Source organism: Malus domestica, chromosome 17 (genome assembly GCF_042453785.1).
Source record: "Malus domestica chromosome 17, GDT2T_hap1".
Lineage (NCBI taxonomy): Eukaryota > Viridiplantae > Streptophyta > Magnoliopsida > Rosales > Rosaceae > Malus > Malus domestica.
Window position 1 is genome coordinate 10,329,709 of NC_091677.1, and position 127,274 is coordinate 10,456,982.

Consider the following 127,274-nt stretch of genomic DNA (forward strand, 5'->3'; position numbering starts at 1 on the left):
GAGCAGCCTCGCAACATGTGCTACTTCTAGTTTAGCATCATTTCACATTGAGCACCGCCTCATATCGAGTATTCAGTTCGAGACGACATCTAGTTACTTCGGCCCACACATGGACTGAATTTCAAGTCTCTAGCCAAAAGACTCTCTTAACTGAAAAAAACTTAGGGGACTATTGTTTGTACCATACTTAAGGCCTCCGTATTTAGACCTCGTATAAATACTTGAGGGACTCAAATGTAATTATGTAATAAATAAAGGGGCAAATATGTAATAAGTGAGGAGCCCTTATTCTATAAAAGGACTCCTCACTCTCCTCATTAAAGGAGGCAAAGTTTTAGGCCATGGAAAGAGAGCACACATAAAATAGGCTATAGAGCACACTGCCTCTAGCCTTCTTGTATATTCACCATTCAGAGTGAAACAATATCAACATCAATGTGGACGTAGCCCAAACATTGGGGTAAACCACGATACATCTTGTGTTCTTTACTTTCTTGCAGATTCACCGTCGGATTTACGTTGTTCCAAGACCCCTCCGGTTTTGTGCATCAACAAAGATAATTCAAAGGTGACAAAAAGATAAGAGCTGTTAAACTTTAAGTTATAAGGGCTGAGTTTGAATACTTGAGAATGTCTGATAATGAAACTTTAGATGACTACTTGGCTAGGTTTTTTGAAATAGTGAATAACCTAAAATCTCTAGGTGAAGATGTGCCAAAACAAAGGGTTGTACAAAAACTATTGATGAGCCTAAGTAGAATATACAAATCTATAGTATCCATCATAGAGGAAACTAGAGATCTAAACAGCATTAGAGTTGAAGAAATGCTAGCTTCTGTCAAAATGTATGATAAAATAGAATACTTACATGATGAAAGGGAGAAACTCAATGGCACTGAGGGCTTTCAGTAGTTTCAAAGTTGGCAGCACTAGCAACACTGCAGGGACATACAAAGGGTCTCAAAACAAACAAAACAACAAATGGGGATAGTACAAGAAATGGAAAAACTTGTCTCAAAACTCAAGCTGGAATAATCAAGGAAATAGGAACTGGAACAACAAATTCTCTACACAAAACAGGCAATCTGGTAACAGTCAAAATGGAGTGAAACCTCAATGTCAAGTGTGAGAAATATCATTTTGGTGTGTGCAGATACAAAGGAAAACCTAGGTGTACTAAGTACAACAGATTTGGGCATTTAGCTAAAAACTGTGATTGCGGCAAGTAAGTGGCAAACTATGCCATGGAAGAAGAAGTTGTCACATGAACAATGTTCTATGCATGCCATTTGGCCTCAATAGCACAAAATCCCTCTATGTGGTTTGTTGACTGTTCATGCAGCAACCATATGACCTTTCAAGAGTCACTACTTATCAACCTTAACAGAACTATGACAAGTAAAGTTAAAATGGGGACTGGAGACTTGGTGCAATCTACTGGAAAAAGAACTCTGGTTGTTGACACAAAGCATGGAAGGAGATACATTAATGAAGTACTATTGGTTCCTGGTTTAGATGAGAACTTGTTGAGTGTAGAGCAAATGATAGAGCATAGATACTATGGTCTATTTGGAGGTAATATGGTTGTGACTTTTGATGATAGCAACCTTAAAAATGTTGTGCCAAGAGTAGTGATGACTAGGAACAAGTGATTTCCTCCAGCTTTGGAATCCATAAACTATGTGGCTAGAAAAGCTACAATTGAAGAAGATTCATGGAAGTGGCATAAAAGGCTAGGACACCTGAATTTTAATAGTATGAAAATGATGCAGAGGCTAGGACACCTGAATTTGTAGTATGAAAATGATGCAAAAAAAGGGTTTGGTACTTGGCTTACCTGAATTTCAAGACAAGAAAGGAGTATGTAAGAGCTGCATCTCAGGGAAGCAACATAGAGAGTCTTTTGGCAAAGAAGTAGCATAGAAAGCAAACCAGCCACTGGAACTGGTGTACATAGGTGTGTGTGGACCAATGAAGAATTAATTTGTGGGAGGAAACATATACTTTATCACATTCATTGATGATTTCTCTAGAATCTGTTGGGTGTATTTCCTCATTAACAAGTCTGATGCCTTCAATGTATTCAAGAAGTTCAAAGCTTTTGTGGAATTATAAAGTGGTTTCAAGTTAAAGAAGCTTAGAAGTGACAGAGGGGGGTGAATATACCTCACTTGAGTTTCAAGATTTCTGCACAGACATGGGAATGGAAAGACAACTGACTATTGCTCAGCAAAATGGAATTGCTGAGAGGAGAAATATAACTATATGTGAAATGGGAAGATCCATGATGCTAGACAAGAAGATCCCAATCAAGTTTTGGGCAGAAACAATGAGCACTGCAATGTATATTTAGAACAGGTGTCACACAACTACCTTGATAGAAAAAACACCTTTTGAAACTTTCACAGGAAGAAAACCTGGTATAAAACACTTAAGAGTGTTTGGATGCATATACTCTACCTTCATTCCATCTCAGTTGAGATAAAAAATTGATGAGAATGCCAGGAATAGAGTCTTTATGGGTTATGACAGCTGTGAAAAAGGCTATTAAGTCTATGATCTGCTGTTTAACAAGATTGTTCTATCTAGGAGTGTTGTATCCAGTGAAGATCAAACATGGAATTGAGAGAGCAAGAAAATTGTGACAATCTCAATACCTCTCAGTATTGAAACTGAAATTGCAAAATGTGAAACTCAAGTTGGATCACAAGAAGAATCTCATTTTGATGTTGCTCAAAACACTCAAGCAAACTCAAGTCATTCTAGTACATCAATGAGTGATCTAGAATCAATAAGTCAAAACTCAACCCCAAGCTCAATTCATGTGAAGTTAAAAAGTATGGAAGATATATATGCAAGGTGTCTCATGTGTATAATTAAACCTGAGAACTATCATGAAGCTGCACAAGATAAAGTATGGCAAGATGTAATGAGTGATGAAATTGAATTGATTAAGAAGAATGCTACATGGGAACTAGTTAAGAAACCTGCAAACAAGCCAGTTATTGGAGTTGAATGGGTGTTCAAAACCAAACTAAACTTGGATCTAACTATTCAAAAGCACAAAGCTAGGCTTGTGGCAAAGGGGTATGAACAGAAACATGGCATTGACTATAATGAAACCTTTGCCCCAGTGGCAAGGTTGGATACAATCAGGTCCCTCATTACACTTGCAACACAAAAGGGTTGGAATTTGTTGTAGTTTGATGTGAAATTAGCCTTCTTATGGAGTGCTTGAGAATGAGGTCTACACTGAACAACCTGAAGGTTTTGAAGTAAGGAGTGCAAGACACAAAATCTATAAGTTAAAAAGGCTCTACATGGTCTAAAGCAACCTCCTAGAACCTGGTACAGTAAATTTGACAACTATCTTAGTAGCTGCAACTTCAAGAGAAGTGCCAGTGAAACCACTTTATACACTAGAACTGATGAAAAAGGGAAAATGATCATAGTTTCAATATATGTTGATGATATCGTGTACACTGGCAACAGTGATGTACTAATCAGTGAGTTCAAGAAAGAAATGATGCAAAGATATGAGATGTCAAACTTAAGACTCCTTCACCATTTCTTGGAAATAGGATTACTACAGTCTGAAAAATGAGTGTTTATTCATCAAAGCAAGTATGCAAAGTCTCTACTTTTCAAGTTTGGACTTAAAGATTGCAAGCTTGTGTTAATCCCCTTGCCCATCGAAGAAAAACTTAAAAAGGTTGATGGAAGTGAGCTAGCTAATGAAGCTTTATACAAAATCATAGTTGGCAGCCTGCTATACTAATAACAACAAGGCCATATATATGTTTGTTGCAAGTTTGTTATCAACGTTCATGAATGGTCCTACAAAGAAACACATGGGAGTAGCCAAAAGAGTTTTAAGATACATTTAAGGACACTCAGCTATGGCATTAAATTTGCAAGAAACAAAGATGCAATTCTAATTGGATTCTGTAACTCAGATTGGGCAAGAATTGAAGATGACAGCATGAGTACTTCAAGGTATGCATTTAGTTTTGAGAGTGGACTGCTTTTATGGGCCTTTGTGAAACAAGACGTTATTGCATTATCAACTGCTGAAATTGAGTATGTCTCATCAGCAGAAGCCACATCTCAAACTATTTGGCTAAGATTTGTTCTTGATGATTTTGGTGAGATATAACCTGATGCAACTCCATTATTCTATGATAATATGCCTGCAATACCTATGGGAAGAATCCTATGTTCCATCAAAGAACAAGACACATCAACAGGAAATACCATTTCATATGGGAAACATTATAGGAAGGTGAAATTGATGTGAAGTATTGCAGAAGTGAAGAGCAGCTTGCAAACATGTTTACAAAAGCCTTGCCAAAAGAAAGATTTAATTATCTGAGATTAAAGCTTGGAGTGAAGCTAGTAAGCAGCTTAGGAGAGGCTGTTAACAGTTAAGCTGCATACTAACTTAGAATCAGCATTGCAGATGATTATCCTGCAAATCCAATTGGAGAGAATGATGAAATCGAAGAACTTTGAAGAACTTACTAATTACAGTAACAACGCTTAGAGTTTAAGTTTGTAATGGCTAGTTTTTCTTTCCTGTTTTAGAAACTTGCACAACTGTTACTCTTATCTATTAGAGTTGTACTGTGACCTTCGATCTCTCCCGAGTGGAAGGATCATAGCCTCTGATGGCTTGAATGGTTGGAGATGTGTCCTTACTCCCTGAAATGTAGGATCTGAGCAATAGACCAAGTTAGGGTTATAACTTTGTATTTCCCTTTCTTCGATTTCACTACAAAAAAATATATACAACTTCTCTCTCTTTGTGTTTATCTCTCACCATTGTTATATGTCATAAAGCTTTGTTTTTTATCTGTCAACTACATGTCTGATACCATTTCAACAAGGTTGTGGTTCATGTTTTGATCTTGTTTCATGATTTAACTCTTACAGTCTGGCCTTGTTGCAAATGTTTAATCTCACAGAATCCACTCGCAGGTTATGCAATGCCTCATAGATCTTGGAGCACTTCAGCCTACCGGAGTTTTGTCATCTATATGCACCATCCCCGTACTCATTGTACATTTTAAAGGGAAAAGTCACTTGATAGAGTGATTTCTAGAAACATTTAGTGCTCTCTTTCTCACTCTTTCTACCCCCATTCTCTTGGTACAGAGGTCCGTTCAATACTTTTTGAACAATTTGTTAAGCCAAACACCAGATCAGTCAGAGTCTTTATCTGCAATTGGAGAGGTATGCATATACTGTTTTGTACAGTTCTTGTTAACTTGTCTTATTTGTGTACACTATTACGTGCTATTAAAGAAGATGCTCGGTAGCACCACGGGTAACCAATCTACTAGTTTTAGCTCTTAGAAAAAGGGCTAGAAAAAGGGTAAAATAGTAGAAACAGGTTCTGCGAGACAATGAAATTGACTGCAATTCCGTTACAGAATGATGTCCTGGTTACTAGTGCCACTGCGCTGATGAAGATGTCAAGTCATTTTATCTTTTCATTCTAAATATTCTCTTTTTAATGTAAGTTATTGGCAGGGATTTTCTTAATCACAGGATTTATTTGCAATAACACAAGATCAACCCTTCTGATTTCCATCCACATTTACTTTTGTCCTAATGGCATTCTCAATCCTGAAAGATACAACATTAAAACTTTAAAATCTTGATTCTATGTTTTCCCAAGTTAAAATGAATTTTGTTTTTCATCCAACGACATTATCTAATGAGCATAAGTTAATATGTGTTTTAGGTATAGGCTATATTCTTGATAAATACTTTTCGTTTGTGAAGATTGATGCACCTTATGCTTAGGTTCACAACTATAAATTACTATTTTGTGCGTAACGAATTTCGTGTTTTCCTTAGCAATGGTTTAGAAGTACATCGCTTGATATTATACGCCATATGCATGAGCTTTTAGATTTAAGACAGAAGGAGCGTACGGGGAGACAACTTGTGAATGAAATAAGGAAACAAACTAATGATGTACAACCTAACTCTCTTTCCTTGCTTTCGTTCCTTGTTCTAGTTTCTGTTGTGCTAGGATAGCACCAAACCAATTGGAACCAACTCAAGCTAACCCACATGAAATATATCAAATAAAATGCAACAAAAAAAATAGAAAAAGACACCAAGATTTTAACGAGGTTCCTCAACAGTCAATGTAACTGGAGTACGTCATTGGAGCAATAGGAGCTCACCCAATAATCCACTATTAACCAAATGGGTGTGTTTACAAAGTGTTTAACAATCTCACAACCTAAAATCCCAATACACCTAATAGCTCTCCTTCACCAAAGAAACAAATAGAGAAGAAAATAAAGTGAAATTTTTTTTCTCTATACAAAGCTTAATGCTAATACAACAACTACAACTTTGATGGAGTGATTGCTAACAAATGAGAACAACGACTCTTCCTCCTTCTCACATATGGGGCTGCGATACCCTTTTTCTTTTTCTTTTTTCTGTTGCTCTACATTAAACAAAGGCAGCAGCTGCAGCCTTAAAAAGAACCCTAGCCACCTCATGGCTTTTCAAATGGGCCAAATAAAAAAACCCCTTATATGGGCAGTTGGGCCTACAAACAAAGGCCCACAATAATTTGGCCATAATTCAACAATCTTCACCTTGGCCAAATTCCCAAAAGCACAATGACGAGCCAAACCAACATAACCAACAATCAACACAAAACCACTCCCGAAAGTAGTAAGAGAATAACTCATGCCGAGCCAAAATGCTCAAAAACTCCTACTGCTTAACACCTTCTTCAGATAGGCAAAATGTAAGCCAAGTTCAAGTAATGAACAAACTTGGCTACACCAACAACCTTCGTCAACATATCAGCGGGGTTGCCTTTAGTTGGAATTTTCTGGAGAATAATCTCTCTTTCACCAACAACTTCACGAACAAAGTGATAAAGCACAACTATGTGCTTGGTTCTCGCATGATAAACTTGATACTTAGCCAAATAAATGGCACTCTGACTATCACAATGCACCTCCACCTGCTTCTAATCAACCCCCAAATCTCTAATAAATCCATATATCCAGATGGCCTCCTTTATAGCTTCAGTAACTGCCATATATTCAACCTCTATAGTAAACAAGGCAACATATGACTGCAAAATTGACCTCTAACAAACTGGCCCTTTAGCCATAGTAAATACATAGTTTGTAGTAGACTTCCTTCTATCCAAGTCACCTGCATAATCGGAATCAACATAACCAACTGCAAAGTTGCCAATACCAGAGTCATCGCCCTCGAAGCATAAACCAACATCTCGATGACCACATAGATACCTCAATATCCACATAGCTGCATGTCAATGCTCTTTACCAGGATTATGCATATATCGATTCACCATACCAACTGCATAAGCAATATCCTGTCTAGAGCATACTATTGCATACATCAAACTACCAACCAAATTTGCATATGGTATATTTTTCATTTGCAGCTTCTCTTTATCAGTTTTAGGACATTGTAGATAACTCAATTTAAAATGAGGAGCCAAATGGATACTAATCAGTTTGGTTGAATCATGAACTCCAAATTTCCGAATCAACTTCTCAAGTTATTGTCTTTGATTCAAGCACACATCTCTATTGATCTTTATTCCAATGATCTTCTTCGCTTCACCTAGATACTTCATCTCGAACTCATTCTTCATTTGCTTCTTCAATCTCTCAATCTCTTCGACATTCTTTGAGGCAATCAACATCTCATCAACATATATCAACAAATAAACGAAAAACTCGTCTTGCAACTTCTTCAAGTACACACAATGATTATATTGACTTCTAGAATAATTTTGGCCTCTCATAAATCTATCAAACCTCAAATACCATTGTCTTGGAGATTGCTTCAAGCCACAAAGTGATTTCTTCAACTTGCAAAACAAATTCTCCTTCATTTTCACTTTGTACCCATCCGGTTGACACATATAGGTCTCTTCATTCAAATCACCATGTAGAAAAATCGTATTCACATCAAGTTGCATAAGCTCAAGATCATATTGTGCAACAAGAGCTAACATAATGCGAATTGATGAATGATTCACAACCGAAGAAAAGATTTCATTGTAGTCAATGCCCTTCCTTTGTGCATACCCTTTAGCAACTAATCTTGCTTTAAATCTCACATTTATTTTCTCATCAACGTATTCCTTCTTGGCATACACCCATTTGCAACCAATAGTTTTCTTACCCTTAGGAAATTTAGCTAACTTCTAAGTCTTGTTCTTCAAGAGAGAATTCATCTCGTCATCCATGACATTGCACCACTTCTCCTTTTCTTCATTCTCAATGGCTTCCTTAAAATTAGATGGAATCTCATCAGTGATAATAGGAAGAGCAAAAGCAACATAATCACTATACCGAGCTGGCTTGGTAATATGTCTCTTTCCTTTGTTCTTGGCAATAGACTCTTGAGGTGAAACTTGTTCTTCATCTTGAAAAGAGTCTTCAACTTTAACTTCTTCAACATCTTCATGGTCTCCCACTTATTCACTTGTAGTGGCTTTAACATCAGCGGAAATCGGATTTGAAGTACTAAAGGGAACTTTCTCAGGCTCTACCTGTTGAACATCTTTCACATTCTTCTCATAGTCTTTGAACATACTTTCTTCATCAAATGTCATATCTCTACTGATCACAAGTTTCTTGATCTTTGGGCACCACAACCTATAACTTTTGACACCACTACTAAAACCAAGAAAGATAGCATTTTTGGCTCTAGGATCAAGTTTATTTTCAGTTACATGAAAATAAGCAAGTGAATCAAAAATATGAATATAGTCATAATCAGAAGAAGGTTTTCTAGTCTATACCTCAATTGGTGTCTTACCTTGAATAACAACTAAGGGTAATCAGTTGATGATGTGACATGTATAAGTAACTGCCTCTGCCCAAAATGATTTGCTCAAGCCCAACTGAGATAACATATATCCAACCTTCTTAAGCAAGGTTCAATTCAATCTTTCTGCAACTCCATTTTGTTGTGGAGTTCCCCTGACACTGAAATGCCTCACAATCCATTCCTCTTTGTAAACTTTAAGGAAAGGGTCCAATGTGTATTCTCCACCATTATCCGATCTCAAAATTTTAATATTTTAATTTTCCTCCCAGTCTAGTTCTCAACCATTTTCTTCTAACCGAAAAAAATGCTCAATACCTCACTCTTATGCTTCATAGTATAGACCCATGACCTTCTAGAATAATCATCAACAAAGGTCACGAACCAATGTCTACCACTCAAAGAGGGAGTCTTTATAGGACCCCAAACATCCGAATACATATGTTGATGCACAAAATCGAAGGTCTTGGAACAACGTAAATCCAACCATGAATCTGCATGAAATGTAAATAACACAAGATATATCGTGGTTCAACCCAAGGTTTGGGCTACGTCCACACTGATTATTGTATTTATCTATGAGCTGAGGGATAGAATGTGAGAGCCTATGTAATGAGAGTGAAGCTCTGAAAAGGGGTGAGAGGGCCTAGGGATTGGCCTTCCTCAATTGTGAGGGTGAGGAATCCTTTTATAGATTAATGGCTCTTCACTTATTACATATTTGCCCTTTCCTTTATTACATAATTACATTTAAGTCCCCCGAGTATTTGTACGAGATCTAAATACGAAGGCCCTAAATATGTTATAAATAGTAGTCCTCCAAGTCTTCAGTCAAGAGAGTCTTTTGGCTGGAGACTTGAAATTCAGTCCATGTGTGGGCCGAAGTAACTAGATATTGTCTTAAACTGATGTTCGATATGAGGCAGTGATCAATCTGAAATGATGCTCAACTAGAAGTAGCACATGCTGCGAGGCTGGTCGGCTCATGGCTTATGTTGCCTTAGTTGGCTCGGCTTGTGGCGTTTGAAGGTGAGGGAGTCCCTTTTATAGAATAAGGGCTCGCTCTTCAATACATGAATGATGGGCTAAAGTTGATGCTCTCTAATGATGGTAAGGGAGTCCCTTTTATAAAATAAGGGCTCGCTCCTCAATACATAAGTGATGGGCTAAGTCCCCCAAGTATTTTGTATTTTTCATGAGGCCTAGTTGAGGCCCAATATATGGTACATAATGTAGTCCCCCAATTCTTCGATCAATAGAGTCTGTTGACTGGAGACTTCAAATTGAATCCATGTATGGGCCGAAGTGGCGATTGTTCGGAGGTGGTATTTGTATACCCTGCACTGAAGCTTTGTAGGTGAAGCTTTGCAATTGAAGTTTTGAAGCTAGAGCTCTGTAAATGAAGCTTTTGAAGCTAGAGCTTTTTGTAAATGAAGCTTTTGAAGCTAGAGCTCTGTAAATGAAGCTTTTGAAGCTAGAGCTTTTATAAGTAAAGCTTTTGAAGCTGGAACTTTGTAAATGAAGCTTTTGAAGCTAGAGCTTTTGTAAAAATGCTTTTGAAGCTAGAGCTCTATAAATGAAGCTTTCAAAGCTAGAGCTTTTGTAAATAAAGCTTTTGAAGCTGTAGCTCTGTAAATGAAGCTTTTGAAGCTAGAGCTTTTGTAAATGAAGCTTTTAAAGCTGTAACTCTGTAAATGAAGCTTTTGACGCTAGAGCTTTTGTAAATGAAGCTTTTGAAGCTAGAGCTTTGTAGATGAAGCTTTTGAAGCTAGAGCTTTGTAAATGAAGCTTTCGAAGCTAGAGCTTTTGTAAATGAAGCTTTTGAAGCTGTAGCTCTGTAAATGAAGCCTTCGAAGCTAAAGCTTTTATAAATGAAGTTTTTGAAGCTGTAGCTCTGTAAATGAAGTTTTTGACGCTAAAGCTTTTGTAAATGAAGCTTTTGAAGCTAGAGCTCTGTAAATGAAGCTTTTGAAGCTATAGCTTTTGTAAATGAAGCTTTTAAAGCTAATTGTCATGAGTGATGCTCATGAATGTTGACATGAGTGATGCTCATGAATGTTGACATGAATGATGCTCATGAATGTTTATGTATGATTGATATGAGTGATGCTCATGAATGTTTATGTATGATTGACATGAATAGTGCTCATGTATGTTTATGTATGATTAACATGACTAGTGCTCATGTATAATTTTGAAGTACTGGACGTACTTTTGATCACCTGGTTGGTGGTAATAGCGGCAGGTTGCCGAATAATTTTGGAATACTGGGCGTACTTTTGATCACCTGGTTGGTGGTAATAACGACAAGTTGCCAAATAATTGTGGAGTACTGGGCGTACTTTTGATCACCTGGTTGGTGGTAATAGCGGCAGGTTGTCAAATAATTGTGGAGTACTGGGTGTACTTTTGATCGCCTGGTTGGAGCTATTTTGGGGTTATGGGCCTTCGCCCTCTACACAACATTCCAGCCCATTTATTTTAGGCTTTGCCCTTTTTTAATTATTATTATTATTATTACCCTCTGATGGGGTTTATACAGATGCCTCCGAAAGATAAGAAAAATAAATTACATCATACAAAAACCAGAAAAATAAATTACATCATTCTGGTGGGGTGTTTATTCCTTGCTTTTGCTTTCTATTTTGCTTTCTGCTTTTGCTTTTCTTTTGTTTTTTTTTTCAGAAAAGAGGAACATGCATGATTCAGAAGTTGGTGGTCGACAGTTGGTTTTCAGAAAATGGGCAGGTTTATGATGAAGAATCTTATCTTGTCTCTTTGCCCATGTTGTCCATGACCCAATCACCTTTGCCCATGTTGTCCATGAACCAATCACTGCTGGCCTTGACCCTAGCCCTGGTCGACTCAGAGAGCATCCATTGCACTTGCAGATAGAGGGAACCTTGTGCTTGGAGAGCAAATTGTACTCAAGCAAGATCTTCTAAGGTTGAGGGTTCTTTCTCTTTAGTTGTTCTCTGTGCTCCACCAGGTCCATCTTCACTCTCTTTATTCTTATAATCATTAGGTCGCAGTTCAGGACCAACATCCCGCACCCAGCTGGCGGCATAAAGCATAGAAGCCTCATGTAACTTCGGAATGTACCTCGCTCAAACTCAATAGGGTTTTCACACCTGAAATTTTGAAAAAATATGGGTGTCCAGAGAAAACCAAAGTAAGAACGAAGCAGACGAGGCTGGTGATGGGTGCCATAAGTAAATTTGATTAACTTGTTGGTAACTTTTGTAGTTGAAGTTTGAAGAAATGGCGGTGGGCGCGCCGTCACTGCTGAGAAGATCGCAGCCTTGGTGAAATCTGTTAATGTGTTGGTGGAGTCATACTGGCCGGGCCTCTTTGCCAAGCTTGTGACGGAGCGTGATCTTCGTTGTCTCCAATACAGAACCCGCGGTCTCCAACTCAAAACCTTGAATGGAATCAACTAAATAAAGCTGTCTCCGGTGTCGCCCTGCATCATTGGATCGTGATCTTCGTTGTCTTCGGATTCCAAGTCGACTGAGTCGTGAACTCGGTCGTGGTTAGGTGGACTGAGTCGGGATTCCAGGTGGACTGGGTCGGGATTCCAGGTGGACTGGGTCGGGATTCCAGGTGGACTGAGCCGGTGGAAGATGGCGGGAAAGGTCGACCGGAAGCAGAGAGTTGGAAGAGAGCACAGGAGGAAGAAAACAGTGGATGGAGTCAAACGAGTTAACTCCCAAGATAGTAGAAGAGGCTACGACAACCACGTGATGGTTGTAGGCGTCAACGAGATGGGGTTGACCATTAGTTGATGATGGTTCAATTTCGATGGGCAGCGGTGGTGCCATTACAGCTTACAAGGCTAATTAGAAAAGGAGTTGAATAACAGTAGCAGTACTGATGGAATAATGGAGCTAGCTAGGGTTGGATTTTTAGATCTGGGTCCTTATCTCCCCTAAATATTCGGGTCCTCCTCTGCCATTCTGTAGGTGTTTGATTTCTTGGATTTTGCAGATACACGGCGGAGGTAAAAAATTAAAGAGAACCGACATAGTTTTTTGTGTTGATTCCCACAGACGGCGCCAAATGTTTATGCACAAAACCGGAGGTCTTGGAACAACGTAAATCCGACCGTGAATCTGCATGAAATGTAAATAACACAAGATGTATCGTGGTTCGCCCCAAGGTTTAGGCTACGTCCACACTGATTATTGTATTTATCTGAGAGATGAGGGAGAGAATGTGAGAGCCTCTGTAATGAGAATGAGGCTCTGAGAGAGGGCGAGAGGGCCTAGGGATTGGCCTCCCTCAATTGTGAGGGTGAGGAGTCCTTTTATAGACTAATGGCTCCTCACTTATTACATATTTGCCCCTTCCTTTATTACATAATTACATTTAAGTCCCCCGAGTATTTGTACGAGATCTAAATACGGATGCCCTAAATATGGTATAAACAACATATAATCAAGAATGCCCTTCATCTGATATACTGCAATACCAAACTACACTTTAGTTTGCTTCTCCAAGACATAATGTTCGTAGAAATTAAGCTTACAAGTCGTGACACTTTTTAGAAGACTTTGTTTCACAAGCCCTTGTAAAGCTCTCTCTCTGGCATGGCCTAATCTCATATGCACATTCTAGTAGTATCTGAATAAGATGTGCCTATATTTTTTGAGACTACAGACGCTTCACCTATCACAGTGCTTCCTTGCAATAAATACAAATGACCACATCGAGGAGCTTTCATCACAACAAATGCACCATAAGTAACTCTCAATGCCTGCCAATCTGAATGAAACTTGAAGCCCTTGGATTCTAAAGTGCCGAAATAAATAAGATTTTTCTTCAAATTCGGTACATACCGAACACCTGTCAACTCTTTAATCATATCATCATGCAACTTCAAATGAACTGTACCAATCCCTTTTATTGTAGAAGAATTGTCATCTCCCATGAAAAAAGACACCACCATCAAACTCTTTCAAGCTTGAAAACCAATCCTTGTGAGGAGTCATATGATGAGTACAACCTATATCCAACACCTACTTAGTAGCACAATCAAATTATGATGAAGCGGTTAAAGCAAAATCAAAAAAATCAGTTTCAAGCTCAGCACCATTAGCTTCAGAACTCACTTTGCCTTTGGTCTTCAACCTAGGACAATCTTTCTGCCAATAGCCCTTATTATGACAAAAAGCACATTCATCCATTTCCAAGCTTTTTCTACCTTTAGAATTTCCTCTAGGTCGAGACTGTGATTTTTTCTTACTAAAGAAAAATCACTTCTCTGATGATCTACCTCTAACAAATAAAGCTTCGAAGGTACTATCATGATTCTTATCTCTATGCCTCATTTCATAATTCATCAAGGCATTTGATACATCTTCAAATTCACAGTTTCTTTACCATGCATAATAGTGATAACAAAATGCTCATAAGAAGGAATTCAACAATATTAAAGCCTTATTTTCATCCTTAATATCCTCATCCAAATTCATCAAATCGACAATTAACTTATTAAAAGCATCAAGGTGTCTAATCATTTTTGTACCTTTTTTATATTGGAAGCGGTAAAGCTTTTTCTTCAAGTGTAGCTGATTCTTTGCACTCTTCGTCAAGTACTTGTCTTCTAATTTTTGCCACAACACATTTGCTAATGTCTCCTGCATCACAAAATACTTCTGAGTTTTTGCAAGACACAACCAAATTGTGAAGCAAGCACATAAATTTAATTTCTCCCATTCCAACTCTGACATAGCTTCCGGCTTATCTCCCAAAGCGGCAAGTAGATCTTGTTGAGCCAACACATCCTTGATCTTACATTGCCACATCCCAAAGTTGTTTGTGCCATCGAATTTTTCCACTTCAAACTTTGCATTTTGCATCGTAGTTCTCGCAAACCCTGAGTTGCTTCCAAAAGGATTTTCATTTTGCCCGTCTAATATCTTTAGCTACTAGATGGTACCCAACAGCAACCAATGCTCTGATACCAATTGTTGTGATAGGATAGCACCAAACCATTTCGAATCAACTCAAGCTAACCCACAAGAAATATATCAAATGAAATGCAAAAACAAAAATAGAAAAAGACACCAAGATTTTAACGAAGTTCCTCAACAGTCAGTGTAACTGTTGTACGTCCTCGGAGCAATAGGAATTCACCTAATGATCCACTATCAACCAAATGGGAGTGTTTACAAAGTGTTTGGCAATTTCACAACCCAAAATCCCAATACCACTCAATAGCTCTCCTTCACCAAAGAAACAAATAGAGAAGAAAATAAAGTAAATAATTTCCACTTTATACAAAGCTCAAAAAAAGATATTATCACTTTGTACAGTCACCAATTGTACACGACATAACACGTCACCAATTGCTTTTGTTCTCTTTGTAAAGTTTGTGGTGTATTAATACTACAACTACCTTCAACAACAAAGGTTTGGTAGCATCCCATCGTATTTTTATGGTTTAGATTAACACGACATAACACGTCACGACTTTCTAATCGATTTTTTATTATGATAGTACAACATGTTAGATTATTTGGATGGTATATTCAAATAATATTCTAACTAGTAAGTGGTCTACATCAATAGTTTGACAATATAATGTATTGACTATATGCTAAACACCATTATGATAATGCAACATGTTAGATTAATAGTATGAGCGGAAAGAAGATTTTTTTTTTTTTAAAGAATTGTTATTAATTGTTACACATCATATGTATCGGCTATATATTAATCTACTTATTTTCTATTGGTGACACATCATATAGTTTGCAAGTCTCGTCTAAAAAATTTGTCTACTTAACATTAGTCGCTTGTAAAACAACAAGAGAAAAAATAGACATAAAAAAATATATGATGACAATTTTGAAATGTCAATATCAGCTTTGATTACGATAATTTTCAGGACATAAATGTGAAAATTAAAAAAATGGTAAATTACATTTTATCACCTCAGGTTTGGGGTCTATTACAACCACATACAACATCTTCAAAACATTTCACTTTCATACCTCACCTACTATTTTATTTCAATATAGTACCTCGTTACATTTTTCATTCATTGATCCGTTAAGAGCTAACATGGTTGCCGAATTTGTGCCCCGTGGCAAAAAAAATTATTCATTTAAAATATTATAATAATTTACCTTATTTATTATTATTATTATAAAATAAAATAAAATAAACCCCAACCCAGAACCTATCTTCCCCCGACCCACCTCCTTCTTCTCCACCATCTTCACCTCCCTTGTAAAGAAATATGGACCGCTGAGGTTTTGAAGTGTTACGGCAAGAAAGGTTCTATGCTGGAATTCTTGATTGTTCTATCAGTCATGGTATTCATTTATATATATAGTTACAAGCGTGGACCACACAGTCCCATTTACAGAAAGTATATAAATACAATCAAACTAATTGAGTGATTACATGGAAAGTAAATCAGCAATTACAAGGGAAGGAAATCAGCTAGATTCTTGTGAGGGTGGACTTTCTTGTGTTTGCCTAATTTCAGGAGATGACTGAGATAATGGCTTCGTCAGAGGCATATGTTTCTCATCACCCCCCCCCCCAAGCGAGACAAAACATAGTGGAGTTTGAGCTTGGGAACTAAAGAATGAAAGCGTTCACGAGTGAGTCCCTTAGTAAAGATATCGGCAAGCTGATGGGCAGATGGGACGTAGCGAGTGCGGAGGACACCAAAGTTGAGCAGCTCCCTAACAAAGTGATAGTCAATTTCGATGTGTCTAGTCCTTGCATGAAAGATAGGGTTCGCAGCAATATGAAGAGCAGACATGTTGTCAACAAAAATGCAAGGAGGTACACGCAAGGCGATGCCAATTTCACGAAATAAGTAGCAGAACCAACGAATTTCAGCTGCCGTAGTAGCAAGGGCACGATATTCAGCCTCCGTGCTAGATCTTGAGACAGTAGATTGCTTTTTGGCAGTCCATGTAAGAAGATTAGGTCCAAGAAAGATACACGCACCAGTGGTAGAGCGACGATCATCAACACTCCCAGCCCAATCGGAGTCCAAGAAACCATAAAGGTTGAAATGAGGTGCCTTGTGAAAAAGAAGACCATGAGAAAGAGTACCTTTAACATAACGGAGAATACGTTTTGCACTTTGTAGATGTGTCGTTCGTGGAGCATGCATAAATTGACACACTTGGTTGACTGCATAAGCTATGTCAGGTCGAGAAAGTGTAAGATATTGCAAGCCACCAACAATGCTCCGATAAGTAGACGGATCAATTAAAGGGTCACCATCTAAGGAAGATAGTCGCGTAGAGGAACTCAAGGGTGTGGGACTCGGTTTGCATGACTCCATATGGAACTTCTTGAGAAGATCAAGTGCATATCGCGTTTGACAAAGAGAAATCGTAGTAGAGGTACGATTAATCTCTAGTCCAAGGAAGAAACTAAGATCACCCATCCGGCGACTATCGAACTTGGAGCACAACACATCAATAAAGGAAGAGATTTCCGTGGCATTATAGCCTGTGATAATGATATCGTCGACATAAATAAGCACAAAAATAGAGGATTGGGAACCATGACGAATAAATAATGAGGCATCAGAGTGACTATGGAAAAATCCCTGGGTGAGTAAAAATGAAGTGAGTCGCTGAAACCAAGCACGAGGGGCTTGTTTAAGGCCATAAAGAGCTTTATGGAGTTTGCACACATATTTGGGACAACTAGGATCAACAAACCTGGGTGGTTGCTTCATATAGACTTCCTCATGTAGTATGCCATTGAGAAAAGCATTATGAACATCCAACTGTTGGAGTGTCCAACTAAATGAGACGGCTAAAGAGAGTATTGTGCGAATAGTTGCAGGTTTGACAACGGGACTAAACGTTTCGTCGTAGTCCAAACCTTCTTGTTGATTAAACCCCTTGGCAACTAACCGTGCTTTATGCCTTTCGATAGAACCATCCGCTTTCCTTTTCACTTTGAAGACCCACTTACACCCAATGACATTCATAGATGGTGAATAGGGCACGAGGGACCAAGTATGATTGTGCATAAGAGCGTCATATTCAACTTGCATAGCATGTTGCCAATGTGTGTGCTTGGCAGCCTGAGAATAACTTGAAGGTTCATGAGAAAGTGGATCATTCAAAATGGCAGCTAAGGCATGAGGCAATGGATGTGGAGAAGTGCTATAAATAAGTGAATTAATGCTGCAAAATTTGTTATGACCCGGAGAGTGATCAGGAGAAGCTGGTGGTGTTGTTGATGTTGCTAAAATATGCGATGATGGTGGTGAAATGGCTGCTATAACATGGGAAGTTGCTGCCATATTGGGAGTTGTTGCCGTGTCAAGAGAAGTTACCATTTGAGGAGATGTTGCCGTAGTTGGAGGTGCTGCCATATTAGGAGTTGTTGGCATATTAGGTTCTGCCATATGAGGAGTGTGCACCAGACTTGAAAGAGGAGCAATTGGCTCAATGAGGACTGGGGCTGGTGTCGGCAAGGAGAATGGAGCATCTTCCTTGTTCCTGGATGTAAGCTCAGAAAAAGGGAATGTGAGTTCATCAAAGGTTACATTTCATGAAATATAAACACGACCTGTGATGGGATCTAAACATCGATAACCCTTGTAATGTAAATCATAACCAATGAACACACATTTTACTGACTTAGGCATAAGTTTGTGCTTGTTATATGGCACCAAGTGTGGGAAACATGCACAACCAAATGCTTTGAGCATCTTATAATCAGGAGGACGCTGAAAAAGTTTCTCATATGGAGATATGTTGTCAAGATTCACGGTTGGCAGCCGATTAATAAGATAGACGGAAGTAGAAAACGCTTCAGCCCAATAACTTGATGGAAGTCGAGATTGAGTCAATAAACACAACCCTTTTTCAACTATGTGGCGATGTTTTCTTTCGACAACGCCATTTTGTTGAGGCGTATAAGGACAAGAGATTTGATGCCCGATCCCATTATCACGAAGAAATTGCATGAATAACCGACTTGTGAATTCACCACCACCATCCATTTGCACCATTTTGATATTTAAATTGAGTCGATTTTCAATTATCTTTTTAAACCCAATAAACGTGGCAAGCACATCGGATTTTTTGAGTAATGGATACAGCCATACGTAACGGGTGTGATCATCCACAATGGAGAGATAAAATCTATATCCAAAGTTTGACAAAACAGGTGCCGGTCCCCAAAGATCCAAGTGCAATAATTCTAAAGGTTTTTGTGTACGAGAAGTGCGATTAAAGAAAGGTAATCTGCAAGATTTTGCCATGGGACAAACATGGCAAATTTTATTAGAATCAATCTCACCACTGATAGGTAAATGGTGTTTATTCAAAATCATCCGAAATACATGATAAGACGGGTGTCCAAGGCGAGTATGCCAAACATCCTGAGTCGTTTTTTCTCCATAGAAAACGATTTTCTCTGTCACTTTTGGGGCTGCATGGATATGATAGAGACCATTGAAGCTACTACCAACTAGAAGAACCTTCCCCGTCTTGTTGTCCTTGACACAAAAACCATAAGCATTCATGATGAAATAACAATCATTATCATGACAAAATCTTCGAATAGATAATAGATTTTTCTGAATGGCTGGAACACATAAGACCTCTTTAAGATGCAATGAACTCAATGGTGTGCATAGCTTTCCATCCCCAATATACATAATAGAAAGGTGAGACCCGTTACCAACAATGATAGAATCAGTACCTGTATAAGGTTGCACGTTGGTGAGTGCACGAGGATCAGAAACCATGTGATGGGTTGCTCCAGAGTCAAAACACCAATCAATTGGGTCTGAGATAGCACCAGAGTGATCAGCCGTGTAGGCATAGTTGCCTCGTTGAGGGCAAACACGAGAATTATGACCATCATTTCCACATTGTTGGCAAGGGACATCAAACTGAAATGCAGAGGGATTTGACGGTGTCGGGAGCAGCTGTGGACGATTATCCGGTGGAATTGGATTATGACGTGGGTTTCCATAATACAAGGTGCCATTTGCATTATTATTTTGCGCCCATTTATTGCCACCATTACGGTTGTTCCGCCAACCACCATCACGATCATGATTAAAGTTTCTTCCATGTTCACAGTGGTCAAAGCTGTCACGCCCATTGTTCCAGTTACGACCACGACCACGTCCGCGTCCGCGTCCGTGTCCCTTGGAGTTGTTGGTTTGAGGCCTGTTGTGTGGATGATTTTGGGCTACCCGATCTGTGGCAAGTGCAACTCCGTTTGATAATGAAAGTGCTTCCATTCTTTTCTGGAGTTGTTCCTCTTGAAGGAGTAGATCAAAAAATTCATCAAAACTGAGAGTTTGACGAAGATGAAGGGAAGTGGTGAACTCTTTATACTCATGACCCAGACCATCTAATATATATTCAATTAGTTCGCTATCTGTCATCGGTGTTCCAGCGGCGGCAAAAGAGTCAAAAAGTGACCGGGCATGTATAAGATAATCAGACATTTGTTGATCCAGAATCCTTTTGAGGGTACGAATTTGGTCCCTGAGAGTTCTTACATGAGTCTTAGAGAGAGGAGAGAGCCTCTTTTAGAGAAGAATCCAGGCTTCGAAGGCAGTCGAACATGGAATGAGAAGAGTCTTTATTGAGGGAGATGTTGTGGCCTTGATCCAACTGAGCACTAGCTTGTCCTTAGCGTAGAGAGGATTGAGTGAGCCATCAGATAAGTTCTTGGCAGGTTTATCTTCAAGTTTAACAATAATACCAAGATCATGAAGTTCGAGAACATCCTCGAATTGTGACTTCCAACTAAGGAAATTTGTGCGATCCATTGATGTGTTGAAGAGATTAGATATATTGAAGGAGGTAGGAAGAGCAGAAGTGAAGCCCGCCATGGTAGATTGAGTCAGACTATCAGAGGTTCGAGATGCACCAGATGCAGCAGAGGAGAGAGCCGAGTTATCAGGGTTTGCCATTGATAGTTAGCGGAAGAAAAGAATAGGATCGACTGTTTGGGTGTTAGCCCTTTTAGGGCTCTGGTACCATAAAGAAATATGGACCACTGAGGTTTTGGAGTGTTACGGCAAGAAAGGTTCTATGCTGGAATTCTTGACTGTTCTATCAGTCATGGTATTCATTTATATATATAGTTACAAGCGTGGACCACACAGTCCCATTTACAGAAAGTATATAAATATAATCAAACTAATTGAGTGATTACATGGAAAGTAAATCAGCAATTACAAGGGAAGGAAATAAGCCAGATTCTTGTGAGGGTGGACTTTCTTGTGTTTGCCTAATTTCAGGAGATGACTGAGATAATGGCTTCGTCAGAGGCATATGTTTCTCACCCCTCACCCCACCCCCACCTCCCCCGCAACCCCCCACCTTCTCCATTTCCTCCCTCTTCACCTCCATAACCTTCGTCCCCCTCCCTTTACCACCAAAACCTCAACTTCTCCCTCTCCGTCACTTTCCCCGACCGCAAGCCCCTCCTCGAAGTAAAACCAAAGACGCATGACGAAGATCGAGAACTCAATTCAAAATCGTGTGAGGCATGTGCTTTGATCTGTCATCGAGTTGTAGGAAGGCGATGGTTGTCGTGGTGGCGGGTCAGTTAAAGAGTGAGATAGAGAAATGGGTTGTGGTAGGGTCAGGTCAAGAAGGAGACCAAAGGTTTGGAAGAGCTGGTGGCAAAAGGTGGTAGGGTCACCAAAAAGATCTCATCTTCCAATTGAGATGCCAGTGGATGTCGGAGTGGATGGACGAGGGGGTTTTCACTCGTGGCACTGGGCTAGGGGGTTGGCAGAGTGGATGTCGGCGATGCAAAATGCGGCGGTGTCTGCCTTGTAGGTGATAACGGCAGGGGCCTAGTCACAGACCTTGTACATCCAGATGCGCTCATGGATCATGGTGTCGCAGGGCAGGAAAAGAATGAATCGGGAGGGGGAGATCTTGCAGGAGTCGCAGAGCTTGGAGGGAGGAGAGGGAGGGGATGAAGGTCAGGGAAGATAGGTTGCCGACGAGTTCGCGATGGTGTGGGTAGTTGCGAGGGCGTTGGCCGTGGAGACAGAAGGGAGGGAGGGTTTTTGGCAACCACTTCAGCACAAATGTGGTAGCCACATCAGCTCTTAACGGATCAATGGATGGAAAATGTAATGAATGTATTATATTAAAATAAAATAGTAAGTGAGGTATGAAAATGAAATGTTCTGAAGATGTTGTATAAGATTGTAATAAATCTCAAACCTGATATGGTAAAGTGTAATTTACCCTTTAAAAAATTAAAGGGCAACGCATCTTTTTTTTTTGTTTTGGTCAATGAAAGGCAGCACATGAGTAGTGGCTGAAGTTGCAAAAAGGGGACATACGCATTTGAATTGTTGGAGTCAACAAAGGCTTGCATAAACTGTCATACAATTTGGTGGTTGGTAAACTTTGACGCCAACTCTCATTATCCACGAAATTTGGTAACATTTCGAAAATAATCCCAAGAAGTTATAGCATTCATATTAAATAGCACCAAATTGATGAACTATTAGCTACCTAAATTTCATTCATTTTGTCGTAAATATGTCCAAACTATTATTTTTTTCATTATGAAACTTATAAAACCATAAAATATACTAAATTATAGCAATTGGCTCATATATACACAGGTCGGATCTTTGGCATTATTTTTTTTGTACAACTTTTGACACACATTTTGTGGAACTCACTTCGTAATGTATTTTAACGATTCAAATTGTTTGTCTTTTAAAACATCATTTATAGATCATCTTTGCAAAAATTAGACAAATCTAAAATTATTAAAACATTCATTTATAGTGAAGAAAATGAACGAATACTATTCTACAAAGAAATCCTAAAATCTTAATCCAACGGCAATATGGTTTCAGATTGGATGACTTTTGCAGACATGATCTTTGAGGGAAAACGTAAAAAATAAACAATTTAATCATTGAAATGCATTATGACATACGCCCTGCAAAAAATGTATCAAAAGTTGTGTAAGAAAACTAGTGTCATGGATCCGCCTTTATGAGCGCTCAAGTATATAAATATATGCAAGTAGTGAATTCTTTTAGTTCATTCTTTTTAAATTCATTGCGTATTGAGTCTTTTTTTTTTTTTTTTTACTTTAGTGTAGTGTAGAGAAAAAATATCGTCTGTAATATACATGCAAAGAGGAACCTAGTGAGATTCGTACTCATTTGGTCATTGGTGGTTGACTTCACCGTCCAAATTCTGAACTGTTTCTGAATGGTCGTCATGTTCATAATAACTCATTTCACAAACGGAACTAAAATTCAATATTGTGTCTTTAGTTATAGAACTTGCAGTCTTTTTTGTTCATTCATGAATCATAGTTCAAATTCAAACACTGATTTTGGGCTGGACATCGTTGAACACTTGAACTCATCCCTACCAATATCAACTTCAACTTGATAATACTATTATTTCTGATCTAGTCCAGCTGAGTTGACAATGATTGCCACCAACTTAACTTATTAAATGATTACTACTTCAACAGACTCAAGTTGGTAAAAGTTTAGCAGCTATATACATAATAAATATAGTGATTAGGTGTCATAGCCTCGCTTTCTTTCGACAACAACGAGGTTAGGACGGCTACGCTGTGGCATGATATTGAAATGAGTAACTGGGATTTCATCACATACCCCAAATTAATCAATGCTCTTTTTTTTTTAATGTTGATCACGTACACATACTATTTTGTTTGACTTAGAATAGAAATATATTATTTTTAGAAAATGATTTTTTTTTTCAAAGGCTAAATTTATTATAATCGAATAGAAAGATTAATATCTTGCGCCAAGATATTAAATAAAAACTCCGGACCAATACAATCCCATAAAAATGTCTTTTTCTCCTGAAACACAAACTTAGCCACCAAATGAGCAGCACCATTACCCTTTCTAGGCACAATAGCAAAAGTGACAGACCTCATACGTTGCACCAGACTCTCGATGTCACCAAGAATGCATTCTAAACTAAAATCAGGTTGCATCTCCTTCCTTAACATTTGGATAATGACCCGTGCATCAGATTCTACCACCAGTTGATCAAACCCCTGCATATAGCAAAACTCCAAAGCATCCCGAACAGCAACAGCTTCTGCTGCAGCAGCAAAGTGACAAAACAGCTCACCCGAGCCACCCGCAGCCTGCAGCAGCCGCACAAAATCATAAACAACCAAGCCCACACCTGCCCGCAACAAATCCTTGCACCATGCAGCATCAAAATTGACCCTTAAAGTCCCAAACAGCGGTGGCTTCCACTGCACCCTTCTCGGCACAGACTCTATTGCCACATTCCCCATCCGTGGACTCCTCTCCACACCTTCATGTGCTCTGGTACCCCTAAATTGCACAATATTATGCTTCCATACCTTAACCACCTCCAAAGGCTAACGAGAAACACCATTAAACGCAACCTCATTCCAATTTGTCCACAATCGCCATAACCCAAAGATAAACTCCTGCATGATCTCCACTTCATTTGCCATACCTCAAACCCGATTACAGAAATTCTCCCAACTTCCAAGAAAGTGAAGACCTTCCAAATGAAAGGAATTGAGTTGGAAAGGATAGGAGAACCAAAACATGTGACTAAGCTCGCACCAAAAGAATAAATGGTTCTCCGTCTCATCAATCGTACCATACACCCCGCAAACATTATCCACCCTCATATGTCGTCTTTGCAAATTAGGACGAACTGCCAAAGCACTATTACAACACCGCCATACAAAATATTTCATTTTATTAGGAACCTCCAAATTCCAAATCCTATTCCACACCCGAGTACGTTTGGACACTCCACTTGTTGCACCCCGCCCCTTCCTTCCTAGGCCTCCATTCTCCAAAAGACTCCAAGCCACCCCATAACCATATCTCACCGTATATACCCCATTAGTCGTGTGGTGCCACACCATCCTATCATAACACCTCATTCTACTTATCAGTATGCTAAGAATAGGCACCACATCATCACAATTAAACCCAGCGATGATCAAGTCCTTGTTCCAAGCCTTTAAATCCTTGTCAATAAGTTCATTCACCATTGTTGCCTATAAACCCTCTCGTGGCCGAACCCTGAACATAGAAGGCTTGGGAAACCAAGGATCAGCTCTAATATTAATACTCACCCCATCGCCTACATGCCAACGTAAACCGTTTTCTAGCACTTTACGTGCTTCAAAGATTCCTTTCCAGCCCCAAGACGTTCTTCTCCCACCACTGGCCTCCCTGAAGGTCCTACCTGAAAAATACTTCTCCCTCAAAACACACCCTAAAAGAGACTCCGGATTGTGAAATAAATGCCACCCAATGTTTGCCAAAAAAGCAAGATTGAAACATGTAAATCTCTAAAACCCAACCCCCTCCATTCTTTTTTTTGCTTAGTTAACTAATCACAAGCAACCCAATGGGCCCCTTTCCGCTGATCATTCCCCTCCACCAATAGTTCCTAATGGCCTTTTCTATGTCACGACATACACTAATAGGGAGCTTAAAACAACTCATGGCATGGTTTGGCATCGCCATGGCCACAACCTTAATAAGAATTTCCTTCCCTACAGGCGAAAGAAACTGCTCAGCCTATCCCACCATACGAGATTCAATTTTCTCCTTAACCTCCTCAAAAACAGCTTTCTTTGAATGCCCGAAGTCCTCTTGTAGCCCTGAATACCTCCCAAAGTCGTCATTACTCTAAATATTCAGAATTCTCTCAATCTTCTTCATAGTTTTTGAGCCAAAAAGATCGAACTCTTACTCATATTGACTTCCTGCCCGGACCCAACCCTATAAGTCTTCAACACCTCCACTACACCTTTCGATTCCTCCACCGATGCATTACAGAACACTATCGAATCATCCGCAAAAAAAAGATGTGATATTGGTACACCATTAGGTGTCACTTTAAACCCATGCAAAGCGCCTCTATCCATCCCATTCCGAATTAAAGTAGAAAACCCTTCAGTGCATATAAGGAACAAATATGGGAAAATTGGATCCCCCTGCCGCAACCCCCTCTGCGAACGGATGTATCCCTGAGGAGTCCCATTCACCATAACACTGAAAGAAGCCGATGAAATACATTCCTTAATCCACCTACAAAACTATGGCGCAAACCCCAATTTAGCCATCATAGCAACCAAAAATTCCCATTCTTTTGCCATATCCAGTTTTATAACCATACCTGCCATAACCTCCTTCGTTTGATGCGTTAAGGAATATAAACATAAATGTCCAAAGGAAGAAAAAAGTATGTGGGACATTCAATATAGATTTTTAACGAGCAATAAAAGTCACCATGTATTAAATACAGACTATTAATGACTTATAAAAAGTCTATGAAAACTTTGTGATATTCAGTTATAATTTTTCATAAGTCCACAAAAATTTATGTGAATTGAAATTCAATGATTTTGAAGGGTTTTAAAAAGTCATAGATTTTGATGGATTTTGAGTGCTTTTGTAGGAAGTTTTTTGTCATTGCAAATTCAACCTCTCCTTCTAAGATTTTGCAAGATTCCATTTTTTTTTAATTTCTAATGCTATATTCCACCACTCACCAAAATGCAACGTGTCACAACCCATCCCGAAATATTATATTTTTAGGTGTTAAATATCAAATATGCCCTTGGGCGTTTGTGGTGTTGTGTGGTTTAAATTTTGGATTTGGACCAATTCGTTAAGTCCCTAATATTTTGGGACCAATTAGAACAAAAAGACTTAAGGTTTTGTGCTGGTTTGTGACCAACTAGGACCACACACAAACACCCATACCCTATCTCTCTCTCCTTCCTCTCGGGTTTCCTTCCATTTTCCGTACAACTTACGGACCAATTTCATAACCCCTTGATCACTCATAGATCGAGGTTAAATTTAGTGTCTTTGAGTTCCTAGCAAGCTAAGGATCACAACCATACCTTTCTTTAGACGCGAAACCCTCGTTTTCCCGAGATCCTAAATTCGAGGTACTGTTCATGCGTGCATAAATGTGAAGGTTTCAGAAGATTGTAAGCCTCTAGGAAGCTTTAGAACGTCTTCACGAAGCTTGGAGAAGAAAAACGAGGTGTTTTGGACATCGGGAAGTCGAGTTTGGCGAGTTTGAAATTTGGCCGGCATTATCGTGCCTTCTCCTGCGAGATCCTGTGATTTTGGAGAAATTGGTAAGATTATATCCTTCTAGTTACAAGCTTCATTTTGGGAAAAAATTGAGGTAATTCGGTTAAGAAATGACTGAAATATCAAGGTTTTTCAAATTTCCAGTTTTTCGACAACGGCAACGGTCAACCTTGACGGAATATTCTAACGGCGTCAGGTTAGTTTTAACGGTATATGCTATTATTTAACGGAATATTCCCTAATGCCGTTAGGGTTACCATCAGTGTGCCTGGCATGTGCCCGCGCATGGGCGGCGCGTCTGGCCGTGCCTTGGCCGACACGTGATGGTGCGTGGGACATCAGAAAATTTTTCTAAAAATATAGGGATGTTCGTGAGGTTGTGTAGTTCACGTTAGTATATTCAAACATCACATTTGAGCATTGTATGAGAAGTTATTAGTCAGTATTGGTTATTGGTTATGTGCTTTAAATTAACGCTTTTATAGTTGTTTCGCATATAGGGGAGACTTATCCAGAAGACGAGCGCAGTCAAAGGCGACTCGGGGGCTACGACCGTTCGACATACCAGTGAGTGGGCTTTTGGTTTTAAATATATATGTATATGCTTGGTATCTTTTCCAGAAAATGCATTTAAACGAGTTATGACTTAAATTGCCATGCCAAATGTTTTACATTTAGAATATGCATATGATGTTTGCATATATATATATATAATTGTGGTGATGTGGACACTCAGGTAAGTCCCTCGTGAGTTTATGAATTGTGAATGTGAATATCAGTTGTGATTAATTGAGGATCATTGAGCTCATAAACATGCACCCCGGTGTTAGTGAGTTAGCTAGAAATATGGCACAGGCCTGTATATAATGTCACCTCCCGCACCACATGCTCACATTGGATCCAATTTAGGTGCACAGTCTTGTCGTACAGACCATTATATGTGGTTCCGACTCATAGGTGACTAGCGATTTATCGCACAATTATAATGAGAATGTAGTAAAGAGCATAGTTATATTACACCCAGTCCTGTCGTACAGACCATTACAGTGGTTTCGACTCATGTGCAGTGTAGTTCCGTATAGGTCACCTGCAGTGACTCCGGCTAGATTGACTAATGAGCTATGAATTCAACCGTATAAACCTCTGCAGGGGTTCCGGCTAATATGTTATTTTCCATGAATTTATTATCACCTGAGTTACTTATTCTGTTTTATATTTTGGCATGACATACTTATGAAAATGGATATGTGAAGCATGAATTGAAATATATGTATATATATGCTTATATATTTATATTCCTTTTCAGGGGAAAATTATACATGTTTTACGGCGAGGGGTTAGAGCATTTGATAATGAAATGGTTTTGAAAAGCTTTATTTTTGCCCACTCACACTTTCTGTTTTGCGCCCCTCCAGGTTTTAGATAAGCTTGTTCGTTGGTGGCTCATGAGGATTGACTGGAAGTTCTGACAGACTATCACAAATGTAGGGCATCTTTGGGTGTCGTTTAATTAGTGCTTGTTTTCTGGACTGAAGTTAGGTTACTTATGCTCTGATTGTGTATTCACACATTTTCTAGCATTTTCCTTAGCTAGTACTCTTATGAATTGGTTTTTAATTATTTGTATTCTCTATTATCATTATTGCTTCCGCACTGTGCATATGGCTACGTCACCTTCACGTGACGGCCAGCATGCCCTGATTCGGGTCGGGGTGTGTTACAACGACTATCAATACCACTACTTTCACCACAATGCCACCACCACCACCACCTTACATGACCACCAACTATACCACCATCATCACCACTACCCCACCCCTACTCCTCCACCACCCAAGCTCCATGCCGCCACCATAATCACTACTACTATTACCACCACCACCAATGACACCACCATCACTACTATCATCTTGCCAGCAATCACCATGTGGCACTTCCACTACTATCGTTGCTGCCACCACCTCATATAGTCACACTACCATGGTCATAGTTATCATTTCAAATAATAAAAATTTAAAAATAGCAATTCCTATTAATAAATTGGTTATGAAAAAGTTGATGACAATTCACAAATTTCTATTTAAATACGTGATAAAAGTTTCACAGACTTTATTAAAATCCATGTACATTTATTCAAAACCACAAGAATTCTATGGAAGTGGGCCCCATTTCGGAGGGGCCGCCAATTTCTATTTTATTATATGTATATATTAATATTACAAATTTGTATCTAAAGTAAGAAGTTTACAAGTTTTGAGTCTTTGCTTAAAGAAATTTGTTAACCATACTAATTACAGTTGTCTTTGCAAAAAGTAATTTTCAAAATTAAAAGTTCAAATCTTATCTTTAATTAACTATGTCACAAGAAAGATTGACTGAGTTAGTTATTTTGTCAATTGAAAAAGAATTAGTTGAAAAATTAGATTATGTAAACTTGATTAGTACATTTGCGTTTAAAAACATGAGACGTGTAATATGTAGGGACGGCAACAGTTTAGTTTGGAGACGGAAATGTTATATCCATTCTCATAACCACAAAAATTAACCATATCTATAACTGCAAATTAACCATCAGGTACCCATCGGATAACGGATTCCCCATCGATTAACCGTTATATCCATCTTTGTCAATACAAAAATATATTCGTTCAATTAACGCATAATAATTTAATAAATATTAATTTCGTCATTAAATATTTGATGTATAAAATGATTCAATGAATAGACCTTGTCGAACATAAATATTAAAGTTAAACATTGATAATGTCGACTGATCTTTGATATATCCCATAAGTACCATTGAATTCTCATATATTTTGATTTATATCAAAACTTATGAACATTCCCACAAAATGCAACTCACATAATGTAATTTTTGTATTTACACTCAAAGTAAGGGATTTGGAGAATAATGAATATACATATGTGTGTGTATGTATATATTTTAATACTTTACTATTATGAATAATTATATTATATATTATTCGATTCGGGAGACAGATACGGATTGAGGACCCCTATAACCATATCCAAAACCATAACCGAATAATATTCACAGTTTTTCCCCATACCCAAAATATACCCGAATTTTCACATCCAAATCCAATACATTCGGGTCGTTATCCACGGTTATCGGATTTAATGATTAGAATTGTCATCCTTAGTAAAGGGCCACTTGTAGGGATAGCAACGGTTCGGTTTGAGGACGGAAATAATATATCCATCCCCATAACTAGGAAAATTAACCATATACATAACCACAAATTAACTATCGAGTATTATCCATAACCATATCCACCGTTTAACGGATTTCTCATCGGTTAATGGGTATATACATCTTCGTCAATACAAAAAATATATTCGTTCAATTGAGACATTATAAGTTAGTGGATATTAATTTCGTCATTAAACATTTTATGTATAAAATGATCCAATTAATGGATCTTGTTGAGTATAAAAATTAAAACACTAATGATGTTGGCTTGTCTTTGATATCTCCCATAAGCACTATTGACTTTGCATTGATTTTGATTCAAAACTTTACTTTCCTACAAAATGCAACTTTTGTATTCTCAAGGTAATGGTGAATAATGGATATACAAATACATATATACATACATACATAAATACATACATACATACATACATACATATATATATATTATACTATTATATTATATATAAATTATATTATTTACTAATCAGATCGAATTCGGTTATGGATACGATTTGGGAACCTCCAAAACCATAACCGAATAATATAAACGGTTTTTCCCATATCCATAATATACTCAAATTTCCATATCCAAATCCGTTTCATTCGGCCGGTTATCCATGGTTATCAAGTTTAATGGTTAGAATTGTCATACCTAGTAATATGTAAGTAATATTTGTATATCTTTTTTCTTTTGATATTAATTTTAAATGATATTGATGTAGAAGTAAACCTTTTCATGTATTTAGCAAATCAGTTATCCCCTTCTGAGGTCCTCATTTTGAGAACCCATAAGGACCAAATGCATATTAGTCATAAAATTGTATTAGTTTAGATCTAAAAGCATAAAATATTTGACAATTTCATAAAGAAAAACTAACTTAATATCTATGAACCATTACAAAACTCATTTTGTTGTTTTTCTTTATTAAGTTGTTAAATATTTTAAGCCTTTAGATGTAACCTAATATAATCTTGTGTCTAATATGCATTTGGTCCTCACATATCGTCAAAATAAGAATCTTAGGAAAGCAAGACTCTTTAACGAATTCTGTTTTATACATATCAATGTACAAAAAGTCGTGAATTATAGAACTTTAAAGCTCCACTTCAAAACCTCGCGCAGCCGCTCTCTGGAAATGATGCTGAGTTTTGAACCCATTACAAAAAATAATATTCTGTTTTGCAATTATTAAAAGTTTAATCCATCTGCATCGATTTTACCATCTAGTCTGCAACTAAAACCAACCAAAGGAATATATTCCAAGCCATCACGAAAACCATAATATTAATTAAAAATTAAAACCATCTGAATTAGAGGTAGTTAGCCGTTTGCCGCTGCAAAATTTAGATCAGCTCTCCTTAGTTGACCAATTTGTATTTCCCACCACCAACAACAAACAAATAACAACGTCAAACTTGGCACCTCAACCACACACACAGAGTGACACATGTAACATGGACCAAATCCCCATTTAATTGTCACAATTTTGGTTGGTGCCCCCAAATCCAGCTCTACAATTATTATTCAATACTACCACTTTTCGGTGTAAGATTTTCTCCCTTTTAAATTCTCCTCTCTTTTGATTTCCTTATTTGAACGATTATGATTAAACTACATTAACATCTGATGTTGACTTCTTCATAGATAGAAAAAAAAAAGTGAGAGGAGGAGATTGAAAGGAGATGATTTGAAGGAAAGAGAATCTTACTCCCCACCAAAGTATAATCTACGTGAGAATCTAACTAAACAAACTTTTTGTTATGCATTTTTCCCCAAAGAAAATACTTAAAAAAAAGTTTTGAACCTAGAAAATATTGGGTATCAAAATATCAATGTGCTCTTATTCGACTGTTTACTAACAATACGATTTTGTTACCATATTGAGTTTTATGCTGAATGTGTGATTAAGATTTATTTTTTAACAATTCATAAGAAACACTACTTGTTAAGCACCTTTTTTTTTTATATACAAGCAATATTGAGAAAAATGAGAATAAAACTTAGGATCTTGAATGCAAATGTAAATGCTGTTAATCACTGAAACTACAAATTATTTGCATTAAGTACACTCCCTTAATTATATAACCAATGAACAATCAGTCGTGTTAGTTTTTTGTTTTACTGAACATGTTGTCAAGATTTACCATCTAATAATATTAGCATCTGTCTACAAGATAACACTACTAATTTTATTTTATTTTATTTTTTAGAAACAAATATAACATTAGCAGTTGAGTAGCTACCCCTAATTATATAGCATATTCATGTCACTCACCCAACTCACTAACCAGGGAAACAAGAAGGAAACTAGGGAAGAGGATCATGGATCCATTTTGTGGGGATCATAGGATCTCTACATCTTAATCGTTTATCGTACAGCTAGTTTTCGTCAAGTACTATTTACGTTTAATTGTAAATAAAAAAATCAAATAATTTGTAACCACATAATACACAATGAATGATTAAGATGTGGGTGATTGTAAATAAAAAAATCAAATAATTTGCAACCACATAATACATAATGAATGATTAAGATGTGAGAATAGAATCCCTGCAATTTAGATCCAGATGAGATCTAAATCCGGAAAGTAGTACATAATACACATCAAATCAAAAAGACGAAAATAAAAAAGAAAGAAAAAAATTATTAAAGCGGATCTTCATTGTTCAGGGGCATTTTGATAATTTCATTTTATAACCATTCGTGCTCGCGAGCGCTCTCCCCCGCTATTTAATAACAGGCGAGCCGTGCTTTTGCATTTGCAGCTGACCAACTCCAATCCAGAGAGACTTGCCAGTCAGTTGTCTTCTTCCTCCCACCAACACCCCTAACCCAAAAGGTAACAATTCTCTCTCTCTTTCTCGTTCTCGATTTTTCTCTCTCACTCAGCTCACCACTCACTCGATTCATCCATCCGATGGATAGAGTGCGATCGTTCTTTACACTGTTTGTTTTTCTTAGCATTTGCATCGTTCGATTGATTAGGATCTGTGATTTAGTCGAGAATTTCGATAATTTTGTAGAATTATAGTGATTTTTTGCATGCTTTGTTTGTTTGCTTATGATAGATCTAGCTCTGATCGAAAAACAACTCACTTTCTGTTTGTTTCCTGAGAAAAAAATTGAACTTGGCATTGATTATGGGAAAATGGAAAGTGCGTTCTCTTCTAGTTTTGTGTGAAATGGAATTGGATAACTTTTTTTCTACGATTTTCCAGAATGTTTAATCTATATATCGTTAAAATGGCCGAAATTTGCTGGATATATCGGAATTTTGAGCCCTCGACATGGAAAAGGTGTGTGTGTGTGTGTGTGTGAAGCTTATTTTTTTCACCCCATATCTCCGAATTCAGCGATTATCGCTAGAAATATCGGAAATATCGGCTGAATCGGCGATGTTATAGACGAAAATGAGTTACCGAAAATTTTACCTCGACAACGACGACGTTTCTGTTTGGTTCTGGTCCAGGCTTCGCGAAGAAGAAGCCACGCAATTTTTTTCTTATTTTTATTGGAACTTTAAACGAAAGCTTTCGGTACTGTTTATTTTAACGAAAAATCATATTTTTACTCTAAAAAGTCAATCTAGTATTATTCAATTTACCCTTTATTTTGTCATTATCGTTAAAATTCAAAGTTTTCAAACATTTTTCATTAGTTTTCTTATTTTTATAGCCTAAACGTGCGTTTTGATTAGTTGGATAAAAAGAAAATAAAAGGCAAAGCCGTTTGTTTCTTTTTTAAATGAAGCTTTAAAAAGTCCACCAACAGAATTTAATTGGGGTAAAACGAAAATAAAAGGCACAGCAGTTTGTTTCTTTTCAATTTTCCCTCTAAATTTTGAACATTTGATGGTTTATTTTGAGCCTTCGCTTTGTTCTACTTGTAATTCAACATAGTACTCTGTCACGTATTCAGTTTCGTTCCTCTGTTTGATTCACTAACCAAGTACCGTGTAATTATTGCAGATTTCCATTTGCTTGTATCAATGGCTCCAGTTGCAGCAGAAGCATGTTCTGATTCAATCAAGCCGAGAGGTATTTATTTCCCCTGCTTTGTTGTTGTTGTTGTTGTTGTTGTTGGTTATGTGGTGAAGGCGCTGCAGTAGAATATCTAAGTTTCAAATTTTTTTTCTATGGTTAATATTATTGATATAATATTAACCATAGAAAAGGCTTTGTTGATTCCCCACTTAGTGGGAAAAGGCTTTGTTGTTGTTGTTGTTGTTGGTTAATATTATTGATTCAAATGCAGATGTTTACATTGTTGGTGTTGCAAGAACACCAATGGGTGGTTTTCTGGGTGCACTTTCATCTGTACCTGCCACCAAGCTTGGGTCTATAGCTATTGGGGGTGAGCACAATATCTCCTACTTACTTAAGCGGACATTATTTCACGGTTTTTAGTTTTTTAAGTTTTAGTAGGTAGCATTGACTGATTTTACATATTGTTTTATGTCAACCTGCAGCTGCTCTCAAGAGGGCAAATGTTGATCCAGCACTTGTAGAAGAAGTTTTCTTCGGCAATGTTCTCAGTGCAAACTTGGGGCAGGCCCCTGCTAGACAAGCTGCACTAGGTGCAGGACTCCCTAATTCAGTGATCTGTACCACTGTTAACAAAGTCTGCGCATCAGGGTTGAAAGGTGCAACACCCATTTTTTAGAATCTGTTTTTGTTTTTAGGCGACGAAATTTGTTTTTCCGCAGGAAAAAAGATGACATTAGAATAACACAAATTTAATTTCGATGATTGCAGCTACTATGCTCGCAGCACAGAGCATTCAGTTGGGTATCAATGACGTTGTTGTGGCTGGTGGCATGGAAAGCATGTCTAATGTGCCCAAGTATTTTGCCGAAGCAAGGTTAATACTTCTTCTGATTCACGACTCTTTTAAACTTTAAATGAAACTTTGACAGGCACTGATTTGATACAAAAAAAATGCAGGAAGGGTTCTCGACTTGGACATGATTCTCTTGTTGATGGAATGCTGAAGGACGGTTTGTGGGATGTCTACAATGATTATGGCATGGGAGTGTGCGCTGAATTATGTGCTGAGCAGCATTCAGTGACAAGGGAGGAGCAGGTAATATATAAGCCCTTTTGTGCATTTTAAATACTGTAGCGCATACCATTATACAAGGTTATTCATATATTTGTTTATGACCACTGCAGGATAACTTTGCTGTTCAGAGCTTCGAGCGTGGTATTGCTGCCCAAGGCTGTGATGCCTTTTCATGGGAAATTGTTCCGGTTGAAGTTTCTGGAGGAAGGGGAAGGCCATCAACAATTGTTGATAAGGATGAAGGTCTAGGCAAGGTAATAATTAATCATGTTTGTATCAGTCAGACACGTAGGCATATCTATGTTTTTCTTGCACAATATAAAATGTCCATCAGGTGTCCCCTGCTAACTGGAATGCAGTTTCTAGAGTAGATAGTTTTGATGCTTCACAGTCGAGATATCTCATTTTTATCATTTGCAGTTTGTTTAGCCAGCGTTTTTATTTGCATAGAGAGGAAGACGGGGTGGGGAAGTGCATTCTACAAACTATTTTTGAGTTCCAGTCTATTATCTAATGTTGCCAAGTGATTGTAATAAATATACCATATACTCAGAGTCTAGGATGTATCTGAATCACATTACGTGAGTTTACCCATCTCAGACGTCCTTATTGTTTGCTTTGCTATCATGTCAGTTTGACGCTGCCAAATTGCGGAAGCTCCGACCAAGTTTTAAGGAGAGTGGAGGTTCTGTTACTGCCGGAAATGCTTCTAGTATCAGGTTATTAGTTTGTATATGTTTCTGTTAAATGATTGATATTTAATCACCTTCATCTAATTATTTAATGTTAATATTCGTTTACTTGAATTAGCACAAAAGTCACTTCTTAACTTGTAATTGGTTTGATTTTAAATTGATGGAACCACCTTCATTTTTGTTTTCATAAGTCTTTACAATGCTAGTTTTTCTGAAATTTGAAACTCCTTTCATCAACAGTGATGGTGCTGCAGCATTAGTTTTAGCAAGTGGAGAAAAGGTATTAAAGCTTGGGCTACAAGTGATTGCAAAGATCAGTGGATTCGCCGATGCTGCTCAGGTACTGTAGAAGTTTTTATATATCTGAACAAGATTGTAGAGCTTTAAAGTGCATTTTTGTTTTCATATCATTCATACCACTACGCTTACATGAGATTGACTGCACAGGCACCAGAACTATTTACAACAGCTCCGGCTCTTGCGATTCCAAAAGCTATTTCAAATGCTGGGTTGGAAGCTTCTCAAATTGACTTCTATGAAATTAATGAAGCGTTTGCTGTAAGCTATCATAATTTGTGGCAATCTTTAAAATAGGGTAAAGCATCCCAAGGCTGCGAATATTAATTGGACCGATTTTCTGTGTACAGGTTGTGGCTCTTGCAAATCAGAAACTTCTTGGACTTAACCCAGTGAGTTCTCTCTCTCTCTCTCTCTCTCTCTCCCCGACCGAATGCTTAGAATGAATCAAATTTAATTTTTGTTTAATGAAGCAGTCTCAACTCCTTCTGTCGGGCTTTTACCAGCATAGGAATCCGCATTTGTTCCTTAACTCATTTTCTGTTCTGATTTCAGGAAAAAGTTAATGTGCATGGTGGAGCTGTAGCATTGGGACATCCTCTTGGTTGCAGTGGAGCTCGTATCTTGGTCACCCTTTTAGGGGTACATTTCGCTTCCTATTCTATTAAACTAAAAGAGAATATGTTAAACTTTAAGAATGAATAGGCTCTGATTTACTTTTTTGCTGCTACTCTCCCGCACCTCTCCTTTCCGTTGTAGCTTACCTGGAATTATTTACCATCGAACGATATCTTTTTCTTTCAAACCCCTTATTCAGAGTGCAATCCTATTGTAGGTACTGAAGCAGAAGAACGGGAAATACGGTGCTGCTGGTATTTGCAACGGTGGAGGAGGTGCATCTGCCCTTGTTTTGGAGCTTTTGTAAGCCACTTTCAAGTCGATAACTGGTAAGTGTCGCATGTTCCATGTAATTTTAGCTTGGTGGTCTTGCTCTTGTGCGAAACAAGAGTTTTTCATATACTTGATTTGTATCCTCTGAATGTCGATGTCAGTTCGCTTATCAGTATACATGACTTGTGTTTCAGGTCAGAATGGCCGAGGTCGGACCTTGTTGGTGTGAGAGATGAAACTGCCACTAGCAAAGTTCCCTGTTGTGCATTTTTTCTTCCCCTTCGTTGTATTTGATTTGCTTCCCCAATAAATTACAGAAGGTGTTTAGATTGTAGAAGTATATTCCCAATACAGTTCAGTTTCACCATTCCTCTCTCTCTCTCTCTCTCTCTCTCTCTCTCTCTCTCTCTCTCTCTCTCTCAATTGCTTAAATGTTGTATTGGGTTGGATACTTGGATGCGTGGTACTGAGCAATAATGTGGAGCTAATGGCCTGTACGAACAAAATTGAAAGGGAAAGTCGAAATACGGACATGCGGTATACGTAAATTATTTTTTTTCTTTTATGATATGAGAGGACGATGAGTTTATATTTTGTCAATAATTGCATGGATAGTTGCGTCTATTTTGTTGGAATAATTCTTCAAGTTTAACTCACATAAATATGAGAATAATACATATTTGTGATGAATTTGATTTTTAATTGTAATTTGTGGCTGACTATTGCTGTAATGTAGTTGATGAATTATCAAATTATGAAAATGGTCCCGCAAATATCCAAATGCGACTTCAATGTAATATGTGTTTTAGCCATTCGATTTGTCTATTATTTTATATGAAAATCAATAAATGCAATGAACATTCACACCACTTTTGTTTTTCAATTTTTAACTTTTTTTTCTTTTCAAAACAATATATTATTTTTACACTAAGAGGATAGGGAGTTTAGCTAAGCCACACAATGAAGAGCCTAATTTGATATTAAATTCGTCATCTACGAGATTCAAATTTAAGACCTCTCACTTCAAAGTGAAGAGGAATACCATCAGATCGTAGTACTGAATGGTTTCAAAACAACATTTTTATTAGTATATTCTTGAGGGAGAGGGTAATATAGTCAATACAGTCGTGGGGTGCAGACAAAAGCTGTATGGGATGCATAGCCGGAAGCACCACACACCGTCTAATTGGTTCTTCAAATGGTGGGCCCCCATTAACCACATCCATCCAATGGCCCACTTCACACTCAATCCCACGGCCTCCTCTCTCTTCCCCCACCCCTCCCCCCTCCCCCCTCCCCCCTCCCCCCTCCCTCTCTCTCTCTCTCTCTCTCTCTCTCTCTCTCCCTGTCTCCCAACCATAGTCTGAAATATCGATAATATCGACGAAATATCGAGGATATTTCGGTTTTTTCGAATTATAGATATTTCGGTTTTTTCGAATTATAGATATTTCGGAACATATCCATGTACATATCGTACAAATATCGATAATATTGGAAAATATCGGTGTAATGTCGCTAAAATATCGAAAATATCGATGTAAAGGAAGCCAAAAAAAAAGGAAAAAAAAGAAAAAAAAGGGCCTCTCTCTTCCCCCCCCCCACCCTCCCCCCCCCTCTCTCTCTCTCTCTCTTCCCACCATAGTCTGAAATATCGATAATACCGACGAAATATCGAGGATATTTCGGTTTTTTCGAATTACGGATATTTCGGAACATATCCATGTAAAGGAAGGAAAAAAAAGGAAAATTATCGTCGATATTGTCGCTAAAATATCGAAAATATCGATGTAAAGGAAGGAAAAAAAAAAGGAAAAAGAAGAAAAAAAGGGCCTCTCTCTTCCCCCCACCCCTCCCCCCCTCCCTCCCCCCTCTCTCTAAAGAAGAAAAAAAGGGAGGAAAAAAAAACACAAAGGGGATGATTTGAACCCCTCCCATTTTACTCCTTCAACACCTTAACCACAATATATCACTTATGTTTTTGTGATAATATGTTAAAATATTTATATTTATATGAGTGGCATGTTAACAATTACATGCAAAACTATTTTATAGATTTATCATTTGATTAATACTATTCACAATAAACTTACTCTATACATAGAGATGATGAAGATAATGAAAATTTTGAACCTCATAGGAACTTTATGTGGTACTAAATCACTCATGTATCTTACTATACAATGTATAAAGTGTAAAATATTGTAGTAAATCATTATATATAAATAATTATGATGTGTTTAATCTTTTTTTCATTAATTACTACATATTTTCTACACCCACAATGTTTGTCAGCTCGCTGTATAATCAACTTAAATCAGTTAAATCCATCATGTAATGCTTTTCCTTCTATTTTTTTTATAAACTAATAGATAATTGACTAAATAACATTCTCCAAAGTTTCAATAAAAATTTCCAAGTTTTTCTTACAATTTTCATGATTTTTATCAATATCAATAATATCCCAATATTTTCATCAAAATTTCCATATTTTTGAATCCAAAATATTTTCGATATCATCTATTCCAACCCCACCAGAAAAAATCAAGACTCATCAATCCATCATTATCTCATTCCTCACCACCTTTATTATTCAGACCCCACCACCTCAAATCCCTACAACCAGAGCAAATCACTCGCCGTTTTTCGTCGCTACTCTCAGAAATCTCGAAGCAGAAGTCATGGGGGTATGCAAGCTAGTCTCTCCTTTTTGCCTTTTAATTTAGTTATTGAATTTGTATCGGTGTATGTATGCGTGTGGTTCTGTGTTTGATCTGAGACTCTGAGTTTTGTTTGTGGAGCGATTCGATTCGTTTCCAGCTCCAGCTTGGTGGTGGACTTGAAATTACTGTATTGTCCTTCGTCCGATGCTTTCTGCTGTCATTTCATCCTTCTGGTTTCTAATTTTTCAGCAGAAGCTTGTTCTGTATGAATATCATGTATCTAGCTGGTGTTTGCTATCTGGGGTCACTTTTGCTTTCTGGATTTTTATATTTTTTAGATAAAGTTTGTATTTTTAGCTTCTTGTTTGGTTTATACCAACCAGACTTTTGAGTATTTGGGAATCAAATTGGACGTTGTATGTCAGTAGATTCGGCTTCGACCGATAAGCAACTTATCTGATTGCTAACTTGTGTGCAAAACTTTCTGTGTCTGTTGTGTTGAATGGTCAAGTGTAGTTTAGTGGGTTGATGGGATTCAAACAGCTGACCCTACTTAGTGAGATAAGGCTTTGTTGTTGTTGTTGTAGATGTTAAAAACTTACAATGGGTTCTTACCTGAAGGTGAGCCTAGCTCAATGGGTAAGGTTTGTTCTGTTGCTTAGTTGCAGGTCAATACTCAGAATGGTCGAATGGTTCAATGGTCGGAGTTTGGTGCACTTGACTGTCCTTACAATGGACTATTACGTAGTGTCCTGTGTAGTAGTTATAGTGTCACCCAATCTGACTTTACAAAAAGAAGATTTCTTTCTGTTCATTTTAGGCATGTATCGAGTTGATAGTAGATCTCTTACAAGCTTGTCGAATTTCAAACCTCTTCTTCTTTTCGGAATACCTTCATATTGAAGAATAATTACAGGCATCGGTGTTTGTAAACCAATTCATGAATACATATTACTTTATATATCTTGGTGTTGTATTCTTATGCAGTAGGATTGAGGATACGGTAGGATTCATAAGTTGTTTTTCTGCTGATGCGTGGGAGACAGCCTTCACCTTAATCTTAATCATCTTCGTTACTAAGATTTTGTTTGCCTAAATAATTTCATGCAAGAACATATGAATCATTGAACTTTGTACACAATTGTGTTATTTATACATCTCAATTTGGTATGCATTGACTATAGATGATTGATTCCCTTAATCAAAATTATGTAAATCCACAGGAAAAGGGTGTACCGTTGCCAAAATTTGGTGAATGGGATGTCAATGATCCAGCATCAGCTGAGGGATTCACTGTAATCTTCAACAAGGCTAGGACTGAGAAGAAGACAGGTGGCAGACCTGACTCACCATCAAAGGAGGATCGCACGTACAAGCATGAAGCAGTTCTCGGAAAGCCTCCATCTGTAAGTTGGATTCGCTGACCTTATAGTTCTCCGCACTTTGGAACGCCTTTATCTCTTTTATACTTGACGCTGTCTGTATTACATAGTCATATCTTTCCCTAAAGCCTAAAGGGTGGTTTAGGTTGAGAACATAGAAGAATTACTTGGACCATTATGAGCTTTGGATGCACAGTACATTGGAATCTTTACATCTTTTGCATCACATTTTGCATGTGACTAAGTTTGCATTTAATACTTTAATTTCAAAATTAGATTGCTCAAACTCAAAATATGATTAACTACCCTTTTTTTTCCTCCCAGGAAATTGCATTTTTATCACTTCCAACTTCATATTTGGATTTCTCTGAATTCTTCTCAACATGCTTTGTTTCCCTCTTAAAATTTGGATTTTTTGGGTGCTGAGTAGTTCTTATTTTCCCAACCAATCTATGTGCAACTGGGAAATTATCCCTTTGTGGTTTCACAATATACACAATATTCTTCATTCATAGTAGTGAACTGCAAGTGACCTCAATACGACTTGACAATTTCCTAATCCAAGCTTAGGGCTAGTTATAAATCTTTGTTATACATGCCCGTGGATAATGCATAATACTTCTCTATCAGATCGCCAAATCGCCTTAGCACTTACTCTTTTCCTGTCTAATTAGTTTTTGTTACGTGCAACTTTTATTCTCTCAACTTTGAAAATGTCTGCATTCACCCTCACTGAACCATCTTAAACAAATTTCTCTTTTGCTGTCCTCACTCTGGTGGCACCCGTTGATTTTATAAACCTGTCTGTTTCATATTTTTATCTTTTCGCTCGCAAAAATTTAACATCCTGATTTTGGTAAAGCACGAATCTTGCTTTGTTGAATGATGTCCAACTAAGCTGGCACCAAAAAAGAAAAAGAAAGAGGGAAAAGGAAAAGAATGCTGCCAGTTGAACTTAAGCCACCCTAACCCTAATGTGATGAAGAAAAAGATGATAGCTTCGAAAATATAATGGTTGGATTTTTTATGCTTTTCGTGCTTTGATGTGTAGAAAAAATGGTTTTGCTGCTTGCGTGCGGAGTCATGAGGAGGCACGTACCATGTCATAAATTTTACAGAAGATATTACTACGTATCTATGCCCCCCATGACGATATATATTCCAGAAGACTGGAGCTGTGTTCATGTGTTCAGAAGCCATGATTGGTCCCGCTGGAATCTGTTTGCTGTCCTTCTGAACATTGGTAGAAATTCTGGGCTCGTTTTGGGAGATGAATGGTTGAAAAATGCTACTGTTTTATGTTTATGTAAACTGGTGAACTGTATTTGCAGCTTCCTCTTCTTGAATCAATGCTTGATACTGAGATAATCGTGACTGTTTGTTTCCTGTTATCGATTCAATTTGAGTTTCGTTCGTGTTTAACTGCATTTTTGTGCACTGTGAAACTTTGGATTTTCTTTTACGAAACCGTCTTTCCCCTGGAAATCTCTCTGAGTTGGGAAGTTCCAAGCTTTTACGATTCAGTGATCCGTTTTTCGGTCTGAGATGAACTCAAGATCTACAGAATTTTCAATGGATGCACCACAAAACTGAATTGCGTGGTATCGTTTCAATCAACACCTATTTTCAAGGCCAAAGCTATCAACCACTCGGGCATCTCCCCGAAAGAGAAATTTCTATTTCATCACTAGTGCTCATAGCAAACGTGCTTATAAGAAGTACTTCCTACACAAGCAATCCCGGAAGGCCCCCAAATAAGCATCCAAAAAATCTGATAGTACTAACAGCAAAGTGTCTTGGGTCTTGCTATCTCCAGTTAAACATGTAAGCTACCATTAAAACTCAAGGCAATAAGCAAAACTACCATCTTCAAAGTATTAAAACTCAAGCCAATGGTTTCAGTATATAAACATTCTTTCCATTTTCTAATAGTACAACCAGTAAATACCCGAAGGCAAGTAGACAACCGACTAATCTAAACTCTAGAGGATCCAAGCTTGCGTTCAAACAAACGTTTCAAAAGAAAAACCTGGAGGCAGCTAGCTCCAATAAGTGCTGCTGATTCTATCAATGCCTTGTGCGTTGCTCTACGGCTCATTCCTTCATTCACTGCATGAAAATCCAAGATCAAAAGACTTTCGCTTTGTGTGCGAGTGCAAAATCATGTACTTCTTGAAGTACTACAGTTGAAGTCGTATTCATAACTTTTAAATATCGTTTATGACTTGACCTTAGCTTTGTGTGCCCGTGTGTGACACAGTGACATGCAGATGCAAGTGCAAAATGATGTACTCCTTGAATTACTATAGTTGAAATCATACTCAAATCTTTTTAAAATCGTTTATGCAACCCAACTATGCATGAGACTCCAACTTCTGTTAAAAGGTCGTACCCAGTGCACAAGGCTCCCGCTTTACGCAGGGTCTGGGAGAGGTGAATGTCGGCTAGCCTTACCCCCATTTATGGAGAGGCTGCTCCCAAGTCTCGAACCCGAGACCTACCGCTCATGGGCGAAGGCACTTGCCATCGCACCAAGTGCAAGACTCCAACTTCTGTTAACGAAAATAAATTAAAATTTGACAGAGAAAAGACGGTTCCTCAGATTAATACCTATTGCCTGGCGGTCAGTCTCAGCTTCCAACCAATGTTGTTCGAATTGGATGTTGTAGAGGGCTTCCTCCAACTTTTGTATCTGATCCAGCAAGGGTGTGAAATGCTCTGCATAAATTCAAATAACATTCAATGATCATTATTCAGCTATAAAAAAGATTCCTCCAGAACGGAAATGGAATAACAAGTAATGGCCTCTCACCGTCTTTAGCATGCTGGTCATAGTATGTAAAGTGAGCAGCATGTACATCAAAGTCAATAGTTTCGTGGTAAGGAGACTTGTTAGTGAAGCAGAACTGGTGAACACCTTGCTTCTCAACCACAAAGTCATACTTCACGCTTGTCTTGTCGCGTATGTCATGAATTTGTTCACCACCAGGTCCCTTTATCTGATATTGGCAACATAGTTCACAAGTATAAGAAAGATTTCAGAAACAGGAACCACTACCATCATCATTGAACCAAAAAGCAATGTCCTAACCGAAAAACCAATTGGGACGGTCTTATAAACCAACAATAACGACATTCTATTCAATCTACCATTTTATTTATTTCTTTTTCTGATACAATCGATATTGGGCAAACACAGGACCTCATGTACAGGATATATCATGAATGATCTTAACGGGTAGAGCTACATGCGCCGTTCTTTCTCCCTGTTTTCGAAGGAAAAATATTATTTACCCTCTTATAACCAACGAATCATAAATGAAAACCCGCAAGCTTAATCTTGCATCAAAATTCAACTTGCCAACAACAACAAGCCTTATCCCACTAAGTGAGGTCCCCTATATGAATCCTAAATCCCCACAGCGCTCGGTTTTGTGCCAAGGCAGAAAAAGTAATACAAATCAGCAACAACCATTAAATCTTCTCCACAACAAGATCAAACAGACAAAATTCTGAAACATCAAACAATTGGGAAAAATAAACACATATGAAACATCATAGTATTCACTCATACCACGAGATCAACGCCGTCGTCAGTGTAATGCCAGGTCGACTCGACTTTGATTACCACGAAAGAGACGTGAATCGTGTCTCCCATGTACTTTGCATCATGAGAAAAGCACTCTTCCCTGTCTATCACGAACCTCAACCCTAACGACCCTTCGAACCGGCACAGAACCAGAAAACCCACCAGCACCAAACTCAGGGACACGTATCCTCCGCCCCAGAACTCCATCTTCTTCCCTGCAAATCCGTCAAATTTCCAGCACACAAAGTCAACAATCAGGGGGTTTTTAGTCACAAATAATCGTTACCCAGATTGGTACTCCGAGATGTAAATACACAGATCGAGAAGAAGGTGAAAAATTACCTCGGAAATAGGTTCTAGTTTTGTATTTGGCGGAGGTTTGAAGTTTTTGGGATTTTAGGATGAACTGGGATTTAGGAAGTGCCGAACTCGAACTCAAACTCGAACTCGAACTCGGCTGTCGGACCAGGCACGTCTTGTTGAACCAGACCAGAATAAAAGCACTAAGGACGATGTCGTTTCGTTTTCATTTATGAGCTTAAGCCAGCGAGGCGGGGTGTGATTCAATAGCTTGACCCATTGGCCAATGGGAACGCTCCACATAGGATGATGTTTTGCCAGGTGTAAAAAAGCACGAATTTCACTTGAGTGGGCTGCGATATCAAATACCGCCATTCTTTTAGAATATTTTTTTGGAAAATTAATGAAAATTGTTTGAAAATTTTGTGTTTTAACGATAAGGATAAAATAATTGGTAAAGTAAATAGTACCATGATTGACTTTTTAGTGTAAAAATATGATTTTTCGTAAAAATGAACAGTAATAAAAGCTTTTTATTAAAGTTTCCTATTTTATTTCTATTTATTTTGGTAAGTCAAGTGATTTGATAATATTTTCCCAAAAAAAAGGAGCGATTTGGTTCTAATTTGGGGTCAAGCTACAATGCTACGTGAGATTCGGCTACAAAACTATGTCCCACAATGCAGTACGGATTTATGCAAAAGCTAAGAGCAACTCCACTGTGGGTTGCTGCTCGGGGGACAGTGGACCCAACAGGGCATGATAGCCTGGCTGAAGCCTTCCAGCGTGGGGAGCCCGAGCAACAGGCCCATGAGGAATCGCCAACCTGCGAGCCCGAGGTGGACCTGACGTAGGGTGATGTCAGCCTAGCGCTAGTCCCATTTTTTAATTTTTTTCTGTCAGGCGCGTGCGCCTCACCTGCGCGTCAGCCAACAAATTTCAGACCCCAGGGGACCGCGATGCAGTCTGTCTCAGTTACCGTTGGGAAGCCACGTGGCTTCCCACGGTCCGTTCGATCTCAACGGCTCTTTAAAATGAGCCGTCCAATTTGCAACGGTAATAAAAATAAAAATAAACTTATTTAATATCAACTGTTGAATCTGAGATCGACGGTTGATATTATTCTGCTTTATAAATAAATAAATAAAAGAAAAAATAGTTTTAAATTTTAAAAAAGTTACCGTTGTGATACGTGGCACAATTTAGAGTGTTGGAATTCAATTTTTTTTAAATCCAACGGCAGAGATTAATTAGTTCAATAAAAAAAATTAAAAATTGTAAAAAATCCGAAAAAAAATCTGAAAAATTTTTAAAAAAAATTGTTTTTACTTTTCTATAAATAGCTTCTCATTATCATCTACCTTACACCATAATTTCATATTTTCTCAACTACTTTCAATCAAATTCCTATCTTTCTCTCAAAGTTTCAATCCAAATTTTTTCAACAAAATGACTACTGATGCAGGTACGAATTTGTCGCTTCTTGAAGATGTTGGGTTGTGTACTAGCTGGGTTGAAGTTACTCATAGTTCGCTTACGGGTAATGAGATGCAGTTGCAAGAAATGTGGAGTCTTATTCATACCAATTATCTTGAGAAAATGAGTGGGAAAAGAACCAAAGAATCAATGTCCAGTCGTTGGAAATTACTTAGCCAATCGTTTAGTACGTGGAGAGACACCTTGGCACAAGCTAGTGCTAATCTTCGAAGTGGGGAAAATTACACGGATCAGGTAACAATATATTATTTATTTGTTTGTACTATGCCCAAATTTACATTATAATTATTTGTTTGTATTATTTATTTGTTACCTACTTTCATTATAATTATTTATTTATTTGTTACCTATTTATTTGTAGCAACTTCAAGCACAAGCTTGGTATGGTGCCAAAAGCAAAAGCAAAAATAAATCATTCAGCTGGTGGGAATGTTGGAATATTGTTAAAGATTGTCCTAAATTCAGAGTTGTGCTTGTCGATCCAGAAGTTTTCATAAACAGCACCGCTCTACACTCTACACCCGATCATGGCTCACATGTTCATGAAGATGATGCAGAAGAAGTGCCTAAAACGCCCCTCCCTGAACAAGCGTCGGATTCGACCCGTTATCCAATTAGGCATGAAGGTAAGAAGGCTTCAAAGAGAAAAGGGAGTGCTTTCAAGAATGATTATGCAAAATACATTGAAGAACTTGCTCACCAAGGTGAATTGACTTTGGCGCGAGAAATGGCGAAATTTGAGGCTGATAAGGCTAAAGATAAGGCAAAAGCTGCAGCTATGAAGAGAGAATTTCAAGATAATCAAAGAGAAAGAGAGTTACTTAAGCAAGAAAGGGAACAAGTTAGAAAAGAAAGGGAACATTTTCTTTTAAATCCCCTGGTCTGCAGATGCTCCATATGCAAGCATCCAGAAGGCAATAATAATTTTTTGCTTAGGTAGGAGACCCATAGCACCAAAAGCATCCGACTTTTGCACAAAGTAAGAATCATGGTTGCAAACAGCGCCCATGATTTTGTTAAACAAATGACGTTCCATTCTAAAACGACGTCTAAAGTACAAATCAGGGAATACACTGTTACGGACAAAATAATCGTCCAAGAGATACTGACCTCATTGTTGCATGTCTCTATCAATGTTTACAGCACGGCTGGGCCTGCAGATTTGAGCCACAGCTTGGATGACTCGACGGGAATGTGAGGCTCTTGCCATTCTTGATTTGTCGTCTCTCCATCTACGCTCCGCATCTTCTTCCCTCTCATTTTGGGCCGCCTGGCGTTTGAACATTCCTTTTGATTGGTTAAACAAGTCTTCCTCTTGCTGATCGATTTCCCACATCATCCTTGAGGAAGAAGAAGACATTGTAAGAATGAAGCAAAAACTATGAATAATGATAGAGATTTAGGTGAATAAGGAAGCAGAAACTATGAATAATGATAGAGATCTTGAGAAAATTGGTGTGAGATTTGTGAGAATGGATGGTGGATTATATGGAGGATTCAGAAACGATTAGGTTGTAGATAATGCCACGTGGCATGCTGTCATTTTTTAAAAATATGATGGAAATCTATCCTCAAAGATTGTAAACAGATTATGACACGTGGCACGACGTGATTGGTTAATAATCTTATCAGAAATCCATCACCAATAATTGTCTTTTTCGGATTATGACACGTGGCGCAACGAGAACGATTAAAAATCTTATCCGAAATTACAAATAAAATTATTTTGTATTATTTTATAACTTTTTCGGATTATGACACGTGACACAACGAGAACGATTAAAAATCTTATCCGAAATTACAAATAAAATTATTTTGTATTATTTTATAAATAAAAAAAATACTAATATTTTATTGCCTATTGCGGGGGAAGGGCTCCCACACTGAAGATGCATAAGGTAGTTACTGTTCATTAATGGCAGTTACTGTTCACTGGGTGGATTGAATAGTGAATTGCCTGGGGGGAAGGCTCCCACGCTGGAAATGCTCTAAGCGTTACCATTTTTATTAGAATCCGATAATCGTCGGATCCTCTTTATCAGGATTTCAGAAATTTGTGAATTGTATCCGTTTATCGTATATCGTACTATCATAAATTATTTTAAATATTTTTATTTAAAATTAAATACAAACAGTACCTGACAAAAACTGACTGAATAATTCAACCGAATAAGGTAAAGAAGAATCAAACGAAACAAACAAAAAAAAAAAGTGCGTAGGAGAAAAAAGTCAAAGACCACACATAGTGATCCTCAAATCAAATGCACCTATACCAGATTTTACAGGAGAAGCATCACACTGAAAATTCACAATTTAACCGAATTCCCAAATGCACCAACTGATATACCAGATTTTACAGGAGAAGCATCACACTGAAAATGCACAATTTAACCGAATTCCGAAAAACCTTTTGTTCAGCCCAGATTTTACAAACCAAAATTTTAGGTATATCCACGTACCTTTGATTCAACCCAGATATCCATATAGCAGGTGGTCAGAGGTGCCTCATTTGCTCGTCACATTTACATTTTTGTGCAGTCACAGTGCGTCGCCTTCGTTGCAGATACCACATAACTGCAACGTAACAAAAAGTATTCACAAGGATTTAAGCTTTAAACGTTCGTCATCTCTACACCGGATCAGACAGCTGCAAGATCCTTCCCTCTTCAATAACTAATCTCTGCTGAAGCATGCATTGATGCTTGGCAAATTGCTTAAACAAATCACGTAGCTGCTTAGCCTGCTCATACTCTTTAGTACCAGAAACAACCACCTTCAAGTCATTGCAAGTTCCGGTTCTGCTCTGTAAGACTTTCTGCAAAATCAATAACGGTAATTTTAGAGGAAACCCGGTGCTTTTATACTAGTTATTTCATGTTCTATCAGGTTTTGGTGTATACAGTTGTTGATTCCAATCAATGATTAGCCAACAAAACACTCTGGCTACTAGAATGACGTTTCACCGTTATAATCATTAGCCACAACCACATGAAGAATTATAGGAAACTGACCTGAGATGCAAGAGCAAATGTTTCAGTCACTGCCTTTAGCGAGCCATGTAACGGTAATTTTTCAGTCACGAACCAAGGTCTGCGGAGAAATACAAAATGATGAAATTTTTTTAACAATCAATGAACAAATCAAAGGTTCAGAATGCCAAAAATTACATGTAGGTTCCAGCTGGCTGTTTAAGTTACATAAAGGCCGCGTAAATTCTTTTGCTTAGATATCTAATTACTAAATTTTAACAAACACCAATTTAAGAAAAAATTGCGTGATTTATAATTACTGAAAAGAGACTTTTACACTGTATACCTTCCTCCCGAGGAAATAATGATGTGATCTGGATTCTCCAAAAAGACCAATAACTTGTCAAAGTTCGCTTTGCTGTGCAACAGAATGCCTCCTCGTGCATATATCTCTAACAACTTACTTGGCGAAACAAATGCTTGACATGAGATTGAAAGTTGTTGATGAATAAACTCCATAATTGTTGATGGCGATAACCCCTTCTCAAGATTGTCTATAATGATCATATGCGGCACCCCTCCGATATCTACGTCATGTCCTGTTCATTCAGATACCATACACAAGATAAAGTAACCGATAGGTTTGAATTGTTTAAATATAGTCCACTAAAATGTGGAGAATATTCACAGTGATTTAAAGAGTAGTTAAAGATTAAGAAAAGAACTTAAGCAAATCAGTACAAAGTACAAACCTTTGACATGACCTGAGGACAACCTAGAAGGCCTTGTTTCCTGCAAATGGACGGACGAGCACATGGAAAAAAAAACACATGAATCATCTAAACAATATACCACAAGTATCCAGAGCACATGAACAAGAGGAGCCATACAAAGTTACTGTCAGGTACAAAAGTATCCAGCATAGAGCCATACAAAGTTACTATCAGGTACCAAAAGCGTAAGATTTTTGACAAACTTGTCACCCATGGACAGGGGATCGAAAATCCCACTACAAACCATAGAATTCAAGAATTTCCCGAACTCTCAACCTCCCAAATCAGCTCTATTTCACTCGCTCCTGTTCCGCTTACAATCCTACGATTTTGCACACTATCGGAAACTCTCCCAGGCAAATTCTCGTTTCCTCTTACATTAATCTTGCACACTATTAAATGCAACCTCACAGTCTGTATATTAATATCATTTGGGGAAAAATAGGAAAAAAAATCCTTCAAAAATTAGAAAAAAATCAAGAACCATAACCCCATCCAATGAAGGAAAGCAAACTCAAATCGAAATGAATCCAGACTAATTCTAACAAAGATCAAATGCAGCAGCCAGCAGCACAATTCCAATTCAAAAGCTAAACATCTTCATACACGAGTAATCAGAAACTTGCCTGATTTCGGCGTTGAGGAAAGCCGGGGGGGCCATTTCGGCCATTGCTGGCAGCAGCAGCTTCAGCAGAACTCACATTCGAATCCGAAAAGCCAGTTGCTTCAATTCTCTTCCTTGCCAAGTTCAGAAAAGAGATGAGCAGTGGATTCAGTTCGTCATCAGCAACCGGAGGCTGGACTCTGCAAATGTGCTCGAGAGCTTCGGCGGTCAGCGTCCTGGCGAACGGACCGTGCTGCCATGAGAGGATGAAGGTGCATGTGCATTGTTCTTCTCCGTTTACAAACACATGCTTACTATGCACAACCTAATCATCATTACTCACCGATTAATCACCTAATTAAGCCGTGATTAAGCAGAAATTAAGATTACAGAAAGAAGGAGGGAAAATTGGGGAAAATGTGACTGACGTCATCCACGACGGCGTCGTAGAAGCGGCGATCGTCGGGGAGAGCGGAGTGAGCGGCGCAGACGATCATCCCCCTGTTCACCTGAGAGCACTCCGAGTCCTGAAGCTGAGCCGACATGGACCTGAACCGAGACCTCAACTCGGCCACGTCACTCACCGACCTGAAGTTGTTGGCGTCGGCGAACTCGTCCTGGTCGTCGTGGAACCCGAGGAACTTGATTCTCAGTCTCAGGCGGCCGCCACCGCAGCCATTGCCGCCCTCCGTCTCGATACGCACGTCGTACCACGCGTCGTCCTTGTAGGACCTGAACTCCATCGCCATCCGCGCGTCGCTGTTCCGCCACCACCTTTCTCTTGAAAAATCGACTTGCCTGCTGCTTTTGCCTTTGTTGGTGGCGTTTCGCTTCTTTTGGTTACGGCTCGCTGGCAAGCGTGAAGCTCATGCTCTGCTGTGTCAGCAGAGCGACCGCAATTTTGCCTCGAGTAATGCTATTAATACTACCATGTTTTTATTACACATCTCTAGTATTTAAAATGGACAACCATATCATTTGAAAAATCTGTAAAATTTAAGAAAATGAAACAAAAAGACTCTTCGTATATTCAGTGGCGGATCCAGGATTTTAAACTCGGGGGTCCTAATAATAAAGGTCAAAAAATTTATAGACAAAAATAACATTGAAAAGTTAAATATAATACATTTCATTCAAAAATCACGTGCAAAACAACATTACAAGCTATAAAATCCTAATTCAAGCGTTCACGACGAGGTTTCATAGTCTGAAAATGTTCCATGATAGCTTCATTACCAATACATGAAAAAACATCTTTCTCAATGTAAACAACTAAGCTGTCACTCAACCATTGATCTCCCATTTTGTTGCGAAGTGGACCCTTAATGATATTCATAGCGGAAAATGCCCTCTCCACTGAAGCGGTTGCAACCAGTAAAACCAAAGCCAACTGAACTAGCAAATATACATATGCAAACGTTCGATGCAACCCTTTCTCCACCATTTTCTTAGCAAGCTCATTAATCCCCCGCAATTGAGAAAAATCATTATCAGAACGCACAAAATGAATGTAAATATCAAGTTAATCTTGAAGTGCCAATCTATCTCGATCCATGAAATCTTTATGATACATCTGAGCAAGGCGAACAAGCTTCTCTTTATCAAAAGCTACAAATGAATCATTCGGACTCAAACATGCCAAGCAAATAAGCAATTCGGTATTACCTTCAGTGAAGCGATCATCTAATTCTGTAAGTTGGAAATCAATGACCTCAAAATAGAGCTCCACTTTGTAATGATGACGATTGGTCTTTCTTGGAGCCTTACGCAATGACTTCCCTTGAATGACATATAAATCATCCATATTAGGCACCTCAATTTCATGTTCAACACAAAAAGATGATACTTTATCAACCAAAAGATCAAAATTTTCATCATTCCTCATGCAACGTAGTTGTTCTTTACATGTCTTGACTAAAGCCATTGCATTCACAATCTCTTGATCTTTTTTTTATAATGCTTGTGACAAATCATTTGTAACTCCTAATATGGATTTCATCAAAAAGAGGAGGAACACAAACTCAAAAGATTGTAAATCTTTTAATAACCTTTTTGCTTCACCAGCACTATCATTGTAGCAATCTTCAACAATCATGTCAAGCACATCCACCACAGATGAGAACATTGTAATCAAACTAATCAAAGCACCATAATGTGAATTCCACCGTGTATCCCCAGCACGTTTGAGACTAGTTTCTTGATTTAACCCTTGCCCCATTTCAAGACAATCATTTTCAATAGCTTTCATGAGATTTTCTTGTTGTTTCTCTCTAAGTGCATCACGACGCTTACATGAGCATCCAACAACATTCACCAAACTATTAGTCAATGTGAAAAAAACGCCAACATCGGAGTTTTTCTTTGCTACGGCAACAAGAGCTAATTGTAGTTGATGAGCAAAACAATGAACATAGAATGCACAACTCTCTTCATCCAAATTTTTTTTTTTAAGGCCATTGAACTCACCTCTCATATTACTCGCTCCATCATAACCTTGACCTCGTAGGTTGAAGTAGCTCAAATCATGTAGTTTCAAGAACTCATCAATGGACTCCTTTAGTTTACTTGAAGTAGTTTCAGTAACATGTTGGACTCCTACGAACCTTTCAATTACTTGACCTTTGTTGTCCACATAACGCAAAATCACCGCCATTTGCTCCTTTGTTGAAATATCACGTGATTCATCTACCATTATAGAAAAGAATTTACTTTCTTTCACTTCTGTCATAATAGCCTTAATAGTTTTGAAGGCACATGAATTGACAATATCTTTTTGAATTGAATGAGCTATTAGCTTGAGATTTCCCGGAGCATTTTCCAACACAACTTCCTTTATTTTCTCATCATGATCCGCAAGGAATTGCAAGAGTTCTAAATAATTCCCCCTATTATTCGAAGTGTCACTTTCATCGTGGCCACGAAAAGGAAGGCCTTGTCGCAACAAGAACTTAGTGCAATCTATTGATGCATTCAAGCAAAGACGATATTTCATACACTCTTCTTCTGACTGTTTGATCACAACTGCTTCAATATGTGTCTTTTGGTTCATTAAATAACTAGCCGCTTCTCTAGCTTTATTGTGGAAACTACCAATAGGACCAACATGCTTGTCAAAACATTCTCTTGCATTCTTCCATTTCTTAAAGCCTACCCCAGTGAAGGCATCGCTTCCTAATTGTGAAAAATTGATTTTAAAGAGATAGCAATGAAGACAAAATGCCGCATCTTTAGATATACTATACTCCAACCAATCATATTCTTCAAACCACGAAACAACAAATCGTCGCTTTTTCTTTGCATGCAAAGTGTATGGGAACTCATACTTTGTAGGCCTACAAGGTCCCATTTGCAAATATGCTCCTCGGACCTCATCTTGAATATTAGAAGGATAGTCCTTCATTCGAATTCTTTTTCCCGGGTCTCTCTCAAGATTATTAAAATCAATGTCACGCTCATTTTGTCTTGAGCTCGAACTACCCGAACAAGTAGATGGTGCTATTGGCTTTGACTTGAAAAATCTTTCCATATTTCTTATTTCTAAACTACACATTTAACCAAAAACACAAAACATTTACCAATCAACCAATAAACAAAAATTCCATCTAAATTTCAATGATAAAATGAGTATAAACATAAAACATATCAACAATTATATTAATAATAGACTAAAAATCTTCATCAATATCTAATATAATTTAATTGAGATTAGATTAGAATACCAAAAAACTTACTTGAATTGTGAACCAAATAGTGATGGCCTAGAGATATGGGGAGGTATGATATTAGGGTAATAAAATTATAATATGGGATTGGGTGTGGGATTTAGAATTTTAGGGTTTTGAAATCTGAGGAGTTAGGGATTGAAAATTGGATGAATATGTTAAAGTTGGGCATTGGGGGAAGTAGAAGAGAAATTTGGGTGAATATGTTATTACATTGGGCATTGGGGGAAGCAGAAGAGCAGGAAACGGGGGAAGGGTGGGACAGTGGGGAATGATGTGGGTTGGGGATGGGATTTAAAATAATGGACAAAAAGTTTGGGTGGGATATAAAAAACAATTTAAAACAATTGGCCAAAAGCCAATTATTTTCTTTCTTCTCCGGTCATCTTCTACGACGAGAAGATTTTGTACCTGCAACCGACACTGCACGAGGGGTCCCCGGAAAATTTCTAGCAGCAATTTAGGGTCGTTGAAGGGTCCTGTGACCTCCCAGGTCCCTCTGTGGATCCGCCACTGCGTATATCACAATCATCATTTAATTAACTAGTTTTTCTTAATTATTAGTTTATTAAATAATGAACTAAATTTAAAAATATGATTAATTCAAATGATGTGGTTGTGCACATCAAATGCCATCTAAAATAGTATGAAAACGTAGTACAAAAATATGGTACGAATAATATTACTTTTTTGCCTCCATGACAACATCATCATGCACTCACTGTGATTTTCCGATTTTTTTTTTCTTTTGGATTTCTAAAATTCAATTGAACAATAATTGAATAATTCATGAGAGTGTGTGTATAATTTTGTTGTAATGCATATAATATATTTATTATTCTCTTATTCCGACGTTAACATATTGATTTCGTGTTTATTTTATCATTTTATTCAGACGCTAATTTGCTACTAATAGCAGAATTGGAAAAATTACAATATCAATAAACCTACAGATGAATCGAACGACAATTACTATCATCTGGATGACAGACAAGATATTGACATACGGAGAAAGGGAAGAATTTGGCATAATAAGTAGTCAGTAAACAATTTTAATGAACTTTATTAATGGACTCTGAGTTTCACATGAATACTGACACGTCATTCAATGAAGCTTAACATTATTAAGGTCATATAGAGGGGAGAGGAAACTATTGTAACATCAATTAGGATTTGAAAATTTTCCTTGTTAAGAGTACAAAACAAAAAGGAGGTAGATTATCTACCCTCCCACTTTCCGTACCCTCCTATTTGTTTGGTCATGATTAAGTCACGTTAACATTTTCTATTACTATTTATTTTTGTCTTATTATCTCTATAAAAAAATAATATAAAATGTTGACGGGGTTTTACCGTAACCACACAAAATAGGAGAACACGGGAAGTGAGAGGGCAGAGAATCTGCCTCCAAACAAAAATGCTCTCCCCTATAAAAAGGGGGTCATTTAGATGGGAAGGGATCTTCCACCAAATCCTCTCAATCAATAAATCCGGAATTTTGAAATTTAATTCAACGGTTAAAGTTATTGTAACTTTTAAAGGAATTTCCTGTTTTTAACCGTATGATCAAATTTTAAGGACACTGATTGATTGATTGAGAGGATTTGATGGAAGGAATCCCCCATTTAGATCTATTGGGACCATATGATGTGGACCTAATGATGATACATGCAAGCTGAAATGGTATTTTATACCCAAAGAAGATAAAAAGGACGAGCAGTGACTCTGTTTTTTCTGGTATAGTGTATACGTGGGTACAAAAATTCTATGGTGCTCTAGAGTGTAGGATGTTTCGTGTATTTTGATCATCAGATCTTTATTTTTGTGTTTTTAACCCTAGATCATCAGTTAAAAGACTCAAAGTATCCAATAGTTTAATTCCTAATTGGGTATGGCAATGAGTGTCCATATGTGAAACTCGTTTAGTCAAATTCTTAACAAGTAAAATCTCTTTGAATCCCTATTTGGGTATAGCCATGAGTACAATACAAAATCACAATCATCGGGAAATTTAGATTACTTTATGGTGCCTTTTATTAAAGAATTGTTTGTAAGTACTTTTGAAATGATTGAAAATATTTTTAGAAAAAATGTTTTTAAATTCCAAAAGCATTTAAAGTGCACCCTGCAAAAAACACAATATTTTTACCAAGGATCGATTCCAAAAATGTTTTCACTAAAAACAGTTTCAGCCTTTTTAAAAAGTACTTCTAAACGAGCCCTAAAACACGTTGAAATTTGTTCTACCATTCAAGTCCTTCCTATAAAATTAGTTGGAAGTGCTTATTCTCCAAAAAGCAATTCTACAACACAAAAACACTATTAAGGCCTCTTTGGGACTACTTCAGAAGGGCTAAAAGTGCTCTATAGCGGTAAACTAAGTTAAACTTATTCCACCAAGTTCATTAGAAAAATTGTTCCTTAGTTAATGTAGGACTGGCGTTTTGCTCAAAACTTGGCAGTCATTGTTTGGCTTTAGTTCCACAAGTATAACAATTTTCCTCGACAACTTGACGGAATAAGGTAACGTAGGACACAAAACGAAAGCATAAGGGAGCAAAGTCGATTGCAAGTTCGGAAAAGTGAGATTCTCGTCAAAGCGCAGGAACTAGAACAAAAAACTGTGTTACAAAACTCACTATCAGAACTCACAAGCAGTTGAGGCATCCAAACTTATTCCACTTTACTCACTGATACATAAATACAGTTGTAATCTACCTAAGCCGACTTACATGGAAATGTCTTTACCGAAAAGTTCAGCTATTCCCTTCTGAGGGTCATCCTGTTTCACAATCGACTCTCCTACCAAAACCGCTTTGACACCAGCTTCTTGTACATAGGCAATATCATCCGGTGTAAACAGCCCAGATTCTCCTACCACAATGATGTCTCTCTGACGGATCAATTCGCCACGCTCTCCTTCAAGAAGCTTCTTTGTGTTACTAGTATCAACCTTAAATGTTTCTGCAGTCAAATCAAATATAAGGTTATCATATTGCGATTAAAGTTCACACGCAATACACAGCCCAATTTTGACAGATAGCAAACATGAACATCGGCAGGTTCAACGTCATCCCCTTCTATATATAGCTTGCCGACCCATCTTATTCAAACCCCATCAACATCCTCACTTAAAAAGAAATTAATAATTAATATAAGAAGACTGAACTACCAATTATGGTGCCTGAACCGCACACAGTTATTATGCCTATAATAATGCATATTAGGGGGCAAATGGAGAAAGTGTTTTGAGGATCCTATCACAAATTCAAACAGGAAGTACATTATTGAAGGCTTTCAAAAAGCTCTCACATATTACTGCAAAATACTGGTTGACGGTTAATAACGTTAGTCTTTCATAAATATGGATAAAGATGAAATGATCAGCAAACAGCCATATTGTAAATGACAAGGAAACAGAAGTTTCATAGCATAAGCCAATTCACAGAGCTTAGGAAATTTTACCAAGATTGCGGTTGTTGATGCCAATAAACTCAACCCCCTCAATGCCCAGAACACGGTCCATTTCCCTCTCATCATGCACCTGTAACAATGTAACACACGAGATGTTTCGGGATTAGATTTCATTGGATATGGTTTTTTCTTTTCGACATAAGGATACACATACACACGCACACACAAGGATATGTTGTAACTGATGCATAACTCTGCATCCAAACGAAGCCCAAAATAGGCCAGACATTAAAGAATCGTAAAATCAGTCTAACTCACATAGACAAGGGCAGATTTTCCCAGTTGAAACCCACCAAACTTCCAACATACAAACAGAAGTATAAAAAACTAACAATGAAGAAAGAAGTGCAACTCAAACCTCAACAAGTGTTGCCATGCCAAGCATCTTGCAGATCTTTGTCATGTATTTGATGTCAAGGTCAGGCAAAACAGCAGCAATCAAAAGAATTGCATCTGCACCTTTGGTTCGAGCATAGTAGATTTGCCAAGCCTCAATGATAAATTCTTTGCACAACAGAGGGCACTGCGTATTTTGCTAGTGTTAGAAGAATAAATTATACCCAAAGTACATCCTAGCATGTGCAGAATACTACAAAATGAGGAACACTGCTTACAGACAAACCTTAACTCCAGCATTTCTTATCGCCACCATATTTTCATAGCTTCCCTATATTTATTGAGCAAAAAGCAAGTGAGATACAGCTAATAGTTTTGCTTTTAACATCAATGACTTCTAAGAGAGATCAAATTGATTTGCTCACCTGAAAATATTTTTCATCTGCCAAAACACTAAGACAAGCAGCTCCCCCTTTTTCATAAGCTTGTGCAATTTCAACCTATCATGATAATTTATAAAAGAATAAGAACTGGTGAGATTGGGGGAGAAAATCATTTTCACATACCTAGAACAATGACCGGGGGCAGCTATCCCCACTCAAGTTCTCTTTTCTCAAAAGTTACAGAGTTATATTAGAAATGACTCAACGCACACATGCATACAATGCTTTTGTTCCATTCCAAGGAGGATAACACGTACATTCCGATTAGAATTACAGTTTTTAAGGTTTGAAAAATAGACAATGATGCTTCCTCTATTCCGATGATCATGAAATCATTAGTTCAGCACACTGAATCTCATAACGCCACAACAGGAATAGAGACACTCCCAAGAACAGGAATAAGGATGAAACAATGCAGACTTACCGGATCAAAATTTTCCCTCAAAACTCCTCTACTTGGGGAAGCCTTCTTCACTTCAGCAATCAAACCGGGCAGACCAGTTCGTGAATGCGCTGCCCTCAGAGCTCCAACAAAATCCCTCACAGGAGGAGCATTGTCAAGAGCCTTCTTCAATGAATACAGAGGTTGCCTCTGCTTCAACTGAATCAATATCATTAGCAGTAATCAAATTAGCAACAATCCTATATACAAAACTTGACCAAATCACTCTGCTTTTTTCCCCCTTCCAATTGGGTCCTCAAAACCCCCAAAACTTTTCGATTTATCGAACAACCCAATTCACCAAAAACACAAAGCTGATGACTTTACCTGAGCAACTTGAGTGTCCTTATGCCATATGATCTCCTCCAGAATATTCCGTGGAGTGTTGCCCTCATTCTGCAACCGGAACTCGAAAGGTCCCACGTAGTGTTGAGGGGGTCCTGTGGGAGGCCTCCTCCTGATTCTAATTCCCTGACTCGCAGCCACCTCATTGTGGTACATACCCACCTCCCATTCCTTGATTTCCAGCTCAACTTTCTCCGGCTCCTGTTCGCCTTCCACTGCAACCGCCGACGGCGGAGTACCCTTAGACTCCATCTAATAAAAAACAAACAATTACCCTTACATGCAGACACCATTTCAATGCAGTTCAAGATAAAATCCAGCAAAGAGTAGAGAGAATTAAGAAATCTGAAAAACTAAGAACCTGCTGAGCTCGAACAATGGAGCAAGACGACGACGGAAGAGAGAGCGAGTTCGCTCTACGCGCGTCGAAAGCGGAGGCGGAAATGGGTTTTCTGGGGCGGGAAGAGAGAGAAGCAACAGCCCTGAAGGAAGCCAAGCCCTCCATTGTCGGATGGGGATTTGCAGAGCAAAAAAGAAAGGGGATGTCTTTGGCACTTTGCTGGGGGATATGTGCTGGAGAAAGTCAAATTATCTGGTAAGTGAGAGTTACAAGTAGTAAGAAAGCATTAGTCTTTTTAATTTGTATTAGGAACTAGGATTAGGATTAGGGTTTATGATTAATTAGGAATTTGGGAATTTAAAGGGGAAAAGCATTTTTGGATGCTTATTTGGTTGATTGTGAGAGGTGGGGTGTATCACGATGTATGTGAGATTTGCTTCCATTTTTTGAATTTGATTTCTGTTTTCATTTTACTATCCTTCTATTTAAGGATTTTTTTTTCTTTTTTTGGGTAGATTTAGGGGGTGTAGTCAAACTAAGATTTTGATTTTAAAGGATTTTAAAAGTGATAGATTTGATAAGATTTAAAAAGATTAAAAACTCCTACAAAATTCATATGGATTTTAATGAATTTGAATGGATCTTGTATGCCTTATATGTATATTCTCATCTCTACTTAGTTCGATGCCTTTTGAGAGCTCATTGGTTTCGGGTTCCATTGAAACTCCAAAGTTAAGCGAGTTTGCGAGCAATACCAGTGGATCCCAGAAACAAAACCGTGAGGGTGTGGTCGGGGCCCAAAGCGAACAATATCGTACCACGGCGGAGTCAAGCCCAGGATGTGGTGAGGGTCTGGGCTGGGATGTGACATAGGGGGTGAGGTTGGATTCTTTTTAGTCTTTGTTACATATATTTTTTACTCTCAAATCTCACAAAATCCACAATTTATTGAAATCCTCCAAAATCTTAATTTTTTTAATACACTTAGATTTGGATGGATTTTAAAATCTTTTAAAATATTTTAATTGACTACATCTAGATTTGAATGAATTCTAAAATCCTTTAAAATCTTTTAATTGACTACATATGATTTTAAAGTCTTTTAAAATTCTCTCAAATCCAAGTTTGACTACACTCCCTTAATTATTTCTTTTTTGCTTATCAGTTCTTTTATAATATTTCATTCTAAACTATGTCAATTTGGATAGTAATGTATACGCACTTATTTTTATTTTCTACACATTCTTTTAATTATCAATCAAACAAATTTAAAAAAAAATCAATGACAAAAAAAATAATAAGTGCAAAAAAAATAATTTGCCTTCGGGTTCCATCGAAACTCCGAAGTTAAGCGAGTTTGCGAGCAATCCCAGTGGGTCCCAGAAACAAAACCGTGAGGGTGTGGTCGGGGCCCAAAGCGAACAATATCGTGCCACGGCGGAGTCAAGCCCAGGATGTGGTGAGGGTCTGGGCTGGGATGTGACATAGGGGGTGAGGTTGGATTCTTTTTAGTCTTTGTTACATATATTTTTTACTCTCAAATCTCACAAAATCCACAACTTATTGAAATCCTCCAAAATCTTAATTTTTTTAATACACCTAGATTTGGATGGATTTTAAAATCTTTTAAAATATTTTAATTGACTACATCTAGATTTGAATGAATTCTAAAATCCTTTAAAATCTTTTAATTGACTACATATGATTTTAAAGTCTTTTAAAATTCTCTCAAATCCAAGTTTGACTACACTCCCTTAATTATTTCTTTTTTGCTTATCAGTTCTTTTATAATATTTCATTCTAAACTATTTCAATTTGGATAGTAATGTATACGCACTTATTTTTATTTTCTACACATTCTTTTAATTATCAATCAAACAAATTTAAAAAAAAAATCAATGACAAAAAAAATAATAAGTGCGAAAAAGTAAACCGTTATACATTTTTTTTTGTGAGAGCGGAAACGTTATACTGGTTTTCTCTATTATAATTTATACTTCATATTTTAAACAACTATATTTATGAGCTTTGAACTCTTAGAAAGTGGAAATTGGTTGACACTACTCCCAATAATCATTGACCTCAATTTTTTATATTTTTAACAATAACAAAAAGAAAAAAAAGTTAATGCTAGGGAGACTAAATTTATAAACTAAATAATGTGTCACCAATAAAAATGAACACGTTTATCAACGTTTAAGTGATAAACCAATCATCAACTTCCATATCCTTTAGTTTTCAAAACTTTATCTATAAATTTAGTTTCACTAGCATTATCCAAAAAAAATTTGTTACAACATTTTCAAATGAGATGTCAAAAAATCTACGTGGGCGGTTTGACATAAAAAAAAGGTGGTTTTTAGGTTTCAAAGGAGATACCAAAATTCTACATAGATTAACATTTTCTACTTTGCTGCCAAATTTAAAAGCAAACATTAAAAATTTCTTTTTGTTGTATTATAGTGACGAGCCCACATATTTATTTATTATTATATTATGGGCCCACTTAATTATATAAATTATCAAAAAAAAAATTAATTTGACATCTCAACTAGTGTATGCGACTTTTAAAATGTTATTTTGCCACAATAGCTATAAAAACGAAATTTGACATTTTAATTTAATATCTCCATCAGAGATAATCTTATAAATAAAATTGTGTTACGACGCATAAAATTTGGCACCCTGACACTTTAACCAACTACATTGACGAATTTATTGAAATTGGTCCAAAGGTGTGGTAGCTAGCATAAAGGTGGAAAGAGAGTTCATGACACATACTATAATACAATCAAATTAACCAGAAAAACCTCAAAGTTGTAGCATTTTTCTTGCTTCCTTTGGTAGTTACATGTTCATGGCATCGTATGAATTGGAACCTCAACTCCTTTCCAAATGAAGGCTGTCTCAATTGATTAGGTCCCAAAAGTCACATAAGAAATGCCACTAGATGTAGCTTGAGCAAAAAGGCAGGGCTCATCAGAAAACCCAGCAGCACATCATGCTTGCTTGAAGCTCTTCTCACTTGAAAAACTTTCGGAATCCGTTGAAGATTGTTAGAGCTTTCAGTTCACCGCTTCTTATGTCCCTCAATCTCCTTCTCAGTATCTGAAACCAGTCACGACTTCGTAATCAGCCAAACAAAATAAGGCAGATTTTGCTATGAAGCACAACAGTAATGCATAATCCTTGCAGAAGACATGCAATCTCAGCCGGAACTTTTATTGTTTAAGTTCTTGAGCTCATAAGATCAACTCATTACTCATCCACAATTTTCAGTTATTCTTTTTTGAAAATCTCCGGTGATCACAACGTTTTCAGCTAAGGTAAAGCAGAAACATATGAGGCACAGAGCACAGAGTGAATCAAAGAAGGATTCACAAGAGCTAAGCTGTGTCAAAACTTAGATTAAAAGCACACAACAGATGAAACCTGCTTCAGTCTTATTAGAACAATCAATCTATAGAAAACGAAAGATGTAATTTTCTTACATATTGCGCACGAAATAGGATTCTCCGCTCACTAGTACTCAAGTCTACCGCTAGCTGTTTCAGAAACAACCTTCGGTTTAGTTGCTTTGGAGACGTCACATCCAAATCCATGGATCCACTTGCCTGTCAGCGAAAAATCAATCGTGGGTTTCAATGTTTAAATCTCTCAGCTTCAACCGACCTAGAGTGTTCATAGAGTCATGGACAGATGTAGAAATTCTGTTGCAAATCAGTCCCTCACCTGTAAGAATTTGTTATACTTTGATATGCTGGCTTCACAGGTGTCCAGTATAAACTGTAACGCTTCTTCCTCTATTTCACTGTATCGTAAATCCTTCTTCGCTGTAGATTTGTTTGACGCTGCAGCAGCCATCTACAGTAAAGAACTTTCAGATAATGTTCAACAATATGGAAACTTTGATTAACAATAGGAAGCTAAAACTGTCGCACCTCATCAAATTGTCCACTCATACTTGGAGGACTCACGGCTAAATAAGCGTACGCCATTAGCTCCAATGGCCAACCGGTGATTTGCATAGGGTAGCACTGAGATCTGCTTGATAAAAAATAAAGTTTGGTATCCCAGATTGGTACAACGTAAAGGAGGAACATAAATTTTGGAGATTCAACTGAAAGAGGGAAAGGAATGGAAAGAGTGACTGAAGACTAAGCATGATTTTTCTGAGATATCGGGTACTCACGCTGACAATCCGTACTTTCTCAAAACTTCCAACTTCTCCTTATAACATTTGTCGGATTTTGAAAGCGACAGTGGCAGCTCAACAGAATCTCTAGGGTTGGTGCCCTCCCTTGGAACAAACCCATAAGATAGCAACAGCTCTCCGTTAGATTTCTTTCCGTAGGAAATGAAAACCTGCATTTAGTGACCAAAAGCATCACTAGAGGTCTTGATTTCTTTGCAACTTCAACAACGGATTTAGACCTAAAGTTGTGAAAAAAAATATTGTTTACCTGCTCACCTGGCTCATATGCCACATCTGTTGAAAAGACAACTCCCTGTGACGATTTATCATAATCCAAAAATGCGTCTACCTACACCAGTCAAATTAAGATGCACAATGTGAGTAAAATCTGTGCAGCTCATACTTCGGGTTGTGTTTATTAAAAGAGACTCATTGACAGACCTTACAACTATGATTCAGCATATCTGCCCAAGGAACCAACGCAACCTTTCCACCCAATGAGGGTAACCGAACCTGTGCTTAGGAGAAAGAAGATGTTGTGGTCATGTTTTCGACAAATCACAGTGCTTAGGAAATATCCAATATCACACTTCAACCTACTTCTGGATTTCATATCAGAATTTTAGACCTAGAAGCAGAGAAATTTTGAGTAATTCCTTCCAATTAATTGACGGTGACATCATTACACATCATAAATTTGTGCACTTTACTTATATTAACAACCAAATCGTCATCATCATCACACACTGAACACAATTTGACACCATTCTGCAGATACAGAAACAAATTTACGATGGCAGTGTCATTATCAACAGAATAGTTAACTCACCAAGCGGGAGAAAAGAATTCCAAATGACCATTTGAAGGTTTCAATGTTGAACACCTGTAAACAAAACATGGAGCGGAGTAAAAAAGTCGCACATGGTGAAAAAACGAAGAAGATATGTGGCTATATTCAACACTAGCAACCCGCATTGAGCTCATCGTTTAAGTTTAATACCTCTTCAGGAAATAAAGCAGGATACTTGGAAAATATCCTCATCCTTAAATCGTTGTACCTGCACCAGAGAGGAATAAGTATTCAGCCCCATAACTACGAGATCATGATTCATGAAGTTGGACTCACCGAAGCACTATTATGATTCGAGAATAACATACGTCAAATATTTCAAATGAAGAAAAATATACTAACAAATACAAGGCCATACGTTCCAACAACATTAGTAACTCTTTCAATCGCCCGTTGCCTGATCTGTGATGCTTCCAAATACCGATCAAGTTCTTCGCGAGTCCTGAAAGGATACAATAAGGCTGTAGAAAAATCTGAGAGTAGACTCTTCCCAAAGTAAATGACAGACTCGTAAAATTCCGCCATCAAAACATGGAAAGGAGGTAGTTACTAGTTAGTTAGTACTTACCAATACAGAAGGGAATAAGGCTGTCTTGGTAGGGCAGAGATATAGTTGCTCCATCTAGAAGATTGAAGGTAACTTGCTTCACTGATCAGATAGGTTGCCAGAAATGGCCAATCAGGTACGCCGTTTTTCTTCAACACTTCACCAGCCTCACCGCAAGTCCATTCCTAACATTTACAAACACGGCAAAACAAGCACTTTCAGAATGGCTGCGCTTGGAATAACATTTGGCCGAAAAAGTTAAAATTGCTTATGGGTTATAAAAGCAGTTAGAAGTGCTTTCTAGAGAAGCACCTAGTTTTCAGAAAACACTTCCAAATGCTTTTTCAAAAATCACTTGAATTTTTAGTAAACATTTAATGTAATTCTATGAAAGCACTTATGAGCAGAAGTGTCTTCTAAAGAAGCATTTTCAACTGGAGTTGTACGCATAACACATAATTACTGGCAGTTAAACCACTATATTAAGGGGCCCGTTTCAGGCCTAAAAGCACTTCTGGAAACGTTTGACAGAAATTCTATATCTAAAGTGCTTTTGAATGACAAAACACTTTTAGTGCTTTGCCGAGAAGCGCCTACAAATGTATCTTCAAGTGGCACTGCTTTACCAAGAAGCACTTCCGGGCAAAACCGCTTATGAGGAGAAGTGCATCTTACATAAACACAAGTAAAAGTGCTTTCTAGAAATGCACGTCCAAACAGGAGTGTCCAATTCGTGCACAAAACATATAATTACCGGCATCCAAATTAAAAAGCAAAGAAAATTTAGAAGAATCTTACAGAGTCAGCAGTGATAAACAGAGAGGGAGGCACAAAGAGCAGCTTCTCCCCCTTCCTTATATTCTTCAAAGCAACCAGTCCCCTCTCCCCAACTTCCACTTTCTCTATCGCCATCTTCTGCGGCGGAAGCCCCGAATCCGTCAGCCATTTCTGCAGAGCAGAAGCGTTCTCCAAGGAGTCAATGTCGCAGCCCCACGGAATCTTCTGCGCCACCGTGGCCTTGGCGCCGTCGGTCGTGGAGACAGAGCACTGAACTGGGTTTCTACGGAAATTCAAAGGGAGCGAGTGGAATGTGTGGATTTTGTGTTGGGGGTGGAAGGTGGGGAGGAGAGTTGTCTGCAGAACTCTTGAAGCTTCAGCCATGGCTGTCGAAAGCGCAGAGAGTAAAAGAGAGGAGCCTTATCTGAGCGTTATGGTTTGGTTTGTGGTCGTTTTTGCGGTTAAGAAAAGGCGCCCTTTTATTATCACTCTCTGTTCATTTCTTTGTCTTGGGGTGAAAATGTATTTTTGGGTTTTTTTAAACGCAGTAACTCCTTCTACTAGTACTACGATTTAGTGTTTTTTTTTTTTTTTTTGGGTAGAAAGTTTACATGAGTGGATGCTTCAATATGTTCATACTGTTACTATTATCGATACTTCAATTACATAATTATTGTTGCAAGTGGTCCTTTACCACAGATAAAGAAGAATGTTGCCCTTATATCACTGTGTAGGTTCAAACCCCGTTGGTAAGAATTGCAAGGGCATAAGCCCTTTGCCCAATTGCCCCCTTGTTTTCGAACTGCTAGAGCTGTTTTCTGCAGCCCAAAGGCTCTTTAATCCAATTGCCCTACCGCTGGAGATGCTCTAAGAACAATGAAAAGCGTACATAAGACAAATATGCCAAAACATAATCAAGATGTGAGACACGCAAAAGAAAATGTCACAATTTAACAGTTACAAACTCATCAGAATTACGATTCAATTCCTATAGGAAATCTTTTTGAAATGTCATATGAAATTGTACGCATTTTCAATTTGTCATATAAACTAAAATTTTAAGCAATTTGTGATTCCAACTTTTTGAAATCATTAATTTGTCATATCTCCCTAACTCCGTTAAGTTTTCCATCTAATATAAGTCATTTGCCTTGCACGTGACTTGTGTTTAGGGTTATTTCGGTCATTTTAATACCTTACTTCCCTTTTATTAAGTTGTATTCGACAAAAAAATTATAGGGTTTCTCAGGCAATGGAACAATATTTTTGATATGATAGCATAAAATGATCATGCAATGCACTCTCTTTATTCCAAATATGTAATGATACACAAGTGGGAGTTCACATTTTAGCATGTCATGGGCTCTATAAATGAGAAACATGTTGATGTTTTGTGCCATATATGGAGTTGTAGATGCATATGCACTAAAAATTTAGGTGTTTGTACTAAAGAAAAGTTAAAAACTTGTGAAAAGATGTTAAAATGACCTAAATAACCCCAAACACAATTCATGTGCCCACACATGACTTATATTGGATGGAAAACTTAACAAAGTTAGATTGAGATGACAAATTAATGATTTTGTAAAGTTGGTATCACAAATTGCTTAAAATTTTAGTTTATATGACAAATTGAAAATTATGAACAAGTTCATATGACATTACAAAAATTATGAACAAGTCCAACATTAAAACGTAACCAAGAGGTGACATGTGCCAACAAATGCAATGGAACTCTTATCATTTTGATGGACTCAGCTAACTAAAAAGCAAAGAGCTTGAATAAGGAATGTCAAAATCCTATAACTTTATCAATCTTCCAAATATGTTGTTGGCTAATGCCACCCTCTTCTCCTGCAACTTCCCATCATTTCCACTCAAAAACCCAACGCTCAGAAATTCACCACTAAAATCCCAGAAGTTCACATTCTCAAAAAAGCTCAAAGTTTCAATCTTTTCTGCAACCCAGTTTTGCTAAACTTTAAGAGTAAATTGTAGCAATGATCCCTCAACTTTAATTAAATTGGAGCAATGACCTCTCAACTAAAAATCCATTATCATTGATCCCTCAACTCATCAAAATGTGTAGTTATGGTCCTTTTCGTGTTAAAATTTTGTCAAAATAAGTTATGTCGGAAGGACCATTGCTACAATTAGAGTCCCTCAATTCATCAAAACGTGTAGCTATGCTCATTTTCGTCAACTTTGTCGAAATTTTATCAAAATTAGTTATGTTTAAATGACCATTGCTACAATTGGGTTAAAGTTAAGGAACCATTTCTCCAATTGGATTAAATAAAGTTAAGGGACCAATGGTAATAGATTTTTAGTTGAATGATCATAACTGCACGTTTTGATGAGTTGAGGGACCAATGGTAATGAATTTTTAGTTGAGGAACCATTACTCCAATTGAGTTAAAGTTAAGAGACCATTGCTACAATTTACTCAAACTTCAATCTTTACATCTCAGAAGCAAAAGAGTCGTCTCCAAATTTGTCAAAGTACCTTGAATGGTAAGAAACCAAAAGCTCCGGTTTTGAATGAGGGGGAAAATGGCAGTGCTGGGAAGAACTGGACGACGTCAATTTTGCTGTTTGTGTTATGGGGGCACTCATGTTCTATATGCTCACTCTTTCTCCAAATCAGACTCCGATATCGTGCAATTCACATTTTAAGTGATGAAATCATAAAAGTGCTTTTGTTAGAGCATCTCTAATGGGAATCCCTATTTAGGGACTCTCACCACTATTTTTTAGTACTCATTTCAGGACTTAAAAAGAATTTTTATGTCCCTAAAGGAATATTGCCTCCAATGGGAGAGTTCTTATAGTAGAATCCATACATTTAAGGTTTTTACAATTTTATTTGATAATTTGATTAGATGCACATTTTTTTAATTTATTTAACATTACGTTCTCGAAAAATATTTTTGTGAACATTTTAAGCAAAAAAATTCAAATTTGGACACCAATTTTTTTCTTCACAAAAATGTAACTAGATTGAGTGAATTGATTATGAGTGAACTGAGAATAAGAGATGAAGTTGTAGTGAGTTTTGGTTGGATAATTTGGTATTTATAGGAATGATGAGAGAACAACATGAGAGAGTAACTCAAATTGAAACTATTAATCTTTCAACGGAAGCAATATGAAAAGAGAAAAAACAAAATTGAAAACCAACATGAGAAAGTAACCTAAATTGAAACAATTATTTAATTGGAACCGTTGATCTTTCAATGGTAAAAAAATTTAAAAAGCAGGAAATCAATCTAGACCTTCTATTTTAAACGGTTGAAAAAAATAAGGTCATGTGACTGGGACCCACACCTACTTTTCCACTTAAATTGTCCTATTAGGTCCACCATTTGAGTTCCTATAGAGTCTATATGGGGGTACATACACCAATGGCAAATCCCTATACTTTAGGGACTCACTTTCCGATCCATTGGAGATTCATTTTGTCTCTAGAGATGCTCTTAGCCTGTTTTGAAGTGCTTCTTTGAACTTTTAGAAGAAAAAAAATCGAAGTGCTTGCTGGAAAAGTAGTTGAAGTGCTACTTTCAAAGTGCTTTTCTTTCTAACCCATAAGCATGTTTAATTGTCATGAAGCATTTTTGGTATCTGAAAGTGTTTTTAGCTATTCTAAAACATATGTAAACAGGACCGAAATTAATTAGGCAGGATTCAATTTGGTTTGTTGAAGTAGTTGCGGTGTTTGCTAGAGCCTAGAAGCAAGGACATTTGATTGCAATCATGCTGTTATTCTTTTACATTTGTGTTTGGGTTTGGGTTCACTAAACTGCATCTGGAAGGTTTAATTTCATTGTTTCGTACTGAAATGGTTACTTCTGTCGAAAGACACTATTAATAGCAACAAGTGAAACTGCTAAAGGATGTTGCTTTCGAATTGAAGGAATAATCCATAGCTATGATGTTATTTGAGGATTTCTTGGTTAAATGGCCATCCTGAAATGTATGATAGTTCAAAATGATAGTTCAATCAATTGATCTTTGCAATGTCTGCAAACTAGGCTCTTGGGTTATCCTACATTTCACATTCTTAACGTACGGTCTTTTAACTTGGTTCTTTCAGTCAAGGGACATGTATTTCTTGAAGAAATTCTTGAATTTGAAGGGAGATGACGCTTTTAGAATGAATGAAGTGCTTGTGTCCATTTGGTACATAATGGGTTTCTGGCCTTTGGTCTATAGCATGTTGATGCTTCCAACAGCTAGAAGGTAACATCGTTTTCTCTAAATTTTCTTTAAATTTCTTCCATCATCTTGAGTGTTTCTTGTCCCCCCCCCCCCATTTAACTTTCTCCTTAAAAAGCTTTTGATGTAACACAACGAATGATGCCTCTTGGCTTGAGCTACCTAAGAGTTCACGTCTCTTCTTAAAACCATTGCATGAGTGCAATACTAATTAGCCAAGTAGAAGGGCCAACCTGAGAGTGAGGCAAAAGCTGGGAACGGGCTTAAACTTACCATTCGAAGACCAAGTCAGAGTCTGCTGGGAAAGCCTTTTACGAGTAGCATATATCAAAGCCATAGAGGATATGTATGATAGAGCAAGGATTGTCGTAAGAACCCATGAGGAACAAACCAAAAGTTTCTCCATAACTGTAGGGTTACATCAAGGCTCATCTTTAAGTCCTACCTTTTTGCATTGGTAATGGATGAGTTAACGAGACATATTCAAGATGATATTCTTTGGTGTATGCTTTTCGCAGACGATATAGTGTTGATAGATGAAACTTAGGAAGGAATAAATGTGAAGTTTAACCTTTGGAGAGAAATGTTGGAATCCAAAGGTCTTCAGCTAAGTCGGTCAAAGACGGAGTATATGGAGTGCAACTTTAGTTCAACCAGAGGCTCAAATGAGTTAGGGATGAGGATTGGAGACCAGGAAGTACCAAAGAGTGACTGCTTTCGCTATTTAGGATCTATCTTGCAAAAGAACGGAGAATTAGATGGAGACCTCAACCATAGAATACAAGTTGGATGGATGAAGTGAAAGCGTGCATCCAGCGTGTTGTGTGACTATCGTATGCTACTGAAGCTCAAGAGAAAATTTTATAGGTTGGCAATGCTTTATGGCACGGAATGTTAGATGGTGAAACATCAACACGTACATAAAATGGGTGTAGCAGAGATGAGAATGCTTCGTTGGATGTGTGGGCACACGAGAAATGATAAGATTATGAATGAGGATATCCGAGGTAAAATATGAGTAGCCGAAATTAAAGGAAAGATGAGAGAAAATGGGTTACGGTGATGTGGACATGTGAAACGAAGGCCTACTGACGCTCCAGTTAAAATATGCGATTACGGGATAGAGGTTTAAGGTCGAAGAGGTAAAAGAAGACCTAGGAAGACTTGAGAATAGACTATAAGAAAAGACTTAGAGTACTCGGATATAACGGAAGATGTGACACAGTACCGAGCGCAATAACGTTCTAGGATTTATATAGCCGACACCACTTAATGGGAAAATGCTTTGTTGTTATTGTTTGTTATCCTATAATGTGCAGCTCAAGAAGCAAAGTTCCGGTCTGGCCTTTCTTGATACTTTCATGCTTTGGCGGGCCGTACGCTCTTCTTACCTATTTTGTACTGTGGAGACCACCGCCACCTCCTGTCGATGAAAGTGAGCTCACAAGAAGGCCTCTCAACTTTCTTGGATCCAAATTAACTGCTTGGGTAAGAAACTTTTCACTTCCTGTTCACACTCAACTTTCTGGAAGATACCGTTTAGCCTCAGACGGAAACATTCAACCGATCTTACAATTTGATATTTCCTTTGTTTCTCCCTTCTTTTATGTTGTAAACTTGTATTTACTCATCGATAAATGACGATCATTGAAGTGACAATCTGAATATTTTCGCGTAAATAGTTGAAACATAGTCGTAGTAACATTGATTTTTCGATATGTTTTGTAAAATGGAACTCCATTACGCATCAGATATCACTTGCTGCAGGACTAGGTTTAATCGTCTCTGCGGGTCTAGCAGCTGGGGCTGACTGGAAGGAATATTACCAGTACTTCAATGAGAGTAAATTTGTAAGTTACTCAAACCATCAACGCATATACTTCACAACCATTTCTGTAGTCCCTCGCGTTCGAAACAAACGGCTATGATACAATCCCACAGCATGAAATCTGTACTGAAGCGTACGACACTGGAACCTTGTATATATAGATCCACGCGACGAGCCTAGATTTCACCCTGCTATCTGCATTTGCTCCGTTTTGGGTCTACAACGATATGACTGCCCGGAAATGGTGACTGTTTTGTTGATGTGTACAATATTCAAACGCTTCCATTTCTTTTTGCAGGTTCGACGAAGGTTCTTGGCTTCTGTTCTTATCGTTGGTGCCACTCGTAGGCCCTTCTCTGTATCTCGTCTTACGGCCATCGCTACCAACCGACAAAACGTCACTTAGCCCTACTGAGCCGAAGTAGTAACTGAAACCTTTGCATGAACATCATTCGCATGGCACCGAGACACAAGACGGGTACAGATTATAACTCTGCAGACAAGGAGCATATACCGTCATTCAGAAACTTGCTGAGATACGAACTCCCGGTAAGCACACCGCCGGACACGCTTAGAGGACGAATTATACCTGTCATTGGCTTCTCAGACAAACACAACTCAAATCATCCTCCTGATTGGAGATTCATTGAATTGTATACATGACAACGATTCGTGTTGTAACGACCACTTAACAAAGTTGTTAACATACCATACAGATTCGTGGTCTCGTATTTGTGTTGTAATACTGTTTTCGAACACAGTTACGTAAAGTTGTGCTAGAGCATTATGCTTTCTAACTATCACGTGAAACATGCTATACCTATTCCTTGCCCATGAAGGTTTTAACCACATACACGCATCAAACTAAACATCTGCAATAGCAGCACTGAATCACTGGAATATCGAAAAATTTAAACCGAAAAATATCTAAAAATCAAGAACAATGTAGCACAGCAGAGTAAAAGAGACATTAGCCGTTCGTGTTCAAGCATACAACTTGTTGAGCTCATTTTTGAACTTGGCCTTGATCTGTTCTCTCTTAATCTTCATAGCAGCAGTAACCAATCCGGACTCGGGTGTCCAAGGCTCAGGCAGCAACCGAATCTTGGCAGGAAGTTCGAACTTATCCAATTTCGATGCTTTTGCTACCTGTAAAGATGCTAGAAATTTATTTATGGAACGAAAGGATTCAACTCTTGCCCAATCGTCTACTAGGTTATAAGGATGGATGGACTGACCTTGGAGAGGGATTGCTGAACCTCACTGACTGTTTCAGCTTTTTCACACAGCTCAGGAAAATCATTATACTGGACACCGGCTTCCTGTGCCCACTTCTCGAGGGCCTGACATGCAGGGACAATTAGAGCTACGCAATAGTTGTGTGAGGGATCTGCATATGCCATGATGTTGTCCACATAATTACTTGATGCTAATGCTGCTTCAACCTGCAGCAGGTCAGTGACGAATTTAATTAGTACTCCGGAGAAGAAAATTTATTGGGAGCGTTCATTTGGAAACATAATTTATCAGAAGTAGTACGAAACTTATAAAGGCACCTTTCCAAGGGAAATGTACTCTCCATGCTGGAGTTTAACGATATCCTTCTTCCTATCAATAATTTCAAGGCATCCATCAGGATGAAACATTCCAATGTCACCAGTATAAAACCAACGCATGCCCTTCTCATCAACCTGCAGCATGTAACGAGTCACTAATCATTAGGGCCTGTGAGGAGTGACGATCATGAAGCAAAACAGGTACACACACAAAAAGACGTACAGGATCTTTAGAATTTTACCTTAAACACCTCATCAGTCTTTTCTTGGTTCTTAAAGTAACCAGCAGTTACACTGTATCCCCCGACTACAATCTCCCCACGAGGCATAGGCTTGTCAGATGACAAGTATCCTCCTTCTTTCCAAGAAACAAGCTGCATTATCAAATAAGGATAACTGTCATATTGAACTCTTCAAAATCCTGCCTGGTACATCTCACATAATATACGATGATATATCATCCTGTAAGAAAAAGGAAGCGGTACTCTGAGAACAAAAGCTAGAATAACTGAAAAATGTGCTGGCCATGACACACGGTAAATTCTCTCCTGTTAAACATCCTGCTCTGATCATAAACTTCCAGCAATTTTTTTTCCAGGAATTAGTACCTTAATGTATCCACAAGGAAGGGGAGGACCAACACGGCCCACAGTTGTGTCATCCGCCTCGGAAAACGTAGCTCCAGCAAATGTTTCTGTCAAACCATATCCTTGCCCAATAGGAGCCCTGTTAAAAAACAATGGCATGCAAATTAAATACGTTGCATGCACGATAAGAATCAACAGAACCTTTGTGACAATACTGACCGCACATTGATAAAACTAAAAGAATAGGTATAGATACTAATCCTAACACGGTAGAAAGATCAATGTTGATTCTAACTGTTGTAAACAAAGGGATGTTAACCCATTGGACGTATCGTGTTCTGTTACCAATATTAGAATAAGAATATAAAGCACTTCCTGCCATGAAATTTCATTTTCCTTGATCAGATATCTGGTTATCTCGAAGGAAAAATAAAATGAAAATAGGTTATTCTTCCAACTATCTGGTTATCTCAAGATGAGAGAGCAATTACCCCATGCAAATATTGATGAATCGCTGTGAATCACCAGACAGAGGAGCACCACCACAGAGCATAAAACGAATGCGTCCTCCAAGTAATGAGCGTATTTTTTTGAAGACAACGACATCCCACAACATCCTTTCCAAACCCCAAGCCCCAAACCAGCTTCCTTCTACAGCCGCCAGTCGCCGTCTAAACCCAAGATTAAAAAGATTCTTAGCAAAGCCCCCCTTCTCATCAACCTGTAATACACCGTAGTGATTAGTGCAAGCTCAACCTTTGTGACTGAATCTATATAAGTGAATAACAGATGCTATACAACCGCGTACAAGGTGAATAATATCAACTTCACCTTTTTCAGAACTCCATCTCGAACACGATCTAAAATAGCAGGAACTGCTGTCATGATGGTTGGCTGTAACATAGTTGCATCTCCCTTGGTTCCTTTTTTAACTTTATTTGAAGTGTCTGTTAAAGTCAATGCTGAACCATAACCAATTGAACAGCCTGCAGCCAGCATCACAGACTGGACAACCACAACATGATTACAATTTAACATTTGTACAGTAGTAATGTAATACAAATACGAAAACAAGCATACCTCAGCTGCCAATTCGAAAACGTGAGCCAAGGGCAAGTATGCCAGGTAGACATCAGCACTACCCAGACTCGGAACCACTGTCATAACCGCTGCAGTAGTGGCTACAACGTTGCCATGAGTTATCATGACTCCCTATATCATTACACACCAGATCGTGTTAAAGGAAAATAAACAACATTGGGTTTTAGAAAATAAATAGTCATGTTCGGATACATCGCACACTATGTTATTCAAATAACGATGATGCCACATGGCCAGATAGAAATTCTTAGATCATAATAAGTACTCAAGTTTTTAAACTTTGGGAATCTACAATTTAAAAGAAGACACTAATAAATATTGTTTTTCACAGATGGCCAAATGGAAAGATTTCCAAGACCATATTCTGGTTCAGCTTTACTGCTCAAATAGAAAACAATAAATTTGCAATGAAGGGCTAGCGAAACAAACCTTCGGTAGACCTGTACTTCCACTTGTATACATAATAACAGCAATATCATTCTTGGAAGGTAAACTTGGAGGAACACGACTCTCTTGTCCAAGCTTCTCAACTTCAGAAAAGGATGCAACTTTCAAATCGCCCATACTCCCAGATACAATAGCATCTGAACTTCCCTCATCTTCAAAATAAATAACATTTTGAATGGTGTTTAGGCTTGAGGTTATAGCAGCCAACTTCTTCAACTGCTTGGAATCACAGATCAATGTCGAAACTTGGGTCTGTCAAAGTATAAAAGCTCTATATGAGGACAATCCATGTTCTCCATTTTCAGTCATTATAGGTAAACAGTACTATAACCGGTTAAATAAATTTAATAAACTCGTAAAGAATAGAAAAGCAGGGATTTTGCCACACACCTCATTGAGGGAGTGAATTAACGCATCCTCTCCTAGCGAAGCATAAATGGTGACAACGGTGATATTTTGCCGGAAGAATCCCTGGAATCAAAACCAACTAATTTTAGAACTGGCCATGCACTTGCAAGTCCTTAGACAAAAAAATAGAGAAATTTCCAAGAACGACAACGGACACCTCAAGGCAGACAAAGAAAAAAAATAATGAAAGGTACCTGAAAGGCTATAAACCACTCTGCACGGGTCTCTGAAAAAATTGCTGCACGGCTATCCATATTATGACCTAACTTAATAAGCCCAGATGCAAAGTTGCAAGCACGATCAAACACTTCTCCATAAGATTGCCATTCATACTCTCCCATGTGAAGCTTCTCAAACTTCCTTCCATCGCTAGCTGTAACAAATTCCCTTCCAATAAACTTCCTTGTTCCAAGGAATCGATTATGCAAGTACTTTCTACAAGATTGTTCAAAAAGGGCTGCCATGGTTGTGGCTCCTTTCTGAGGAACTTCAACCAACTCAGTTTCTCGAGCATTGCGCATTGCATAACCTGCCTCACCACTAACTTCAACTGGAACTCCTCTCTGCTTCCCCCTTTTCTTTCCCCCAAACACAGTGGACAGAAATGCAGGTATAAGTACGGCAACAACAACAGCGCCAACAATGCCGTATGTTCCATAGCTTTTCAGAACTGACAAGTGATCATCAGCAACCAAGTTGTCTTGCACCGACACAATTTTCTCAGAATCCTCCATCGCTAAATGTTTATTAATAACAAATAACTCCTCCCTCAATAGACCAAATAGTTACCTAATATAGATGACACTGATTAGTAATATCATCAATAGCTACAGGCAGTTAAATAAGGAAATAAATTCTATTGTTAGAAAAAAATTGCAGACGTCCACTAATCTGTGTGGACGAAAAAAAAGATTGCAATGTCTAAAGTTAGTGTCACTACTATAGTACCATTCCATCTATATCTCATGTACACAACATATAACTAAATCTGATTCCACCGTACAAGAGCAAGTTGTCACCCACATGGAATGCACAAATGAGAAGTGCTACATTTCATAACTTTCTTCTCAGCAAACCACCGAGCCGATTCTGCGACTTCCACAGTTGCAAATAAAAAACCGAATTAATCATAAACAACTTCCATCCAAATGAATTCCTCATTTCCAAAACACTACCAGCCCGAAAAAAAAATAATATGATCTAAAATATATTTCTTCCTCCGGTATTAAAACCAAACAGTGATCCCACACGTAATCGAAACCCAGATGGCAGAAAGTCCATATATTTCTTCCTCCGGTATTAAAACCAAAGTATATAACCCAAAACCCATGATCTAAAATTGTTGAATTCGATCAAATGCTCACTCGAACATGATCAGACGGGCAGCCACCCCACCTCACTATTAGCAAACACAATCAACAGATTCCAATACAATATCACAGAAAAATAATAAATCAATAACCCAATTGCCTCATAAACCCACAGATTATCACACGAAAGTATTCTGCATCAACTAGAAAAAAACAATCAACCTTTAAATAAACCAAATCTTAACAAAAACAACAGTATTTATCATCACCAAGAGAAAATAGTGCAAAAAAAATATGGGTCTGAGATTAAAACATGAAAAAACCCCGAAAAGTTCACCTCTGGAATCGAAGAAGGCGATTGCAATGGAGAAGGAACAATCTTTTGAGCATGGAAAAAAGCAGAGCAGGGTATCGAAGGTGGCAGCGAGCCAGATGACTCGGCTCTTTTATGCCACCGTATTTATAGTAAAATTACGAAAACGACACTGCTGAATTCAATGGACTTTGGAATCAGCGAGGGGTGCTTTCGGTAATTTACTCTGTCGGACATGCTTTCCGTTTAGCTTCCAACCGTAGGGTCCAAAGTATAAAATAAAAAGAGTTTTGTTAAACTTGTGAAATTCATCATATTAATTGTGAAAAAAAAAAAAAAAAATTATTGACGGCTCGTCTCGTTTGGATTTGTCATGTAATTTGAATTTAATATTTTTAAGCAAGCTCTTTCTTTTTATTACCGGTTGCTAAATACAGATGTAACTGAGATCTCGTAGGATCATGATATTCTATGATAATCTTTCTTATCCTTTAAGTTTATGTCTCCTTGTAAAAATAAATAAATAAATAAAAATAAAAAATCGGATGTTTCCGGAAACAGAGAAAATAAAATAGAATACTTCCAGGGACAAGCAACCGCCACGAGGCGGACGGCTGGCGTATTGAGTGACGTATCGAGAAGTGACACGTGTGCGATTACATAACCTGTATTTTACTAAGATTTTGTAATCTGGTTTCGGTATTTTTCGTTCCACATTTATTGGAGCTTTTGATATTAATTTGGTAAAAAAATATAAAAATAAACTTACGTAGTCTCAAGCATTAGGCGTAATTTAATGAAGTGGACTAATTCTAACAATGGCTCACAAAATTGTATTTACGTCGAATGTGTTTTAGTCCAACCCTTAAGCCGGACTAAATACAAATCCGGTTTAATATTCTGAGTAAGAAGTTCCGGTCTGATATTATTTTCCATTTGTCCAATGCACGTCGTACACAGGAGCATAATAAAATTTTCGTATATGATATTTACTAATTCTCAGATCAATTTGTAGAGAAGTCCACTGGCAATGTGGCACAAGCCTCGATGGTACATACATTCTCATTCAACGTGTCAATCTTAGTGAGAATCTTGTACAATTTCAACCAGCATGATCCCACACTCCGTAATTTAGATTATTTTAGAATGCCGCTCGAAACCAAAAAGAAACTCGGTATTTCTTGTAAATCCTGTATGATTTGGAGAAAATACAAATCATACAGGATTTACAAAGAAATAGAAAACCTACAATGCAGTTGCATTAACCAAGCACAAGACTCAAACTGTCTCCTATCCTATTTGCTAGCAAGGGAAGCAAGACCAACATAATTTCAACCAAATCTTATATCACTCGAATCATTGGCCTGTTTGGAAATGCTTCTTTTAAAAAACACTTACGCTCATAAGCGCTTCCAGTAAAAGCACTTCTTTTTGGAGTACATTCAAATGTTTAAGAAGCACTTTCAACTTTTTCTGTCAAACATTTGGTAATCTGAAAGGAATTTTTGTAACCAAAAAGCGCTTAAAGTTATTTAAAAAGCACTTCAAAACAGGCCTGTAATATATCTAGACATATTTATATTAGTTATGTCAACTCACGGAAAGTAGCTGTATATTAACAAAAGAGTTAAAACTAATTTGAATATTTCACACTGTGCACACTATAGAGAAACCAATGCAACGAAAGATAATAGGCAGATAACTCTAGTCTAGGCTGATTCTACCAAAAATATGTTACAACATAACAGTAAGTTTCTAAATCCCAACATACGACGACAATAAGATGCCTAACTGATAAACGACAGAAGTCTCTAAATTAGTGATGATCTAACTTTGGTTGTCCGTGCGATAGAGTAAACCATCGAACAAACTAATGGTTGATTTGATCTCCTAGCTTAGAGCCTCTTGCAGTAACCTGCATGCAACACCTATTGGAAAGCTTAAGCATAATTCTACCTTCCGTAGGGATGGTAACGACTACTCCCACCATAACCTGCCCTACTACCATACATGCCTCGAGGCCCACCATAAGTAGCAGCAGGACCTGAATCATAGCCATCACCAGAGCCTGAACCATCGTAACCACCATAGCCCCTAACTTCATGCCCATATGCACCTAACCCACTACCATCATATCCCCCACCAAGCCCTTCACCATAGGAACCAAAGCGACTAGGATAGCCGAATGATGACCCCCCACGATAACCAGAAAAGGCACCTCTAAAACCACCTCCAAAATCAGTACTATCTGGATATCCACCATAATCACCAAACCTACTGCCAAAACGTCCAAGTGACCTATAAGGAGGAGGGCCATAACCACCAGGACCAAAACTACTCATGGGGTCGCCAAATGCACTGAATCTATCATTGTAAGGGTGTGCCCTAGAGTCAGTACCAAATGCAGGAACACGTGCTGGGTTTGAGGCCTTCTTTGGTTCAGCCTTCTTGATCTCAACCTACAATAAAGAAGTGAGTTAACCTAGGCTTTTATACTTAGCAAGTTTTTTGTAGGACTTGGATTTATGTAGAGGGAGAAAACCCTGCATTCAAGTCCAGTAGTCCACTAATGATGAAATCTGGATAAAACTAGGTTGACTGAAACTATGACAAACGTATACAACAAAAATCTCACAATTCTGATAATACTTTAAAGGAAAACCTTCAAATATTTCTTTATACATAAGACGCCCATAATATATACCCAACACCATGAATGACTGTTGCCAATAACTCACCTGTGTACCTGCCATATCAATCCTATTTCCATTTGCGAGAGCATTATCAACATCATGATTGCTGTCAAATACAACAAATCCAAATCCTCGAGGGCGCTTAGTGACATGATCACGTATGATCTCATGCTCCACCACCTTACCAAATTGTGAAAAGAAGCTTTTGAACTCATCTGATATTCAAATGGACAATTTGAGTTAGAAGCGAACAATTCATCAGTTGTGCAACGAAAAACATAGCATTAGTAAACATCCCACAAAAGAAAAAGAATTACAACAAACCTTCAGTAAAGGTCGGTGGAATCCCGCCAACAAAAATTTTCTTTGTTTTGAAATCATTTCCCTGACCAGCACCTTTTGGAATGGTTCTCTTTATCTCAACCTGGTTGAAATTGACCACAAAAATATGTAAAAGAAAATTCCTAAAAGAACATTGAAATCAATTTAACAGTGGAAACGTCAAGAAGCTTTAATCTGAATACAAACTTCATATCAAATGTCACAATTTGATAAAAATAACCTCAATATTTACTAATCGAATCTAGACATTGTACTGCAGAACAGGCCTACATATATTTGCTAATAGAAGGAGCAATTCCTTATCTTTATGGATATTAAAAGGAACACCAATTCCATATAATGTCCGTTGCATTCATTCTCAATCAAACAGACCAATGAAGCATTCAACACTTAAGTGAACTAAACAATTCTCTATACAACCAATCATAACAAAAGAAGGAAGAGGATGCTGCTTACCTGCTTTCCGTTGATCACATGAGTCTCTTCAATTAATTGGTCAACAACAGCAGGATCCTCATAGGTGATGAACCCGAACCCCCTAGGTCGACCAGTTTCGCGGTCTTTCATGATCACAGAGTCAATTATCTCCCCATACTTCTCAAAGTACTGAACGAAGGTATCTGTAACCAGATAATACAACAAACACATTGCAGGTAGATATGAGCAAAATTCGACGATAACCCATCAAAATTTTAAAGCAAAACAAGGATACAAGCTGTCAACAAAGTCCATTGAACATCATAATTCACCAAAATCCTTACCCATTGTAGTTAAAATCATACTAGAAAGCAAAAAATCATAACTTTCAAAAAACCCATCAAAATTTCGATAGATAATCTTGATAGAAACTGTTAATTAAAGCTAAAACCCCATAAAATGGCGGAACTAAAGAAAACCCATAAAAGTTAATAGAAGGAATCTTACTCAAAGTGGTGTCTTTGGCTAAACCACCGATGAAGATCTTTCTGCAAAACAAGAACACACAAAATATACAACCCATTAGCTTATTATCACAGTCGGAGATGAAACAACCCTGAGAGAGAGAGAGAGAGAGAGAGAGAGAGAGGAAGAACCCGGGGCTAGCACCATCGCCGGAGAGAGGGTTATAGTTACTCTTCTTGGAAGCCATGTACGTCGGGATTTGAGTGGTCGAAGATCCTGAAATTACCAGCGAATTCTGGTTTTTTGGAGCCAACAAGGAACCAAAAAGTGAAAAAACACACTATGTGCTCATTATCTATAAAGCAAAGGGGAAGCAAGCGATCAGAGTTTGAAGGCTAGGGTTGGGCCTGGGCCTTGAGTTTGGGCCTCAGGTTGTTAAATACTGATCAATTTTGTAATATTGTACTGGGTTAAATTAATAGGAAAACTAATAAAAATTGTTTGAATACTCTGACTTTTAACGATAAGGATAAAATAAAAGGTAAAATAAATAGTACCATGATTGACTTTTTAGTGTAAAAATGCGGTTTTTCTTTAAAATTAACATTACATGGAGTTTTTCGTTAAAATTCCCTAAATTAATTTCTAAGTAATTAGAACATTTCCAAATGAAATGTTAAAACTCTCACGTAGATATATAACAGTAAAAAATGGCAGCAAACTCTTTTCAACTGAACTTTCAGTTTCCTATGTGGTGCTAAGTCATTTGAAGGCAAGTCGTTCTGCTGTCAAATTTGACAGCAAGTGTCAAATCCATTTAATAATTTTTTTTAAAATGTGATGCAATATATAATAAATGTTATTATGTGTTTCACGTATTTGGTTGATTATCTCAATAATTTGACCCTACAAAAAGAGAAAAAAAAATTATAAAATGATATTATTAATTAACATATTAGGTGGAGCAAAAATTGTATAAATGTCAAATTGCCACATAAGGCATCAAACATTATTTTGATGTTTTAAATTTGACATCTCTTTGGAGATGGTATTATACTTTCACCCAATTTTCTTTATTTGTCTTATTTTAAAACAAAATTATTATCTTTATTTTTGTCTCAACCCACAAATCACAATTGATACTTGTATACAAGAATAATTTAAAATAATATTAATGGATCATAGTCTGTAGTGGTAAGTGGGACAATGAAGAATAAATTTAAATCATTTTGATTATTATTTATTGAGTTCTATGGGTTTACTAAAATATCATTTTGATTATTATTTATTGTGTTCTATGGGTTTACTAAATGTAAGTGCGAGAGTCATTTAACCTTTTAAACTTTCTCTGTAATACGTATAAAATAGGAAAAGTGTTATCTCCCGTTAAAATTAGTACTCAAAGAGGTGTAAGTTTAAATTATTGCTTGGCTAATTAACCATTTGTCTTTTTTTTTTACAAACGATATTATTTATACTAAGCGGGTAGGGTTGGGCTTAGCCCGACAATAAACTAACAATAATGTGCTCCAAAATCGTCTTTGGCGAGAATCGAACCTAAGACTTCTTACTTACAAATAAAAAAAGATATCATTAGACTGTGATACTAAGTGGCAATTAACAATTTGTCTTAAAACAAACATGAAAGAGGAATACATGTCAAACACACTAAAGAAGTCAACTGGTCAATCAAACATTTATCAAATTATGACTTGTTTGAAAGTGCCTTTAAAATGATTGAAAGCGGTTTTGATGAAAGTGCTTTTAAAAGCAATCCTTAGTAAAATGCAAGTGAATCCTACAAAAGCACTTAAAGTGATTTTGGAACCCGAAAACACTTTCACCAAAAACGTTTTCAGTAATTTTAAAAGCACTTTGAAACGACCCTTTAATCATATAGTTTAAAAAGTAAATCACAAAAGTTATGTCATTATTGCATAATTTAGGACTTTATTAGGTAGTAATGGCCATGATTTAGAAACATCAACTTTGCTAATAATAACAGGACATATAGATACATAGTGATAGTGGCCGTATATTCTTGACCACCCAAACCCTATTAATCACACGCCCTCCCATTGTTTTGAATACGCACGCATCATGGGAATGGTACCTTTTTAACTACTCAAGTATATTCGGATATTACATTATCTTCAATTGGTCATAGGATAAGCTAATTAATTAAACTTTTTAAGCAAATCCTCTTACGCTCATCTTATATTTTTCTCCATATAAAATAATATTATGTTTTGCAATTTTATTAAGAGCCTAATTTCACTAATATAGTTCCTATTGTTTTATTTAAATTTTCCCTTTTGTTCACGAAGTTTGTTGTGTGTGTTAATATTGGTAGTTTGATCTATAAATTGAAGAAACCATTGCAATAATAAGGGGAAGGGGAGAAACCGAAACTATTACAGTAATTTAAGGGAGGGAGGAGTTTTGAACTTGAGACCCTTAGATAAAATCCAACACCTAATTCACTAGGATATTTGACCACATGCAAAGTTGTTATAGTATAACGAATTTTCTCTTATTTTCTTCATGACTATATGCAGTAGGTTTTGACGGTGACCCTGAAGTGATAGTGGTACTTTTTTTTAGATTTATGAGTTGTTTACGACGGTAGTAATATGTGTTTTTATGGACTTGAAAATGAGATCATATGTAATTTTAGTGATTTGAGTTTTTTAGTTGTTTGAGCGGCTTTTATCCCCTTTCATTTTTGCATGTTTGGGCTTGTTAGTGTTTGAGTTGTACTATTTGAATTTTTTCAATGTATAGTTATTGTGATTAAAAAAAGAAATTATTTCAACGTAATTTAAAATATCACTTTGTTAAGAAAAAATTTATACGGTGATATGTATTAGAGTTGATTGTCAAGGTAGTGGATGATATATGGTTGAGCTAGGGATCACACACATTGAAAAGTGCACACTGCATTCATAGAAAGGATTGCATTTGGTCCATAAAATGAACCCTAAGCAAAAACAACACACCCCATTTAGGGTGCATTTTTGTTCACCACGCTCAAGTAACTGTTCACTATCTTGTTTATTACCGTTAGATGAATTTAGATTTAATCAAATCTCGAAATTTAAACTCATCTAATGGTGATAAATAAAGTGGTGAATATCACTATCACTTAACAATGATGAACAAAAAAATTTCCCCCATTTGGGAAATGGACTAAAACACATAATAATAATAATAAAATTGGTACATAATACACGATCCAATGGTATTTTTATAGGTGAGTGAAAAGTTTTAGACTCAAATCTCGTAATGACGATTCGAAACCAATTTATTCTCTAGTTCTTTTTTATACTACTATATATTTACACTAAATGATAGAAAAATAAATTGGTTCGATTCTCATTAAAAGCAAATTTAAATCACACTATTGCAAGCTCATCGTGAAGTCAAGTTCATCCATTCTCTTTAATATAAATAATATCGTTTGTTAAAAAAAAAATACCACGAAATCATACCAGTAAATAACATTCCACTTGCTTTTGGTGTAAATATATAGTGTGTATATATTTTTTAATTTCGTAATGAAATAATTAAAATTCAGGAAAAGGCAGGTAAACCAAAAAGCCCTACACTCCAAAAGGACTTGCACTTAGCTCCCTCCTCCCTCCGCACCCCCTCTCTCAACTCTTCCCCCCTTTCTTTCTTCTTCTTCTCTTATTTGTGGCAGATCAATTCGAAGAGCCCCAAAAGGTTATATTTTTCACCCTTCGAGAATTTTTTGTTTATTTTAGTCCATGTTCGTATAGCGGCCATCTAAAAGCCCCAATCTTCCCAACCCAGCAATTCCTTTTCCTCCATCTGAAGTCTCTGTTCTCACATTCTCACATACACTCCCAAGTCTTCTGGGTCCTTACGCTTTGTGGGTTTGCAACCATGAGTGGCGGCGGGCTTAGGGTTTCAATCCCCAACGGTGTGAGGAAGACGATCCAGGACATCAAGGAGATCACCGGCAATCACAGTGAGGAGGAAATCCACGCAATGCTCAAAGAATGCAACATGGATCCTAACGAGACCGCCCAGAAGCTTCTCCTTCAGGGTAACCCATAATTGCTTTTTTCCTGCTTTTGCTTCTCCTTTGCTCGTTTTTCTAATTTTGGATTGTCTTGTTTTTGCTTTTGGTGATTTATTGTGATCCGTGTGTTAAAGTTTTGATTTTTTCTTCTGGGTCGTGTTGGTTTGGTGATTTGATTTTTTGTTTGGTTGATTTGATTTTTGTGTTTTGGTTGTGTGGGAAGTGGGAAACCAGTTGTGTTTTTTATTTGCTGTAATGGGTTTTCACTGTTTGTGTTCTGCTTTTATAAGGGCTTGGTTGGATTCTGAAATCATAAGGGATTGAGCTGGTTCTACGTTGGTTCTTTGCAATCATGGTCAGGCAGTTCAGAGTGATTACGGCAACAGTGAGATGCATTTGGGTAAAATTAGGGACTTTATTTTACGTTAAACTTTGTTTATATTTGGTGACCAGAAGTAAACTACAAGCCTACAGCTTTGATTTTTACTTTTATTGAAGCTGAACAGATGTTCTCCGTTTAGGTGAAAAGAAAAGTAAGTTTAGGATTCATTGTCGTTTTGGTTCAAACTTTTTGCAAGCTACATTCATGTTGAAATTAGTTGCATTGCGGCCAGTGAAGTCATCTGCTTTGTCATTTCCTAAATTTACTCTCCCTTTGGATGAAGAGAAATTGGAGGATTTTTTAAGACTACTCAGGGGTTTGGACGAAGGATCCCTAGAACAGAGTTGGATTTGGCTTCACTGGGGTCATTTGTATCCGTAGAGTTTAGGGCTTTCTCTTTCTCTGTTATCTACTACTAGACTAGATTGGAAGGCCATTGTAGACTAGCTGGTTTCTAGTCTAGTCTATGAGGTAATGTAGGTTTATGATGAATGTGTGGGGTGAACTTATTGCTCACACTTTTGTATTAATTATAAAAAGGTCGTACCCAGTGCACAAGGCTCCCGCTTTACGCAGGGTCTTGGAGAGGTGAATGTCGGCTAGCCTTACCCCCATTTATGAGGAGGCTGCTCCCAAGTCTCGAACCCGAGACCTACCGCTCATGGGCGAAGGCACTTTTGTATTAATTATATTTCACAAAAATTATCCAAAAAAGATTCTCAATAGTATTTTCTTTAGCAGACGGGGGGGAACTAATAACAAAGTTATAGATCCATGTAGCAAGAAATAGCTTGACTTTGTTATGATGATGGATGGAATTGATATCGATAATATGTGTTGTTGGATTGTTGGGTTTGCTGTCTTCTGGTTTTTGTTGACCTGCAATGTCTTTCTATCTATATGGATTCCCATATTTTCCTTTCTCTCATATATTTCTTTTGTGTGTGTAAAGACACTCAAACACACATTAAGCGAAGGTTCCACTTGTCATCTTTGCATACTATTGCAAATATTATTCTCTTAGGTTCTGGTATTCATGGTTGCATGTTGTTGTGCACTTTCTACGTAGTAGCTTCTAAGAAACGAAGGTGACACTATGTGTAATGGTATCTGTGTCTATCTCTTCTATGTGAAGGGCTATTGTGTTTTGACGTTTTTGTTGTTCTTGCTCCTTCTGTTTATTTTTTCTTAACTGAAATTAAATTTTATGTATTGGTATGCAGATCCATTCCATGAGGTTAAAAGGAAACGCGACAAGAGAAAAGAGGTAACAAGTTATAATCACAATTTGAGTTTTTTCATCAGCCAAATCAGTTAATTTGGGAAAGTGGTAGTTAAGGTCGTGAATTTTTAACATGTTCTATTATCAAGCCTTTTTTTAACAAAATTTATTATGTTGTTTCAATACGAGTATGCTGAGTTAGTTTTTGGTACTTTTTATTTTGAATAATAATTAGTTGTCTTCTATCATTCAGAATCTGAACAACAAAGAGTCTGCAGAATCCCGGTGGAGACCTGGAGGGCAGGGACGGGGGGGTAGGGGTGGCCGGGCGAATTTTGCACCTCGTCATATGCCACGTGGTAAGTGATGCTTAAGTTAGATCCTGTGTCAGGATCATATCCCTTGCAAAGCATCTCGGTTCAATTATATGAAATTTCTGTGTGTTTGTTGATTAAGATAAAATGTTATGTTTTTTTCTTCTGACTACAACTGTAGATACCTTTTCCTCCAACTGCTATTGGCTTTGTGTTAATCTAACACTTCCAATAGAAAGTTGCCTAGTTGTGTGAACAACACCTTTTTATTTTCTTGGTGTCTCTAGCCTTGCGTTGTGTGAAAATTGAGGGAAAGTTATCTCTTCCTCTTCTCCAATATAATTATATAAGTGCACTTAATAGATTTCAAAATTTTTACTTACATGCTCCTTGACTGGTCTAAGAGTTAGACTTTTATTGTGCCACCAATGTCCAAGCTAACTGTCTTCTGCATAATTCTTGTCAGATGCTGGTGGTGGCAGAAATGCTGGTCCTGCAACTGAGAATGGACCCAGTCAGGGTGCCGAGAAAGGTGGTTCTCCCTCTTTCCCACCCTCTCGTGAGACAAAAAATAAAGAGAGAAGTGTGGATGGGCCCACCAATGTGGCTTCTGGAGGTCCTAGTGTGGTGCATCCCCCCCATTTATCTGCTGGAAGTGGTCCTGAAATAAGTTTGTCACGGGTTGGGGATAATTTGGGAAGTTTGTTCCCCCCAGTGAATGCAAAAGAAAGTCCCAGCATTAAATTTGGCAATGAGGACTTGCAGGAGCAGCCCGCACCAAGCTCCAGTAGCAGCTCAGTGTTGGCAAACCCAGCATCTACACTGGCAGCTTGTTTCTCACCTTCAGATCCTGTACTCATGCCATCTAATGATTCACGGCTCCCAGGTTCTGTGGGCACAATTAAACGTGAAGTAGGGAGCCATCATCCTCCAGGTGAGTCAAATTGCTGTACTCGTGCCTTTAGTACTGAGTTGTTGATTATAAACCGAGTTAGCATTTTTGGATGACAATATAACAGCTTCAGAGGTTGGTAGCTCTCCTGCACAAGGTAAAGTGGCAAGCAAGACACAGGGAGTTGGGAAAAGTCAGCTTTCTGATCTTTCACGCTCTTCATCTACATCAACTCATGGTGGTTCAGGTAGTCGACCATCATCTAATTACAGTAGCCGGTCACAACAATTGATTGGCACTCAAAAAGGTATGATATTGGTTTCATTTGTTTGTGTGCGAGTGTGTATATAGTTTAAAATCCTATATCCTTCTTGCCATAATGATGTGTTGTGTCCTTGAAATTGTTGAAAGGTCATATGAATCTCTTTCAAACATTAGAGGTATTATTAAAAGTTAGACTTCACCTCCAAACTTCCTCCCTAAAAAGAAGAAAATATGGTGACCTGTCTTTTGCTTTTGTTATTTTATTGATGTTATTTTGCATTATACTAATACACTGAGCTTAGTATTGGAGTTGTTCTTATCTGTTTGAAGCATTTTAAACATTGACAATTGTCCTCGAACTATTTGTCCTTATGTGTGTGTTAATTTGGCTTCTGATTCTGACACGGCTGAATCGGCCTAACTAAGGTAATTCGTGGTCAGAATGGTTGACTGACATTCTTCTGAAAGATAGCCATGGTTTACTGCTTGACAAAATAGAGTTTTGTCTCTCTGTTTGGTCCCTACTGCTTAATTCACTTTTAGATGTTTCATTTCTCCTTTGAAAAGAAAGAAATGAGAGTCAGTTCAGTCTTTAGTAAATTTGGAGATAATCAGTGTCACGATACAGGGTGAATTTCTAACTACTAGAAAAGTGAAATCAATCATAACAGGAATCTACGTAGGAGACATAATTCCTAAGTTGTAACTTGGTACACAAGTTTTCTCAAGAAAAATTACGCTTGATGACTAGATGTGTTCTACTATGCTTAATAATTTATGATAGCTTTTGACTTGCACTGTTTTTGTAATTTTTTGTTTCTCTTCAGCAGTTGGTACCAACAAAGAGTGGAAACCAAAACCAATCAATTCTGCTGTTGTTCAAGGTCTGGGAACTGCTCCCACATCTGAGCTTTCTTCCAATTCTATAGAGGTCCCTTCCCAGTCACAGCTGGTCTCAAGAGTCCTTGATTCAGAAGAAGCAACTTCAAAACTGCAGAGAAAGCTAGAGGAATTACACCTTCCTCAGCGCAAAGTAGTTATTCTTCCAAATCACATCCATGTTCCAGAATCTGAAAGAACCAAGTTGAGTTTTGGAAGTTTTGGTGCTATGTTTGGCATAAGTACTGGCTATGTGAGTGCTCCTGAGAGTGATAAGAGCTCAACACCACGGTCCGAGACTTCTCAGGTTGTTGAAGAATCTGTGGAGGAACAATCCTCAAGGTTTGTCCTTTGTAGTGATCATTATTTATTTTACTTTGGCATGATTCTTATGTTTACTGCAATTTCATTTGCAAGGAACTTTATATTTGGAGCATGTTCATTTATCAATCCGCTTTTAATTGGCTTGTGTTTGAACTTTGACCTAGCTTGAGATAAATTGTTGATCAATTCCATTCCAACTAAAGCTTTTTCACGATAATGGTAAAGCATCAAACCTTATCCTGGTAGGAAATCTTGAGTTCAAATCTCTGCAATTGCGACATCCCAATTCCACATGTTGGACTTTAGTATGGGAAAGAGTCCCATATTAGAGGGGGAATATTAGAATATAAAATAATTGTTGTTCCAAATTCTAAGGGCTTAAGCTTTTGGGGTTAGTGGTAAACCAACAAACTTCATCAGATCCTAATTCATCCAATAAAGTTCATTTGCAAGCAATCCCTTTCCCCGTTTCCATCATTTTGTTTTAGCCTGTGCTTGGATTTAGCCATTAATAGTGTACTATCAGTAAACAAACATGTTTCTGATCCCTGCATTTCCATCTTTAGTGTGGTATATTCTTTGTATTATTATCTTGTAGTGAACGTGTGCTGATGTTAATTCATTACTGTTTGCTTTCCTTTCTTCTTGGATGCAGCAATCAAAATGCTTCGGCAACTGCTGATGAAGGTGATTATCCTGATCATCCGCAATCACCTCCTCTAGTATCCGAAAATATATCATCTGGTGAGGGTGATGTATCATCCAGTGTATCCCCAGGACACAATGAATCTAAGCATGACACTGCATTGCCATCTGGGGGCCATCAGTTCTCGGTGGCTCATACTTCTCCGAACTACAGTTTTGGGTTTGTGCCCCCAATTTTAGGGAGTCAGCTTGCACCATTTGAAAACTCTGAGTCTCAAGCACGTGATGTTTCTCGCCTTCCAAGCTTTGTAGTGAGTTCTCAAACCTAAGCTTCCTATACTATTGGATATAGCCATATTGTAACTGCTTATGTTTTGTGCATTGCTTTAATTTCTTATGTCTAGAACTCAATTCAACTAATCCTTGATCTCAATTAGTTGGAGTGCGAGATTAAATGTCCAGTGACTTTTAAAGTTCACATGTTGATTGATGTGAAACGTTTTCTGCCTGATCTGGTGTGAAATATGATTTTACATTCCTTGCAAATAGAATTTTCTTTGATTTTGCAATCAATTGATAGTGGCTCTAATTGTGTTTGTCAATAGGTACAACCACCCTTTGACCCAGCAAGTTATTATGCCCAATATTACCGCTCAGGTGCTGATAGTGATGGCCGCCTTTCTCCATTTCCTTCTCCTGGGGTTTCCACCAAGTACAATGCGAACGTTGCAGTATTGCCTCAAAGTTCTCAGTCTCCCCAAGAGGTTTGCACAAATAGCAGCTTCATTTTTTTCAAAGTTAAGAGGTTTTGGGTTTGTAACGTAATTGCATTATCTGAGGTCTCCTCGGTGCCATGTCTCTCTAGCTTTAGTCGTTATAGATTAGTTCTTAATTGACTTAGTTGCAATTTCCAAACTTTGAGCACCAAGTTGTCTTGATTGATTAATATGTGTTCACTGCTAGATGTAATTCTTATTGAGAAGATTATAAAGAAGCCTATCCAAGCATAAGAGATTTCATCTTAATATACATGGTCATATTGAAAGTGAGCCTTAAATTATATTTTTATAACATCATAATTCTTTCCAAAGGAAATCACAGATAACAACACCTTATTAATTTATTAATTTTTAAAATTATGTTGTTCTGATACCGCTACTTGCTTACTAGGCATAGCAACTTTTCCATATTACCAAGTATCAACCAAAGATGCTAGCATGAATGGAACAAAGGCATTGCATACTCAAGCACCAAAATATCTGATGTTGACATTAATAGTCCATTCAACTCTGGTTTTTTCTCATGAAAAACTACCGTGGGTTTAAAATATACTGGTGAACGATATTGCAAAAATGTGTATATGTTGAGGTTTGCTCTTCATTGGGCACTCATGATTAGTACTAAATTTTCCTCTTTTGATAGTAGCTAATTTTCTTGGATAGGATGAAGTAGGGTTATTTATGCATGTATGTACTGTCTTTCTGTGATGTGTGGATGGACATAGGTGACATGTGTTGGTTCTTAAGATGCTTCCTGTATTCTGATGATATTTAATGCCTATTTTCAGGGCGGGGTTCTATCTGCAGCTGGCCCAACACCATTGGTGACACAGGCTCCTGGGATTGTTCAGAGCTCGATATCTGTAACTCAGCAGCCAGTTCCTGTCTTTCGACCACCAGCTGGGATGCACATATCTCATTATCCTCATAACTATTTTCCCTACAGTCACTACTTTTCCCCAATCTATGTTCCACCTCCAGCCATCCACCAATTTTTGGGCAATGGTGCATTTCCTCAGCAACCTCAAGCTGGTGGTGTGTATCCAGCTCCGCCAGCAGCAGCAGCCACAGGAGTCAAATACTCACTGCCGCAATACAAAACAGGGACTAATACAGGGAACTCTGCCCATATGGGAATGGCAAGTGGTTATGGGCCATATGGCTCTTCCCCAGCTGGTTATAATCCGAGTGCTCCCACAACGGTAGGAAACTCTACGTCTAATGAGGATCTTGCCTCATCTCAGTTCAAGGAAAATAATGCATACATCACGGGACAGCAGGTTGGTGTTTATCTTTTCCCTTGTTTGATATGTCAAAATTCTAGCAGTAAAAGATTAGAGCTTGATCTTCATTTATTCGTTTGCTAACTCAGTGAATTTAATTTTGACGGAAAGGAACAGTAAGGTGTTTACAAAGCACGTCTCTAAAATACTTATTTTTTACTATAATTTTGTATATATTTGTTTTCATTTATTTTAACTTGACAAATTTATTGAATACTCGCTTTTCCCTTTGGTGAATAGATTTCTTTGAGTTTGATATAGGTAGACGAAATTTGCTTTGATTTGTTTATTTTACCCAGTCTTGTGAATTTGTGAAGGTTCATCATCGCTAAGTGGTACTACTATTTTTTTGGTATTGTAGAGTGTTGGCTTTTCATCTTTTGTGTTCATCAAGTCCTGCCATTTTCCCCCTCCATACCATAATTACCATTACATGATATTTGCAAATTGCTCTTCTACAGAGTGAAGGATCTTCTGTGTGGGTTGCAGCACCTGGCCGAGACATATCCAGCTTAACAAGTTCATTTTACAACCTTCCCCCTCAGGGTCAGCACATGACTTTCACCCCAACGCAGGCTGGCCATGGAACCTTTGCTGGTCTCTACCACCCTGCACAAGCAGTAACAGCAGCAGCAGTTCATCCGCTTCTCCAACAACCCCAGACCATGGCTGGGGCTGTTGACATGGTGGGACCTGGGGGCAATGTTTATCAACAGCCTCAACATGCACAAATGAACTGGCCGAGTAACTACTGAAACATTTTGTAAACTTCAAAAGAAGAATATCTTGGAAATTATCCAACTCCAGCTAGTTTGGGTGGAGAGAAGCATCAAGAGGATACGAAGTTGGCTTAGATTGAGTGCAAATCCGTAAAAGGAGGCTTGGAAACAAAAAAAAAGGAATTCGCTGATAGTATCTTCAGATTGTTTTGAGGACATAAAAGGTGCGGTCCACCTGTAACTGAGATTGACCATTTTAGTTGGTTAAGGTAGGCATGGCAGGTCGTCTTTTTCTTGTGCTGCTTTATGGTGTTACCATTTTTTCCGTTTCATAGTTTTGAGTCCTATCTGGTCTCTTCCCTTCAGTTCGTTTTACTTTATTTTTTTGGAGTTCTTGAACTGAGAATTTACCGTTGCGTGGTGAGAATCTCTTCCATTCTTTACTCTTTTATATTTGAGGTCTTATAGCTTAAGGAAGGTAAGATTATAGGCTGCCGAAGAATTTTTAGCATTCCACTCTGCTGTCTTACCTGTAAAGTGAATTTTGATAGCAAGAAACATCTGTATTCAACTGTTGTATTTGTTATAACAGAAGCAAACATGTCATTATTATTAGCTGGCTCGGGTACTGATGGTGCTTCTCATAGTTTGCACGGTTGCAAGTCGAATATTTTCGCAGAAAAAAATACGTAGTTGAATTCAGATAATGTTAGTGCAGAATATTCACTTTCTGATACATGCTGTATGCATATTTTGTAATTTTTCACATGCTGAATTGACTGTCTGGATGCGTTTCTGCACATCAAAGAGCTTGATGATTGAACAGTGTCACGCTTGATCGGTGGTACGATCGAACGGCGCTCAATGGTGGAGTGGCTGAAGTTTGATGGCCAAAGTTTGATGCGGTTTGATCAGATAGTCTGTGCAGATGAGTACAATTTGGTGCGATGAGTTTGATGTGGTGACTCTTTGAAACAGGCCTGCCTCTTGAATTCAGCTGCAGGCCGCCTGCCGACAGCAGCGGACAATCCTTCGCTTTCCTGCCTATTGACCTTTTATTTGTTTAACGTTGTTAACTTCAACTCTGCCCAATCGGGGCGCAAAACTGAGTTCTTGTATTCATCGATGTCAATTGCTTTAAAGGGAAGCCAAGTGTTTCTGTGCTGGACTGCAGGATCAATGTCTGACTCTGTAGAATAATAGCCAAGCCAACATGTTCCATAAGTTTCTCAACGTCCATAAACTCAAACCGTTCTCACGGCGGCCGCAAGCCCCAGAAGCAGAGCCGGAGGGGGAGGAGGGGTGTACTTCTGTCTTGAAGATTGTCCATGTCGGCGGACGTGTTGAGAGGTACTACATGGCTACTCCGGCCGCCAAGATATTGGAGAAGCACCCCTCTTTCTTGCTGGCTAGGCCTGAGGTTTTTAGGCGGCCCTGGGATTCGGTAGTTAAGCCTGATGAGATCCTCACGCCCGGTGAGAAAATACTCCTTATTCCTCAACGAACCGTGAGGAAGCTCCGGAGTAGAATGAGAAAACCTAACAAAGAATTTCCCGTCAACCCTTTTGTATCTCAATCTTCCATGGATGTCTCAACCGCAGCCGAGACAATTTCGCGCTGGAAACAAGGTGCCGCGGCTGGTGAGCTACGTGACACTTCTGTTTGTGGTATTCTCAGAAGAAAGAAAAGTGTTGGCAAGAAACATGTGAGATTCAGTGGCATTGATGTCAAGCACAACGGTGGTGAAACCGAGCGCTCGAGTGAAAGCTTGAGCGCTCAATCTCATCAAGGGAAGAGAAGGGTACGAAGTGCTGTGACATGGCAACCGTCATTTACAGCAATCACAGAAACTCGTGGGAACGATCGTGTGAAGAAATAAGAGTGATGTTACCCTTCCCTTTCCCCATAGACAGTTTGATCATAATGATATACTCCTGTTTTTGTATAACCAATTATAGAACAGGTTAATTGTAAGTCGTGTCGCTTACCGTTTCGTCTAAGAGATCTGAGTTCAGGTCACATGGACGATAGTTGTTAGATCAAAGAGAAGAAATTACATATTTTCGTGTGTTTTCTAATTTGAGTTTGGAGTCGTCTTAAACTTTTTAGTGCATTTTATGTGAATTTATTTGAATTGTATGATGTTTGTTGAGAACTTACGTGTACAACATAAAATCAATTAGTATGATCTAATTATATGATAATCTCTAATAACATATATTTTTCTGAAGAAAGCAAATTTTTGACAATTTAACCTTTTCCTTGCCATTTTGTTTTGGTCCTCTCTAACAAGAGAGATCATTTGAGCATCCAACAAGGGCATATGTAACATAAGACGTAGAATGTACAAATTCCATGTGTCTTTTGCATAAGTACCATCTTTACATGAATGAGCACTAAATGCCTTCTTCGTTCGTCTTTAATAGTTCGAACTATTGGGTAGTCTGACTTTTATCAATTAGATTGACAAGTTGAGAAAAATAATAGTTCCTCATTTCAGTTATGATCATACATTTTTCGTACTATAGATTAGTTCGGACTATTGAAGAATAAGTGACCTTTCAGATGATTTTTTGTAGCATGATAGCATCAACCGGAAATTTCATTTGTTACAGAGATAATCAAACCTTGATATATCAACTTATTATTTCACTCTCCCTCGATAGTTGAGCATCAATCCAAATGGTATTAATTGCATGAAAATTTTGCAATACATTAATGTATGACATATATTGTTGAATTTAACGATTAGATATGTATTAAAGAATTCTAATGAATCTAGTTGGTGGATCCGAACCACTTAGAATGACTTGTTAATTGCATGGTTTACATGCACGTCAATGGTATCACCAAAAACTATTATAAACAAAAAAATTAGCGATTTTCACACACTCGTTGTTCTCTGTTATCTCTTTTCCTTGTAGTATGGACGATATAGTATAGGAGTACTATATGACTCTATATGGTCTTAGTCCGCTAGACCTAGTGATGGTAAAATGTTATGGTCAAAGTCTTCATTTTTCATGGTCCCTTATGTATTCCAAAGTTAGACTTGTTTATAATTCAAACTCATCAATGTCATCCTCCATGGTTTGGTCTACACATCAATTCATCCCTTCCTTCCAACTCCGTTAACTTTTATGTTTGCATGCTGACGTGGCATGTGTGTGGGGACTTATAAAGCCAATGATATGATGCCACGTAAAAAAGCTAAATAAAAACCTAATATTTGAAAATTAAGAAAAAAAACTATAAAAAGAGGTAAATTATATTTTGCCCTTCTTTCAAGTTTGTGTTCAACTGCAATTTCACACAACATCTTTAAAATATTTTAAGCTCATACATTTACTTATTATTTCATTTTAATATCATGCATCCATTTTAATTTCTGTTAGTTTATTTGTTATTTGACCATGTGCACTTCACGGGACTCTCATAATTTGGGCAACGTATATAAAAAAACAAGGGGAAACTTGATATAAGTCCATTGTTTTGAGCCAATAGTAGGAATAGTCCAATTTATTAAAATAAGTCCAATTCCTTAAATTTAATTATTTTATTATCAATAATTATCACTTCAATGAAAAATTTATTATAAAAATAAAATTTATTCCTAATTATCTCTTTGATTATTTCTTTTTATTTATTTGTTTGTTATTTCTTCTTATTCCTCCTGCTTTAACCCATTTATTGATTTTATTTTAATTTTTATAATCAACATATATTACAGGTTAATTGTATTTATCTACCTATATGACATATTCTTTTTCATAGTGAACATGTTACAGATTAATGTGTCTTGCTTGTAAGTATATTATGTTTTTTTCTACCTTTTAGTTAGGTTTCATATCTCACTTATAGGTATAATATACATTCATATATTTGCTACTTGAGTTAGGGTAGAATGTTTTGCAAATAGATTTATGTTAGTATATTAATTTTTTTTTTGTTATAAGATATTAATTAGATATTTTGGAGTTGGAAAATGCATAATATTAAAAGATTTTTTATGAAGATTTTAATTGATTTTTAATATTTTAGAAGATATAAAATGAGTATAAAAGAAATAAAAGCATATAATTAAATAACTGGACTCACTCTTAAAATACTCTATGTTTTTTTTGACACACCCCAATCATGAAATCAGGGCGTGCTGGCCGCCACGTGAGCGTGACGTAACCATAAGTGCGATACGGAAGCAAAGGAATTAAGACATACAAAGAAATAAAAACCAACTACTAACAGAAATATTCAACTAGCATACTAGAGCGAGTTATAAAGTAAACGCACAATTCAGAGCGAAGGTACTAGGTGCAGTCAAGTAGGACTATAGTTAAATTATAACACCTGCAGGTGAGTCCTACATGCAGGGTGTCTATCAGAATGCCGAAAAGAACCTCGTGAGCCGCCAACTGCTAGCTAGAATCTGGAGGGGCGCAAAACAAAATTGAGTGGGTCAGTAAAACCAAAGCTTTCCAAAACATTTATTTAAAACACTTCTAACCCCTCACTGTAAAACCTGTATACCTTCCCAGAAAAATAGTATATAAACATATATATATCATCAAAAGTTCAAATCACAATCCTTCAACGCTTTTCAGAAAGAATATGTCATGCCATGTCATATGCCAAAATATAATATGAATGCATCAATATAAGTCAGGTGAAAATAATAAATCAACCGGAGACCCTACAATGGTCATGTACGGCTGATACCATAGCTTAATATCCCATCCAGCCGGAGTCACCAACTATGACCTGTACGGCCCTGCCGGAGTCACCAATTGTGACCTGTACGGCACCACGCTGCACATAAGTCGGAACTACATATAGTAGTCTGTACGACTAAGATAGTAAAATAATACGCTCTAGTGCTCCTCTCATCAATGATCTGCGCATATAATCGAAAGTCACCTACTAGTCGGAACCACCTCAGTGGTTTGTACGACTAGCATGTCGGAACCCTCACATGGTCTGTACGACATGCACATCCAAGGTGAGCGTGCGGTGCGGTGAATAATATGAGCATTAACATCAAGGGTGCAAATTATGAGTTCTCAACACAATTCACATTATCGATGATTCACATGATTTCCATAAAACTCACCTGATACTCACCTGTGCGTCCACAGTACCAATTCACACATATATATGTATTAACATCAATCCATAATATTCATAATATGCATGCATGGCAATTGAAACATACTTTCATGTAAATTAAATTTCTGGGAGAATTAATAGTATATAGGTAATACGAAAACAAAACTGCCCACTCACTGGTAAGTCGATGGGTCGTAACCCCCGTGACGTCCTTGGATGCGCTCGTCCTCGGGATAGGTGTCACCTATATGCGAAAGAACTATAAAAACGTTAATTAATGCACATAACCGACGATTCGAAATAACTTCTCATACGATGCTCAATTTGGGTATATGAATATACCACATTGACCTACTCGACGTCACGGACGTCGATAAATTTTTAGAAATTTTTTTCTAACGTGGCACACGCCCCCACGTGCCGGGAAGGGCACGGGTTCACGCGCCCCCACGTGCGTCTCCTACCTTGGCTCGCCAGACTGGTTTTTCCGGTGGCCGGAAAACTGAGGATTTTTCAATCCCCTTGTTCTCCGTCGTTTCTCAACCGTTTTCTTCGTATTTTATATCAATTTGAAGCCCTCAACATGTAGAATCACGATAGACTAGTTTCAAGGTCTAAAATCCACTAGATTTTACCTGAGGAAGTTCGATAATCCGGCCAAATTTGAAAGGCTTCGTTCTCCGTCCTCCGACGTCCAAATTCTACCAACGAAGTATCCCGAAGCTCGTGAGGATCTCCTTAAGCTCACTGTGAGCTTGAAATTCCCTGAAATGCAAGATTTTACGTGTGCATGAACAATGCACATTTTCGGGGTTAGGGTTTCACGACGATTATGAGGGTTTCACATCTTAAAACCATTACTAAACGATTCAGGGGGTCGAAAGGGTGAAGAATCTCACCTTATTGACTTCGATCCGTGAAGATTCGAGGGTGTTGGCCCTTGTTCGTACACTTCGAGAGGGAGAGAGAGAGAAAGCTGTGAGGGAGGAGAGAGAGACATAGGGGAGGGAGAGAGAGAAGGAAGTGTGTGTGTGTGTGTTCCATCACAAATCCTCACCATCCATTTCTTTTCCTAATTCCTTAACCACAAAAATTATACCCCACATAAGTTATTTCCAAAGTTTATGAAATTTGAGTCTAAATAATGTCACACACACACATACCTTAATACCCGTCAAGGGTGATTTCGTCATTTCACGTCCCTGATATAAGAAATCCCGGGACGGGTTGTGACATTTTTACTTGGATCTAAAAGCCCCAAAAAATAAATTAAAAAATGGAGTTTTAACGAAAAGCCCACAATACTATTCACTTTAACGAAAAACCACATTTTTACACTAAAAAGTCAATCCTGTTACTATTCACTTTACTCTTTATTTTGTCCTTATCGTTAAAACTAAAAGTTTTCAAGTATTTTTCATTAGTTTTCTTATTAAAAAATGAACATTCATTGTTAAAGAAAATCAATTTGAAAATATAATTAAGAATACTAAAAGGGGCCCACTTTCTCCTTCTTCTCTAGCAAGTAGCAACTTTAGATCCTAATGGGCTCGATAGGGAAGAAGGCAACGAGAAATGGTTTTTGACCTCAATAAACTCCTTCCAACTGCACAGAAAAAGACACAAAACAATTGTGGTAGAGAGCTGCAATGGAAATATTACAAAACAATTGTGGTAGAGAAGAGAGCTGCAATGGAAATATTCTAAAAAAATCATTCTCAAAGCTTAGAGCTTTAAGCCTCGTTTGGATGTCTCAACCGCAGCCGTTTCGTCTAATAGATCTGAGTTCAGGTCACATGGACAATAGCTGTTATATCAAAGAGAAGAAATTACATGTTTTTGTGTGCTTTCTAATTTGAGTTTGGAGTCGTCTTGAACTTTTTTAATGCATTTTATGTGAATTTATTTGAATGGTATGATGTTTGTTGAGAACTTATGTATACAACATAAAATCAATTAGTATGATCTACTTATATGATAATCTCTAATAACATAGGTTTTTCTGAAGAAAGCATATTTTTTTACAATTTAACCTTTTCCTTGCCATTTTGTTTTGGTCCTCTTTAACAAGAGAGAATCATTTGAGCATCCAACAAGGGCATATGTAGCATAAGACATAGAATGTACAAATTCCCTATGTCTTTTGCGTAAGTACCATTTTTACATGACTCAGCACTAAATGCCTTATGGGGTTCGTCTTCAATAATCCGAACTATTAGGTAGTCTGACTTTTATCAATTAGATTGACAAGTTGAGAAAAATAATAGTTCCCTGATTCAATTTTGACCCTCCATGTTTTGTACTATTGAGTAGTTTGGATTTTTGAAGAAAAAATGATGATAGCATCAACCAAAAATTTCATTTGTTATAGAGATATTAATGATAAAAACTCCACTAGTAGTTGGGCATCAATTCAAATGGTATTGATTGTGTGAAAATTTTGCAATACAATAATGTATCGACATATATTGCTGAATTTAACAATTAGACATACATTGAAGAATTTTAATGAATCTAGTTGGTGGATTCGAACCACTTTAGAATGACTCATTGATTGCATGGTTTACATGCACATCGATGGTAAAACGTTGTGGTCAGTCTTCATTTTTTTATGGTCCCTTGTGTATTCAAAAGTCAGACTTTTAGTTCTTTATAATTCAAACTCATCAATGTCATCCTCCATGGTTTGGTCTACACATCAATTCATCCCTTCCTTCCAACTCCGTTAACTTTTATGTTTGCATGCTGACGTGGCATGTGTGTGGGGACTTATAAGGCCAATGATATGATGCCACGTGAAAAAGCTAAATAAAAACCTAATATTTGAAAATTAAAAAAAAAACTATAAAAAGAGGTTAATTACATTTTGCCCTTCTTTAGGTTTGTTGTGTTCAACTGCAATTTTATACATTTTTAAAATATTTTAATCTCATACATTTACTTATTATTTTATTTTAATATCATACATTTGTTTTAATTTTTGTTAGTTTCTCTTAGGGGTGGGCACGGGTCGGGCCCAAATTTGGAGGGACAGGACCGGACCTGCTTAAAAAGAAAACGGGACAAGCTGGGCCGGGTATTGCAAATCTGATCACTGGAACCGGACTTAACCCGACCCGTTTCAAACGGGCCGATTCGGGCCAGGTACACAGGTCCTCTATGTTTTTGTTTTTTTTTTTAAATTACCGTGACGAAGTAAATCACATAGGTTCATTTGAAGGCTGCAATTAGTTCATGAGCTGCAATGCTCTACAAAATCTTGTATGTTAACAAGCACTAAACTTTTCGACGACAACCAACTTCCCCAATAAATTAAATCCAGAGCTTAATAGTTCTCTACAAATTATAACCAAACATAGCATTATATTAACATCTTAATATCAAATAAACTTCAAATAACCAAAAGGACAAATAATTTCATAACAAACAAAATAAAAACAACCCAGAAAATAACAAACAATCAAAACCCAGAAACAAAACACCTAAAAAACAGAACAAAGTTTCAATTTTTCAGAGAGGAAAAAGAAAGAGAATTGAAAAGGGAACCTGTATTCCCAAGTTTGGAAACCAGATTTGTAGAGAAGGAAATGGAGAGGCTCCCAATAGTTGAAGACCTTGTCGCAGTCGTGTATGATGTTTGATGTGGCGCTCGTGTACCTCACCATTCTCAGAGCCACAACTGAAAGAACCACCCAAACCCTTTGTCAACGACAAACACGAATAGGTACAACAGGATTGGTTGCTCCATCACGAACTCATCGACGACCCTGTCATCGGCGCACCACAAAGCGTCGCCAGAGATCAGCGCCAAACAAAGTGTCGCCAGAGATCGAGGCCTGATGATGTTGGTAGTGGATGGAGCGAGGAAGACAAGAGCGAATTAGGAGGAGAGAAAGAGGTCTGATAATGATGGTGGCGGCGAGAGAGGAAAAGAGATCTGGAGATGGGAGAGATTCAGTGAATTGGGTCTGAGAATGGAATGGAGTCTTGGGAGTCCCGAACAAGAATAAGAGAGAGAGGGTGAAATCAACGGTAGGAAATCAACGAAGGAAATCAAGATGGAAATCAACGGTCCGGGCCGGGGGCCATTTTTTCCAATTTCTAGAACCGGCCTGTCCCGTTATTTACCTGTACCCGTCCCGCCCCGCCCCGTCCTGTTTTGTATTTATAATTTTTGAACCCGTCCCGTACTCGCCCCGTACCCGTCCCGAACCTTGATTACCCACCCCGACCCGCGGTTCATGTACCCGTTTGCCTACCCCTAGTTTCTCTGTTATTTTCCCATGTGCATGTCGCGGAACTCATATAATTTAGGCAACGTTTATAAAAAACAAATTAAAAAATGAATATTCATTGTTAAAGAAAATCAATTTGAAAATAAAATTAAGAATACTAAAAGGGGCTCACTTTCTCCTTCTTCTCTAGCAAGTAGCAACCTTAGATCCTAATGGGCTCGACGGGGAAGAAGGCAACGAGAAATGGTTTTTGACCTCAATAAACTCCTGCCAACTGCACAGAAAAAGACACAAAACAATTGTGGTAGAGAGTTGCAACGGAAAATATTCTAAAAAAATCATTCTTAATGTACTTTGAAAATGACTGAAAATATTTTTTGTGAAAATAATTTTAGAACAAATCTTTAATTAAGATGCAAGTAAATCCTGAAAAAACAGTTAAAGTGTTTTACGGAAGAAACACATAACTGATTCCTATTACAGATAACACCTCAAGTGCTTTTGGAATAAAAAATATTTGATCTAAAAATACTTTCAATTATTTTAAAAGTACATCCAAACGAACCCTTACACATTTCAGCAATTTCCCCCTTGAATTTTGGCAATTTTGATTTGGGTTTGTGGAGAAACAGCGCTCACATTTGACCGCAACACTATTTAGTAGATCCAACCATGATTATTATTAATTTTTGTCTAAAATAAAAAATAAATCAAATTCAGCAATATATGTCATACATTAATGTATTACAAATTTAGCAACATAAATTATACATTTATGAGAATAATGCTCGAGAGATCGAAATTTTAAATCAAATTGAGATGATATGAGAAGTAAAAAAGAGTTTGTCGATACCATGCCCCATTTTAAGTATTCCAATCCGTATTGTTTTCCTTTTTGGGAAAATAACCCCTTTGGTTTTGCAAGTCGTAGCATTCGTTAATGCATTTTCATTGGAGAAAGAAATTTTTAAAAATAAAAAAAGAAGAAAAAAACCGAAAAGATAATAAAGCAAAAAAAAAGATAAAAAGAAAAAGAAAAAACTCCTCGAAACAGAAACAGAAACTCCTCTGCTGGTACGGAGAGAGATGGGGGAGGAGGAGCAAACCTCGGTGGGAGTGGGAGAAGGAGAAGAAGTGGCAGAGAAGGAGGAGGAGGCAGAGACATGGAACCAAAGGAAACAAACCCTTATACTCGAAATCTCCTCGAAGCTTATCCATGGCGATCTCGAATCCAAGATTGAAGCCGCCAGAGATATCAGAAACTTGGTCAGAAAGTCTTCCACTTCGTCCTCGTCTTCCAAGACTCGCTCGAAGCTGGGCGCGGCGGGCGTGATTCCGCCGCTGGTGTTGATGCTCTGCTCTCCTAATCCAGATGCGCGCCAAGTTTCCCTCCTCGCGCTTCTCAACCTTGCCGTCCGAAACGAACGGTAACTTTTGCTGCTCTGCCTTTGAATTTATCTCTGCTTATTCACTGATGAGGTTTGAAGGAATAGAAATTGCTAATTTTGTCGATGGGTTTTATTTGCTTTGTGTTAATTTTGGGAAAGATTGAAACTTTTTGTGTTCTGTGATTGTTTTATGATTCTTTGGAGATGAAATTAGTTGATTTGATGTGGGGTTTATGTTTTTCTCGTATTGGGTTGCTTTGCTTCTAGATTTTGATTCAACAAATGAAAAGAATTGATCACATTACTTGGCAAATAAATGGATTTTGATAAGTTGGTTGGTGATTTCTTGATTGAGATTAGTGAATACAAATCATCTTTTTCTGTAATTGTGTGGATTTGATGACTTCCTTATTTACTAGCTGAGCGAGGGTGACATGATATGCAGAAGAAGAAATAGATGATAGTGTATTTGCCCTCTGTTTGGTTACTACTGATGAAGTTGGGATTGGGCCAAAGAGTTGATACTAAAAATGCTTGTTAATTTCGGGAAGAATTAGGTTCCTTTCAGTCCAATTTACCGAAATTTCTGCCTCGTGATGGTTATTAAAAGAACAAATGAGAGAAAGGGCAGTGCTTGATAATGTCAAACTACTTGACGGAGAGAGCTTTTTTTGAAGAATTTTTTCTCCTTTTACCGATGTATTGGAAGATCCAGCTGGATCTTGATTCCTACCCTTTCTTACTGAGGATTTGTCCTTTTTGCTGCAAATGAGATGGAATGCCCAAAGGCTTGACCAATGAGATGGCTTTGTTTGTATATGTATCTGTTAAAGAGTGTGAGGCTGTCGAGTTCAGTTTTTCATTTTAGTTTTGTTTTTATTTGGTTTCCTTCGTATACATGGTGATGGAAACTTGTGTGGAAGTTAATTTAGAGAAATTTCTTCTCAGAGTTTAAATATTTGTATTTTAATTAAATGCTAGTTCAGAATCCATTGGCTGAATTCAGATAGTCACATACTTTATTGTCTCTATCTTAATGCTGCACAAGCATTCTGATACCAGAAAGTCACCTTGAGTAAAAATAGCACTTGTTGCTGTTATTGCGCTTAAATGGTGTCCTTTAGTCCTTTTTTGTCTCTTTTGTGGAGGATTCTCCTAACTATAATCATGTGAATTCACATTGTGGTAGATATGGTTGCATTATTATATGTGAAATTTAAAGTGGTCCCTAGTACTGCAATTCTTTGCTCTTTGGCTATTACCCTCGTTTTAGGTTATGGCTGTTGCTAGTATAATATTCAATATGTTGTCTGTATGTCTCATTGGGTCCTTGTTTGATGCTAATTAGGAATAAAGTCAAAATTGTGATGGCTGGAGCCGTTCCCCCACTTGTTGAGCTCCTCAAATTCCAAAATGGTAGTTTAAGGGATTTAGCAACTGCAGCAATCTTAACACTCTCAGCTGCTGCTCTGAACAAGCCAATCATTGCAGATTCTGGAGCGGCGCCTCTCCTGGTTGAGATCCTCAGCTCCGGAAGTGTTCAAGGAAAAGTTGATGCTGTGACTGCCTTACACAATCTCTCCACCTGCAAAGAGAACTCAACTACTATTCTGGATGCTACAGCCGTTCGTCCTCTTATCAACCTCCTCAAAGAATGCAAAAAGTACTCCAAGTTTGCTGAAAAAACTACTGCCCTTCTCGAGATCCTCTCCAATTCCGAAGAAGGACGTACTGCAATCTCAAACACAGAAGGCGGGATATTAACCTTAGTAGAGACTGTTGAAGATGGATCCCTAATCAGCACACAACACGCGGTTGGAGCATTGCTCTCCATGTGTCAGAGCTGCCGCGACAAATACAGGGAACTCATTCTTAATGAAGGTGCAGTCCCAGGTCTTCTTCGACTGACAGTAGATGGCACAGCTGAAGCCCGGGAGAGAGCTCATACGCTACTAGACTTGCTTAGAGATTCTCCCCAGCAAAAGCAACTGGCATCCTCCGTTTTAGAGAGAATTGTATACGACATTGCCACAAGGGTAGATGGAGCGGACAAAGCAGCTGAAACCGCAAAGAGGTTATTGGAAGACATGGTTAAAAGAAGCATGGAGCATAGCATGAACCGAATCGAGCAGAGAGCTGCATCTTGTACACCTTCGAATACGCAGTCTACGTAATAATTTTGTTTGGCTGTTGGAGTTTCACAAATCACTGGGGTAAAAGTTATTTGTTTGGTCAGTTAAAACTCTGCACCCTGCTAAATCGCCCTCCAGTTACTGGAGTTGAAATGTCGGATTGGAGTAAGGGTGAATTGTGAGTCCATTGTATATCTCAAACTTTGTTCATGTATATATATAAAATCACTCTGATATTTTACCGCACATTTCTTCTGACCACAAGTGAAAATATAGGCAGTGTCAAGTTGGTAATCCATGTCCAAAATTTAAGGATATCGGAAAGGGGCTTGTAGCTCAGTTGGCTCAAAGACGATTCCTTGCACTAGAGATTTTGTTTTCGACTCCCTCTCCTCCATTAAACAAAAGAAAAAAAATTTATATAACTGAAGATACCTTGTATTCAAAGCAACCCCAAAAGGTGGAGTGCTACACGGAGTAATTTATCTATATTAGGAACGTTATTATGGCAATATCTTAAGTCATTCACACGCTATCAAACATTTTAGCTTTCTCACATTCGGTATACCGCATCAGTGTCATTACCTATATAATAGGAATGTCAATATAACGTCGTCTCAAGTCAATCACACATTGTCATGCGTTTTAACTTTCTCACATGTAAATGTGATTTAACTCGCGAAACTGCCTTACACGACATTCTGGCTGCGTACATGTCCGCTCTCATGCTCCTGGAAAATGTGGCAAAGGCTGGAATCCATTCCTTTCTGTACTTTAGCTCAAGGACAGTTATCTATTTAGTTAAGGCACCAACCTTAACATGTGACATCAATTTAGGTAAAAAAAATTGTTAACTCGGTAACTAAAAGAGCTGATATGTTGGAGCTTAAAATACATAATTAATTTATTAATTAATTACTTTAACTATCATTAATAGTAGAAGCTAAAATTACATTTTTACCACTGTCGGTGTGTCTGTAGTTGTTGAGCTGTGAAGTCGACACTTCCCTTTAATAAATACCGAACTCAGCAATTCATTACGGGTGGCGCAATACGCCACACCACTCATCTCCTTCCACGCAGCCGCTTCTTCCACGTGGAACCATCCTAACGGATAAGCGCAGTACACCCCCTGCGCAGTCTAGAATTTTGTGATATGGTTTAATGGTCACAATCGTCCCTCACCGAAAAGTAAGAGACGTTTGAGAGAGAAAATCCAGCAGCTGCACACAGCTCACACTCGCACTGGAGAAGCCAAGTCGACAGAACCGACGAAAATGGTGACGAAATGAAGCTTTCCCGACGGTTCTAGCTCCATCTCTCCACGTGGGAAGCAGAAGAAGAAGGTAAAAATCTTTGCTCGTCTGCTAATCTTTTGGCTTCGTACTTTGCATCGATTCGTAGATCTCCAAAACCCCACTTGGAATTTATTCCAAGATCTGAAATTAAAGGACCCAAATCGATAAAAATCTTATCTTTTTCGAATCCCATATAGTTATTTTTTCTCCATTTTTTGTACTAAATCTTCGTTTTTTTTGGGTGGTTTGGTGATTTAGGCAGTTGTGTTTTGTGGTAAATTGTGGATTTGGTTGGTTGTAGAAGAAGCTTCTAGTTCCGAAAAATGATGGGTCGGTCCCCATTTGCCAGAGCTGGAGGCTTTAGGCCTGAGAATTTGGGCCCCAATGCCCTTGCCTTGATTGGGAACCTTTGCTTTACGCTTTTTGTGCTGGGAGTGTTGATCTTTACTATCATTGCCGCCACCTATGAACCCGAAGACCCGTTGTTTCACCCGTCAACCAAGATCACCACATTCCTCACATCCAAATCCAATGCCACTTTCAAGTCCGATGACACTGTGGTCCGGACTGGTGAGAATTTCTTGGCTCCCAATCAAACAGAGATTGGAAATTTTATCAATATGACTGATGTTGTTAACTTGAGCGAGGGCGATAAGTCGACCACTGAGAATTCTGAAGCAGAATCTGCTAGTTGTGAGGGTCCCATTGATTGCAGGGACCCGGAAGTGTTCCATTTGATGATGAGGGCCACCATAGAGAAGTTTAAGGATATTCATTTTTACCGGTTTGGGAAACCAGTGCGGGGTTCGGATGATAACAGTTGTGATATGGCTTGGCGGTTTAGGCCTAAGGAAGGGAAGACTGCTTCTTTTTACAAGGACTATCGGAGGTTTAGCATTTTGAAGTCTGAGAATTGTACTCTTAGTGTGGGTGATATTGGAGAGTACCATACTGGAGTAAATGCCAGGAAGAGGAAGAAGAAGGCCGGATTTGATAAGCAAGGGAAGACTGAGGAGAATTCTTTGCCGGTTGTTGGGGAGATTGTGAATGATACCCTACCGGTGGTTGAGTCCGAAGTTTCATTCAGTCATGGGAAATACTTAATATATACGGGTGGTGGAGATAGGTGCAAGAGCATGAACCATTACTTGTGGAGTTTCTTGTGTGCTTTAGGTGAAGCTCAGTACCTGAACCGAACTTTGGTCATGGAATTGACTCTTTGTCTGTCTTCGATTTACACTTCATCCAATCAAGATGAGGAAGGGAAGGACTTCAGGTTTTACTTTGACTTCGAGCATTTAAGAGAATCTGCATCTGTGTTAGACGCGAAGCAGTTTTGGACAGATTGGGAAAAATGGCAGAAGAAGGACGGGTTGGATCTGCATCTTGTGGAGGATTATAGGGTCACACCTATGAAACTTAATGATGTCAAGGATACTTTGATTATGAGAAAGTTTGGGTCTGTGGAGCCAGACAATTATTGGTATAGGGTGTGTGAAGGGGAGACAGAGTCCGTTGTTCAACGACCATGGCATTTGGTGTGGAAATCAAGAAGGTTGATGGATATAGTGTCTGCAATCGCATCAAAATTGAACTGGGATTATGACTCTGTGCATATTGAGAGAGGGGAGAAGGCACATAACAAGGAGTTGTGGCCTAACCTTGATGCAGATACTTCACCCAATGCGCTGCTCTCAACCCTACCTAACAAAATTGAAGACGGGAGGAACCTCTACATTGCAACAAATGAGCCGGATACATCTTTCTTTGATCCTTTGAAAGACAAGTATACAACTCACTTCCTTGACGAGTACAAGGATCTTTGGGATGAAAACAGCGAGTGGTACTCTGAAACCACTAAGCTCAACAATGGAGCTCCGGTTGAATTTGATGGTTACATGAGGGTCTCGGTTGATACAGAAGTGTTCCTGAGAGGGAAAAAGCAGATTGAAACTTTCAACGATCTCACCAACGACTGCAAGGATGGTATCAACAGTTGCAGCGCCGCGACCAGCTGATCCCCGCAAATAAGGTTTGTGACTTCGTTATTTGCTACACTGCCGATATCCACGTGTACCGTTTAGCTTATTGTTATGTTTTGCATTTGAGAAATTGTAAGCCTGAACTGATAGTCTTAGAATTAAGTAGCTTTTGTCATGAGTTTTGTACTTGTAGAAAAAGCAACTTTCAATATTTCATCACTTCGAATTTCGTAAGTGTTCAGTTGAACTTGGGTTTTGTTTGATGTCAATGTCGATGTATTGAATCATGTGATCTTGTGGGGAGTTGTTCCAGAATCTTTTTTACTCGTCTCTAATCATTAGCCTTCAATAAATAGTTCACTTTTTCTTTTATGTTGGTTCTTGATTTTTAATTTCTTTCCAACAAGGGAATTGTTACCCGCATTCCAAGAAAGTCATCAAAAAATAGAAAAATGTAGGGCAAAATGACTAGTTTGGAGTGCTAATGAGGATTCCCGACAACGATTCCCAAATTTCCGTTCTCTTTTATCTTTTACCTTGAGGAGGACATTTAATTAGAGAAGGTAACCACCAAGTTGCTAGTGCTTCTGTTAATGTTATTCTATTTTCACTTCTTGCACTCTCCTATTTCGTTTTTGCTGTATGATTGAATAAATTAAAGAAGAATCAAAGGACATAATAAAGCAGAGGAGTGCATTGATAATCGAGTAAAGTGTGAAAGTCGCTACTTCATTTTATCCATTCGCACTCATCGCTCTTGTTTTCTTGTTTTCGTGCTATGATAATCGAGTAGAGTGTGAAAATCACTACCCTTTTAGAAAGGAACAATCCTAGGTATTCTTAAGAAAATAAATAGTTGGCTGCCGATAACAAAACTTGTTGGCCAAGCATTACTACAATGTGATCCAATAAAATAACAGGCTTTTATCAGCAAAATGCCATCTAATCCTCACTTTTCTCCCAACTCTACATCCTCCTCTGATAATACAAACATCTGAAAGAATCAGAAGGAAAATTTTCTAGTCCGTATACAGAACAAGTACACATCAATCGGGCAAGTCTCATTTTCGCCCGGTCTTCCACTTTATGACCGGAAACAAGGTCACCTTTCGGCCAGAATTGTTAGCCCTGCCTTCCGAAGATCGTAACATTGAAATTATTTCCGGAGGCGGATCCTTATGTGACTCTTCATCTGAAAATGGCTTCACCTCAAATGCACCTCTAGTGAAACCTCTAGCCACCTGAAAGAGGTTTACGCCTCTTGACAATCAGTGAATTTCAATGCAAATCATGAAAAAGTTAAGGCGATCCCATTAACCAGATGCACGTATCAGCTACAAAGTACGGGGCAAGAATGTTGTGTTGGTTTGTACTAATGGAACTGATGAATCTAAAGTTTCAAGTTAACCATTATTCGCTTGTGCATTTCGCATACCATAGAGGTCACTTTACATAAGAGGGTGGTGTGAGTGGAGTCATTCATGTCATCCTAAATCTTGAACAGAAACTGAAGGATTGGGATCAAGAATATTCGTCGGTTTTACGTACCTTTAGTAGAATCCAGACCTTGAGGGAACCTCTCAAGAATGCAAGTCTAGTACTTTTGCCAGAAGTTAGGTACAGACACATGTGACGGTCAACTCTCAGAATAAATTTCGGCCAAGATTTGGGGTTTCCTGGGTCCGGTCTCTCTTCCATCATCGCCTGATAAAATTTCAACAACTATTTACTTTTCTTGTTATTTCCATAAGTCCATGCCTTGACAGTTCGGAGACTTTAACCATTGATCTGTCTCTCTCAACAGCCTTCTTAGCTTCTTCATAGACCAATCTCTTGTTTGCTGGAAATAAAGCAGTGCCAAAGAGGAATTCATGAATATATATAACTTCTCAAAATTAAAATGATGACGGTTCAGAATCTTTTTATGTATTTTTATTAACCTGCCTCCTTTTCCCCATAAAAACATGAAGTTCTGTAAGTTTCTATACATCCTAGGGACAAAACCAGTGACGAACTTTTGGTCAAGCCTAAATATGTCAATAGCACTTCCACAAACCCACAAGAGAGGGAGACTTCGACTTACACTCATCAGCCATGTCAATGAAATCTACCACAATTATGCCACTGATATCTCTCAGTCATAACTCCCTAGCAATCTGAAACACGTTATTCACTGTCAAACAAGTACCTTAAGCTTAAAGAATCAGATGAAAAATAGGAGAATCTATCTTAAAGCTTTGAAATAAAGATATAACATCTTTCGGAAATCGGACCGCAACCAAGTAATAGTTGCATAAACATGGTAATATGCTCTGTTACCATCTTACAAGTCACAGCTGAGTAATATGTTGCCTGGCAAGAAATATACAAGTTGCTTATCCGTGCAAGGCAAACAAATCATAAAGAGAGAGCTAGAGTTCAGCATGTAGCATACCTGTTTGGCAGCTGCAAGGTTGACTTCTAAAATAGCTTTCTCCTGTGAATTTCCATGGCCAAACATCCCAAGTCCTCCATTTACATCAATAGAGACTAATGCCTCAGTTTGCTCTATCACTAAAGAACCTCCATTAGCCAGTGGAACCCTGTAAGGCAATAGATGTAAACATCAACAAAAATAGTCGAAAAATACTTCTCTCCGCACCCCCAAAGAAAAAAAGAGAAAAACCAAATATACAGGGTCAATGAAGTGAAGAGATCATGAAACAAAAATTAACTAATGGGTCAATACGCATCTTCAGAGTTAGAAAATGTGACAACTGAGAGCATAAGCAATATTGCCTGCCACTCATCTTTTACTGAGCATGCTGTTGATCTCTTCTTCTATCTTAAATTCATCAAAAAGAGGAATTCTTTTATTGTATAACTCTACTCGATCACAAAGATCAGGGGCAATCTCCTGAAGGTAATTGCTAACCTGGAAAGCGTGATAAAAGTTGACCTTAGTATTTCATAGCAAAATATCATCAGAAACCTAGTGATTACACTGTTGCAATTAGAGAAAGATAAATCATCAAAGATATAGAAACAATCAATTGTAGACATGTTGAAGTCTGGAATCATAGGATGCTTTTTCAATATCATGTTCTCAGTTTCTCCTATTAATAATCTATGAACGTATACAGCAATTATGATCAAACTACACATCACACACATTTGTCTCAATCCAAAAAAATTCTTGACAGTTTCTAATCTACTAAAATATTCCTATATGATAATTTAGGCCATACCTCATGATATGTCCTGGGAGAGTCAACCACCATTTTCTCAACCTGAAGCATCCACAATATAGGAATAAGACTGCACGATTTTTGTAAAGTTTGAAGTGAAGAAAATAACGGAAATGACAAATAATAGGTAGAAAGACTTCGATATAAATGATAAAACACACCGTCTCAATAAAATAATCCTGGACAACTGAGAGTGACCCATTGCCCGTTGGAGAATCACAGGAATGGCCCCTTCCACACCTTCATCTGCTGCAAGTTCTGTAATGTTTTTCCAAGTTGAAACAAGGCCTTCTAAATCCTTTTGCAGTTCCTCTAAAGAATGACCAGCAGCAACAGTTCTTACCGTCAGACCAAAACCAGGAGGCTGCAAAGTTTTTGCTATGACTTTTAATTGTGTACGCCAATTTGTTTGGAGATGAATCAGAGGTGTTATAATTCATAAAAATAAAGAGTAAGGAAAAATTGAAGGAGGCAAAGGTTGAATCAAAACATACCCAGAATCTGCTTTTTAATTGTGTACGCCAATTTTTTTGGAGATTCCGATTCTATCACGATTCTATCACTAATAGAAGTTGAGCCCCTCTGCTATTCGCCATCAGAGTACACATTATCCTCCATTGGTTCAATTAAGAATGGGTTCAACTCTAAAATCTCATTACTGCAAATTAAGCCCTTGTTAAGTTCGCCATCAGCGTTCTCCATAGGAAGATTTAAAGCTGGCTTTAATTCAATTGTATCACTTTTAAGGTATTGCATAATCTCATATTCATCTGTCGAACCACTGGAAGCATTTGAGTGTTCAGAAACATGTCAAGGAAAGAGATTGCATATACTAAGGCATTATGAGAGAGATTTACCTCTAGCTGGAGCTGAGAATAAAAGTTGTATTGGAAGATATGCCTCCTCTACCCATGAACCCCATGAACGAATCGGAGACATTGTGGTATCGGTCCTCATCCATGAATCCCGCACTATAATTTTTCCACTTTGTTTGACAGGTAAGGGTACAGATATAGACAATTCAGGTCCAGGGCTCCAAGTGATGTCATATGAAGGCCACCTTTCTGTCTTTATGAAATAGTTATACTTGAAATTGACACCACCATTAATCAGCCAAACAGTAAAGGGTGAATAAGTGAACCTTACAGCCTATAATAAAATAAAAATGAAATATTTTTATGTACCTCTCTGTGTCTCTCTTCGTCTTTTTCCCTGGAGAAACATCTCTAGTTACTTCTATGCTAACGGGAAATCTATAACTACTTATTTTGTCATATTAGAAACATGTGTATGGATTTTGTTGTTTGCTTTTATTTGTGCAAGTCATAACAAATAAATAAAACTCATATTTGACAGATACCATAATTCATGCATCATTTCATGCTTTACAAAACCAACATAATCACGTGTTACTTTGTGCAACTTGGCAAAAGTACCTTGACTTCAGCCTTCCATAAGTTTGTATGTTCCGTAGGAGACATTAGTATAGCAATCCCTGGCTCCCAGCAGCCAAGAACAGTAGGATCCCCAGTAATGTATAGAAACTGGCCAGCTTCTAGATCAGCCTCTATTGTCCAGACTATCTTGCACATTACTTTAGAAGCAGCATTTGACTTTCCTGAGAAACTAGAATGTTCTAGATCCACAAGCCGTTTTTAACTATAGGAAAGTACTTACTGAAAGGATGCTGTCATTGATGTGTAACATTAACGACATAATAGTTTACTTTAGTACTAAGAGACGCATTCTCTTACAATCCTTGTTTCTTATTAGAGTAGAAAAAGGAGGTTACATATTTCCTTATCATAGGTAGAAACAAGACTAAGAATGATCATCGTGGAAAGGAAAACTTCAGATTACAACGCTATGGCTCAGACCAGTGAGGCATAATGCTAAGAAAAATCTCAAATTAATTCTTTTCATTTTCGTAGTTGTCTGTCTGAACTCTGAACATAGATGAGGATGATAAGTCCTATAAGTAGAGAAAATACTACCACAAATGCATCTTTTTCTGCCAGGAGGTGGTGTGTAGGTTGAAGTTCTCAAACCGGACAATAAAATGAGCTTAAATGTATTAATGCAAGACTAACACAGACAAGGAAACAGTATCAAAGATGTTCAAAAACAGTACAGTTGCGTTACCTTTCTCTATGGACATCATAGGAGAACTCAGGAAAGAACTATGCTTTGCCATACAGAGAGTGAATCTGAACGCATTTCCGAGGGGTATGTGATGGTATATATACCTGCTCTGGTACCATAATGTATTAAATCCTTCCATGGAGAGAAAAAGAGACAAACAGAGATATACAAAGTACGAAGACAGTCAGACTTAACAGAAGTATTTTTTAAAGCATTTCTATGCAATTTTTTCATCTTGTTTTGAGACACAAATGCTGAAGTTTCCTTAGTATGCACAAATACGGACAGAGGAACTACAGCAACTGGCATTTAATTTGATAATCCCACATTTCATCTGTCGAACGATGTTTTCATACCATGCACGGACAGGGGTAGAGTAACTACTAATGCTGGAAATTTCATTGGAACCAATGCCTACCACTTGACATGTAATCAAGCGAATATATTTCAAACTCCATTAATCCTGTGCCTCATGCTTCCTATGATTTGATTAACCAAAAACATGAACATAATTACCTTGGGTACTGAAAGTTATACAGGAAATAAGATGCCTTTGGTCGCGTATCGCTGCTGTAATAATCCGCTTCAACTTAAACACAATTTCCTATCAAGATGACACTGACTCTGATTCCCAAGTGTATGCTGACGTACATTGCGAGTAGAGCAATGCTGAAAACGAAAAAAACCCAAATAAGACCCGGTTCCAGAACATCGAAAAACGCAAGCTTTCATACTCTATAACGACAAAAGACGCTCAATTCAATGTGCATAATTCGAAGCATATAAAACCCAAACAAATTCAGAAGCACAATCAACAACAAAATTTGAAAATTTTGAATTTGAAACGTACGGTGATAAAAACCTCAGGCTGACGGAGCGAACGAGCCAAGAGGGGGAAGAGGGGAAGTGGGTCTGTTTCGTGAGGAGGTGGTGTTGGCGCCGAGAACGAGCGTGGGCTTCCGGGACGCCCATGAGACGCCGCGACTCCAGTGCTTCAGTGGAGCAGGGACAGTGAAAAGCCGTAATGGGCGGTGCTGGGATGGTAAGTTAGGACTGGATGAAGGGGCCATTCCGTCATTTGATGGGTGCTGAGCTTAAAGGCTTCAGCTTTGGGACTGTGGAGAAACTGGATAGAATGAACTGTTGCTGCTTTGTGAGTGAGTTGGGAGAAGAAGAAGAAAATTATAAAATAAAATAAAAATTACCGAAAAGTACAAGAAAAAAAAAACTTTAATTTTAATGAAAAATGGTAAATAAATGTGTAGTGAATAATATAAGGAAAATGTAAAAATATGATTTTTTTGTTAAAAGTAAACAGTACTGGAAATGTTTCGTTAAAACTTCCAAAAACAAAAGATGTGAGAAATTTTAGAGAAAATTGTAGTAATAATCCCTCAACTTTAACTTAGTTGGAGTAAAAGTCCATTAACTATTATCCTTTTTTCTACTCTCTCAGAACTTTTGTCAAAATGAATCATGAGCCACACAAATGAGACTGAATCGAGGGGCAAATATGGTTCCTCAACTTTAACCCAATTGGAGAAATGATTCCTCATCTTTAACCCAGTTGTAGCAATGATCATTCCACATAACTCATTTTGACGGAATTCTGATAGAGTTAACAAAAATGATCATAGCTACATATTTTGATGAGTTAAGGAACCAATGGTAATAGATATTTAGTTGAGGGATCATTGCTCCAATTGAGTTAAAATTAAAAGACCATTTATAATTTTCTCGAAATTTGGACAGCCAATAATTTCTTATTTGGTATATGAAATGTTACATTGTCAAGTTATGAATCATAAATCGCTCTCTGTTTATCAACTAAAATTGACAAATTTGACAATAGAGCATAATGTCAGAACATAAATTTTTTTCTCAATAAATGACCGTCAAATATGTTTCAAGTATGGACAAGGATTGTCTACCCTCCTTGTTCTTGTGCCATCCCATGCTCTCCTGTTTGTGTTGTCACGGTTAAGCCACGTCAACATTTTATATTACTATTCATTTTTGTCTTATTATCTCTATGAAAAAAAACAATATAAAATGTTGACATGGTTTAATCGTGATCACACAAAACAGGAGGGCACGGAAACAAAGAGGGCAGACAATCCTTGTCCTTCAAGTTTAACCCTACTTTCTAAATATCAACTTCCACTCAATAGTGATCAACTACTTCTCAATAGATATATTTCTCCTAACCTTTCAGATGTTTTTCACTAACTCACAGTTTTACCAGTTTGAAACTCTCTTCAAAGTGAGCTTATCAAAAAGCTCATTTTCAACTAATCACCTATGAATTATAAATAGCTACATCACAGTTTTGATTCGTAACCAAAATTTTTTTTCGATCCTATTGGCATAATGTCTTGGAAATTCATTCAGTACCACCATAGAGCATCTTTACAAGTAATGGGTACTGCCTATCCCATGTTAAAGGTGCTGCAGAAACCTTGAAATTCAACATGGCCTTGATTCTCTTTCCTGTTTGTCGAAATACAATCACGTGGCTTCGTAAAAATTGTTCGATCAACTCAATCACATTATTAAAATTATGCATTTTGCGTTGAATATAGATATATAATTGAATCATGCATGAATATAAAAATAAATGATTATACCATGGATGGAAAGTGATAGAAGAAAAAAGCCAAGGCAGCTCACTTTTCAAATGAGAAGTTGTATACATATTAGCTTCCCCAACTCTTCTTCTAGACTGAATGCACCAAAATGGGTGGAAACGATGAAGATAAAATTACTTGAGAGGCAGGTCCCAAAGTGAAAATTACAGTCAAATATGGCTACTTCACTTGAAAAAGAGAGAGAGAGAGAGACAGATCATGTCTAATGATGGCTCCCATACTCTCGCTGTAAGTTGTAACTGCCCATATGGACACACCTAATCACTTTATAAAAAGTTTGTCAAAAGCATAACAACATGGCACCCCCAAATATGCTTGGCAGCTTTTTTGTCTTCCACAAATAGCAAAAGTTGGCAGTTTTTTTTTTTAATTTTTTTTATAGGGAATTGTTATTAGTAATTTAAAAATCTTATTTTGCATTTTAAATTTTCTATAATTAGAAAGAAAAATACACTTGTGAGTAGTGTATAATGAGATTTTGGGAATGCTAATTACAGTTCTCTTCTAAAATTTTACTTAAGAGTAGTCATTTAATACTATGGTATAATGATATTTTTTATTATTTATAAGTGAGAGATCTTAGGTTCGATTCTCATCGAAAATAAATTTGAACCACATTATTGCTAGACTCCATTGTGAGGATTAATCCACTTCCCATCTTATTAACGGAGATAATATTGTTTGTTCAAAAAAAAAAAATATACATAAGAGCATGTTACTAATTTAGAAAATGTACTGATATTACTTTATTACAACTTTTCATATGTTTACTGACACGTAACGTATTAGAACTATTTCAAATTCCAACTTCCAAAATATATTCGGCTCCCAGAATACAATATATGTAATTAAATACGTGGAAAAACAAAATTTTAGATTAATCAACAGGTTCATGTTAAACCAAAGTTCAAGAATTTAGCTTTGAGTCTGCCCAAGGTCTCTTTCATCCCCATCAAGTTTTTTGGCTTGTGATGACAGAATGCACTGCACTATAAGGTGCTTGAATGCAAATGACTTTATTACTATTTTCATCGGTGGAGAAATTCTTTCGTCCAACGCAAGTGCTAGACATAAGACATGAGGCTAAAGTGAGTGGTACCATAATATACGGGATGGAGTGTGTGCGGTTCAACCACCTCCGGTTGTGTGCACTCAAGAATTTCTTCTTCATTTGCCTTAAAAAGTAAAACAAATGATAGTGCTATTCACCCACCCATTTTTACATTCCACATATCGTTGTTAATTTTTTGTCATGATCTTCTTCAATCATTCAATTCAATGGTTGAAAACTAAAAGGAGCATGTAAGAAGTAAAAATGGATGTGTGGATAACACTACCGTAGAAGAAAACACATTTTACTAAGCTACAAAGAAAAAAAAGGACCACCATTATAACGTTATTTGATCTTCGGGTTTTTTGTTTTGTAGCTATTTTTTCTTCCAAACAGTTGTTTCAAGTGTTCAATTGATGCTTTCAATTCTTAGGGTTTGTTCCATTTTCTCAAACCGTTGAGAAGAAATGGTCCTTTAAAGCCTCCTACTAGTTTCACTTTCCTTGATGTTAACTTAAGAAAATGAAAACTCCATCCATAGATTCATAACACCTTCATTAAGAAGGAAGCAAACTCCACCCTATATTTCACAAGAAAATTAGACGTTTCACCATTATACAGAATCATATGTATACAACTAGTATCACCTCGAGAAATTCAATCATTAGTTATATACATTCAGTAACACCTAAGATCACCTAATTTTTTTTATACTAACATCTCTTTCATCTCCAAAATGATTTTGGGTTAAAATTTAGTCTGAGATTATTAAAGAATGAATTTAAGTTAAATGTTTTTTAAAGTAATTTTCTTAAAAATAAATTAAGTAGATTATCGTAATTTATTTTTATGAACATTTTAACCGAAAAATATTTAGGTTCTGATAAATATTAAAATCATTAAACCAATCCCATGAAACATGTGCTTAGCCGATAAATTATTTTTAAATTGTTTTAGTTGTTGGATACAATTTTGGGTCGTTGAAATTTTTTTTAACTATTATTTGACCATATTCGATCTCAATCACTTATTTAATGTATTTATAAATTTAAAGTTTAAAATTTTAATTATTTTGAATATAGACCGCTTAATCAACCAACGGTTTAATAACCCATGCCGTCAGATCGGAATAGAGCCGTTGGGCTCGTTCTGGGTGGCTAACAATCGCATCAAGGTGGGGCCGCCTTGCTGTCAGCGCCTCGCGTGTTCAACGAGTTGGCCTCGTCGCCCTGTTGTAGTTTCCCATTTTCCTAAGCGCGTCGACGCACACCGTGGGCCAGCCCTCCTAACCAGGTCTAGATCTTAGCCGGTATTTGTCTGGAGCAAGTTTTAGGGGGTTTAAAACCTAAATTTTAGGTTTTAACCCAAGAGTCGAAGATGGTCAAAGAACCACGCAGACTTTACAAACCAAAACTACATTGGCCCTTATGAGTTGAAAACTTCATGTTTTTTGTTCAACATATACATCAGATATTGCAGCTAGAACTCTGGTACTTGACTCACGGATATGTAAATTTCACACAAAATATGCATATGTTTGATTGGAAGTAGTAGGAAAGGGAATATCACAGTAAACCATGACACAAGTAAAACTCGAAGATTCGATAAGCATAACTCAAAGACAAACGTAGATATGTAAATTTCGGTACCTCCATAATATGTACAATCGTAAAAATGTTGGTCTCTGAGACCGATCGACATACCATCAAGGTTTTAACTCGCACATAACATAGGTATAACAACACTATGGCCCGGCGAAGCGTTCTTGTAAAATACCTGTACACTAAACACTGTACGTGAAGTTCTTCGCGATTTTCATGCTTTGTAAACCCTTTACCAGACGCAGGGTGCGTCCTCCCCAGGCATAAACTGAGTCCTACAAAGAGGGCATGTAATGTTCCAGTAATTCAACCACTTCTCTAAGCAATGTTGATGGAAAATATGGCCACAAGACAAGCGGTTGATCTCTGATTCAGGTTCAAACTCGGTTAGGCAGACAGAGCATTCGTGTTCCTGCTGCTTGAAGCTACACACAGCATCAAACCGAATTGCTGGGATATGGCTCCTGATGTCCTCAATGTAACTAGCCGAAGGATTGACATGGAACTCAAATGATTCTGAGAGGTTTTCAGCAGAGTCTTCTGATGGGAAAGAAGATGACGAGGCTGATGTGAGACGGATACCAACGACTTGCAGGACTGATCGGATTATCCCCTTGATAATGGAGACTGATAGGGCTGTGTTTACTAAAAGCACACATAGAACTCCTTCTGATGGAGCTGGTAGACTTGAGAGACCCATTTGAACAAAACCGATGTTATGGGGGTTCGGATTTGTGAATATAAATGTATGGTAAACACCGGAATATCCAAACTCAAAGCTAAAATCAGTAAAAGATTGTTGAGGGACAGTGAAACCAGAATGAACCGGCAAAGACACGAAACGGGAGACAGATTAATTCAAACGAAGTTGAAATGTCACCGATATCTTGGTGTTATCCGACCTGCAATGCAATGAAGGAAAGTATTAGAAACCTTTCATAAAAACAAGATTGAACCATAAAAATTGATCACAAGGAGATCCTTGAGCATTAAAAGCTTAAACTTTCACAGCGGAATTCGTATCAAGCACAAAGATTATTCGATCAAATCAAAAAGAGATGGAGATCATGAATACGCAAATAAACAGAATAACAAAACCGATCCAGCAAATCCACAAAATATAGGGACATGAAAAGTGCATGACCTGTAGAAGAATTGAAAATTCAATACCTTTTCTTCTTAAAACACCCCCTTCCCCCTAATCTCAATGAAATGTTAAAAAATATAACTGAAATAACCATGCTTTATACCCTAGACTTTAAAAAGAGCAGAACAAATTATTTCCTCAAATCCAGCAGATAAAAATTTGAAGCAAAAAATAAGCATGTACCAAATTAAAGAAAAACCATTGAGAAAGCTTCTACCACCATCAAGATCTAGCAAAAATTTGACCATGATGAAGCCTAAACCAGTTAAAATCACAAGATCAATACCAAATTAAAGACAAAACAGATAAAGCAAGCAACTTGATCTCACCCCACAACCCAATTTCCTAAACCCAGCTCACCCAGCACCAAATGTCTCATAAGATCTAGAATTCTTCGAATTAATCCCTCAAAAAACCATTAAAAATGCATTCTTTTGATTACTAACAGAAAAAATGAACAATTTTGATCAAACCCAGAAAAGAAAAATGAAGAAACAAGCAGAAAATAAAGTCTGCAACTTCAAAAAATGGCTGAGAATTTAGACTTACAGAGTGAAGACTTTAGGAGCTTTTAAGCTTTTTCAGTCCTTATAAAAACAGAGTACCGACCAGAGGAGCTGAAGGAAGAAGAAGAAGAAGGGATTCTAGGGATTTTAGGCAGCTGTCACACACACACAATCAGCATATAAATATATATTTTGTTTTACAATGGCTGCTCTGCACAATCCGTTCCTCACTATATATATATATATAGCAGGAGGAACAATCCTCACCAAAGATTACCGGCAACTTAACCCAAGTTGTCTAACCATGGTTAGGCTTCCGTCCTTTGCGGACTCCATCTTCTGTTAACCATGGTTACTTTATATCAACATCTTGCTCTGTTTACAGGCTTTTTAACCTGCTTTTCTTCCCATTTTCATGTCTCAGCTTTCATGTCTTGTTTTGGTAAAACATTCTCTCGTTTTACTTGCCAATTTTATCTTCATGGAGCTTTGTGTTCGATTTACCTACCTAGTATAGCATGACAAGATTTATCTGCAAAGATGATGTCATGGAAAATTACATGGCAAATGGTGTGATTTTATTAAGAGCTTTACTATATGCCATCTTTTATGGTTGAAGACTCGAAATACTTTTAAATGTTAGAATGTCTTAATTTCTGATTTGGTGTTGCTTTTTTTTTTTTGAAACAATTTGATGTTGCTTTTTCACGCTTTTATTTTCTTCTTTTGCACTTCTCCCCTTAATTATATCTTCCGAATCTAGGAGCGCGGCCCTGCATAAGTCTGCTAGGGCCTTGGTCCCAGCCTCAAGCAGCTCTCACCCTCCCTCTTTACATTCCCAACAAATATGGAATGCTAGTATCGTGACTGCTTGAATCTCTGCTAATTTATTCAACCAAAAGATTGAAAAAAATGAGAGTGGAGGAAAGAAATAGAAATTCAAAATCATTACCCTTCATCTCTCCTCCTTACACATAATCTCTTGCAACAAAGTGAATCGTCAGATGAATTTACATTTGTAACAAGAGTTTCACAATTGAATTAATATTTTTTAACACATCAAAGGGTCGTGCAACTTGAGTCATTTTGTATATATAGTCAGTTGTATAGATGTATTTATCTCGTTTATTGTGTAATAAAGAAAATAAATAAATGTTAAGGAGATTTTCTCAAAAGTAAAATTCTTCATGAACTCTCCCCATCACATTTTTTTAACATTCTGTGCTAATATAATTAAACATAACGTCAAAAACATAAAGTGCCAAAAAATCCATTAAGAATCTCACTTTAAGAGATGTTAGTGTTTATCTAAAGAAAAAGGAGGTGGATTGTCTGCCCTCCCATTTCCATACTCTTCTCATCTCTTCCTGTTTGTGTGGTCACGGTTAAGCCACGTTAACATTTTATATTCCTATTACTTTTTGTTTTATTATTTCTATAAAAAATTAATATAAAATGTTGACGTGGCTTAATCATGATTACATATAACAAGAGAACATAAAAAAAAGTATGAAAATGAAAGGGCACACAATCCACCTTCAAAGAAAAAAAAAATTCTCAAATTCTATAGACTCATCATGTCATGTTATCGAGTGGCCAAAATATAGGTAAGATTGTCCCTCCATTCTAAGATTTCGCCTCCAATAGACATGTGTCATGGGATGTCTGATTACATGTCATCTTTCACCAATTGTCGCATGCCAATGTGTCCCATTGCTACAAATTCTCTCTGCACATAGGTGCATATGTGTCTACATTTCTAGGTAAGGTTTTGTTTGGACTACCCTTTTCTCCGAAAGTAACCCTTGCCTACGTGTCGTTTCTTCAAAGGAGCACTAGAAAAACGACATGGTAGTGGGCCAATGGGAGCCGAGCACCCCAATCATCAGCACCATTTTCCACGCGGCAAATGGCCACACGATATCAACTACCACTAGCCATGCATGGTCCATAAGGATGAAGATAAACCTTCTTTTTGGGGTTTTAACCTTTTTCTTCAAGGCTTGGGAACTTTCACATCTTACAGATTCTCTTTTGCCAATTTCATAGCCAAAAGAAAAAGGAGAGGGAGTGTCTTGCAAGTTTATATTTTGTGTATTTAGGGTTACAGATACATCTTTCCTGGAATCTGATCTGATCCCATAAAAACATGCCAAAATGTCCTTTTGGTTTCGTAAATAATTGAACGGAGTGGTTCATGCTTGCACGCAAAGGAAAGACCAAAACTATACAAATGGATAGTCACTTGCCACATCAAAACCAAGGGCGGAATCAGGATTTTTTTCTTGGATGGGCTAGTTGAAAATAGTACCATAAAATTATATGTTTATTTTTTTTGCTTATATAAAATATATAATAATCAATATAAAAGAACAACAATATAATATAAACTATTCTCAAAATCATAACCATAACTGATAAATTCAAGGACCATATAAATAATTAACCTACTAATTAAATCAAGAATAAGTAAATAAAGAGATTAAGAACGTACCAAATGTGACATCCATTGAAAAAGTGCAACGGAAAGTCAGGAATTGCAGAGATAAGAATTTAATTGTGTATTTAAAGAACTTATTAATCTTTTCTTGAGTAAGAAGCACATAGGCTAAACTACATAGGGTAAATTGTATTTTCCTTTAAAGAATAGAATAAAGGGGGACTAGAGATAGAACTAATTTATAATTTTTAGCATAAAACTATTATTTACTACCTCTCCTCTACTAAATATACATTAAATAATAATATGTATTGAAATTGAGTAGGCTATAAGCATGAGTTTACAAAAAAATAGATCTATTTACAAACTCATTTTTACTTCAAACACATCCTTATTAATATTTTGTTAGTGATCATTTTCAATTCATTCGATCCGAACAACTAATAATTAAGAGAAGTGTGTAAGAAATAAAAATGAGTGAATGGATAACACTACCCTTACAGAAAACCTCTCTGGGCTACAACCCACCTTAACCTTATGAGTGGCTACGCCATTGATCAAAACTATGTTTTTTCTACGTTTGTCCTCTTGTTATTCGAGGTTATATCTATTATTTTAGAGTTTATTTTGATTTGATATCACGCGTTTTGCAATGTGTACTAAAATTGCGTTTTTCTTGTCAAATATGACGTGTTAAGTTCTAATATTATAATAAGTTATTGGTAATTAAAAAGTTGATTTCTCACTGTGCATGAGTGTAAAATGTTCACACTCGTACAACTTTATACATTATTTGACTTTTGTATGGGGTTGAAAGAAATATTCTAACGCGTTGAAGGTTTCTACCAAAAGAAAAGGACTTTCGCTATGTATATAATAAACACCATTTGTACTAGTAAGTTAAAGATTGCTTACCCAACTTGATTGGATTGATGTTGGATTAGTGATCTAAATGCTGCTTTGTGATTGAGTATAAATATTAAAACATATCTAACTCTTCCAAACTTTCATCATAAGATTACGTAGATAACTTCATCTTTGGAAATGCCAACTTTGCAAATTATGATTGATAATGATATATTTGTAATAAGTAGCTTGGTATTGTTCTTTAGTCAAACAATAAGACATTTTAGTGATTGATAGGTGAGCAAAGATTTTGTAAATCTCTTATTTATTAACAGTATTTATCCATGCACTCAGTTATTGCATGAATTCTTTACTTATTTTACATTTCAAGAAAGAGGTATTGACCGATTTTTCCCGTCCCACGCAAACTTGTAAGGAGTTACTAGTTTTCCTGCTGAACTTTAATTTTGAACTTTTATAATTGGTCAATTTCTCTCCTTAATTTTAATTTTAACCGATTATTTTTCTGAATTTTTATAATTGGCCAGTTCCCCCCATTGGGAACTCAATTTCCCCCCTAAATTCTAAAATTCAAACAAAAAAGTGTAGGAGGTGAACTAGTGGAGGAGAAGAAGAACAAGAAAACAATATGTTGTCCACATTAGGGATAAAATTATCTTTCTGCAATTAGAAATTTAAAGTTCAAGAAGAAAATTGACCAATAGAAGTTCGGGGTAGGGGTAATCGACTAAAATTAAAGTATAGAGAGAAAAATTGGCTAATTAAAATATTTAGATATGACTAAAATTAAATCATAGAAGAAATTGACAACTCCTTATAAATTCGAAATGAAGGACGAAAGAAATTGAGAAATACCTCGTCAAGAAATGACATATGACGTTACTATACATGCATGGTAAAACTTGAGACGTGTACTAGACAACATTGTTGGTGACTCCTTTTAATGGCCGTTGGCTGGTGCACACACAATGGACAGGGACCTGCACATGCACAGTTTGTAATATAATCTGGAAAAATATATTGAAGCCTGACAAGTTCAAACGCTTCTGGATGCAATAATACAGATCCGACAGGCATCAAGCACAAATTTGATGATGAAATGTATATATTCGCATCGATAAGTTTTGTCTCCATGTCATGAATAAAGGAGTGGAAACCAGAGATTCTGGGTGTCTCATTCTCCTCCTCCAAACAATCTCCTAATCTAAAATTAAAATAAATAAAACTCTCCAAATCTCTTCACAAATTAGCATACGTACGGCCAGTCCGCATCTTAAACCCTAAACCCTAAACTCGAAACACCATATACCTACGTTCTCATATCTTTCCGTTTAACTATGCATGCTATTGTTTTGTAGTGAAAACTTCATTTGTTTTATATAACTACGTTCAACAAATTTAAATTGCGAAAAAAAGCTTCAATCTATAATTTGAGTACATGGCGCAGTATACATATTCATTAACTACTACGGCTACGTTCACATTTGCATGCGCTATTATTTGTTTATTTTAAGGAATAACTTAATATAGATTCAATTTGTGAGCCATTAGTAGAATTAGTCTACTTCATTGAAATAGGTTTAATAATTGAGATTTCACGTATGCTTATTTGTGGTTTGTACCATATTTACCCCTTAGGCTTATAAATTGTAGTAAATACACAAAATTTCTTAATTATGGGATTATTTGTGGTTTAACTAATCC

General features: G+C 37.5%; 14 protein-coding genes, 4 long non-coding RNA genes, 1 other non-coding gene and 2 pseudogenes across 25 annotated transcripts; 7 read left to right on the plus strand and 14 right to left on the minus strand.

The window, feature by feature from the left end:
* Nucleotides 1-11,653: 11,653 nt before the first annotated feature.
* Nucleotides 11,654-13,225, plus strand: LOC108169805 (uncharacterized). Its single transcript, XR_001786180.3, has 2 exons — nt 11,654-12,022; nt 12,097-13,225. It is a non-coding gene; the product is annotated as an uncharacterized lncRNA (long non-coding RNA).
* Nucleotides 13,226-13,284: 59 nt separating this feature from the next.
* Nucleotides 13,285-15,130, minus strand: LOC139193603 (uncharacterized). Its single transcript, XR_011577929.1, has 2 exons — nt 14,378-15,130; nt 13,285-13,855 (listed from the first exon to the last, which is right to left on the minus strand). It is a non-coding gene; the product is annotated as an uncharacterized lncRNA (long non-coding RNA).
* Nucleotides 15,131-23,610: 8,480 nt separating this feature from the next.
* On the minus strand, nt 23,611-24,891 carry LOC139193347 (uncharacterized). The gene is made up of 3 exons (XM_070816341.1): nt 24,505-24,891; nt 24,339-24,386; nt 23,611-24,237 (listed from the first exon to the last, which is right to left on the minus strand). The coding sequence occupies exons 1-3, from the start codon at nt 24,889-24,891 to the stop codon at nt 23,611-23,613; spliced, it is 1,062 nt and encodes a 353-aa protein (XP_070672442.1).
* Nucleotides 24,892-32,827: 7,936 nt separating this feature from the next.
* On the plus strand, nt 32,828-37,489 carry LOC103405049 (acetyl-CoA acetyltransferase 2-like). The gene is made up of 14 exons (XM_070816968.1): nt 32,828-33,017; nt 34,147-34,215; nt 34,433-34,531; nt 34,647-34,820; nt 34,933-35,038; nt 35,122-35,260; nt 35,350-35,493; nt 35,873-35,958; nt 36,175-36,274; nt 36,382-36,492; nt 36,582-36,623; nt 36,787-36,873; nt 37,067-37,178; nt 37,317-37,489. Exons 2-13 carry the CDS (start codon nt 34,167-34,169, stop codon nt 37,154-37,156), a joined length of 1,227 nt encoding a protein of 408 aa, XP_070673069.1. The 5' UTR covers nt 32,828-33,017; nt 34,147-34,166; the 3' UTR covers nt 37,157-37,178; nt 37,317-37,489.
* A 2,175-nt stretch (nt 37,490-39,664) lies between these two features.
* On the plus strand, nt 39,665-42,589 carry LOC103425999 (protein NOI4-like). The gene is made up of 3 exons (XM_008364095.4): nt 39,665-39,809; nt 41,009-41,191; nt 42,219-42,589. The coding sequence occupies exons 1-3, from the start codon at nt 39,804-39,806 to the stop codon at nt 42,252-42,254; spliced, it is 225 nt and encodes a 74-aa protein (XP_008362317.1). The 5' UTR covers nt 39,665-39,803; the 3' UTR covers nt 42,255-42,589.
* Nucleotides 42,590-43,018: 429 nt separating this feature from the next.
* LOC103426000 (transmembrane emp24 domain-containing protein p24beta2-like) lies at nt 43,019-45,304 on the minus strand. The gene is made up of 5 exons (XM_008364096.4): nt 45,099-45,304; nt 44,742-44,971; nt 43,980-44,166; nt 43,778-43,885; nt 43,019-43,276 (listed from the first exon to the last, which is right to left on the minus strand). Exons 2-5 carry the CDS (start codon nt 44,961-44,963, stop codon nt 43,143-43,145), a joined length of 651 nt encoding a protein of 216 aa, XP_008362318.3. The 5' UTR covers nt 44,964-44,971; nt 45,099-45,304; the 3' UTR covers nt 43,019-43,142.
* A 3,495-nt stretch (nt 45,305-48,799) lies between these two features.
* On the minus strand, nt 48,800-51,824 carry LOC103426001 (uncharacterized). Its single transcript, XM_008364097.4, has 6 exons — nt 51,328-51,824; nt 50,922-51,224; nt 50,275-50,314; nt 49,869-50,121; nt 49,565-49,643; nt 48,800-49,368 (listed from the first exon to the last, which is right to left on the minus strand). The coding sequence occupies exons 1-6, from the start codon at nt 51,646-51,648 to the stop codon at nt 49,183-49,185; spliced, it is 1,182 nt and encodes a 393-aa protein (XP_008362319.3). The 5' UTR covers nt 51,649-51,824; the 3' UTR covers nt 48,800-49,182.
* Nucleotides 51,825-52,421: 597 nt separating this feature from the next.
* On the minus strand, nt 52,422-52,823 carry LOC139193348 (uncharacterized). Its single transcript, XM_070816342.1, has one exon. It carries the CDS (start codon nt 52,821-52,823, stop codon nt 52,422-52,424), a length of 402 nt encoding a protein of 133 aa, XP_070672443.1.
* A 27-nt stretch (nt 52,824-52,850) lies between these two features.
* LOC139193349 (uncharacterized) lies at nt 52,851-54,425 on the minus strand. Its single transcript, XM_070816343.1, has one exon. It carries the CDS (start codon nt 54,423-54,425, stop codon nt 52,851-52,853), a length of 1,575 nt encoding a protein of 524 aa, XP_070672444.1.
* Nucleotides 54,426-57,227: 2,802 nt separating this feature from the next.
* LOC103426003 (indole-3-glycerol phosphate synthase, chloroplastic-like) lies at nt 57,228-60,334 on the minus strand. Its single transcript, XM_008364099.4, has 8 exons — nt 60,023-60,334; nt 59,644-59,913; nt 59,299-59,475; nt 58,857-58,931; nt 58,718-58,762; nt 58,454-58,618; nt 58,087-58,165; nt 57,228-57,585 (listed from the first exon to the last, which is right to left on the minus strand). The coding sequence occupies exons 1-8, from the start codon at nt 60,164-60,166 to the stop codon at nt 57,350-57,352; spliced, it is 1,191 nt and encodes a 396-aa protein (XP_008362321.3). The 5' UTR covers nt 60,167-60,334; the 3' UTR covers nt 57,228-57,349.
* Nucleotides 60,335-62,693: 2,359 nt separating this feature from the next.
* LOC103405062 (ribulose-1,5 bisphosphate carboxylase/oxygenase large subunit N-methyltransferase, chloroplastic) lies at nt 62,694-66,817 on the minus strand. The gene is made up of 12 exons (XM_008344033.4): nt 66,392-66,817; nt 65,615-65,778; nt 65,405-65,488; nt 65,197-65,254; nt 65,026-65,079; nt 64,638-64,709; nt 64,465-64,545; nt 64,194-64,366; nt 63,943-64,045; nt 63,734-63,865; nt 63,493-63,615; nt 62,694-63,109 (listed from the first exon to the last, which is right to left on the minus strand). Exons 1-12 carry the CDS (start codon nt 66,752-66,754, stop codon nt 63,023-63,025), a joined length of 1,494 nt encoding a protein of 497 aa, XP_008342255.3. The 5' UTR covers nt 66,755-66,817; the 3' UTR covers nt 62,694-63,022.
* Nucleotides 66,753-72,943, plus strand: LOC114825733 (uncharacterized; annotated as a pseudogene).
* Nucleotides 72,944-73,211: 268 nt separating this feature from the next.
* On the minus strand, nt 73,212-78,405 carry LOC103405061 (long chain acyl-CoA synthetase 8). 3 transcript variants are annotated; one of them, XM_008344032.4, is made up of 12 exons: nt 78,160-78,405; nt 76,707-77,301; nt 76,495-76,575; nt 76,087-76,356; nt 75,637-75,768; nt 75,388-75,561; nt 75,048-75,277; nt 74,578-74,695; nt 74,212-74,343; nt 73,970-74,104; nt 73,652-73,858; nt 73,212-73,562 (listed from the first exon to the last, which is right to left on the minus strand). In XM_008344032.4, the coding sequence occupies exons 2-12, from the start codon at nt 77,244-77,246 to the stop codon at nt 73,398-73,400; spliced, it is 2,184 nt and encodes a 727-aa protein (XP_008342254.3). In that variant the 5' UTR covers nt 77,247-77,301; nt 78,160-78,405; the 3' UTR covers nt 73,212-73,397. The 3 variants fall into 3 exon arrangements, with proteins under 3 accessions (XP_008342254.3, XP_070673072.1, XP_070673071.1); XM_070816971.1 differs by having other exon boundaries at nt 77,536-78,178; XM_070816970.1 differs by lacking the exon at nt 78,160-78,405 and adding an exon at nt 77,516-78,135.
* Nucleotides 78,406-79,730: 1,325 nt separating this feature from the next.
* Nucleotides 79,731-82,406, minus strand: LOC103405060 (heterogeneous nuclear ribonucleoprotein 1-like). Its single transcript, XM_008344031.4, has 6 exons — nt 82,244-82,406; nt 82,095-82,135; nt 81,627-81,790; nt 81,153-81,252; nt 80,874-81,043; nt 79,731-80,594 (listed from the first exon to the last, which is right to left on the minus strand). The coding sequence occupies exons 1-6, from the start codon at nt 82,297-82,299 to the stop codon at nt 80,088-80,090; spliced, it is 1,038 nt and encodes a 345-aa protein (XP_008342253.1). The 5' UTR covers nt 82,300-82,406; the 3' UTR covers nt 79,731-80,087.
* Nucleotides 82,407-85,659: 3,253 nt separating this feature from the next.
* Nucleotides 85,660-94,418, plus strand: LOC103405059 (GBF-interacting protein 1-like). Of its 2 annotated transcripts, none has more exons than XM_070816778.1 (10): nt 85,660-86,124; nt 87,706-87,749; nt 87,958-88,063; nt 88,485-88,952; nt 89,038-89,217; nt 90,005-90,395; nt 91,033-91,333; nt 91,628-91,786; nt 92,590-93,081; nt 93,546-94,418. In XM_070816778.1, the coding sequence occupies exons 1-10, from the start codon at nt 85,962-85,964 to the stop codon at nt 93,837-93,839; spliced, it is 2,598 nt and encodes an 865-aa protein (XP_070672879.1). In that variant the 5' UTR covers nt 85,660-85,961; the 3' UTR covers nt 93,840-94,418. The 2 variants fall into 2 exon arrangements, with proteins under 2 accessions (XP_070672879.1, XP_070672880.1); XM_070816779.1 differs by having other exon boundaries at nt 85,664-86,124; nt 90,002-90,395.
* A 3,600-nt stretch (nt 94,419-98,018) lies between these two features.
* On the minus strand, nt 98,019-99,673 carry LOC103405058 (uncharacterized). The gene is made up of 3 exons (XR_524373.4): nt 99,542-99,673; nt 99,084-99,150; nt 98,019-98,229 (listed from the first exon to the last, which is right to left on the minus strand). It is a non-coding gene; the product is annotated as an uncharacterized lncRNA (long non-coding RNA).
* A 4,443-nt stretch (nt 99,674-104,116) lies between these two features.
* On the plus strand, nt 104,117-106,909 carry LOC103405056 (U-box domain-containing protein 3). The gene is made up of 2 exons (XM_008344027.4): nt 104,117-104,568; nt 105,878-106,909. The coding sequence occupies exons 1-2, from the start codon at nt 104,228-104,230 to the stop codon at nt 106,701-106,703; spliced, it is 1,167 nt and encodes a 388-aa protein (XP_008342249.3). The 5' UTR covers nt 104,117-104,227; the 3' UTR covers nt 106,704-106,909.
* Nucleotides 106,910-107,500: 591 nt separating this feature from the next.
* Nucleotides 107,501-110,313, plus strand: LOC103405055 (uncharacterized). Of its 2 annotated transcripts, none has more exons than XM_008344026.4 (2): nt 107,501-108,007; nt 108,218-110,313. In XM_008344026.4, the coding sequence occupies exon 2, from the start codon at nt 108,283-108,285 to the stop codon at nt 109,975-109,977; it is 1,695 nt and encodes a 564-aa protein (XP_008342248.3). In that variant the 5' UTR covers nt 107,501-108,007; nt 108,218-108,282; the 3' UTR covers nt 109,978-110,313. The 2 variants fall into 2 exon arrangements, with proteins under 2 accessions (XP_008342248.3, XP_070673073.1); XM_070816972.1 differs by having other exon boundaries at nt 107,836-108,007; nt 108,261-110,313.
* Nucleotides 110,314-110,753: 440 nt separating this feature from the next.
* On the minus strand, nt 110,754-113,608 carry LOC108171331 (ribonuclease E/G-like protein, chloroplastic; annotated as a pseudogene).
* A 731-nt stretch (nt 113,609-114,339) lies between these two features.
* LOC139187657 (uncharacterized) lies at nt 114,340-116,474 on the minus strand. 3 transcript variants are annotated; one of them, XR_011577932.1, is made up of 4 exons: nt 116,161-116,463; nt 115,827-115,979; nt 115,311-115,414; nt 114,340-114,380 (listed from the first exon to the last, which is right to left on the minus strand). It is a non-coding gene; the product is annotated as an uncharacterized lncRNA (long non-coding RNA). The 3 variants fall into 3 exon arrangements; XR_011577931.1 differs by lacking the exon at nt 114,340-114,380 and adding an exon at nt 114,604-114,786; XR_011577930.1 differs by lacking the exon at nt 114,340-114,380 and having other exon boundaries at nt 115,340-115,414; nt 116,161-116,474.
* A 4,049-nt stretch (nt 116,475-120,523) lies between these two features.
* Nucleotides 120,524-122,521, minus strand: LOC103405065 (uncharacterized). The gene is made up of 2 exons (XR_011577933.1): nt 122,307-122,521; nt 120,524-121,512 (listed from the first exon to the last, which is right to left on the minus strand). It is a non-coding gene; the product is annotated as an uncharacterized protein (transcript).
* Nucleotides 122,522-127,274: the final 4,753 nt, after the last annotated feature.

Excerpts from the sequence above, each read along its gene's own strand:
- LOC139193347 (XM_070816341.1), bottom strand. The coding sequence starts at position 24,891 with ATGGTGAATGAACTTATTGACAAGGATTTAAAGGCTTGGAACAAGGAC. Across the intron at positions 24,387-24,504 it reads GACATATGAGGGTGGATAAT|GTCTTCACTTTCTTGGAAGT; the intron begins GTTTGCGGGGTG and ends TTCATTTGGAAG. Across the intron at positions 24,238-24,338 it reads TTTCTGTAATCGGGTTTGAG|CCTTTGGAGGTGGTTAAGGT; the intron begins GTATGGCAAATG and ends GTTTCTCGTTAG.
- LOC103405049 (XM_070816968.1), top strand. The coding sequence starts at position 34,167 with ATGGCTCCAGTTGCAGCAGAAGCATGTTCTGATTCAATCAAGCCGAGA. Across the intron at positions 35,494-35,872 it reads AGGATGAAGGTCTAGGCAAG|TTTGACGCTGCCAAATTGCG; the intron begins GTAATAATTAAT and ends CTATCATGTCAG. Across the intron at positions 35,959-36,174 it reads GGAAATGCTTCTAGTATCAG|TGATGGTGCTGCAGCATTAG; the intron begins GTTATTAGTTTG and ends TTTCATCAACAG.
- LOC103425999 (XM_008364095.4), top strand. Across the intron at positions 41,192-42,218 it reads TTCTCGGAAAGCCTCCATCT|AAAAAATGGTTTTGCTGCTT; the intron begins GTAAGTTGGATT and ends TTTGATGTGTAG.
- LOC103426000 (XM_008364096.4), bottom strand. The coding sequence starts at position 44,963 with ATGGAGTTCTGGGGCGGAGGATACGTGTCCCTGAGTTTGGTGCTGGTG. Across the intron at positions 43,886-43,979 it reads TGACCAGCATGCTAAAGACG|AGCATTTCACACCCTTGCTG; the intron begins GTGAGAGGCCAT and ends GAATTTATGCAG. Across the intron at positions 43,277-43,777 it reads GACTGACCGCCAGGCAATAG|TGAATGAAGGAATGAGCCGT; the intron begins GTATTAATCTGA and ends ATTTTCATGCAG.
- LOC103426001 (XM_008364097.4), bottom strand. The coding sequence starts at position 51,648 with ATGGCGATGGAGTTCAGGTCCTACAAGGACGACGCGTGGTACGACGTG. Across the intron at positions 51,225-51,327 it reads ACGACGCCGTCGTGGATGAC|GTTGTGCATAGTAAGCATGT; the intron begins GTCAGTCACATT and ends AATGATGATTAG. Across the intron at positions 49,369-49,564 it reads CATTTGCTCTTGCATCTCAG|AAAGTCTTACAGAGCAGAAC; the intron begins GTCAGTTTCCTA and ends TTGATTTTGCAG.
- LOC139193348 (XM_070816342.1), bottom strand. The coding sequence starts at position 52,823 with ATGGCTTTAGTCAAGACATGTAAAGAACAACTACGTTGCATGAGGAAT.
- LOC139193349 (XM_070816343.1), bottom strand. The coding sequence starts at position 54,425 with ATGGAAAGATTTTTCAAGTCAAAGCCAATAGCACCATCTACTTGTTCG.
- LOC103426003 (XM_008364099.4), bottom strand. The coding sequence starts at position 60,166 with ATGGAGGGCTTGGCTTCCTTCAGGGCTGTTGCTTCTCTCTCTTCCCGC. Across the intron at positions 58,932-59,298 it reads TGAGGGAAAATTTTGATCCG|GTTGAAATTGCACAAGCTTA; the intron begins GTAAGTCTGCAT and ends TTATCATGATAG. Across the intron at positions 58,166-58,453 it reads GCATGGCAACACTTGTTGAG|GTGCATGATGAGAGGGAAAT; the intron begins GTTTGAGTTGCA and ends ACATTGTTACAG.
- LOC103405062 (XM_008344033.4), bottom strand. The coding sequence starts at position 66,754 with ATGGCTGAAGCTTCAAGAGTTCTGCAGACAACTCTCCTCCCCACCTTC. Across the intron at positions 63,866-63,942 it reads TGAGTGGACAATTTGATGAG|ATGGCTGCTGCAGCGTCAAA; the intron begins GTGCGACAGTTT and ends TCTTTACTGTAG. Across the intron at positions 63,616-63,733 it reads AGTATAACAAATTCTTACAG|GCAAGTGGATCCATGGATTT; the intron begins GTGAGGGACTGA and ends TTTCGCTGACAG.
- LOC103405061 (XM_008344032.4), bottom strand. The coding sequence starts at position 77,246 with ATGGAGGATTCTGAGAAAATTGTGTCGGTGCAAGACAACTTGGTTGCT. Across the intron at positions 75,562-75,636 it reads TTTTCGAATTGGCAGCTGAG|TCTGTGATGCTGGCTGCAGG; the intron begins GTATGCTTGTTT and ends GTGGTTGTCCAG. Across the intron at positions 74,344-74,577 it reads TTCCTTGTGGATACATTAAG|CTTGTTTCTTGGAAAGAAGG; the intron begins GTACTAATTCCT and ends TTGATAATGCAG.
- LOC103405060 (XM_008344031.4), bottom strand. The coding sequence starts at position 82,299 with ATGGCTTCCAAGAAGAGTAACTATAACCCTCTCTCCGGCGATGGTGCT. Across the intron at positions 81,791-82,094 it reads AGCCAAAGACACCACTTTGA|ATACCTTCGTTCAGTACTTT; the intron begins GTAAGATTCCTT and ends ATCTGGTTACAG. Across the intron at positions 80,595-80,873 it reads TTGATATGGCAGGTACACAG|GTTGAGATCAAGAAGGCTGA; the intron begins GTGAGTTATTGG and ends TCTTTATTGTAG.
- LOC103405059 (XM_070816779.1), top strand. The coding sequence starts at position 85,962 with ATGAGTGGCGGCGGGCTTAGGGTTTCAATCCCCAACGGTGTGAGGAAG. Across the intron at positions 88,064-88,484 it reads ACCTCGTCATATGCCACGTG|ATGCTGGTGGTGGCAGAAAT; the intron begins GTAAGTGATGCT and ends AATTCTTGTCAG. Across the intron at positions 89,218-90,001 it reads ATTGATTGGCACTCAAAAAG|CAGTTGGTACCAACAAAGAG; the intron begins GTATGATATTGG and ends GTTTCTCTTCAG.
- LOC103405056 (XM_008344027.4), top strand. The coding sequence starts at position 104,228 with ATGGGGGAGGAGGAGCAAACCTCGGTGGGAGTGGGAGAAGGAGAAGAA. Across the intron at positions 104,569-105,877 it reads CTTGCCGTCCGAAACGAACG|GAATAAAGTCAAAATTGTGA; the intron begins GTAACTTTTGCT and ends GATGCTAATTAG.
- LOC103405055 (XM_008344026.4), top strand. The coding sequence starts at position 108,283 with ATGATGGGTCGGTCCCCATTTGCCAGAGCTGGAGGCTTTAGGCCTGAG.